This window comes from Neovison vison, chromosome 2 (assembly GCF_020171115.1).
Source record: "Neovison vison isolate M4711 chromosome 2, ASM_NN_V1, whole genome shotgun sequence".
NCBI lineage: Eukaryota > Metazoa > Chordata > Mammalia > Carnivora > Mustelidae > Neogale > Neogale vison.
This window is the reverse complement of record NC_058092.1, coordinates 229,082,548-229,192,015: the sequence shown is the minus strand read 5'-3', so window position 1 is coordinate 229,192,015 and position 109,468 is coordinate 229,082,548. Positions and strand designations below refer to the sequence as shown.

General features: G+C 41.6%; 1 protein-coding gene and 1 long non-coding RNA gene across 4 annotated transcripts; one reads left to right on the top strand and one right to left on the bottom strand.

Moving 5' to 3' along the window:
- Positions 1–1,428: 1,428 nt before the first annotated feature.
- On the bottom strand, positions 1,429–80,729 carry INPP5F (inositol polyphosphate-5-phosphatase F). 3 transcript variants are annotated; one of them, XM_044240627.1, is made up of 20 exons: positions 80,618–80,729; positions 59,241–59,321; positions 42,501–42,637; positions 32,533–32,661; positions 32,139–32,306; positions 31,980–32,036; positions 29,304–29,502; positions 28,578–28,757; positions 27,631–27,698; positions 21,747–21,871; positions 20,914–20,991; positions 19,700–19,820; positions 18,333–18,461; positions 15,003–15,120; positions 13,101–13,299; positions 7,910–7,981; positions 6,819–6,892; positions 6,252–6,380; positions 5,622–5,709; positions 1,429–3,694 (listed from the first exon to the last, which is right to left on the bottom strand). In XM_044240627.1, the coding sequence occupies exons 1-20, from the start codon at positions 80,712–80,714 to the stop codon at positions 2,542–2,544; spliced, it is 3,402 nt and encodes a 1,133-aa protein (XP_044096562.1). In that variant the 5' UTR covers positions 80,715–80,729; the 3' UTR covers positions 1,429–2,541. The 3 variants fall into 3 exon arrangements, with proteins under 3 accessions (XP_044096562.1, XP_044096563.1, XP_044096564.1); XM_044240628.1 differs by lacking the exons at positions 31,980–32,036; positions 32,139–32,306; positions 32,533–32,661; XM_044240629.1 differs by lacking the exons at positions 13,101–13,299; positions 15,003–15,120; positions 18,333–18,461; ... (10 more) ...; positions 59,241–59,321; positions 80,618–80,729 and adding an exon at positions 9,202–9,272.
- A 6,059-nt stretch (positions 80,730–86,788) lies between these two features.
- LOC122899035 lies at positions 86,789–100,752 on the top strand. Its single transcript, XR_006383091.1, has 2 exons — positions 86,789–86,986; positions 99,926–100,752. It is a non-coding gene; the product is annotated as an uncharacterized LOC122899035 (long non-coding RNA).
- The last annotated feature ends 8,716 nt before the right edge of the window (positions 100,753–109,468 follow it).

Sequence of the window (109,468 nt, the reverse complement as noted above, 5' to 3'; positions counted from 1 at the left end):
AGTAGGCAGAGAGGCAGGCAGAGAGAGGAAGGGAAGCAGGCTCCCCGCCGAGCAGAGAACCCGACTAGGGGCTTGATCCCAGGAACCTGGGATCATGACCCAAGCCGAAGGCAGAGGCTTTAACCTACTGAGCCACCCAGGCACCCCTAAAAGTTTTTAAAGTAACAAAAATATCATTACCCATATTTAGAAAGCAATTTAATACAGTATAGTAGTGTAATTATGGTATCAAGAATGTTTGGAAAGTTTAGACCATTTTTTTAAGTTATCAGTGGTTATGTATGAAGATTAATTTTTTTTTTTTTTTTTTTTTTAAGCCAGTAACTTACCTAGTGGGACACAGATCAGCTAAATGATCCTGTAAGTATTGTTTTGGCACCCTTCCCCCACCCCTCCAAACTGATATTGCTAAACAAGGAAACAGGGTCAGGCTTGAAAGGCAAGGAATTCATTATGCCTAATGAACTGAAGTAGAAGTGACTAGCTGTTTAACTTTTTCTAAACTCCCAATCTATTTTTACAAATTAATGTAAATAATGTTTATATTTAGAATTCTAACTGGTTTTCATTTTTATAACTGGTAGAGTAAACTTCCTTAATCTTCTAGAAACAAAATGAAGATTCAACTAGATTTGTGGGAACAAAATTCTAAAGAGTAGATTAGTTACTGTGGTTACTGTGCAGACGTGAATTGTAATTTACCAAAGAGATGTACGTAATTTGCTTGATCTTGCAGAAAAGTTCCCTTGAAGGGAAAATGCTCTTTCAAATAAACAAAACTTCCCCAATTATTAGTACTTTGGGTTATTTTTCATTATTGTAAGACCCCATGAGGTGTGAGAAAAGGTCTGATGCCCTCCTTATGGGAAACCTTTACTAAAAGCTGACTGTGGGAGGTTGTGCAGTCTCTTGTTGGGTTCCCACTGGGGAAGGGGCCTGGAACCTGGGCTTCAGAACCACCTTTCTTTCCTGGTTTGCCCACACACTGGACAGGAACGTTTGCTATTCCTATTTGAGTCCGTGGGAAACTGACCATAACACCCTGCCTGGAATTAAACATTGCCTTCTTTTTAGTTTCCACAAATCTCTTTGGGACACATTTCGTGGAGCTTAAAAGATCCATTTATCACTTGACCTTTGCTTTTATTTTCTCTCCCATTGTGCCACACTTTAATACTTTCAAGACCAGAAGAAAAGAACAGAATAAAATGTTCGGTTTGTGTTTGGAGGTTTAAAATTCGATGGTTTGTGATGCACTTCATTTTGAAAGTCTACATATAAACACTTAAAAGAGGAAAATACTGGAAAGACTGAGACCCAAGTGATCAATTATAGCAAACTTACCGTATGAATTTTTTAACCTGATTTAGAGATCAACATTATCTTTAAAGTATTATTTAAGGAATTCTCATACACGTTGTCACTTTAAATTACAATGGTGTTTTATTTTAAATAGTCACAAGATTTGACACTTCCAAAAAAAAAATACTACTAATAAATAACAAATGTTGAAATACTTATCAGAGTTACAACAGACATAATGTTTAGCTGAGAATCACTTCAACAGAGTAAGGCTCTAAAGATACCAGACAAACCAGTACTTGTTTGGAATAAGGTGTGCAACGTTCTTGTATGGGCTTTTGTGAGGCCACGGTTCCATGGGGTCAGGATTATAGTCATGAATCAGTTCTAATACATCTGTGCATCAGACTAAATTTTCTGTGGTTTATAGTCTAGACAAGAGGTTAAGAAATGTTCCCCTGCAAAAAATTACAACCTGAACATTCATTTCAAGAATTACCAGTATCTGATAAAATGTAGTCTTCCATTCCTAAAAACAACAGAATAATTTAATAGGAGCTGGTAAGTTACATCTGGTGTCTCAGGTTTTATGACTGACAGGTCTTTAATTCTAGACTTTGGGGTGTACCAAGGGGCAGAGTATTTTAAATTTAAGTAGACTATGGGAAAAATGAGGATCAAATGGCCATACCTTTCTTGACTGCAGTGCCAGGAACCCTCAATTTATTCTTAATAGGGAATGGTTAAGCCATCAAAACTAAACTAGAGTTTTTTAATATTCAAATGCTTCTTCGTACTAGTAACACTCAAAAGTCACTAAAAACTAAATATTTAACACAGAAATGGACAAACAGAAGACAAATTATGAAAAAGCTATTCCCCTAAATGTGTCCATGTTCACCCTTCGTGTTTACTTCCTATGCTTCACTTATCCTCCCACTGCACAAAAGGTTCAGGTTATTATGTCTCTAAGTAATTATCCCCAAATTCCTTTCAGACACCAACTGCTCTGTAGTGTATGAGCTACTCACGTTTACACGTTCTAGGATGACACGCTTCTTTTGTCCTGGCTCTCAAATCTGGAAATCTGCCCAAGTTCAGCTCCTTTTAAAAACTTTCCCGATAAACATAATTAGAATTTGTGATCCCTAGCTTCAAAAACAACAGGTTAAAATAGCCGAATATGTGAAACCTCTTTTTGGATTAAATAAAAGCCATAGGATTCTTTGTGGCTAAAAATTAAATCTGAATTATTCGTGTCTGGCATTGTGTAAACATATTTTTAAGTTCATTTTGCTGGACTTCATTAACCCCTTCAGGTTCTGCAGGGCTCTTCTGAACCTTTGCCACTGCGAAGTGGATCCCCTGGGTGAAGCCAGCTTGGGTGATACTAGCAACTTGGACCATGGAACTTCGAATCTTTGCAAAGGGAGAGACTGCTCTGCTGCTACTGCCCTCTGAAGGAGAAGGAGTTACGTGAAGGCCTGTCTCAAATTCAGCCGTGCTGGAGCCAGAACCAGGGGTCTTTTGAGATACAGCTGGATGCACTGGTTCGACGGACAAGTACTGGGGACCTGCTGCAGGAAAAGACACATCTAACTGAGACGGCCGAGAAGGTATCTGTGCTGCTGATTCAGATTGTGTTTCTTCATTAGAAATTTGATTGGTCATTTGATTTCCTTCCTCACTAACGTGCTGAGAAACAGACCCTGGTTCTGACAGCTGGGTCATTTTGTTTTGTGCGTCTTGTACAAATCTATGGCAGTAAACGTCCACAGGCTTGGCAAAGCCAGTCAATATGTAGATGTTGTCAGCAGAAGGACTTTTCTTCAAAGGAGACTCTTGGCCTTTTCCAGACCCACTTCCAGGGGCAGCAGCCTCTGAAGGAACGTGAATGCTAAGATCAGTGCTGCTGATGGACTGGGACCGGCTGCCTAACCGAGGCGCAGAAGCAATAATACCACAACTAGGAAGAACATAGTCTCTTGGCCCTACGCTTTCTAAAGAATTAGCTAGCTGTTTGTCTTCATCAGATTTGGAATTTGTAAGGAATTCATCAGAGTGGTAGGAGTCATTCTCCGAAGACATTTCCCCATCCGACTCTGCCTGGACTTTGTTATCCATCACACCTGTGGTTTCCATGGTTTCAAGACTACTATCTGACTTCCAAAGATTCACTTTTAAGTTGGGTTTTAGAAAGTTAACTTTCATTTCAGGTTTGGCAAAGTTTCCTAGCTTTCGGAGATTGCCAATATTTACATTAGATTTGGTCTGTTTCACTTTTTGATTTAGAGATGAAAATTTGCTCATTAAAAAATTCTTTCCCTGTGCCAAAGAGCCTTGGTTTTGAGATCTGATGCCAATGATGTCTTCATGAGGTTTACTGCTCTTCCTATAAATTAGAAGAGAAAAAAGTTCACTCCCTCTGAAATCCAATACACCAGTTCTAATTACTGTAAGAGGAAGCTGTTACTTTGGGCCCAATTTCTGAAACCATGCACTGCTAATAAATACAGATAATCCCTCGGAGTTGATGCTAGAACAGCACTGTTCAAAAGAAATGTAAACTAGATGTAGTTTTAAATTTTTCTAGCCATATTAAAAACATGAAATTTTGATACTTAATCCAGTATGTACAAAATAATTCAATATATAATCCCTATTAAAAGATGATTAATGAGAGATCTTATTCTTTTTGGTACTAAGTCTTTGAAGCAACCACTGTGTTAGCAGTTTACAGCTAGGCATCAGAAGCCTTTATAAATGACATGGACAAGTTGTCCCCGGGCACTGAATGGGAACAGTGCCCTGGCTGGGTGACTTTAACCCCAGTCCAGCAAGCAGTTTCCTGCGTGTCCTGCCCTCAAGCAGCCCATGCAGTGAAGAGCCAGCCTGTGGAAACCCTACATCTGTAAGATCTTAATCCTACACGGAAGCTCCCTGCAGTAGCTGGGTTAATCATGTTGAGTTCTTCTGGATCAAAACTTTGTCTTTAGATTTGATCATTATTACTGCATGTTTCCTTCAACTGGGTTCTCTCTGGCATTCAGAGGAGGAGAAAGCAGTAGAGGAAGGGAAGGGAGAGAAGCCTCTCAATGGCTGCCTCAACCTGCATTTTTGTGTATTCTGTGAATAAAAAACAAAAAACCCGATCCAAAATTCAGACAATACCAGTTCCCACCTGCCTTACCTGTGGGGAATATATTCCAAGATCCCCAACATCTGAAGCCACGGATAGGATCAAGCCCTGTATGTACTATGTTTTTCCCTATACATATATAACCTGTGATAAAGTTTAGTTTATAACTAGACAGAGTGAGAGATTAACAGGAATAATTGGTAAGACTATAAATAAAAGTTAATCTCTCTAAATATCTTATTGTACTCTACTCACTCTTCTGGTGAGGATGTGAGATGGTAAGTGTCTACACGGTGAGAAGAAGTATATGACACGGGCCCTGGGACAGTGCATCAAGAGCTCCCAGACCAGGGATGACTGACCACAGGTTAACAGGAACATGGATGGGGGAGGAGGGGAACGACTATGGTCACTTTCGTGGCAAGTGGCTACCATTTGGGCAGGTCTGCCACACTGACAACCTAAACAACCAGCCAAGCCAACACAGACCATCAGTGGGAATGTACAGCATTTTAACTAAAGCTGTCCGCACCCATTCCAACTTGGCTGGATTCAGATGGGAGCGGGGAGAATTTGTTTCCTTGTATTTCCTGTAGATTGCCTACAATTATTTTAAAAGATACAGCATATTTAACACAGGGTTTTCTTATTTGGCATCCCTCATGATAGCTACAAATATAAGCAAAAGTGACTGGTATTTGCCACATGCCTCAGTATGGACTTACTGGTCATGAGCATTTCATAAAAATTAGGATGTTAAAGAGCTGTGGAAACCATTCTCTCTACTAACACAAGACTGAACAATTTTTCTCTAGATAAGCAAATTGCTCTTTAGTCGAATATGGACCATGAAACATAAGCAGATGGGAAATCCAAATTTTAATGTGAAATAATCTATAGGCATTCTTAACCCACTGGCGTTCATAGAGAAAATGACAGCGAGTATGTTTTAAAGTTGGTTAAATTATGGCCACAAATAATGTATTTCTAGATAGACTCTCAGAAGAGCAAATTTTAAAAGTATTACTTTTTGATCCACAGAAATTTGACACGTCTCAGTCTAAATACCAATATGTTACACCACAACTTGATTTCTCCCCATTTTGAAAATACTTCTAAAGAAATGGGACTTTGGATAATACTTTTTTTATACTTGAGAAAATTGTAGTAGTATACTTACCTCTCAAGTTTTTTCTCAATTATAGGTACATCTAATCCCATGGCTTGCTTGGTTATCTGTAGCATCTCTGCAATGCACTGAAGGGTATCTGAAAACCAAACACAACTGCTTGTCAGCTTCTCCAAAAACATACTAAAATAGCACTTGTAATTCAGACCGCTAAATGAAATTTGTGGTCATACATTTAAATACAAGTTTATTTGCTAAAATTTACAGAAAATTGCTTGTTTACTACTCTCCCCACTAATTCAAAATGTTCTAAAACGTATTTTAACAAGAGTTAATAAAGGACAAATGAACCAAATCAATTGGAATTAAGAGTTTCTTCTCACTTGTCCCGTGTTAGATGCCAAGGCAACAGGGGTGAACAAGACAGAAATGTCCCCTGACTACTGTCCATGAAAGGCACGCCTCGTAGGAAGCAGCCCTGATACCCTGTGGCCAAACACTGAGATTTCCTTACCCCAACTACATCAGTTCAAATAATTTCCCTGCTTTCTGGGGGACAAAGTGGCTACTTCGTGGTCATAAAGCTGTGTTCCGTTTATAATGGTATGGACTGTCCTCACTTCCTCTTGGGACTTAGAAGAGCAGATCAAAAGTTATCACCGAGTACCGTCCTCTCATTACCTTTCCCATCCTCTTCTGGACTGCGCACCACAGCTCTCAGGGTGTGGAAATAGCCACTCGTTTCTTTGAATCTGTAGTGCAGTCGCATGCAGGAGAACTTCGGCTTCCCAAAGAGAGTGGGTTCGGGACCTAAAACCCCAAATGAATATGGTTAAACCTTTCACATAAAATTCATTTTTCTGTATCTTCAAAATATTAACACTTATTCATCAGTTAGGTTTTAGCATATTTTTCTTATTTCTTCTAAATAAGAGTACACAATACAAGCTTATTGTGATGATTTGGTTTGATGAAACTAAATAAAGACTCTTCTTCGGTCTCAAGTATTTAAACTTTCTTGATCCTTGCGGGAGTCGTCATAAGGTAAGCAATTAAAGAAATAATTACTAGACCATATCATTCACCGCTAATCTTAAGAATAGCAGTGAGTCCTAAGAAATAGACCAGCTGCAATATCAGTATCCTTTTCTGATTTTAGTAAGTCATACTGCTTGCTCAGACAATGTGGCCCACTCTTGGAAGAACAGTATTTGCTTTCTAGGACTTGGTTAGCATGTTAAAATTTACCTATTTCTATTTTTTCCAGGTCTTCTAGACTTAGTCGTTGATACTGGTTTACTTTATCAACTTCATCATCATAACTGGATAAAGGGAAAGGAAGTAAAAATAGGATTAAAATCAAAACCATATTTGGCTCATCAGCTGAGACAGAATAGGAGCAACTTCTACGCAGTTAAAATCTTCCAGGGCACAATATACTCTTGGGTAAAAGAGTTTAAACATTTAAAAACTAGATGAAATGAGACTGACATATATGTAGTTTAGTAGCTAAAGGGGAATTATTTTATGGATCTTAAACTAAAATCAGTTAACAAAATATAATTTGTTTTATAAAAACTTCTACAAAACAAAACCAACAAACCTAAAAGGAAGGCAAACACATACATATACTGAAAGTATGTTTCTGATTAGCACAGCAGATAAACCTACGGCCCAAACTCAAGAATAAAAAATCCAAATAATCAACGCCAATGGGCACCTGGGCCAATGACTTAAAAAAATTGTACTTAAAAAATTGTTCGTAAAAGGCCAGAAAGAAAGAATTTACTTAGAGAAAAAAAATTGATCTTGGTAAGGCAAACAAGCAAGTACTTTTTTTTTTTTTTTTTTTTTTTTTTTTTGCTGGTGGCATTGTTTATTAGTGTTTCTGGAGATCTGGCAGTAAACCACAAAAGTATAATAATTGATCAGACTCTTGTAACCAAAGAGGCAGGTGTGTGCATATGTGTGTGTGTGTGTACAAACACAATTATCTGCACAAAGACAACTATTTCGTTGCTAATAGCAATGAAATGGAAGTATCGGTGCTAAACAACGGAGAAATATTTATTGTATAGTAATAAAAAATGTATAGTTATTAAAAAGTATATGGAGTACATCAAAACATGGAATATAGGAAATAAGCTAAGTGCTAAAAGAATATTAAATAAGCTAAGTGCTAAAATCACATTCTCAAATTAACAGTGATGTAATAGTTATGTAGGGTTCCATGAAGTTCCTTAAAATATATAAAACCAGATTCTTAATGTCATGAACCCTAATAAGGAAATGTACTCCTATTACAAGAACCATTCAAAGCTTTAAATCAAACAACTTACTAGGCCACGTAGTAGGCAGAGTTAGAAAGCAGTAACAGCACATCCACATCTCTGTGAGTAGCATCAATGAGGCTAAACAGACATGACAAAGGGAATTAAACATTTTCATCTTTATCTGCATTTTCATCAAGATTACCCCTATAGCAGAACCACTTAAGATCATTGTGTGTGGGGGGGTAGAAAATCAATCAGTGAATCCCACTTTTGAAGTCAGATGCATACAATCTATCCATGGGGGGGCAGTTTGAGTTTTGTCGGTGGTGGGGGGTGTCAGGAAAGGGCTGCAGCTGAGAAGAGGTCCCTTCTCAGAGAGTGGTGGTCAAGGAGGTGGGAGGCTTCAGGGAAATAAGATAAATTCCAGGGAGAGGGGATTGGGAAGAAAGGAAAACCCTCAGGCTCAGAGGAAGAAAACGTCTAGATTATCTCCCAGGACCTAATTATCAAAAAGGCACTGCACGGGAAGGATATTTTTACACACATATAGGATGCATCTTTTGAAAAAAAAATTACATAGTTATGTATAGATAAAAATACATAGATTTAGATGCAAAAATTGGGACCGAGCCCAAACCACTCTGTATTTCTTACTCCAGATTTATCAATTTTATTTGCCTTTTAAAGAACGAGTAAACATTTCCTTCTTCTAAGTCCGTTTTGCTGTATTTTCCCACCACTCACAAATCAAATAACAAAGGGTCAGAAACTAGATGAGTGTTGATGAATTCATTAAACATACAGCAAAATATATTTCTGTAAGATCACTAAAAAAAATGGTTGACATATAAAATCTACAAAAAACAACAGATAAAGCAGGCAAAATGTGAACTCAAAACTTCTCTAAGTCATGTAATATCAACAACCTCTAATCACAAGGTGGGAATCAATCTACATTCTAATTAGTCTCAAAGTTCCACTATACTCCCTTTGAATTTCATCCCTATTTGCCAAGATTTACCAGAATGCTACTGAAAAACAAATGGAAAACAGTAGGGGGAAAAATCACTTGTCGATGGAAGTCACATCCTTCAGCTGCGTCAGAATGAGGTCATTGTCTCCTGCGTACTGCGGGGACAAACGCACCGAACTTGGAACCCGCAGTAATTTACATCGGCGGCACCTCGTCGCAGCCGACCGCCGGCGGTCTCACGCTAACCTAACACATTCCCCTCAGTTTTCACCCAAAATACTACCGAAAAATAGGGCGACTGAGACGCCAGGACACGACAGCCCGAGGCCCCCGCGTGCGGAGCCCCGCGCCCGCCCGCCCGCGCCGCGCCCGCCGCGGTACTTACACGCGCGCCGGCCGCGGGCGCCCCCGCCGAGCCTCCGCAGTCACGTCAGCACACATGTTCACCGAGTCTACGGCTCCGAGTCCGCGCGGCCCCCCCGCCCCCGCCCGGGCGGTCGTATCTACACCAGTCCTCCCGGATCCTCAGTCACAAACACTATGTCTGAACACAAAGCACTGGGCACGGAACAGGCGGTCAGGAAATAGCCCCCCACCCCCCACCCGCGGTTTTACTGGAGTCGCCGCCGCAGTAAAGAGTCCCTCCCCCCACCCTCCCCCGAAGCGCACAACGGACACGACTGTCAACACGGATGAGAAAAGAAAGACCCCCCCCACGCTCCCCACCCCCCGCGGTCGCAGCTCCCGGGCTGCTCTACTCGTTCTTGTTCTCCTGCCAGTCGGGCATGCCCTCCTTCCACACGATGAACACGAACACCGCCAGCACCACATGCAGCCCCACCACCGCCACGATGGTCGCGTAAAAGCCACTGTCGTCAGGAGACATTAACAGGAGACTCTGGAAAAGGAGCAATTTGCAGGAAAAATACAAGCCCACAGGAACTTTAACCATCAGTCCTGCAAAAAGGAGAAAAATCTTGAAAGTCGTGGCCAGGCTGCCGCCTTCGGGCTTGGGCTCGGCAGCGTTGCCAGTGGCATTGCCTGTGGCGTTGGCGGGCCGCTGGGCGGTTGGCGGAGGCCTGTGGGAGCGCGGCATGGTGTCCGTCCGTCAGTCAGTCCGTCCGTCCGTCCGTCGAGAAGTCGAAGCTCAGTCAGAGCCGCCTGCACCCGACCTCGCGCCTGCAGCGACTGCGGAGACTGCGGCAACTGCGGCAACTGCAGAGCCAAGCCCCGCCCAGGAGCCGCCACTCGCTTCCGGCCGCCCCCGCTGCCGCGGCACCGGCCCAGTGCGCATGCGCGCCCGCCCCCGCCAGCCCGCCCCCGCACAGCGCCCGGCCCGCGGTGGGGCGGGGCGCCGAGGAGCCCGCAGTGCCCGGGACCCCCGCCGGACCCTCACCGGACCCCCACCGGACCGCGCCCACACCCAAGGGGTCGTCACCAAGGGACGCGGGTGGCCGCGGCACTGCGCTCTCCTGCGCTCACACGCCCAACAGCGCGGCGGCTGCTCTGAACCGGGGGGAAGTGGTCCTGTACTTGGGGTGGAAAAAGCGGGTCGGGTAGAGCCGGGCAAAATAAGGGGTGGGCCGGTGCAGGTCCTGATGGGCAGCTGGGCAGGACGCCGGGCGTCCTTCCACTTTCCAGGCTCCTCTCGGGACGCGGAGCGCGTCCCCAGGCACCTGTCACCAAGGGCCCAGGGTTTTGGCGGCAACGGGGCGCAGGGCTGGGGGAAGGAGCAGCGGGACCCGCAGGCCTCCGTGCCGGGGGCTGGCCACGGGCGGTCCTAGCTGAGCTCGGGGCTGCAACAGAACAGGCCGCGGCGGCGGAGCCGGGGAGGCCCGCGGGCAGTGTGGGGACGGCGCGGGGCCGCGCGGGAGGGGAGGGCAGAGAGCAGGCGCCAGGAGCCGGCCGTTCCCGCTGCGGCAGGGCTGCGTGTGTTTGCCAACTGCGGCCGGAACTGGTTTTTTGCCAGAGAGTTAAGCGGCGGCGACTGCAGTGCGGCAAGTCTCTGGCGCAGAATTTCCGAGGTCGTCAAAACACCCAGCCATCAAGATAATTGTTAGTGCAATACTTAAAAAAAAAAAAACATCAAAATTCCAAAATACTACGAACAAAACACCAGCGTTTTAGATAAAGACAGGATCCGACCCTGTAGCTGTACAAGCTTGCTCACTTCGCTCACGCAAACCCTAGCCCTAGCCCCTGAAAAAGTTTATTTACCAAAACATGTAGCTCAACTCCAGAACAAAAAACCACAAACACCAGTTTTTAAAATGGGCAAAGGATTTCAACAGTTTTCTAAGGAAAATATACAAATGGCCAAGAAACACGAGAAAAAATCCTTCCCATCCTTTGTTAGTAGGGAAGTGCAAACCAAAACCAGTGAGATACCACTTCACACCCCTTAGAAGGAGTACAATTTAAAAAAAAAGGGGAGGAGGGGAGGAAAAGGAAAAAGTATTAGCGAGGAGATGGAAAAATCGGAACCCTCATACACTGCTGGTGAGAATGTCAAATGGTGCAGTCACTGTGGAGAATAGCTTGGTGGTTTCCCAGAAGTTAAGCACAGAATTACACATGACCCACCAATTCCCACTCCTAGGTATGTACCCCCAGATAAAAACTGGTGTTCAAACCAAAACAGTATTACTATTTACTAGAGCCAGAAGGTGGAAACAACCTAAATGCCCATCGTGGAAGAAAACAGACAGAATGGGCTCTCACCACAGGACGGAATACCATTCAGCTATAAGGAGGAATGAAGCCAGTCACAAAAGGGAACATGTTATGTGATCCCATTTATATGAAATGTCCAAAACAGGGTCATCTATAGAGACAAAAAGTAGATTAGTGGTTGTCTGACCATAGGGAAAGGAGAATAGGGAGGGAGTGATCGCTAGTGAGTACAGGGCTTTCTTTGAGAGCAGTGAAAATGTGACTATACTAAAAGCTATTGAATTGTATGCTTTAAGTGGATGGATAATGAATTAGATCTTAAAGGTGTTTTTAAAAACATATGCACAGAACCCAGGAGTGAATGGCTAAGGCAGACAGGTACTAACTACTGAAGACCCCAAGCCTGACGGCTGGCTGGCTTGCTGGCTCAGGACCTGAGCCGGCACAGGCATTCCCAGAGCTGCTTCTCCCTGCTCTGTCAGAGTCGTCTTGCTCTGGGTCCACGGCTCTGGCTCAGCTCATAGACTGTACAAGTGTTCTATAGCAACTCAGCTAACCAAAGAGCCAGTTTCCACATATACCTTCAGGGGAAAACTGTCCACCATCTACAAAATATTCAAGCTTTTGCAAATGAAGAAAAATACCAGTGGCGACTTTAAAGAAATTTTATCAGTATTATAAAGCATGGCAACCACAAGATGAAGTAGAGAAGAGCTAACAAAGCGGGTCCTTAAAGAACTGTGTAATCAAGATGCAGACAGCTAATTTTGGAAATTCCAATGGACGCGTGATACCCATCAGAGAGTCATCCACCTGAGACGAAAATTAAGTGAATCTGAAGACGGTAATTACTCTGTATCTGAAAAAGCATCTCCTCTGGAATGAAAGGCAGAAGAAAAGACTGTTCTGAAACACTGCTGGCTCCTGCTCCGGCTCCTCCAGGGCCCAAATGGAAGGCTCCAGATCACCTGTGTCTCCCAAAGGGGCCAACACCGGGACCAGCCACAGGGTGTCAAAGTGTCTCCCATTACCACAAAGATACCAAGACACTTGATAGGCAGGTCTCGGCCGTTTCTCGAAGACAACAAACCAAAACATGACCTTCAAAGTCACTGATTCCAAAGCACCAGCTTCATTATCTACTCCATCCGCATCACCTTGTCTTACAGCTTCAAAAGCAGCAGTTTCTAGTAAAACAGTAATATTGGGAAACACAGGAGGCAAGACAAAAACTAGCAAGCAGCTAACACCTTGCTTGTAGCAAGCTTTAAATAGCAGAGCTAAACACACTTCACATAGTTTTAACCTCCTCACCTAGGATACTAACTTTACATGGGAATTACAGGATTAGAAGTCAAGTCAGCTGTGAATAGCAGTTCTACAATTTGTATTTTTTAAAACATCAAATATTGCTTTAAACTATTTCTCTTCATTACTGTGTTGTTGTAATGCCCCCTTAATTTTGCACCCACGGTGAGTGCCTCAGTCAGCTTGCCTTAGTGACCAGCCCTGTATCTGAAAACTGCCACGCGTCACACATCCATGTCCCTAGCTTTATGGATGACCACTAGTACTAGTGTCCTTAGTTACTAGAACATCAGTCCAACTCACCTAGGGTCACAGTCAATGAGGGCCCAGCCCCCATGGAACTTTTCATCATCAGGCAGCAGTAACTTCATATAACTTTGTAGCAGCTGGCTAATCAGTTCCTGGTGGCTTCTCTGAGTCTCCTTGTGCAAAGCTTCATGTTCTTTCTCCTTGGTAAATATGGAATAAAGATCTTCCGTCACTGGAATGCCTTGCATCAAATCTAGAGTAGAAAGTGTTAATATCTATCATCATCTTACTTGGCTATAACATTTAAAACAACAGAACTCATAAGAAAACATAGGCATGAATCTTGGTGGTCTTGGATATGGCTTTTTTGTTTTAGATATGACACTAAAATCACAAGCAACAAAAACAAGAAAAATCAACAAAGTGGATATCATCACAAGAACTTTTGTGTCTCAAGGGCAAGATCATGAATGTGAAAAGACAACCCACACAATGGGTAAGAGTATTTACAATCATCTGATAGGGACCTGAATTCAGAATATATAAAGAATTCCTACAACTCAATAACAAAGACAAGCCGATTTTAAAATGGGCATGGGGGGTGCCTGGGTGGCTCAGTCAGTGGGGTGTCTGCCTTTGGCTCAGGTCATGATCCCAGAATCCTGGGATCGAGCCCCATGTTGGGCTCTCTGCTCAGTGGGAGCCTGCTTCTCCCTCTCCCTGCTGTTCCCCCGCTTGTACTCTCTCTCTGTCAAATAAATTTTAAAAAACTTTAAAAAATGAAAAATAAAATAAAAATAAAATGGGCATAGGATCTGAACAGACAAGCTAACTTCGTCATGGTGTGGCATGCAGCTCTAGCTTTAGGAAGCACTGTAATCCATTCCCACAGACGGGTGGGACAGCGAGACTGGCAGCTTCTGGGACAGAGATGCCGACCACTGGCCTTACGAGAGGAAACAGTAGGCCCAGACTGCTACCGGCCTCTCTCTCTCTCTCATCTCTGAAGAAATCCAGCTTCAGGATTCAGGTGAAGCTAATGTTGTGGACAGAGACAGAGACACAGAGCCTGGGTCTGCAGTGCATAACAGCCGCTAGGTCAGTCAACGGAGGAAAGGTACCCTATTTTTCCCTGATTAAACTGCTAAAATCCAGTTGTCCAGTCAACACAAATCCTACCTGTGGCAAAAACTAAACTTCTTTACAGTAGACATCTCAAATTCCTAAATGGCCTGTGCCGAGGCCCTACTATGTCATGTATGACAAAAAAATCAGATTAAAAAATAGGATTTAAAAAATATTCCCAGAGACCACAGGACAAGTTGTTACTTTGGTTTTAGTCCAGAAGGCTCTGCATTTACTTTAATCCTATGAGGTAATACTTCAATGCAAATTAAATTTTAAAAAATTTGCCAACGTACATATTGCACTGGGAAAGCTACCCTCCATTTCCTCTTCCAAATAATGATAAGAATTCGTTAGGATTATCCCATCTGATAGCCTGATACTATGTTCATTCGTTCTTACAGGAAAGGATGCTGTGTTATCCACAGCAAGAACACGTTATAAATGTCACATGGGGGAAAGCAAGACCTCTCATTACATCTCACAGCCCTGAGTAATGGAAAAACAAATTGAATGTGGAGTGTTCAGTTGATGAGGCTCTAGGCTACCTTGTTCCATACTCCAGGACCTGAACTCTGCTTTCTGTGACATGAACAGCAACCTGACAAATACGTATGGAAATGAGCGTTTGCTTTTGTTGCTTCAGCCTAAAAAATTCATCAAATTCTAGTCATGTAAAAATCTGAACTTGATTTCTTGGGTAAGATGCTGAATATAGAAACACAAGTATATTATAAAACATGAACTATATTAATGAAGTTGGTTTCTGTGAAACCCTAGTCATAGAGGAATAACAAATTTTAAAGAATGAAAAGCATTTAGGTTTCTTACCTATAACAGCTTGCCTATAAGCATCCTTAAACCGATTCAGGTAATACCTATTTGCTGAGTTAACACCATCTTTCATAACTCCTGCTAACTTCCTTTCTCCTGTCCTTGTGAAGTCACCCTGTCAAGGAAAAAGTCATTTTGACAATTGATTCAAAACACAAGAATGTCCCCAGAGTCAGTATGGGCTTTTAATACAGGCCAAAATTCTGTAGGCTTTTTATAACTTCTAAATAATGTAGTTAAGTTAAAATATCTACTAGTATTTGGCTGTGACCCAAGCACATCAAATAATTAAAGTGCTATTTGTGGCATCAAGTCTTCACAGTTGGATGGTGCTTTAAAGTAAATCCTCTCTTGGCAGTCTGTAGAATTTCTATAATTTACAGGTCAAAACTTCCTATATAACAAAAAGATTTTCAAGCCTCAAACTGGTATGATACTCAAAAATCACAAATTTCTGATGTGGGAAAGTGTGGACAGTGCCCTAGAGTTTATTACAATGGGATGTAACCAGTGTGTGTGGACGTGTGTATATGGGGAGCAAGAGCAGAGAGTTCTGTCCCTTGCTGCCCATTACAATCGCTGTAGAATGAGCCAACGAAGATTTAAATGGTTTTGTTTTGTTTCTCTTGCTTTTCACAACAGCAGTGTCAGAGCAAGTCCCTAGAGGGCAGTGACTTAGCTGGAAGTCTGTGCCGCTTAATCATCTCTCCATCTCCCCCCACCCCTGGCAAGCACCAAAGTCTTGTTTTTGAGTTTGATTTTTTTAGATCCTTCATATAAATGAGATCATGCAGCATTTCTGGGAAGAACTTGAGAAGGAATGGCATTAATTCTTCTTTAAATATTTGGTAGAATTTCCCAGTGAAACCATTTGGTCTTGGGCTTTCTTTCTTGGGAGGTTTTGCTTACTGATTCATCAAATCTCCTTACTCGGTGGTCTGCTCCAATTTTCTATCTTTTCGAAAGTCAGTCTTGGTAGATTGTATGTTTCTAGAAATGTATCCCTTCCTTCTAAATTGTCTAATTTGTTGGCATATAACTGTTCAGAGTGGGCACCTGTGATTCTATGTATTTCTGTGATATCAGCTGTAATGTCACTTTCATTTATAATTTTGAGTCCTTTTTCCTCTTGATAAGTCTAGCTAAAGGTTTGTTGATTTTATCTCTTCAGAAAACCAACTCTTCAAAACAAAACAAAAATAAAATAAAAAAGTTGTGCCAGAAAACCAACTCTTAGTTTTGTTGATCTTTTCTATTGTTTTTCCTAGTCTTCCTTTCAAATATTTCTGTTCTAATCTTTATTATTTCCTTCTTTCTGATAACTCTGGGCTTACTTTCTTCTTTTTCTAGTTTGTTGTAAAGTTAGGTTGTTTGAGATCTTTCTTTTTTCTTAATGTAGGCATTTATAGCTATAAACTTTCCCTTTAGAACTGCTTTTGCCACATCCCCTAAGTTGTGTTTCCATTTTCATTTGTTTCAAGTTGGGTTGTTGTTGTTGTTTTTAATTTAACCCTTTTTGATTTCTTCTTTGACCCAGTGATTGTTCAGGAGTGTATTAATTTCCACATATTTATGAATTTTCTATTACTGATTTCTATTTTCATTTCACATTCATTTTCATTCATTTCTGACCACCACTGTGGTCAGAAAAGATACCTGAAACACCTTCTATCTTTTTGAACCTTGTTAAAACTTGTTTTGTGGTCTAACCTATCATCTGTCCTGGAAAATGTTCCACGTGTGCTTCTGAAGAATATGTATTCTGCTGTTCCTAGATGAAATTTTCTATATACGTCTGCTGGGTCCAGTTGGTCTACCGTCCTGCTCAAATTTACTGTTTCCTTATTGATTTTCTCCCTGGATGATCCACTGTGGAGAACGGGGTATTAAAATCCCCTACTGGGGTGCCTGGGTGGCTCAGTCAGTTAAGCGTCTGCCTTCGGCTCACGTCATGATCTCAGGGTCCTGGGATCGAGTCCCACATTGGGCTCCCCGCTCAGCAGGGAGTCTGCTTCTCCCTTTCTCTGCTTGTGCTCTGTCTCTCTCAAATAAATGAAATCTTAAAAAAATAAAATAAAGTCCTCTACTATTATTGTACTGCTATTTATTCTTCCTTTTAATTTTGTTAGTAATTGCTTTATATATTTAGGTGTTCTGATATTGGGTGCATAAAAGTATTTCTCTTTAATCAGTAACTTGTACAAGGACTTTGAAAGTCCAATTTCCTTAATTGATAAAAAGCTTTTTTATATTTATCACTCAACCAAAAGATGGATTTGATGGCCTATTGAGACTTGATACAATTTTTTGTAAGGAATATCCTGAGGAGTGCCTCAGTGGCTCAGTCGTTAAGTGTCTGCCTTTGGCTCAGGTCAGCCCGGCATCGGGTTCCCTGCTCAGTAGGAAGTCTGCTTCTCCCTCTCCCACTCCCCTCCTTGTGTTCCCTCTCTCGCTGTATCTCTCTCTCCCTGTCAAATAAATAAATAAATAATCTTTAAAAAAAAGAAAAGAAATATCCTGAGATGAACTGTTACCTTGAAGGAAAATTAACATAAAACTAATGTAAACTAATTCCACCATTTCTTACTGGCCACAGAAGGAGTATTTGGTGCCTAGTAAATATAGCTTATATTTAAATTGAATTCTGTGAAGATTAGCTCTGTAGGATCTTCAAAAGACTTATTCATAACAACCACAAAAAGATAATAAACCATTTCGTCAGCATTTAGTGTGTGCCAGGAAATGGTGTAAGCCCTCTCATGCATTAACTCATACAATCCCATGACAGTCTTCAAGTGTGTCTAGTATTATTCGGTTTTGCAAACGAAGAGACACAGAGAGGTTAAATGACTTGATCAAGATTGCGACGCTAGTAAGGGGCAGGACTGGGATTCAACTTCAGCAGAGGCAAATATACTCGGGACCGTATTCTAGCAACAGACATGTTCTATCCGTGTAACATTTCAAAACCCAATTATTTCACACAGAATTCCCGATTTCCAAACTCCCTTGAAAAACTGGAGGATCTAGCCACACTGGGCCTCTGTGCCCAGAAGGAAGCAGAACAGCCCCCTCCCGAGACAACATGCGCTCTTCCTTAGGTCTGTCCCATTTCCTCCTTTAAGCTAATGGGTGCTCCCATTTCCTGGCCGGCCCAAGGAGAGTTGGAATACGTGACCCCTGCATGAGCCAAACTTTCCAGAAAGGAGTCAAGTACATAGACTACCATCTGTAGCCCAAGTAGCTTTCTCTCAAAAAGAAGGTTGGTTTAAAACCCCCTCCTGTGTCCCACAGAATGACCCACAAAAGCTGGCCGTCGGTGTTTACCTTCAGAGCGGCGGTGCCAGCATACTGTCTGCTAATGGAGTCCCCGTTGTTGGCCCACATTATCTGATAGATCCGATTACATTTCACTGGCAGTGGCTGTTCTGGGGGCATCACACCTAATTTTTTCAGCTAAAATTAACACATTGGTGGATTAGCTGTATATTAGGCAGGAAACCATAGCATAAAATATACATTGCAGCAAAAGGAAGCATGTTCATGTACAATTTTGGACCCTCAAATAAAAGAAACGGTGTTTCCAGACGTTTCCAAAATAGAGCACAATTGAGAGAGAGTTTTATCAATTGCTACACATGATTAAATAGAATGAAATATTTCACTGTCTTGGTGTCATTTTTAACGTGTAGGCTTATATTCTATTTTGTCTTTGTTTTAAATTTGCCGATGCAGTGAGACTATCAAAAAAGCCTCTTGAAACAACAACATTAGCAGTAGCAGAGCCATGAGTGCCCAGAAGGTGCGAGGCCTGGGTGGAGAATGGGGTTCTGCGAGCTGTTTTTATACGAATTACCTCACTGGCTCCTGGTAACAACCTGCTGCAATCCATACTCTTATTACGTCCCTTTTAAGGATGAAGAGACAGACGCTGAGAGAGGCCGAGCTTTTCCATGGGGTCAACACCGAATACGTGGTAGACCCAGGGCTTAGACTCAAAACCTGGCTGCTTTGTGCACAGTGAGAAGGAAGACACTCACCATCTCAAAACACAGTACCGAGGTTCCATCAAAAACGCCCAGACCCCATGCTAAGAATGTCTACCTTGAGAACGCAACACTCAGGTGTTGTGGGGCTGGAGATCTAAAGGGGGACACTGAGTAACAGATGCTGGAACTGCAGGAAGCAGCCACCACCAACAGGAGTGGAGGATAAAAGCTAGTTCTGTGGCACGAAAGGAGCCAGCAGCTGCAGAAAAGGCGCCACAAGACAGGCGAAGCAGCTTGTCCCTTCCTCCTCCTCCAGCCTCACGGTTTTCCTCTGGCGCCTCCTACTGGCAGAGTCTCACACAGCGCCGGCTGGATGAGCAGAAGGCACCGCAGACTCCAAGCCCCAAACGCACAAGGCCCCATGTGGAGTTAAGAGGAAAAAGGTGTATGGCCACACAGGCCCACCCGATCAACGATGTTGAAATGCTGGGCCTCACATTTTTGAAATGAATACTTAAGAAAATGCCACTTAAACCAACTTATTTCCACTGAAGGTTGTACTTTCCAGGTTTTAATGCAACTGTCTGTATGCTGTAAATGTTCTACAGAACGATTTCATGTACCTGTTTACATGTGGGAAAGAAGCAGAAATGAATACTTACAATGCAGCACCCTACCCCCCACCCCCCACCCCCGCCCAATTACCTGCTGTTCCATGACCACACGGGCGATGGCAGCTTGGACCACGTTGGTGCGATCCAGGCAGTCCATGCAATTGACACGAAAAATCCCTTCTTGTTTACATATCACCCCGGCTTGATCGACCCTTTTTCAAAAATAGATTGGGATTATTTTACAATATGAAATACCTTAATGAGGTTTTCAAAAACCACAATTCCTTAGAATATAGCAATAACTAACCAGGAGCACTGGTTATCCACTTGATGGAGTACTATGTGACAGGCATTACTGAGCACTTTGCGGACACTGTTGTTAATTCACACAATAAGTTGATAAGACATTATTATCCCCATTTGAAGACAAACAAAAGAAAATAAAACCGAAGGGCAGAATGACTTGTCTTCAGTCTCACTGACTACTAAGCAGAGCTGACACAATCCTGGATTATGCTCTTCTATACATTAAAGCCAGAAGGCATTTTAATTTTTTTTAAAGATTTTATTTATTCATTTGACAGAGAGAGATCATAAGTAGGCAGAGAGGCAGGCAGAGAGAGAGAAAGGGAAGCAGGCTCCCTGCTGAGCAGAGAGCCCAACTCGGGGCTTGATTCCAGGACCCTGGGATCATGACCTGAGCCGAAAGCAGAAGCTTTAATCCACTGAGCCACCCAGGCGCCCCCAGAAGGCACTTAAAACACCATCTTGTCTGAAATGCATCTCAGTGCATCTAGCTCGAGCAGACAAGGTCACTTTACCACTCAGTGAGGAGTCCTGCAGACGCCTTGTGTGTCTAATTTCTCTGTCTAATCAAATGTTCTCTCCAATCCTTTAATCCAGTTTCTTCTTCCTACAACTCCCTCCTGCTGATAATTTTCATTTTCCCCTCTCTGGTAATTCTGAAATGCCTGCACACTGAGACCAAGTACCTCGAAGCCATGTTAGGGATGCTGAGAGAGAAGAGAAAGAGGAAATGTCGACAACGGAACATCTACTGGAGTTAAAGAACAGCCAGAGGGCGCATCACTCCATCTTGCCTGACCACCTGACACCTCTGCCCTGTTCTAAGCTAACACTGCCAAAGACAGCCACTCTCTTGAAAAGGAAAATGGGAATTGGGAAGCAAAATGAAAGAAAAATGCTTTTTCAGCTTGCTGCTATTATTTTAATACTTAGTAGTACCAAATACATGTGATTTCACAGACTAAGAGTTTATATCAAATTGACTTATGAAATACCTACCAACACCACTTCATGTCAAGAATAATGTCATAAATGGCATCTGTTAGTGTTTGAACATTCTCAAACTTCATTCCTCGGCTAAAATTCATGCCAAAGGGAAAAAAAACCACAAAACTTTAGTAACTTTTTTTTTTCAGTTTAAGATACAATATTGAAAGTAGCTTGGAAAAATTAAAATTATTGCTTTAAGTATATGCGGTTAACATCACTATAAATTATATGGGCAACTATATAAATGCTTATAATTAATCTGCATTGTGAGAGAAAATATATTTAAGGATACACCGAAACATATCACAGGTATCAGAAGCTTCTTTCCCCCACCAAATTTTCAATACCTGGGTAGATGAACCCACATTAGAGCCAGGATTATGACAAAAGAACCGGCTTTCAGAGTACACACAGGTTAAAGTTACCATCAAAATGATTCACCGATTATTTTTTTTTCCGGAGCAAACACTGGTGAGGTTGATCCATAGGGAAAGAAGTATTACTAATAAGCAACAAAGGCGAGACAAGAGAATGACTTTTAAGTGAGGGGACTCCATTACGTTTGCCAGGCTTGGACCCAAGCAAAAAGTAAAAGCTCCAGAAGTTCTTCAGGTGACAAAAGGAAAAATGGAACTCTCTCGTTGTCTTGGAAAAGAAGGACTAAATATCGCAGGAACAATTAAATTTTTAGCCAAAATAAAGCTCATGTGAAAATCAAAACTAAATAACAGTGACAAGAAATGTTTCTTTCCCACAGGAAGACGGGAAGCGACGGTTTACCATGGCAGCACGTGCCACAAACACCGGGACGGGTCAGAACTCCCGTGGGGAAGCCCTCTTACCAGTGCTCGTGGAAGTCAAATGAGACGTAAGTGAGCTGTGAGCTGTTGTAGAGTAACACTTGCTTCAGGTACGCATCACCAATAATTTTCTCCCTGCCTGCCTGGTCTACCAAGTTAATAATAACCTGTGAGAGTAAGGAAAAACGAATTCAGTTTAGTCAGACGTTAAAAACTCAATGTGGTTTTTAATCACTTTATTTGGAATTATGTTTTAGAAATATTTTATAGCCACAATTAGAAATTTATCCCTTCAAGCATCCATTTTTTCCATAAAATTAGGCTTTCACTTGTTATATTTCAGTTTATGAGAATCATTTACGTAAATAGCATTAATAGCTATCTTACGCATTACGTATTTGCAATAACCAATTAGGATACATAATAAAAACCAGGTTCTTTACCATAGCAAATATTTAAGTTATTTAGAATAATTTTTAAAAGAAATATATGAGACCTACATATGGACACTATAAAACTGCTGAAATACCAAAAAGAAAATCTGAGTAAATGGAAAGACACTATGATGCCAGATAGCAAGTTTCAATTCTGTAAGGATGTCAAGTCTCTCCAGATTAATTTGAACATTTAACAATCCCAATCAAAATTTGATCAGCTCTTCCTATGGACTTGACAAGTTAATTCTAAAGTTCATCCGGAAGGATAAATAGAACAGGACAAATAGCCAAGATATAGACCCACGTACATTGAGGAATCTAAACTATGGTAACAGTATAATTCTGGGGGAAGTACAGAATATTCTAGAATAGAGGGGAGAAACTTACTTTAGCCCCTACATCTCATTATGCATAAATTATAGCTGCATTAAGGACCTAAATATTTTTTAAGTTATAAAAAAAGAATATTTGGGGTGATGTTTCTGTAACTGTAGAATGGGACATGACTTTCTAAGCATAAGATTAAAAACCAGAGGCATAAACAAAAAGATGGACAAATGTGACAACATGAAAATTTAAAACCTCTGTAACTGATGACAATACAAGTAAGCAAAGGTAAAACAACAAAACAAAAAGAAACAAAAAACTACCTGGGGGAATATATCTGTAACACAAAACCAATAAGATATAAGAGTGCTATAAATTTAGTTAGAAAATAAGAATAAAAGATACAGAGGAAATTCACAAGAGAAAATACACAGAGCCAACAGACATGAGGCTACAACTTTGTTAATAATCAGAAAGGGAGACAAACCAAGAAACGGACTCTTCTTAACTATGGAGAACAAACTGATGGTTATTGGAAGGGGTGCTGGGGGGGACGGGAGAAACAGGTGACCGGGGTTAAGGAGGACACTTGTTGGGATGAGCACGAAGTGTTGTGGGGAAGTACTGAATCACTATCGTGTATACCTGAAACGTTATACCGTAGGTGAACTCACTGAAATTTAAATAAAAACTTTTTTTTAAAGATTTTATTTATTTATTTGATAGACAGAGATCACAAGTAGGCAGAAAGGCAGGCAGAGAGAAAGAGGAGGAAGCAGGCTCCCACCGAACAGAGAGTCTATGCGGGGCTCGATCCCAGGACCCTGAGATCATGACCCACACTGAAGGCAGAGGCCTAACCCTCTGAGCCACCCAGGCACCCCCTAAATAAAAACTTTTTAAAAAGCCCAAAGAAATACAAATTTATAACAGAAAACTAGTTTTCACCTATACAGAGGCAAACATTGAATCCTAAACAGAGTCACCATTGGTGAGTATATGAGGAAGTGAGCACTGACTCCCATTCTTGCTGAGAGTATAAACTTTTGTGATCTTCTGGGGATCAACCGAGGGGCAGGTGTCAATATTATCTGCCTACTATTTGACCTAGCTGTTCTACTTCTAGAAACATATTCTATGAAGCACATAGAGTCCCCGGATATATGAACGTTGCTTTCTGGAAAATTTTTACACTAGCAAAAACTATATCTTAAGGCTGCATCAATGGAGAAATAGAGAAAAAACAGCCATGAAACATTAAGTGAAAACAGTTGCAGAATAGCACATTTCGTACAGCCCTCCAGTGACTTAATTTTATAAATGTGTATTTATGCAGGTGCAAGATGGTTTTTGCTGCAAATGACAAATCACTGACTCAGATCTTAGAAAAAGAAGTCAGGAGGTTGCATGGTTCTAGAATTGCTTAATTCAGTGGTACCAATACCAAGTCTTTCCATCTTTCCTGCCATCTTTGGCATACTGGTCAGGGCTCAGGTTGGTTCGTTCACAGTTTTGACACTGAAGCAGCATATCAAGTCCAAACACAACTGCCATGGAGGGACCGTTGATTCCTATATCTCTTTTTAGCACAGCAGGAAATCGTTCCCAGAAGCTTCCAGCAGACTTCCCTCACATCACACCTCACTGGCCCAGCTGCCAATGAACACACATAGGTCAGTGCCCAAACCGGCCACCGGCAACAGGAACAGTGGAGCCACCCTGAGTCAGACCGACCTGCGGGTCCGCCTCTCAGAGAGTGACTGGGGGGGGGGGGTTGCACGGAGCAGGCAGGTAAGGGAACATTACTGGGGTACTGTTAGAAAGGAGGAGGTGTCTGCTCAGAACATACACAGATAAAACCGATGTGTCCAAACAGTTTTTGAAAGTCAACACAGAGCAGGGATGAAGGTGCTGAGGAGGTTACTCCTTCTGCTTCCTTTACACATCTCAGTACTGTTACAGTTCGCATAATGATTATGGGTTACATTTTTTTTAAGTTTTTATTTATTTTTTAGTAATCTCCATAGCCAGCATGGGGCTCGAACCCACAACCCTGAGATCAAGAGTCACAGGGCTCCTCCAACTGAGTTGCCAGGTGCCCCTATGTGTTATATCGGAATCGTGGCTTACTTTCTGTAATGCTAGTGATAACTCCACATACTGCTGATACATGAACTTATTCACACTGTAAAAAGTTCAAATGTAGATAAAGGTCAAATCCTTCTTCACTTAAACACAGACCCACAGCCTTCCCCGGAGGTGATGAGGGTTCGCAGCGTGTTGTGTGTCCTTTGAGCTCACATAAAGGTGTGCTGATATACATGCGCATCAACATATGTGTGAGAACACAGATATGGAAAAGAATTACATGGTTTTGTTTTGTGGGTTTTAAATGGCAACACACCATATGCTGTTACAGTCTTTACTGTGTGATTTCAAGATCTTTCCATGCTAGTACACACAGATCTACATCTCTACCTCGTTTCTAAGCCATTGTATCCAATGCTTTACATGTGCCACACTTCATCTGCTGACCTCCTGATCAACAGTCGGGGTTCTGTGACGCTGCAATCAACGTTCTTGGAGAGACCTCGTGGATTGAACGTCGGCTTCTCTCAGGTAGACTTAAGATTTTTTTGTCTTGGAGTTCCAGTTTTTCCACGTCCTTAACAAAACTTGGCTTATGCTGTCTTTTTATTTTAGTCATTCTGGTGTGTCAGTAGTTTTACTTTGCATTTCCCGGATGGCTGATGAAATGGAATACCTGTCATATGTTTACTGGCCTGTTAAATATACCTTTCTGTGAACTCTGCTCAAGTGTTTTGTCCAGTTTTCTTTCATGCCAGACATCTTTTTGGGGAGGGGGGGTTTATAAGACTTATTTAAAAAATAAGTTTTAAATAAGAGTTCTAGATATGAATCTTTTGTCTTAGATATATATTTTTAAAAATCTGAAATATCTTCTCCTACTCTGTGAATTGCTTTTCCATTCTCTTAATGGTGCCGTTTAATAAATAGAAATTCTTTATTTTTTTTACTATTTTTTAAAAGATTTATTTATTTGAGAGCGAGAGAGTGTGTGTGTGTGCTTGAACAGTGTGAGCAGAGTGAGCAGGGAGATGGAGGAGAGCGGACTCCCCGCTGAGGGGGCAACCCAACATGGGGCTCTACACAGGGCGGGATCCACCCTGAGATCCCTAAGTGAGCCAAAATCAAGAGCTGGTGGCTGAAACGACTGAGCCACTTAGGTGCCCCCATTATATATTTTTTAAATTATTTATTTAAGTAATCTCTATACCCAACATGGAGCTTGAACTCACTCTAATTTATTAATATTTTCATTATGGTTGGTGATTTAAGTCCTATCTAATTTTAATGCAGTTTCAATAAATACATGATAAAACTTCAATAGAGTTAAAAATTTAGTAAAGTCAAATGTATTATTATTTTTCACTATGGTTAGTGCTTTCTAAAAATTTTTATTTATTTTTAACATCTAATTGCATATATTAGTTTCTCTGGTGTCAGCAGCAAAGCTGATCAAATTTAGTCAAGTTTGATCAATTATACAAACATATAAAGATTTCTCAAGGAAAAGTGGTCTCCCTGAAAGCAAGGGGGCAGGAATTATTTTAATTAGGCCTTCATATTCTAAAGCCTGACCCTAGAAATCATAGGTGAATTTGAAATTGAGAAGTCATAGATGATTGTGTTAGCTAACTCAAAAAGAGACTGAGGTATTGGTTAGCACTTTTTTTTTCTTTTTTTTTAAAGGTATTTTTTTAATTTATTTGACACAGAGAGAGAGAGAGAGTAGGCGGAGAGGCAGGCAGAGAGAGAGGAGGAAGCAGGTTCCCCGACGAGCAGAGAGCCCAATGCGGGGCTTGATGCAGGGCTCGATTCCAGGACCCTGGGATCATGACCTGAGCCGAAGGCAGAGGCTTTAACCTACTGAGCCACCCAGGTGCCCCTTGGTTAGCACTTTTTAAGCCCTAATTAAGACCCGAGGTCAAAAAGGTGTTCTAGGGGCACCAAAGAGAGGCTGGGGGAAGGCCGTGGGACTTTAAAAAGGAAAAAAAAAAAAAGAACTTCTCTATTTTCCTTTAAAATGTTCATGGTTTAACTTTTCAAAGTCAGATCCATATCCACCTGGAAATGATTTCTATATATAATATTTAGTATAGATATCAAAAAGCAAAACTACTGGACTAACGATCTAAGCATATTTTGATTGATAATGCCATTTGTAACAGCTGTACCAACTTCTGTTTCCACCAGCAATGTGTCAGAGTTCTCATTTCCCCAATTACTTGTCTTTATCTCTTATTATCAACTTCATACTTTTTTTCAGTCTGAGGGCTTGCTTTTTTATTTTCCTGCTCAGGCTGTCTTTGCAAGGATTGCACAAAGTGTATATGTTAATTTTGGAAGAACTGACATCTCTTCAGTACTAGTCCTTCCTGCCAGGAACATGGTATTTTCTCTCTGTTTGTTCAGGTTTTCTTTTGTGTTCTACTCATTCTTCTCCCACTTCCCGCCTCCATATACATGCTACCTTTTTTGTCTGTTTATTAGGTTTTAGGTTATTTCTTCCTATTTTTTGTTGTTGTTGTTACTGTTAGAAAAATGCATCCTATAGCATTACATATTCAGACTGGTCATTGCTGACTGGTAAGACTTACTGATTATTCTATAGGAATCTCATCTGAAATCTAGTCATCTTATTGAACTTGGAATCTTACTCAACAGTTTTCACTTGATTTTAGTCTATATGATCACATTCCTACATATGAATATGTAAGAAAGATGGGCAGAGAAAAAAGACATTGAGAGATACATATCAAGTTATCTTCAGGAGGTGGGACTATAGTTGTACTGAGAGATGCCTTTCATTTCTTACTCTAGATAATTTTTGGCCTGTGGTAACTAACTGACAGACTGATCTCTTAGCTAAAAACAGTCTAAAGTAGCTGATTCAGTGATAATTCTTCTTAAGGAATATTGAAAATACTCTTAGCTTATGTGTTCTTCAACTTCATGACAAGATGCCATTTTGCTTAATTATGAATAGTACATTGTTATTTTCATGAAATTTAAAGAAACAGATATATAATCATGGCTGAATATGAAGGAACATTTTATTACTACAGATCAAAGCCCACCTGTTTTTTGTAAATTTTCAGTTGTTCTTCGAAATGGGCACAGAAATAGGCAACAGTGTCCTTTTCACCTACAAAGAAGTGATACAAAATCTATTTTTCCTTCTAATGTTTGAGACAGAAATTAGAGTCTATTCCATCTTTACTTTTATGTTTCAATAATTTATTGACAACCAAATGTAACTAAGATGGTCCAAAACCACTATTTTAAATAAAATGCAAAGCCAAAGATCCTAGATTCCTTTTTTCCCAATCAGACTGAACTGAACTACATTGGAAGTACACACTGTGAAACTAGGACCTTTATTGTTCATGCATCCGGCCTATTGTTAGAAAGAGCTCCATGTAATTTATAGTAAGAGACTAAAAACTGAAGGTCTACTGGATTCTCACAAAAATATACTGAGTTTTGAGAGAAAATATTCTGTGAACAATTTTCAAAATCAACCTCATTGACTAATCTGATTAGACTGACACATGACTTAGCTATTTCTGTGCTACAGTTAAAATACTGGAAGAAGTTAAATCCTCAATATTTAAAACAAAAACAAACCTTTCACAGTGAGACATCTGAGTAAAGGCATCTTATCTATTTTTTGTAGATGCCGTCTTCAGGTATTTCCTACTTTTATAATACTGGCTATGTTTACCCTTTTCCAAAAGTAAGCAGCTAAGAAAGTATTCTCCAAGGAAACAATGGTTTAAAATCTGTGAAATAAGCTAATTTTACTCTATTGCTAGGGAATTTTTTTATTGTTAAATAACTTACTTAGATTATCAACAATCATTATTATTCCTGCAAATACTATATCACTACTAAATTTCACACAGTTTTATTATTTTAACTGAAGTACCTAGCCCAGCAAATCAAAACCCATAAAATAACTAATACTTTAAAAAATATTCTCTCTGAAATCATCACTTGCAAACCGAGTAACTGACAAGCTTACTTTTGTCCAGCCGGGGTCGCGGATTATATCGATACCCAACCTGGCTCCAAAACACAGGCACGGAGCCTCGTGTTTGAATAAAGGACAAAGTATGATTATGAACATGAATTAACTGCTCAGTTTCCACATAATTCGCCACATTCCCATTTTTATCCACTCCTCTCCGTTTGTAACGCATTCCTAAAAGACAATTAAAACAGAAAACAGCAATGTAAAGAAATGATTTAGTCTGATCAGATATGCTCCTTAACCAAGGACGTCTTTTAGGATAGCTTAAAGGATCTCATGTGCAACCAGCAGGCAGAACAGTAACAACTTCCCCCAAACTCATAACGATATGCATCATTGTTTTTTAAAAGTTGAAGTGAAGATACTTTCTGTGAACTGAAAGGGAAGGGTTTTCCCAAGGGTGCTAGCACTCAGCAAGGATTTATTACCATGATCCAGGCTGTCAGTGGGAACAATGGTATTTAGAAGCATATCCCAAGTGACTCTCTTCTCTTCTCCATATACATACCTCCTTTTCTTTCTGCTTTTGTTAACTCTCCCCCATGCACCTCCCTCCAGAAATTGGTCCCCAATTACATCACACTATTTAGAGTCACTGAGCACTTTGAAGCCAATTATGTTTCCAAATCCATTATTGTCATTAGCATTTCAACACATCTGCAGCTTTACCATTCTCATCTAAATTTCACTTGCACACGATTTCTGCCCTCTACTCACCTGCTCTGTGCCTACTTCGGCGTGAAATGAGAGCCACTAGAAATCGTGGGTGAATGTCATCTACACAGGTGGACTCCTGAGGGGGGGTCTCTGGGCTGCTTTTCTCATCATCAGATGATTCATTATAATTAACCACCAGTTCTTCAATCTGCACGAAACCTTGGATAATGGGGATAATCCAGAAGTCCACCTCTGGTGTCTGAAAACAATATGAGCATCATATTGCTTCCCTCTGTACAGCACAGCTGCTCCCTTAAACCCATACAGAAGCTAACACATATTTGTGAGTTTACCAGAAGGAGAAACCTTCTATTTTTTAATCATGTTTCCTGCATATTGGAGGATGGCAGGAAGGAAGGAGGGAGGAGGACAAAGGGGAGAGCCTTTCCTTTTCTCTGTGGTGATCAGTTCAAAAAGAGCTGCCTGCCAGGTGCCTGGCTGACTTGGTTGATAGAGCACATGACTCTTGATTGCAGGGTCGTGAGTTCGAGCCCACTGTTGGGTATAGAGATTTCTTTAAAAAAAAAAAAAAAAAAAAAAAAAAGCTGCCTGAGAGGGCCCCCAGCATAGACACCACACTGCCTGGGTAACAAACTCAAGCTCTACCACTTACTAACTCACTCAGGTAAATCACTTAACCTCACCGTGCCTCAACGTCCTGCTTTGAGAAAGAGGAGAGACCATTACCTCATTAGACTGTGTAGAAGAGTAAAATGTAAAAAGGGTTTGGCTTAGCTCCTGCCTTATCATTAAGTATTTAACAAATGTAGCAATTGTGATTATTCCCCTTGGCACAGAAACAGAGGAACAAACAAAAACCAACATAGAGGTTGATTTTTAACTCCCCATTGCATCAAGGCTTTAATAAAATACAACCAACTCTGATCACCTTGTTATAAGCAAAGACTGACTCTATTTTCTAGTTTAGAAAAAAAACTTGCCTTGCCAAGCTAAAATCCACATAGCAAATGAATCAAAACAAAACAAAAAAATCCCTCCACGAGTATCTTATTTTACCAAGTCACCCAACATAATTAGGAGTATATTAATTACACTTAGACACATCCGCTTCTGTGCCTTTCAGGCTAAGAATACTCGAATTTCCCAGCTGACTGTGTGCAGGGACAGTAAAGGTAAAAAGTGCTCCAGGCAGCTGCTCTTGCTCTTTCTCTCACATCTCCACAACCGTATCCAGCCTTAGCCTTGGCATGACCTTTAAACCTACCTCATTGTTCATAGCCACATAAGCCAGGACCTGTCCCACGGTTATGTTTTGTTTTACGGAGCACGCAGATAGGGTCTTAGGAAGGTGGTTAGAATTGAAAATAGAAGTGAAGTGTCTATTTGCATTCATTATTCTTACCACCATCCTCATTATTTGTGTTTTTGTTCCAGCAATCATGCAAAACTCTTGACAGGAAAAGAGAAATGTAAACTGCCAAATGCATCTCGACTGCAAGTCATCGCTTTTAATGGTAATTCCAAGTGTCTGACAAAAACTCTGCCAAACATATTAGAACTCAGTATGTCAGCAAACGGCAAAAATTCGCATTACAGTCACCTTTCTTTTTCTCCCCATCACTGAATTTCTGTGGTCATAGTTTGATCAGCCTCATAAAAAGAGGTGAGAACATTTTCAAGCCTCATTCTCAAGAGAGGCATGGTAGATATCTAGTGGTAGACACTGCTCAAGTTCAAAATCATTTATACTAACCACTGCCAAGGGGGAGAGGAAGAAAGGAGAAAAAGGGTTTGAAATTTTTGAAAAGTTAATGAAAAGACAATATGTTACCCATTCAGCTATTTGCCTACTTTGTGTCCAGAACAGTAACTAGCACCCAGCAAGCCTTCCATACATATTTGTGGACTGAGTGAATGAATTGTCCTCGGACAGTCATAACTCTTTGAAATACGTGACAAAGTTAAGGAACAAAGTAATCACTAACCTGGAAGGAACCTCAAACAATAATCTCACCATATTCCCTGTCTTCCCAGATTCAAATACTGGCAGTACTGGAATGTCCTTTGAGATATTTCTCCTCTAATTCCCAGATGAGACAGAAAAGTTAAATGACTGGTATCATTAAAGGAAAATTGGGCTTCAACATTTCCAATGAGTACAAAAAAAATCCCTGTCTTTCATAGGAACCCTATGGACATTAGTCCCACAGACTTAAATGACTACTATCCTATGGGAACCTGTTAAAAAGCTAGGCCTTTGGCTAGGCAGTGGAGTTGTGAATTGCCTTAAATGATGCCTTGGCTTTCCTAGCTAAATGATTTCCATTCTAGAGGGGAAAATATTTTGTGAGATTTTTTAGTCAAAACAAAACAAAACAAAGCTTTTAAAAGTAGGCTGCACACCCACTCAAACTCCCAACCCTGAGATCAAGAGCACATGGCCTTGTGGGCCTGGTGGAGTTGAGCCACCAGGGCACCCTATTTTAGTGAGTTGTTTTTTTGTTCTTTTTTTTTTAGTTTTTAAAATTTTTTAAATAAACATATAATGTATTTTTAGCCCCAGGGGTACAGTTGTGAATCGCCAGGTTTACACACTTCACAGCACTCACACCCCCCAATGTCCATTTTAGTGAGATTGTTAATTCATCTTAATACAATTGAAAAATATTTGCTTCATAACTATAACTATAGGATATTTTTGAAACCATTACTCACACCAATCTCAGTAAGATCTTGTATCATATATTTATTCCAAAAAAATCGGTCATCAACCTGGAAAAGGCAGAGAACAGTTCAGAAACATGTTGTCTGAGCTTTCCTACAGAAGCCAAACAGGTCCATAAATTGTTCCACTCTGAGCTATGAGAGAAGTACCTTTTGCCAGAGGGGACGGGGATCCTTCTCCCCGGTGCTTTGCCTCTGCACCGAATTGGTCAGGTCATAGGTCAAGCTATAGTAAAAGGACTCTGAGTCCATGAACATCTTTAGCAACTCCTCAAGTAATCTCCTCTCCAACTTCTCCTTTTCTTTACTTTCCTTAACCTGTAAGAAATTCAGCTACTAATTACCACAGGAATTCAAATGTGCAGCAGCATGTGGATAATATCCAACTTCCTAGGAGACAAGGGAAAATGATCCCAAGGACCACGCACAGACAGTGCTTTCATAGGATAAGCAGTTTGAAAACAAATTTACAGGGGAGAAAATTACCCTTCGATTTAAAACTAATCAAAGATGAATTCCAAGCCCATATCAATTAAACTCTTACTTTCTTTTTATTAGGAGCAGACACATTGGTTTTAATATGTGTAAAGGTCTTCAGTAGAAACTTTGAGTCATCGGGAGATGGTACAATCTTCTCTGGTTTGTTAATTCCAAAATGATGCTTCTTACAGAGCTAAATAATTAGGAAGAGAAGAAAATTGTTATTCGTATCGGCTTGTTAAATGTTCAGGTATGAGTGCAGAAGGGGCTGCTACTGCTCATGCACTTTGGTCAAAAGAAAACCTCAAGGCTTATTAGTAAAGTGACCAAGTAGTGAGCTGATCGTAGAAAGCACAGCTCTGGTTTCAAGGATTAGAAAGTTACAGTAGAGGATAAGCAAAGAATAAAGGACAGGATATCCTTAGGATTTAGGGGTGGGAAATTCAGGTTAAGGTCATAATTACAGTAAATTCTTATCAAATACAACTGAAGAAAAAGATCTCTGGTTGTTAATGCTCTGAAAATTGGCATCTAAGACTAAAACTATTGCAAAATACACATTTGCTATGCTCCAGGGGCATTACTTTCCAGCCATCTGTGCTAAACATTCATTCATGCTGGTTAACTGAGTGTTTTGGTCAAGAAGATGTCAAGAGTCTGTTCTACTGGGAATCTTAAAAGCTGGACATGTCAACCACTCTCTCTCCTCCTATCCTCACACAAACGAATAGAATCAGCATGAAAACGTACTCTTTGGGACTACAGATTAAATTTGAAGAAGCTGTAAGCAGAGGCTGCAGGAAATGTGCGGTCCAGCTGACAAAGATGAGGAAGAGGGTGGGAAGGTATTACGAGAAGGGCACAGAGGTTTAAAGAAGGCTACCTGGTTAGAGTCAAGGGTATTACAAATAACTTCATACAGCTCAACATACAAAGCAAAAGATTCTATTATCCATATGCAAATTAATTCCATTTTTTCAACACACTGGTTGTATTACTACACTAAGCAGTAGGCTCTCATTGAGAACAAACAGTTAATGCCCATTATAAGTGGTGTCTTACTAAATAATGATTACTAGATGATAAACAGGATAAAAAAAAACTTTAATGAGAAGAGCAAAAGCTAGTCCAAACTTTGATTTTATATTGAATAAAAAGGGTAAAGGCATGCCTGTTCTATCAAATTTGGAAGTGGACAATTCTGTCAATCATCTCTCAATAAAGCTGAGGGGAAACTGGAAGTGGAGACTGAGGACCGGGCTGTATTCAGACATAATGGAATCTTGCAGATCTTATGCCTTTTCAAGATTATGGCTACCAAACCCTCTCCTCCCCTGAGTTCTGCAACCTGATTACAACTTTATGTTGCTCCTGCTCTACCAGTGAACACAAGGGGACTGAAGATGAGTCACAGCCGTCCTGCCAAAACTGAGCTCATGGTTTCCCAAAAAGTAAGCAAAACTAACAAGATCTCAAGTTGACAGGGAAGGCGAGAAGAACTAAGCAAAAGGACACTGCTCCAGCATCTTCTCCCCACCTTGCACGGGACACTCCCATCAGCACAGAAACACGCTGATGCAGCTCTCCTCTTACACCTCCACTTGACGCCTCCTCCTCTGCCAGCTAGCGTCGTAGTCCTCTGTACTCCTCCTCACTGCCTCCAACCTCCTGCTGCTCCCCCGTACACTGCTACCTTCACTGTGACCAATGACCTCCCCTTTGCTAAGCACAATGGTGGAATCTTGGTCCTTATCTTAACCTCTCGGTAGCATCTGACACAGTTCGTTACTCCCTCATCCTCTCTGATACACTGTACCCCTGGCTTTCACCGCTCTCCCTTACCTCTTTTACTGGTTCCTTTCCAACCATTTGACTTCTTAATGTCTTGGCCACCAGGAGGTTCAGTTCTTGACCCTCTTCTCTATCTACATTCTCTCCCTCAGTGATTTCATCCGATACCATGGATTCGGTATCTTCCATATGCCAGCTTCTCCTTCCTAAATGGGTATTTCCAGCTCAGCCCTCTCCCAAAATTCTAGACTCACAAATCCCAACATTTCTGTTTGAATTTCCAGCAGGCATCTCAAAATCAACATGTCCAAAACCAGATGCTCATCTTCCTTCCACTGCCTTTACCGCCCCACCACCACCACCACTTTCTGCCCCTTGCTCACTCCAGCGCATCTACACTGGCCTCCTGGCTGCTCCTCAGCACGTCGGGAACACTTCCACCTTGGGGACTTTGTCCTAGCTGTCCTCTCCCCAGACCTCCTACCACCATCTCCACCCCAGGCACTCCCCCCATCACCTGTACTCTACCCAGCTTTTATGTCCCAGAGCATATATTACTTCCCAACATACTACATAATTACTATCCTGATGTTTATGATCTGTCCTCCCCCTGTTATAATGGGAGCTCTGTAAGGCAGACATGTTTATCTTGTGGACTCCTGTATCTCTAGTGCCTTCGTAGCACCTGGCAAGGAGGTGTCAAGAAATATTTGTTAAATGAATGAATCATCAAATAAATGAATGAATGAATGATGCTAAAATAGAAATGGTAACCTCCAGATTCATCTGCAGGGCATGCATGTAAGTAGTCCCGTGAAAAGGTCACTCCCCATCTTCCATGAATATCTCCTACACACCCCCATCTTCGATGGCGCAGAATTATTAGGGCAGTAGAGAAGCAGGTTTTGTTTTTTTTTAAGATCTTATTTATTTATTTGAGAGGCAGAGAGAAAGCAAGAGAGCATGAGCAGCAAGGAAAGGGAGAAGCAGGCTTCCCACTGAGCAGGGAGCCTGGCGTGGGGCTCGATCCCAGGACCCTGGGATCATGACCGGAGTCAAAGGCAGACACTTAACCAATTGAGCCACCCAGGAGCCCCAGGAAGCAGTTTTAAAAAGAGGCTCTCCTATTAGTCCCCTGCCCCTGCTTGCAACACTGAACAACTGTGGGTTAGCAATTTTTATATAAAATGTTATTAATTATCTAGTCATATTAATAACACTCTTAACAAAATTGAAAACATGCCCAAACTACTTATAAACTGTAGCAATTTTAATTTCTAAAACATTTGTCAGACATAGTTATTCCTTAAGAGTATTCAAGCTAGGGGCGCCTGGGTGGATCAGTGGGTTAAGCCTCTGCTTTAGGCTCAGGTCATGATCTCAGGGTCCTGGGATCGAGCCCCGCATCAGGCTCTCTGCTCAGCAGGGAGCCTGCTTCCCCCTCTCTCTCTGCCTGCCTCTCTACTTGTGATCTTTCTCTCTGTCAAATAAATAAATAAAATCTTAAAAAAAAAAAAAAAAGAGTATTCAAGCTAGCAGAATTTCCCCCAGGAATGTTTCGAAGCCCATGCTCAAGACCTAGCTATTCTAAAGTAACCTTGACGCAGCACATCTCATCTGTACCCAGGCGATGCTCACTCTCAGAAGTCCCTTTTTCTTTGCAAAGCTAGTTTCCTGCTGTGTCCCCTCTAGGACCAGGACCTTCCCTTCATTCATCCCCCTCTCCTCCGTTCCTACCATTTTCTAACACTGTTAGAGTTTACCAGAACATGTATTGTTTTAAACCATTCCTCGACTCTAGAATCTCCTATGAGTTAGCAGGGTACAAACAGTGTCATAGTCACTTGTGAGAACGTGGTCTGGTTGGGGTAGGTCAAAGAGTGAAAGCCCAATGGGACCACTCAGGCAAAGTAAAATAAGGACCACCTCAACTCCAAAGAGGATACATCTTGTCTCTAAGAACAGGACACTGACAATCACTGCTGTGGTCTCTTTCTCTGGTCCCCACAACTTTGGCTCTTCCCCCACCTCTGACTGATCCTTCTCAGTTTTCTTTGTTGGCCTCTCTTTCTGTCTCTAAAGACAGCGGTGTTTCCCAATGTTCTGCCCTTAGCTCTCTTCCCCTTCATGCAGTCTAGAAAACATTTTCTTTCTCATTTTAACAGTGGCTGGTATGTTTAACTACACATTTCTAACGCCACTCTTTAGCTGAGTTCATGATATAAAAATGTAACATCTCCCAGCTACTGACACACTAGTCCCTCAAATTCAGCATCCCCAAAACTGAACAACATTTGTTTCCCAAATCGTTTTTCCTTCGGTTGCCCCACCTCACTAACGGGACTAACTACTGGACCCCTTTGGCAAGAAACCAAGTGACCATTTTCCATTATTTTCCCCTAGTAGCTCCCTATCAACCCCAACTACCTCATGCTGATTGCTAGAGTGTTTACTATCTGTTGCCCAGAGCAGTATTTCTCAAGGCAGGTGCTACTACATAACAGACAGGAGAATTCTTTATGCATGATTATCCCACACTGTGCAGACAACCTAACAAGCTTCCTCTCCTGAGCTAGGGAGTCACACTCCAGCATTAGACCCCTTTTAAGTACCCTTTTTAAGTTCCCTGTACCCTGTTTAAGTTCCCTTTACTGTGCAGTGGCCAAATCTCTTGCTCCCACTACCTCATTCCAGACCCAGAACCCAGGAGGCCTAGGGTCTCAGTTCAATCTACCACCCATGTATGGTCCATGATGCTGCTTCTCTCTAGGCCTGGAAAGGTCTTTTTATTTATTTTTTTCTTTCTCTTTCTTTAAAAGAAAGAAAGAAAGCAAGCCTATTCCTAGGCTTGGAACACAGCCCAATCCCAATATCCGTTGACTTCCTTATCTATAACACCCAAATCTAAAAATATCTGAAACCTGCAAGTTCATTTTTTAAGTCTGTTACAAAATTCATTTAATGGCCAAATATGGCCTGAACAAATATGAGACCACTGATAGTCATCCTTTATATCCCTTAGTATGAATATTCCTACGCTTCTTCAGGAAATATGAATGTGTCGTATTACAGGGTAATGCCCAGACTCACTGGGTGTAGATGGAATATTTAAAATGGCCTTTTGAAAACCCTCAAATCCTGAATTCTAAGATAAATATGGCCCCCAATTTTTCAGATAAGGACTGTGATCTGTATAGCAGAACACAAACTCATAGTACCATCTTAATCTGGAAGTCTATTTCTGTCTCTTAAAACCAATTTTTCTAAATAGAGATTTAAATTTACTTTAAACAATAAACATTTTAGAATCTTTGATGTAGTTACCTTTAGAAAGGTATAGGTTATCATTTTTTAAAGGGTTACATTTTTTTTAAAGTAGGCTACCATTTTTTTCCTAAGTATTTTTTATAATCACCCAATGTTCATCCCAACAAATACATTCCTTAATCTTAAAAGGGTTAAATTTAGTCCTACTGAAAAACAAGGATAGAGAAAATAACTTCTTGGGATCACATCCAGTCCAAAGATGCTTTGTTTAGACAGAGCTCTTGGGATTACAACATGCAGCGCTCTGATAGTGGGATCATCTTCCCCTTTCCAGAGGCCCAGTCAGTTCTGTGCAGTGTGCTTAGGTCCTTACAACTTTGATACACACGATCTCAAAAAGAAAACCACCACCATGAGCCCCATGATGCTCCCTTAGTTTTTCTATTAGTCTAGAGCTTATGTTTTACAACCAAGGTTAAGGGACGTTGCTGCTGCTATTTAAGAAAAGGAAAATAAATTATTTTCCTTTAAAAGCTAGTATCTATATCCATCTGGAGCTAAGATTTTTTTTTTTTATTATTTGACAGAGATCACAAGCAGGCAGAGAGGCAGGCAGAGAGAGAGAGGAGGAAGCAGGCTCCCCACGGAGCAGAGAGCCTGATGCGGGGCTCGATCCCAGGACCCTGAGATCATGACCTGAACCAAAGGCAGAGGCTTTAGAACCCACTGAGCCACCCAGGCACCCCAGGAGCTAAGATTTTAAACAGACATCTAAAGGGAAATCAAATGTGGAAAATGATGCAGTTATCTATTAAGGCAATGAGATACAGCAAATAAGATATGCAGACGGGACAGTAGCCTATAAAACTTTAAAGGATGTTTTCTCAAAAGAAAGAACATCTATGTTCTCATCTCTTTGAACGCCACAGATTGTTCATAACCTTGTATAGATCTTTTTTTTTTTTTTTCAAATGCTATACTGCTTTGAAAAGCAGTCTGGCAGTTCCTCAAAAGGTTAAACACAGAGTTACCATATGACCCAGGAATTCCTCTCCTAGGTGGATGCCCTTGCAGGAGGCGAAAACAAATGCCCACCAAAAACTTGTGCATGAATGTTCACGGAATGATTCATCATAGCCAAAAAGTGAAAACAATCAACTATCCATGAACTGATGAATGGAGAGAGAAAATGCAACAGATCCACATAGTGGGATGAAAAGGAATTAAATATGCTATATACCAACGGCCAGCACACACTTTGAAAACACTGTGCTAAATAAAATGAAGCCAGCCCCAAAAGGACACACATTATACGACTCCATTTATGAGAGATGTTCCGAAGAGGCAAATTTAGAGAGGCAGAAAGCAGATCAGAGGTTGCCTAGGACTGATGGGGCTGGAGTGTGGAGAGAAATGAGGAATGACTGCCAATGAGGTTTGAACCCAACAGGGTTTCTCCGTGGAGAACATAGGCGCATATGTTCTAAACCGATTATGGTGAGGGTCACAAAACTGAATATACTGAAAGCCACTGAATTATAAGCTGCAAATGTAGTATGTGAATTGTTTCTTTTTTAAATTGGCAAACAAGCCTTATACTTGAGGTAAAAAGGCAACTGAGGCAGAAAACTAGAAAAATCTATTAATTCTAGTCTCTCTAATAAAATTGCTTCTGCTCCAATTACAGAAGACAGATGAGGCCCTAGCCAATCTGAGGACAGTGACCACACTGAAGAGCCTGAGGGCCCTGCTGGGCAAGGGTGAGAACACTGGAAGTGATACACAGGCAGCCAAATTAGAAAGATGTAGAATGAAATGTAAGACTCAGTTTTGTTTTAAAACATCTTTTCATGTGCATATGTTCTGTATATTTATGAAAAATAATAGAAGTAGGAAAAATATGTAAAATGCAAAAAATGAAAACTTTTTGGAAAATTTAAAAGTAACATTGTTCCTTCAAAGTGGTTGGGGCAAATGGAAATAACCATTAAGACTCACTGGAATATGGACAATGATTATTTCTAAGTAGTGGGTTGTTTCCCTTCTCATTTACAATTTACTACACCAAAAAAAACCCACAAAAACCAAAGCAAATAACAAAACTATCAAGCTTCTAAAACCTTTTAAATGGATTTATATGGAAATTGAAATAAAGATCCCAAATATTTAAATTAACGTGTCAGAAAATAAGAGAACAATTCATGATTTCAACATAGCCCTTCCTCCCATTGTTCACTGTTGGAAACTGCTTCTACCATAATACAGGACTAAAAGAAGAGGAAAAAGCTTAAGTCCAAATTTCTAAAATGATAATCTTTTGAGAGATAGGTGTGCCAAACTATTCACTAAAATTGGATCTGGAAGTGTTTTCTCTATGTCATGTTATCCCCCATCAACAAGGATCATGACAGATTTTCAACTCGGAGCATAAACCACACCCATAATGTCCCCTGATAAGTCCTGTAGTTTGTAGGGTCCAATAGAGCTGTCAAAATATTCAACTATCTCGGGACGCCTGGGTGGCGCAGTTGGTTGGACGACTGCCTTCGGCTCAGGGCGTGATCCTGGAGTCCCGGGATCGAGTCCCACATCAGGCTCCCAGCTCCATGGGGAGTCTGCTTCGCTCTCTGACCTTCTCCTCGCTCATGCTCTCTCTCACACTCTCTCTCTCTCAAATAAATAAATAAAATCTTAAAAAAAAATATTCAACTATCTCATGTGGAGGGAAATCTCATTTTCATTTACAGATAATCTGTTTTACTTTAGAATATCAAGATAGAAAAGAGGAAAATGTGAAAAATGAAAAACTTCAAGTTTTCATAATATTCACATTTTTGTGCTTAAAAATTCCATGTAAATGTCATCTTCTAACCACCCCCTCCCAAGCTTTATCCAACAGTCAGCTACTAATCTCAAAAATGTTAAAGATTGGTGGGCAAAAGGGCATCAGAAAAACCTTGAAAAATCCAACACGGGGTGCAAGCTTCTCTGGACCAGGAGTAATAGTACATTTCCCCAGGGCTGGGAGTGCAGATGTGCAAGCTGATGACAGACAGGCGGGTAAGTGCTAGACAAGCCGGTCGCCTGCTCTGAATCTAACTTCCAGGGTCTCCAGGCTTAATGCTGACCAGAATGCGAGCCCAAGGGACGCTCCCCCTCACGGCGAAGATTGGTGACAGAAAGACATGCCGAGTTTTCATTTTGTCGGCAAAGCCATCCAAAGACATCGATGACAAATTTATTGGCTCAGCAAACTAACGGAATTTTTGCTTGTCTGCCTGCTCTTCCCTATAATAAAATGCAAACAAAACCACAGAGACCTGCTTTTATGCAAACAAAACCACAGAGACCTGCTTTTAATAGGCCTAACTGCTACCGAAGTTATTTGTCTCTGGGTCAGCAATAATGAATAATGTTCTGGCTCTAGTACCAATAAAGGGGAATAGGAAGTACTCTAATCTTTTTTTTGATTCCTGTAATAAAGAGACTATCAGGGTCCTCTTAAATAAGTGTTTTTTAAAGATTTATTTGAGAGAGCGAGAGCACAATGTGGGGAGGGGCAAAGGGAGAGGGGAAGCAGACTCTCCACTGAGTGGGAAGCTGGCTGCGGGACCAAGACCCTGGGACTGTTTCCTGAGCTGAAGGCAGAGCCCTAACTGACTGAGCCATGCAGGTGCCTCTTAAATTCTTTTCAACGTTGGTTTCTTATAATTAGATTGTCAAACTACCAGTAAAATCTGAAGCATAAAAACAGCTATATTTTTATTTATTTTTTAAAACTGTCTCTAAACTGTCGGTCTCTAAACTTCTACCCCAAGAGCCCGGCCTGGAAAAACATGTATTGAACTGTGGGGCGGTGGCTGCTATGCTACCTGTTAACCCGCTCTTTACGTAACAACGAGGCAGCTCAGAAAGACTGATACAGGACCAGACAGCCTGAGTCCAGGTCCAGACTCCACCATTTGCCAGCTGGGGCTTATCTCTTGCCAAGCCTCCTTCCTTCATCTGTACAGCCTGGATCCAACAGTGCTCACCTCATAGAGTGGTCTGAGCAGCTCAGCTGGCTGAGCAGCCGACCCTTGGTGTCGACTCAAGTCATGATCCTAGGGTCATGGGATCAAGCCCCACACTGGGCTCCCTGCTCAGCGTGGAGTCTGCTTGAGATTCTCTTTCTCTCCCTCTGTACCACCCCCATGCTTGTTCTCTCTCTAAAATAAATAAATAATTCTTTAAAAAAAAAAAAAAAGGAGCGTAGGACTAGGGCAGAGTGATGATACCCCTAGATGCCAATATCCACACCAATAGCAAACATGATACAAATTCTTTCATGGGTCACTTCTACAAGGTGGCAGTACAGTGTGGTAAAAAAAAAAAAAAAAAATACCAGCCCTGGGAAATCTCATTATTTTGGACTTAAGTCCCTCTATTATAGGCTTGATTTCCTCCTGAAAAATTAAAAGACTGCACTAGGTTAGTGGTTTCTTTCTTTAAAACAACAGCAACAAACAAACAAAAAAACTTTTAAAAATTACGAAAGAAATATACGCTTGAAATTTTTCAAAAAATAGAGATAAAAGGCATATAGAGTAAGTTAAATTTCACCTTCTTGACTACCCCTTCTCTCCCCCAAATTAGGAGTTTTCAAACTGTACTATGCAGAGTCCTAGGGCTCCCCAGAAGCAGAAGGTGGCTTTCCAGCAGAGGCCACATGGGCAGGGACCCAAAGATCCCCTCCCCCCCATCACCACCTCAACCAAAGCAGCTCAGCTTTTATGCATCTGATATACTGGATTTCACAGATTTTGAAACAAAGTTTCTACTACTAAAGTGAAGTTTGAAAAACAAGGACTAAATTGCTTCAAAAATATCATCCAGCTCTATAATTATGATTTGGGCCTAATTAAACCAAATACTCATATTTGTTATTATATTTATACCAAGTTTCCATAAAATTTCCTTAGACTTCCACCTTACCTCTAGCTCAAGATCCTGAGGTTCCATCTCAGAAAGGGACAGCACAGCAATTTTGGTAATTTTACACACCTCATGGTCTTCTGGAAGTTTGCCCACCAATGCTTTCTGCCGAATTAAAATAAGCCACCATGGAAGATCTGAAAGAGAAACGTCACACCAACGTCTGGTACCCATAAAGGACCACTATCCTGGCAAGCTGAAGATGAATAATCTAACATAATACACATTAGATATAACCCTTTAAAGTAAAGCACATGACAGATATATAAATGGCCCTCACATGTGAAGATACGTTCAATCTCAGTTAAAAATAGAGAGATGTGAACTAAAATACAGTGATACCATTTTCGTCCATCAGACTGGGGGGAAATATGGAGATATGACAGCACATTCGTTAACAAGGCTGTGGGGACACAGGCAAAGTCATACAGTGTTGGTAGGAATAAAAGTAGAACTTTTCTGGAAGGAAATTAAGTGATACCTAGTAATAAAACATATACACTTACTTTTAACCTACTAATCCCACTCTTGTGAGTTTACCTTGAAGATACAGAATCAACCTAAAAGTATGTACACTCAAGTCTATTCACTGCAGCAGTTTGTAATTACAAAATATTGGAAACAACCTGATTGTCCAGACATAGGAGAATGGCTCAACAAGCCAGGACACAGCCACTCTGTGGAGTACTATGCAGATACAGAAAAGAATGAGAGGCTTGGTCTAGCAACTGACAAGGAATGATTCCTGGATACAGCACATGGATAAACTGTATACATTTACAGAACAAGGAGATAATAAAATCATATAAGAATTATATTATCGAATCAAAGCACAAAAGAGTATCTAGCATGTGCCACCTATTATGTAAGAAAGAAGATCTGAGGGGTGTCTGGGTGGTTCAGTCAGTTAAGCACCGGACTCTCCATTCCGGCTCAGGTCGTGTTCTCAGGGCCCTGCGACTGAGCCCCAGGGTGGGGATGGAGGCCTCTGGGCTCACTGGGGAGTCTACTTGGGATTCCCTCTGCCCCTATCCCCCCATACAGGCTCATTCTCTCTCTCTCTCTCTCAAAAATAAATAAATCTTAAAAAAAAAAAAGAAGATATGAGAAAATATGCATACATCTGCAAATTTACACAAAAAATAAGAGCAATAAATTAGAAGTTAATGAGCCTGGTTACCTACAGAGGGTAGGCAGAAATAGGACAGAAGAAGGGGGATCAGGGAAAATGATAGTTCTCTGAGTATATCCTTCTGTATAGTTCCAACTCTTAGAACCATGGTGATGTTTCATATCTCCTCAAAAATAAAGAAACAGTTCCAGAATGTGTTTGTGGGGCTGGGAAGGGGACTCAAAACAAAACACAAACAGCAACTCAACTCTGCTTCAAATGGACAATGTTACTCTGGAAAACGTGTTTTGTAAAGATAAAGACAAAAAGAATTATAGATAATATTGTATGTATAGTATAACAGTGAATTTGTTGGAAGGGTATGATTTAGCATTCCAAAACTACTTTAGGTGTACACTAGCACTGAGCAAATAATGTACTGAGGACAATGGCCGGGGCGGGGGGGGTTAATGTGGAAAAACAAACTAAAGAAATTTTTAATAAATACAAGAAAGAAGGAAAGAAAACACCCAGAGGCCCAACAAGTCTTTCCAATCCACATTTTTACTTTTCACAAAGATTTTTAATTAAATGAGAAATGCTCTATGAAAGACAGCATGCAAATGTAATTTTTCAGTTTATGAAATTATACCCTTAAGAAATGCTACCTAAAAAAAAAAAGAAATACTACCTAATTAGCACCAAAAAAAAAAAAATTGAAATAGCGTTTCACTAATTTCTTATGAAAAACCAGCATACATATTCACCATATGAAAAACACTCTTAAAAGAGATATATAGTATTTCAATTTCCCCCAAATATCAATCAACTCTCATTTTAGGGATCGTGCTTTGAAGATGTGCTTTAGGCATTTCATAAATGCAAGGGTTTGGAAGAGTTTCATAATTCTTTATAAAGTAGGGTGGAAATTTACTCCGAAGTTTCAAGTTTTTTACAGGCCATTTCATTATTCATTATCATTAAACATTAGCCAAGGTCCTACCAAGGGCCAGGGAGTATTTCAGGCATGGATCAAGATCAGTTACCAACCACCTATCATATAATAAATCAAACACATAATAAATAAAGCATATAACATGATACTTGTGCTTCAGAAGGGTAGGAATTAGCAACGAACAACATATGTTAAATGTCAATACATTTTGTTGAATAAAACAAAATAAAACCTTTACCATAGGTCTCCTAACCTCACAGGAATAATTTCTATTTTACACTGAACAAATTAGAGTGACGGCAGTTACCCAGACAAGGCAACCCTAACGAAAACCTTTTCCTACTTTATGCCTTCTTGCTGAAGTTGACTTTGGATACATTTCATATTAACATTGCAAATTATAGTTTTAATAAATAACAGAAATGAATAACACAATGTGCATAAGCAAATGCAATAAATATCTTGCCAATAAACCATCTAATGGCACAGTGACAAAATATAAAAATATTAACCTTCTAACAGAGGTTTCACTCCATTCATAAACTCACTTGGGAAACCAAAAGGCATCATTTTTTTCCCCCAAAACACAGATACTGCCAATACTGAAATACAACTTACAAATTCAAATATACTTTAAAATGAAATATGCATATTTTTAGAGTTTAGTTAGCTACGTCAACAGAAAAAAATGTGAAAAATTGAGGTGTTTTAAAAAATATATATATATATATAGTATAGACTGAAGTTCAATAGATCTGGGAAGTTAGGATGAAGATTAAATCTGAGAAAATATAATGTACATGATCAAAAATGGAAAAAGAATCTGTAAAGAGCAGCCTTCCCTTTTCAGGGAGGCTTTAATGTTCTGGACTTTGAGGTCAGAATTCAGACTTAAATTTTAGCTCACCACTTATTTTTTTTTTAAAGGTCTTATTTAAAACAAGAGAGAGAGAGAAAGGGAGAGAGAGAGCAAACACAGGGGTAGAGGCAGAGGGAAGAGAATCCCAAGCCGACTCCACACTGAACGCAGACCTGATACGGGCTTGATCCCAGGATCCTGAGATCATGACCTGAGCCAAAACCAAGTCAGACACTTATCTGACTGAGCCACCCAGGTGCCCCTAACTCACTGCTTTTTTACCCTGTACTTGGCAGCACAATACTTGACTGACTTCTTGGTTTTCTCATCTGTGGAATGCCATAAAACTGCCTGCTGCAGAGAATAGCTATGAGGATCAAATAATTTTTGTAGTTGATGTGATTGTTAGTTAACAACGAATGTTACCATCCTTTGGTAGCAAAACATCCTATAAAGCTGGGTAAATAAAACAATGGGGGTACTGGTAGAGGAACCATCAAATGAATACCAGAGTAGAACAGAGCAGACAGAAACAGACCCACATAATATGGGCACCTAGTACATGATAAAGGGGTGGGAAGAGTGTATATCATGAATTAGTTTGGAACACATACTCAAGCATTTGTGGTTAAACAGGTTATCTGGAGTCTGCTTTGAAATAATTTAGCAGCTGGGCATGTGGGGATCACGGATTTAAAAAAATGTCTTTTTTATAGTTGACTTCCAACCAGACCTACGAACGGCATTGGGTTAATTGCTCTCTTAAGTCTTTTAATCTCCGGTCTGTTTTCAGTCTCACACATGGATCAAAAAAAAAAAAAAAAAAAAAAAAAAACCAAAACCAAAACCATGAAAAGTAAAATACGGGAATAGATATAGGCTGGTTATAATCAAAGTAATTTGGGATGATGAAACTTTTGGATTTAGTGCTGATGGTCATACAACTTTGAGAATATATTGTACACTTTTAAAAGGGTGAGTTTTATGGCATGTGGATTACATATCAAACTTTTTAAAGCTCCTTCTTAAAAAAAAAAAAAAAACTTGTTAGGAGTTTTAACCTAGTGAAGCAGAGAAAAAAAACTAAAAAGTGTATTTTCTGCCAAAAACAAAAGTAAAGCTAGGACAGCCTACTAATTCTTTTTTTTTTTTTTTTAAGGTTTTATTTTTTTATTTGACAGAAAGAGAGACGGAGCAGGGGAGCAGCAGAGGAAGAGGGAGAAGTGGGTTCCCCGCTAAGCAGGGAGACTGATGTGGTGCTTAATCCCAGGACTCCGGGATCATGACCCGAGCCAAAGGCAGAGGTTTAATAACTGAGCCATTCAGGAGCCCTGGCAGGCTACTAATTCTTGAAATACATCAACACTATTCCAAACAGCTACCTTTTCTCACTAGTGTTCAAAAAATGAATTGAAATTATCTCAATGGAGGGGCACCTGTGTGGCTCAGACAGTTGAGCGTCTGCCTTCTGCTCAGTTTGTGATCCCAGGGCCCTAGGCTTGACCCCCACATTGGGCTCCCTGCTGAGCAGGGAGCCTGCTTCTCCCTCTCCCACTCCCCCTGCTTATGCTCTGTTTCTCTATGTCAAACAAATGAATAAATAAGCTTTTAAAAATTCTCATAATGGAAAGAAAATGAAGATTTTTGAATTGGACACAGAGTTATCTTCAGGCAAAATCAATGACTCTAGAAAACAAAGGAAAACCAAAAAAACCTCATAGAAAACATCTGTGCTATATTTATTTTGCTTTAGGTGAAACAGCACTTAACAACCGCAGAAGCCTGGAAAGTCTGGTGAGAACGAGCATGTTAGTAACAGGGTTAAATGACTCAAATATACGCTTTATAGTTTGAACTTCAAGACAACAAAAATGTGGAAGTATCCAGGCACTAGTGTTTAGCAGTCCCAGGATGTGTCAGGCATAATGGTGTAATTAAATTTTTAAAAATCACCAAGGCAGACTATTGTATTAATTTATATCACCCACCAGGAAAAGAAAATTTTTTTGGCTCAATTAAGGCTGCCACGTTGCGATGCAGAGGTGTGGGAGAACCAAGAGCCAAGGGTAACTTAGGCTAGCAAGGTCCTTCGGCATAAAGATATTCTTTCACCCTTTTAAACACATTACGGTGGAAGAAAAAGTCAGTCTTGTAACCGTGCCTTCTCCAGGAAGAGACAGACAAGGAATTCTGACTTCCCAGCGAGGTAAGAAAACTGAGAAGGAAGGCATTATCTTGAAAAGCATGACCAGTAGAGCAAGCTAAAACAATAGTCCTGGAAAAGATTGAACTGCTCGCTCTAGACAAGAACGACTCACTTAAAAGGGGACAAACGACTGTGGAATAAAGATTCTCATCAAAAAATTTTTTTCATCCAATTTCAGAAAAAACTGTTTTCAGAGAGACACTCATGACCTCACGTGTAGGCAGTATTCCATCTACATGTTTCTCAACATGGCCATCCATCCTTCTGACATGAAGAAAAGATCAGCATTTGATCCAACGATGAGTATCCAGCAATCCTTTTTATTTTTATTTATGTTAATTTTATAGGGAACATATGAATACGTTCTATTTGCTTAAAAATGTGAATGCTAATGGATAAAACTAAAGTTCCATTTGACCATTATTCTCCATTCCATGGATATTCTTTAGATCAAATCCAAACTCCCAACTTTGTGAGAGCAATTAGTTACCATTTTTGGCATTAGTCCTTTGAATCCTACTTGAAAGCTTAAAGAGGAATTAAGAAAAAAAATTCCACTTTATTTTTCCTATGAAACATTCAGATGTACATTGATTTACCAAAAACTGTTCTTTGAGGATAAGCCGCTGATGGGTATTCCGGGCTGCTGTTTATGCTTTTTCTTTTTAATGCAACACAGTTTTATCTAGTATTTCCAGAGTATTCAGCTCAGCTTCCTTTTGCACACAGAGCTGATGTGCTTACTGACTATTTAATTAAATTATGTGATTACAATAATGAGTTAAACAGATACAAACATGTTTGGGATCAAACACAAGCCACCATGCACCAGCCAAGAGGGGGGCTTCCTACGGGCTCCCCCACCAGCCAGCAGCTTTCAGCCTTCAGAGCAGCCAGGGCACCCACCAACAGGCTTTGTAGAGAGGCAAACTAATTCCTTTAAATTTGCCAACTTATTTACACTTTCCATGGACCTCCATCCCTTCTCACATCTCTGTGCTCCCATGAAGTGTCATTTATTTTTCGCCTGAAGAACTCTCTTTAGTACTTCTTTTTAGTGCAGATGCTATTGGTAACAAGTTCTCTCGGTTTCAGTTGGTCTCAAAATGTCTTTATTTTCCTTAGATTTTAAAGGTACAAAATGCCAGACAGGCACTTTGACAATATTGTTCCACTATCTTTTGGCTTCCATTATTTCTCTCAAGTTTCACTGATGCTTCTGAACTTAATGTGCACTTTTCCTTTGCCTGTTTTCAGGGTGTTTTCTTTGTCTTAGTTTTCGTCAGTTTCATTATGAGGCACCAAAGTGTGTGTGTTTTTTTTAATACTTTCCCCCTTGTGGTTCAAAGTACTTCTTAAAGCTGCGACTTGTATTCATAATTGGTTTTGGAAAATTCTTGGCTATTATCTCTTCAAATATTGCTTGTCTTTTGCTGTCAGAAACAGACTAATTTCTCTTGATCTCAGTTTTTTGAATGTATTAAGTCTCTTTAAATGATCCATTATATATTAACACACTATACATTATAAAAGAAGCTAATAATTAGGAAATCTTAATGGTTTATCTCAGGATAAATTATGTTCCAATTCAAGAGATCCTGTTTTGTTGCCTTTTTTTTTTTTAAACACCAATCTTTGGTAGGAATTTAAATTCAGTTTGATGTATACATAAAAGCTACTTCATTGGGGTGCCTAGTTGGCTCAGATGGTCAAAACTCTGCTTTCAGGTCGGGTCATGATCCCAGGGTCTTGGCACTGAGCCCCACAACCCGTTCCCCACTCAGCAGGGAGTCTGCTTCTCCCTCTCCCTCTGGGACACTGCCCCCATGTGCTCTCTTGGGCTCTTTCATACTCTCTCTCTCAAACCAATAAAAATCTTTAAAAAAAAAAGTTTAAAACCTACTTCATTGATACACATTGAATAAGCTATTAATTGGCCAATTACTACTTTTATATGAATATGAGCATGAATTTGTAGGATAGGTTTTATGCAAATTCATACAGAATTTAAATTTCTAAAGATATAAATTCATGGTATATCTAATATAATGTTTTGTTTTTATATTTAAAGTCATTTCTGGGGCACCTGGCTGGCTCGGGCAGTAGAGCACACAACTCTTGATCTCAAGCTTATGAGTTCAAGCTCCACATTGGGCATAAAGCTCAGTAAATAAATAAGTAAATAAACAAATAAAGCCATTTCTGTTTTAAGCTATATTAGCAGAAATGCTTTTGCCCCTCCTAATAGAAATAGAGCACTATACATCCCTGAATATTTTCAGGAAGCCTCGTGCATCAAGTAAGTGGAGTTACAAATAATACTAACACTACCCCAGCACCATTTTTTTTTTAGTCAGGTACCTGGTAGCTAAAAGCACATCATACTAGGCTTCTAATTCTCTTACCAACCAAAAAGCCAATCATTAATTTGTTAATCCTTCAGACATAGCAGTTATTCAGTATTTCTTGACTGGTTGCTCTGTTGCCTACTAAAGGTTCCCCAAGTCTGGGTTTACAGAACATTGACAATAACTCACAAGGAGAGTGTCCAGGGCAGGAGGCTTGTTATAGACAAATAGTGGAATCAGAAGCATATTCAGGTCAGCTTACAATGCTTATGATGAATTTAAATCCCTAATAATGACTGGCCATAAAATGAAATAATCTCTTATACCCTTTTTTGTAATAATCTTAGAGAACTAGAAAAGTCAAACTTAAAGTATCCTTGGGCAAAATGAATTTGTTCATAAAAACATTTTCATATAACTACAGCTTATCCTCCTTAAAGTGCTACATTTTCTTACATTTTTTGAAAAACCTCAATGTGTTACATGTTTTCCTACCTACTAAGTATAATTACAGATAAGTTTATAAAGTATAATTGGTATTTTTTTTAGATTTATTTATTTGAGAGAGAGAGAATGGGGGTGGGAGAAGCAAAGGGAGAGGAAGAGAGAGAATCTCGAGCAGAGAGATCCGTGCTGTGCACAGAGATTGATGCAGAGCTCAACCTCATGACCATAAGATCATGACCTGAGCCAGAATAAACAGTTGGATGTTCAACTGACTGCACCACCCAGGTGCCCCATAATTGGTCTACCGTCTACCATCAGGAAGATAAATTACTGTTGGAGAGATGACACAAGCATGCTTCAAGGTTGGAAGTCACCTACAAGAGGGGTCCCTAAGCCCACAGGCTGTAACCAACTCGAGAACCAAGTCAATTCAACCAGTAAACTGTATTTTCTGCTCTGGATGGCTGACATTGGCCCACATCTAAGTAAATGAGAACTTACTAGGTTTATCAAGATTTCTTTTCTTCAACAATTAGACCTGATAATAATTTGATTGCAACCTCTTCAGAAAGATAAAAGTTCAAAAAGAATACGAGAGGAAATATAAAAAGCACCTTTGTAGGTGGTCCATACATACAGTCACTCTTACTGTAACAATCCTCTTCTTTTTCCAAAGCTAAAAACTTTTAATATCACCACCACAGAAATCACTGAGGAGAACTGGAGTTTCAGAACAGATGGGTCTGGGGATGCCTGGATTGCTCAGTGGGTTAAGCAGCTGCCTTCGGCTCGGGTCATGATCCCAGTGTTCTGGGATCGAATCCCACATCGGGCTCCTTGCTAGGCGGGGAGCCTGCTTCTCCCTCTGCCTCTGCCTGCCGCTCTGCCTATGATCATGCTCTCTCTCTCTCTAACAAATAAATAATTAAAATATTAAAAGAAAAAAAAGAACAAATGGGTCTGTAACTGGAAACTGGAATGGTAGTAGAATAGCCTAAGAGGCACTCTGGCCCATCTCTAGAGAATCTCTCTGCCTGAAAATACGCATATCTGCCAATGACAGGCGGGCTCAGCAACAAGAAGCTTCCTTGTGTGCCAGCCCTTAGGAAAGCCCAGAGCTATGGGTCACAGTCATGTGGCAAGTTCAAGGGTTGCCCCCACCAGGAAGGTAGAACCATCTGCACCAAGGAGAATGGAATTCAGATTAGGGAGAAGGGAGGCAATGGAAAATTCTGAAGTGTACAATAATGGAAGAGGCTGAAGGGAGCCAAGAGATGTGGTAGGGGCCACTCAGCACCTATGTACCCGGGGAGAGAGTAAAAGGAGGAGGAAAGAAGCAGAAAAGAGCGAGGAAAGATGCCACTTAGCTGCCTAATTCCCAGACTCAAAGGCACTCATAAAACAGGTGCCCTAAACTACAAGTAAAGAGTCTTTTAAGCATTAGCCAGGAACCTAGTCACCAATGAAACTTTTACCTCCAAAATAAATAATTCTGAGATCCTCGTGAATAACAAAATGAATATAAAATGACTGGATTTGAATTACATTTTACATCATTCCTATTTTGGCAGAAACATAGTGTCAGAAATAATACTGCCTTTGAATACTTCCCTCAAAGCAACTTTAGTACGTGAAAAAAATCACCAGAAATTACCGAAAGAGAGAAGTGTTTAACTTTTTAATTAAGACAAAATCAGAAGTAATGACAACAGAATACATCAAAAGCTACCTTCTGATTTAAATGTTTGTAATGGATTCATTGAGATATAATTTATAGATGATAAAATTCACCCATTGTAAGTATACAAGTCAAGGATTTTAAAAGATTTTTTATTTGTCAGAGAGAGAGCACACAAGCAGGGGGAACAACAGGCAGAGCAAGCAGTGGGAGAGAGAGAAAAAGACTTCCTGCTGAGCAGGGAGCCCGATGTGGGACTCGATTCCAGCACCTAATATCATGACCTGACTTGAAGGCAGACGCTTAACCGGCTGAGCCACCCAGGCATCCCACAACGCAACGATTTTAACACATGTATGGAGTTGTACAACCATTATTCCAATCCTTACGTGTTTGTAATAGTGAGTTGTAGGTAGACAATAAAACAATCTACTTCTCTCACGATGCAACCGTGAGCAATTATACTAGTATTTAAACATAAGAAGCCCTGCCAGCTTCTCTCCCTTTCCCTACAATATCCTCAAAAACTGGGGTTTTCTAATGGCTTTTCAGGAAAGTATTGAAGCAAGGCTAGTAACCACTCATTCATCACTGAAGTATAAAAAATATTTTATGTCATTATCCCAGCAAAGTCTTCCCGGCAGACTAAAATCACACTTTGTAAACCATATGCATAATACATTCTACCATTTTAATGACTGAGACATCTTCACGACTTCAAGAGTGGAAAAACAGCAGATGGCAAGCACTATTTTAACAAATGAGAGCTACTTGGGTGAACGGTGTCTCTGAGTCTACAACACTTAGAGTAGTAACTCAGTCACCAAACCAAGAGCCTCTATTGCCAAATTAATCAAGATTTCTGACAGTTTTCAAACTACTTCTGAAAATATCACGGAATATATACTTTCAGTTTTTATGTTCTGATACTTCTTACCCTAATTGAGCTTATCTTCTCCTCAACCTTCAGAATAGATTTGAAATAGTTTTTGTGACCCATTTAAAGTCTGCAGCCTAATGCAACCTTTTCATGGATATCTGAATGAAGATAACAGAAATCTCCCCAACATCCCATAGAAAACAGAGAAAACATCAGTCATGTAGGCCTCTGCAGGGCTGCTGACTCTGCCAAGAATCGTCTCTCCTCTCACTCTCTGCCCTTACCTTGGCCTTGTCCAGATTATCTCATTCATTTTTCAGGCCTGGACTCAGACATCACATCCTCAGGGATGCTGTCCATCCAGGACCCCCACTGTACCAGTCAGGGCCCTCTATCACGTACTTAGAGCATCCCACACTCTTCTTCAGAAGCCTAAGCCTAATGATCGCACAGTGTGATCGGGTAAGTAAGGTCGACCTCTTGAATCCAATCCTACACTCCTGGAAGCTTCAAGTTTTATTCACCCCACAGTCCCCTATTCACCCCACAGTCCCCATCACTGAGTGCAGACCTTGACATGCAGTAGGCATTCCATAATTATTTGTTAAAGTCATAAGTATTTGCTGAATATTTATGAATATCCCTGCTGTAGGCCAGCAGAGAGGGACACAGCCCCTGGCTCCCTGCAGCTTATCATTAGGGGACGGGATAGGCGGCAACTAAGAGAAAAAAGAAAAACGAAAAATTAATGAGTAATTACAGTTGTGATAAGAATCTAACTATCATTCTTAAGTCCTCCTGGACCCAACAATGGATAAAATATGTTGATATTTCATGAAGCTTTTCTTTCATCTATTTAGCACATGACACGTTCCTTCTATTTTCTGTTCTTCATATTGATAAATCCCACTGATCAAACCAAAGTCAGACATTCAAATTGTGGAGAGACACTACATTACGCCTGAGCTTAAAGTCCACCTGCCCGCCAGAGAGGCCTTCCACATCCAAGGAAGGCTAATGGTTCTAAAAAGGTATTTCCTAGACACCAGGGTTAACAGAACAATTTTCTGGCAGAGCCCGCTAAAAGGAAGGGCCATTATCAGCCATGGATGCAACTAAATAATACTTTAAAATTCTTCTGCCACCCGTTTTTTAAAAAGGGGTACATGGATTATGGAATATAACTTACCCTGATGCTAATATTTAACCACTAAAAATATGTCTTTTTATAATCCTTACCATGTAGTCTTTTAATGACATGTTAATATCATTAGTTTCAGCAATATTAACATTACTGGAAAAAACAATCTAAGTTCAAAATTTATTCAAAATTATATAGCCGGGACTTAAGTGGTTCTCTGGTAGAATATCTGACACCTCTAAGTGACCTTTAAAACTTAAGGAGGGGATATTAATAGCCAACATCTTTTGAATGCTTCCTAGTACCAGAAATCATGCTAAGCACTTAAAGGAGTTTAATTAAATCTCACAATGATCATATCAAGGAGGTGTTAGCTTTGTCTTAGAGTGGGTGACTGGCCGTTCAGGTGAAGTAACCCGACCCAAGGCTACTGTGGGAACAAATGAGTTTAGTCCAACTCTGGGGTTGATGCCTCATCAGTGATATCTGGCGAATGGCCTATCTCACCGTGAAATAAAGGGAAAAGAATTCTCTTTGGTACACTTTTGTAATAAGCATTCTAATAGACATAAAGTTTCTGTTACGGGCTGAACTGTCTTGCCAAAATTCATATGCTGGAGTCCTAACCTTTAGTACCTCATAATGTGAGTCTATTTTAGAGGCAGGGTCTTTAAAGAGGTAATTAAGTTAAAATGAGGTTATGGGGGGATTCTCATTCAATGCGGGTGGTGTCCTTAGAAGAGGAAATCTGGACACAGATGCACTCAGAGAAAGGGCAGTGTGAACACAGTCAGGATGATGTGAAGACACAGGGAGAAGACAGCCATCTACAAGCCAAGGAGAAAGAAAGAAGAAACCACTTGCCAACACCTTGATCTTGGACTTCTAGCCTCCAAACTGTGAGAAAATCAATTTCTGTTAAGTCCCCTAAGTCTACGGGCCTTCACTATGGCAGCCCTCACAAACTAATCCGGTACCTAAGTCATGCCTGCTTACATTCCACAGAGCTCAGAGTTCAGTGACAATCAGGAACGGTGGCATGGCTCACCCACGCCGCTGTTAGACTGTCAATGACAGCTGTTCAAATAAACTTATGTTCCCATCTCACTAGGCAAGAACAAAAATTCATGCATTGAAATATGGAGAATAAGTAGGAGGGAAACAGGAGTGAGAAAGAGTTTAAGTACAGACATGTTATTTCCCCAACCTTTACCCCCAGAAGATAAGATGTTCCCAGGGGAGAATGCACTTGAAGTGACAGTGTTAGTTCTAGTCTATCCTTGGAGCGTATCTCCCACCAGTGGGCCGATGGTGTGACCAGAGCAGGAGTTTTAGTGGGGCTCAGGGAGGGAAGGGATGGGGATGAGGCATCCCAGGGCAGAGATGCAGGGAGCCAAGGGAGAAGGGGGAAGATGGATGCAGAAGGGTGGGGAACTGGGGGCTGCGTGGAGGCGGAGTGACACACCGGGGTGTGGCTGCAGTTGTCTCTGGTGGGTGGTGGGTGAGGGAAGGAAGAGCAGCAGGGGGCCCAGAAAAGATGTTCCTTTGTTTCCTCCCCACTCCCTCTCTTAAGAGCCAAGCCTTAAAAGTGATGTGACAGGAGAAAAAAAAAAAAAAGTACAGAGATTATTTCTTCCTGCCTTTCTTATATTTTCTTTCTTCACCTCTCCCTTTTCCAAAACGTCCTGCAGACAGGAACCCCCACTGCTATCACTTGCTCAGAGTCCAAACAAAGGCAAGCAGTGCCAGGAGGGAAAGCACGTGTAAACCAAGACTGACAGCAGGAGATGCCTATATTTACCACCTAAAATGATCAGACTTTTACTGTATCATAAATTCATCGATCAACAACTTATATTTGTTTGCTGTTTGTATGAAATGTTTGGGTTCTCTGCCAAGTCCAAGGGCTCCTGCTCTGACTGAAGAAGTAGACTTCTGGAACGTGGTTGAACTTTGTGACCAGGGAATGCCCTTGACCCAGACAGGGCCGCTAAGAATCTCTTTCCCGAGGGGTCTGAACTAGACTCACTGCTCAGTCTTTGATGGCTAGGCAGGCTCCTGCGGTGTTAGGGGCTTGAGGGTTGAGGGTACAATGCAAGAGCAGAAATTTTGTCTTATAATATACAGAAACAGAAAGCCTAGAGTAGAAAAATAAAGGAAATATATAGGAGAAGTGATGCTTAGAGACTACCCGCCCAAAAATGTAATCTCAGACACCATAAGGCATCCACTTCTTGGTTTTGGTCCCTTGGGTTCCTAATAAAACTGTTTTGTGTATGCAGATACACATAATTGCAACCAAAAGAGCCTTGATAAAACGGTGGTAATTTATTAAGTACCTTCCGGTATATTATCTCACTTAGACTCCTAATACTGCAGGGGGAAAAAGAGAGCAACTATTTTTACTCGAGTTTTACAGCTTTCAAAGGCTCACAGGCATTATGGCCCCAGTGAATCAGCTTTTGGGAAGCGCACTCTGATGTTCACTCTTAGGTTGGCTACGTGACTTCCTTTGGCCAGTGGAGTATTAGCAAGCTCAGTGACACAAGTCGAGGCTTGATAAAACTCTGCACACTGGGACTGGTCTTCTTGGTACCCAGCCCCCACCTTGGAAAAATGTCCAGGCATCCAGTATAAAAAGAGGACCCAAGGGGAAACCTTGTGAGATGAGCTACATGGACAGAGACGTGCCAGACAAAGTCCCAGCTGACCTCACACAACAGAAGATAAAGGGCAAAAGAGCCTCTAGGTCAATCCACAGAATCGTGTAATATTACATGTTGTTGTTTTAAAGAATTCCTGGGGTCTTAGCAATAGACAAATGAAACCCATGTTAAGTAACCCCCTCTATATCTCAAAGCTAATAAATAAAGTTTGGATTCACATCTCCTGACTGATTTCAGTGATTTATTCATTGTTCCAGGATGTGATTGAAACTGAAGAAAAATAACTCAAAAGTTTCATGAGCTTCATTTAAACAATAGAAAATGAGTTTTAGCTCAGAACACTCAGCTATGAAATTATCCTGTCAGCATATAAATGAATTAAAAATATATTTATGTAAATGTGGACAGGTAGGAGAGTGTTACTAAAATACTTACCATGGTTATACAACGTCTAAATGCTTTTCTCCTCATACCAGAAGAATTACAAAACTACCAAAGACAATACAACAATGTTTATAGCGGTCTTATTTCCAGTAGCAAAAATAAACCATCAAAAAATTACCTGCTGACAGGAGAAAGGACAAATGACGATATATTCATACGAGGGTGAAAATAAAGAACTCGAGCCTCATACATCAACATGGATAAATCTCAAAAATATCAAGTTGAATGGAGGGGGGACAGGGAAAACAAGTAGAAGAACACAACAGCTTAATATCATTTATGTAAAGTCCCTCAAATACAAACCTCAGCATCATATTACTTAGGAAAACATATGTAATTAAAGCACTAACGAAAATCAAGGGAATAAACACAAAAAATAGTAAGTGCTCTTGAAGGGAAGAAAGCAGGACACACTTGGAGGAAGGCACAGTGAGGGATCTAAAGACATTAGTTATGTTGCATTTCTTAGTTTGGGTGGCAGGTATATGTGTGTTTTACAACAACCTGTACTGTACATCTGTGGTAAATAGTTTTTTGTATCTATGAAATATTTCATAATAAAAGCAAACTTTAAGAAATAACCAAAGAATCTAGCAAAGGAAAATTAGTCTCTGGCAATACATGCTTTATAACACACAGAAATCAACCTAGCTCCCAAATACACAACAATTTTATTTTAAGATTTTATTTTTAGGGACCTGGGTAACTCAGTAGGTTAAGTGTCTGCCTTTGGCTCAGATCATGATCTCAGGGTCCTGGGATCAAGCCCCATGTAGGGCTCCCTGCTTAGCAGGGAATTTGCTTGAGATTCTTTCTGTCCTCCTCTCTCTCTGCTCCTCCCCCTCCACTCGTGCTTACTCTTTCTCTCTCTCAAATAAATAAATAAAATCTTAATAAGAAAAAAAGATTTTATTTTTAAGTAATCTCTACATCCAACCTCAGGCTTGAACCCATAACCCTGAGATCAAGAGTCACATGCTCTACCCACTGAGCCAGTCTGGCGCCCCACAACAATTTTATTTTAGAAGAGTAAGAAAGGGAATACTATAGAGGTAGCTAGACTCTCAATTACATGATGATGGTAAAGTCGTCTATAGTTCATAACTCATTAAAACTGATGCCAAAGGAAAAACAGATATTTAAATACAGTGTTAAAATAATTTCAGTTAGGGGGCGCCTGGGTGGCTCAATGGGTTAAAGCCTCTGCCTTCGGCTCAGGTCATGCATGATCCCAGGATCCTGGGATCGAGCCCTGCATCAGGCTCTCTGCTCAGCATGGAGCCTGCTTCCTCCGCTCTCTCTGCCTGCCTCTCTGCCTACTTGTGATCTCTACCTGTCAAATAAATAAATAAAATCTTAAAAAAAATATATATTTCAGTTGGTACTTTTCAGGACTTTTTGGAACCTACTTATATAATCTCTCTTTTCTCATCATCAAAATTCCCTCTGAACCTCAGACACAAGTGTCTGTCTTCTAAGCAAGGGCCTGATGAACAACCTAGACTCTTCACCAATTTGCCTGCCCTGGTGAGGGTACTTGGAAAGGGCTGCACTGCATGCCAGGAGAAGCACACACTTCCCTAGCCAGAGTCGACTGTATCCAGAACGGACAGCTGACTCAAAGTTGGCCAGTCACGGTCTGCATCCGCCTACCTCACCAGCCTTCTTCCTACCGCCTTCTCCTTTGAAATCAGTGCAGTTGGTGCATCTGTCAGAGCACGTACCACAATTACCAAATTATTATATATTTCTTTCAGTGATTACTTACTGATGTCTATCTTCCTAAGCAAGGGTGAGGTCAGTTTTTTCTCACTGTTGTGTTCTACCAACTAGCATAATTCCTGTCACACAGCAGGTATTTGATACTTATACCTACTTTGGGCAGACCTAAAATTAGGGCAAAAGAATCAAAGCCGTAACAAAATCCACATTCATCTTCAAAGAAGAAAATGTCATAGGATGCACCATTAAATTTAACAGATTGAAGGACTTTATGGAAACATACCTGAATGAAGTTGAATTTTTCCAATAACACCTTCTACCAATCCCAAACAAATGGGATTCCAGGCAAGGAGTAGATCAGTAGCTAAAAGAAAATAAGAAGCAATCATGAGAAAATATTCATCAGAAAACATATTAAAACAGGATCTCCAGCAGTCTATTTTAAATGATCAACATCGCCAAAGGGCAGTTATGAATATCCAGAACTGAATACATTACTATAAAGCAATTTGTGGAAAGGTATTAAATCCAAGGCCTGAATGAGGTTCTGCTCTGAGGACAATTACGGGGAGAGAAATGACAAGCCGACACGCTTCTCGGATAGGAGGCAGTACTTGGGCGCCCTGCAGTGGAGGAAAGAGGCTGGTACACGCAAGAGGGCGAATCAGGGGAGTCCTCCGCAGTCCCGTAGCCCAGAGCCAGTCCTCAAAGACAAGATTTGAGAAACAGCCAGAGAGAGGGCCACTTACTGGATCACACCCTGGAAAACGCCCTTTCCCAGAGAACCTTACACTAAAAAAAAAAAAAAAAAATCCAGAAAGCCGGTGCTCTTTTACGTGACTTCTGTGGCAAAACCACTAAGAGCCACTGCCATTTCCTGAGTGCCTACTCTGTGCCAGGCAACCCAATGAGGGTTCCTCAGAACAGAACAGAACAGAACAGACTGCTCTGGGTGACTTTCCGCAATTCTCCCAAAGACGGCACATAACTGATACCATTCTAATCAACCAGGCAAGAGGCTAATTCATTACACTCAGTGGATGTAGGAGGACATCAGGGCTTAATTCTCTTGTAAAACCCAGGCTGCAAAAGGCTGTTATATACATGGAGATAAATGTAACACTAGTAGTAGCTCCATAGCTGGAAAAAACTACCAAGGACGAAAGCAGTATTTCCCTTAGTAGAAAATTAAAATTACATTTTAATTATTACTATTTAAATTTTATTTTAGGGAAATTTATAATCAATCTGTAACTCATGGGGTAATTACAGACTTAATAATCTATAGTCTCCAAATTCATTTGAGTTTTGACTACTGTATCTTGAAGGTCTTTGTTGTTAATGATACATTCAGTGGGAGGCAAATAAAGTTGACTTCTCTCTGGGCAGAACTGCAATTCAAAGCCAGGCCTACATGACTCATGGCCTGTGCTCTTAACCATTCAGCTACAGAACCCATACGTGGAACCAACCAATAAGACAATATTTATATCTTAAATAATATGCATTCATATTATAAAAGTCATACTGTATAACACTGGAAAAATATTTTATCACTCCCATCCTCTAGCCAGAAAACTTATTTTGCTACGGTTCAGGTCATATGCCTGTGTGCTACTGCATCACAAGACCGCAAATATAGCAATGTGTGCTCATTTTTTTCTTGTAACATTTCTTGAGTATTGTCTTATGTCTTTAAAATACTCTTCAAAATTTTAACTTCATGACTACATAATTTTCCACTAAAGGAAGCACTTCCTTACTCTTGGGCATTTAAGCAATTTCCAGTTTTCCCCCTATTATTAAAAAATACACAGGGCGCCTGGGTGGCTCAGTGGGTTAAAGCCTCTGCCTACGGCTCAGGTTGTGATCCCAGGGTCCTGGAATCGGGCCTGCACCGGACTCGCTGCTCAGGAGGGGACCTGCCTCTCCCCTCTCTCATTTTTCTCTCTCTGCCTACTTGTGATCTCTGTCCAGATGTCAAATAAATAAAATCTTAAAAAAAAAAAACAAAACTGTGATGGGGTGTCTGGGTGGTATAGTCGGTTAAGTGGCCGACGCTCAGTTTTGGCTGGGGTAGTGACTTCAGGATCATGAGATCCAGCCTGTGTAGAGCTCTGCCCTCAGCGTGGAGTCTGCTTAAGATTCTCTCTCTCAAAGGGGAGTCCGTTTATGCTGTTAGTGGGAATGCAATCTGGTACAGCCACTCTGGAAAACAGTATGGAGGTTCCTCAAAAAGTTAAAAATAGAACAACCCTATGACCCAGCAACTGTACTTCTAGGTATTTATCCAAAAGATAGAAAAATAGTGATTCAAAGGGGGCACCTGTACCTCAAGGTTTATAACAGCAATGTCCACCACAGCCAAACTATGGAAAGAGCCCTGATGTCCACTGACAGATGAATGGATAAAGATGATGTAGGAGATATAGATATAGATAGATATAGATATAGATATATAGATATAAGAATATATATAGGAATATTACTTAGCCAATAAAAAGAATGAAATCTTAACCATTTGCAACCATGCAGATGGAACTAGATGTCATCATGTTAAGCAAAATAAGTCAGAAAAAGGCACCGTATTTCACTCATATGTGGAATTCAAGAAATAAAACAGATGAACATAGGGGAAAGGAAGCAAAAATAAGATAAAAACAGAGAGGGAAATAAACCATAAAAAACTCTTAACTATAGGAAACAAATTGAAGGTTGCTGGAGGGGAGGACGTTGGGGAAGGGGTGACTGGCTGACGGGCATTAAGGAGGGCATTGGATTTAAAGAGCACTGGGTGTTATATGCAACTGATGAATCACTAAATTCCACCCCGAAACTATTAATACACTGTATGTCAACTAAATTGAACTTAAATTTAAAAAATTTTTTAAAAAAACACTCTCTTTCTGCCCCTCCCCACACATACTTGCTCCCACTAAGATAAATAAATCTTTAGGGAACCCTCCTACACTGTTGTTGGGAATGCAAGCTGATGCAGCCACTCTGGAACACAGTACTGAGCTTCCTCAAAAAGTTGAAAACAGAGCTACCCTATGACCCAGTAATTGCACTACTGGATATTTACCCTAAAGATACAAATGTAGTGATCCGAAGGGTACATGCACCTGAATGTTTATAGCAGCAATGTCCACAATAGCCAAACTATGGAGAGAACCTAGATGTCCATCAACAGATGAATGGATAAAGAAGATGTGATATATATACACAATGAAATACTATGCAGCCATCAAAAGAAATGAAATCTTGCCATTTGCAACGACGTGGATGGAACTAGAGGGTATTATGCTGAGCGAAATAAGTCAATCATCATATAGGAAAGACAATCATCATATTACCTCTCTGATATGAGGAATTTGAGAGGCAGGGCGGTAGGGAGAGAAAAAATGAAACAAGATGGGACTGGGGAGGGAGACAAACCATAAGAGACTCTGAATCCCAGGAAAGAAACTGAGGGTTGCTGTGGTGTGGGAGGGGAGGGATAGGGTGGCTGGATTATGGATATTGGGGAGGGTATGTGCTATGGTGAGTGCTGTGAATTGTTAAGACTGATGATTCACAGACCTGTATCCCTGGGGCAAATAATGCATTATATGTTAATTTAAAAAAGATAAATAAATCTTTTTAAAAATACTGATAAATAATGGACATCCTGCAAATATTTTATTGCCTCTGTAATTAAGAGCTCTAGGACAGATTCCTGGGAATGAAATTAGTAGGTGAAAACATAAGAAAATTTAAAGCTTTCAGACATTACCAAATTGCTTTCCACAGGGTTATACCAACTTAGACTTCTGCCAGAAACATAGGAAAATGCTTGTTTTAAAGTACTCTTGCCACCATTTAGATTTCTTTATAAATTGTTCTCATTTGTTGGTATCCATTGCCTAAAATGATGTTTATTTTCTTTTCATTGCAGGTAAAATTTAACAATTACACAATTGGCTACTTATGTTTCTTCTTCTAGGATTTTCTCATTCATATCTTCTATCGCATCCTGTATGTTCTTTATTGATTTGAACCCCTTTCTATTAAAGATGTCGACTCTGACGTGTCTGCCCCTATTTTCAATTTTTAATTCCTGTACCACTCCTTTTTCCATTACCTTTACACTTAAAAAGTTATTCTTGGGGCACCTGCCTGGCTCAGTGGGTTAAGCCTCTGCCTTTGGCTCAGGTCATGATCTCAGGGTCCTGGGATCAAGCCCTCCATCAGGCTAGGCTCCCTGCTCAGGGAGCCTGCTTCCCCCTCTCTCTCTGCCTGCCTATCTGTTGACTTGCGATCGCTCTCTGTCAAATAAATAAATAAAATCTTTAAAAAAAAAATTCTCTCTCAAAAAAAAGTTCTTTACCCAGTATTAAGTATTTATTAATTTTACTTCCTTGTTAACTTTTAAAAGTCTAGCTACTCTACTGAATTCATGTTGGTGTATAGACTAAAATACCCTGATTTCTCTTCAAACAATGTGCCAGAATCTCCTTCTCAGGCAGGCCAAGTCTCAACATCTACCAACACAGATACCCCTCTAAGGAAATCGCTCCAACTACCCATAACCCTGTACCCTGACCTCAGAAGAACAGACCACAGTTGGAGGACTCTACCCTTTGGGTACCAAATGAGCCCAGAAACATGGAAGAGGAAGACAACGTTAGAGGTAAAGCATCCAAGAACAGTTACACAGAATTGGAACTTTAGGCAGAAGGAAAGCAGCAAGAAAAATAGTGCAGAGGAAAGTGCAAAGTTTGTTCTCAACTTTGTCCCTTCAGTGGTGAAACACTTAGCAAGTACCTGCCAGGAACCAGGCACTGTACCGGGCTAAGAAGATATAAAAATAAAGGAGCAAGCTGCCTGGAACAGAAGACCAGTGAGATGCGGTGGAGATGTGGATTGATAAGATCGGAAAAAGTAAACTGAGGCCAATTACAAAGATGTGAATAAAAAACTAATGAGCATGTGCTTCCTGGAGGCCAGCACAGGCAGATAATGGCATAAATAAAACAAGACTGCAGCCACGGACTGGCTGACAGTATTGACAGGAGGTAGAGCCTCAGAGGAGGGAAAGGAACAGCAGGCCTGAAACGACCTGGAGCTACATAGCCCAGGGGAGTGGGGTGGGCAGTAAGTGAGGAATGCATAGGAGATTAACATGAACCACCAAAGAGGAAGCCAGGGAAGGACAGGAAGGGAATAAGTAGAATAAAAAATGCCACTGAAATATCTCTTCTCTCCAGAGTGGGAGAAGGAACAGAAGGGACAGGGTATACAGCAGCTAAAAGAGAAGGTGGGTGAGAACCTCCTAAATCAGTATTCTTTCCCATCTTTGGCAACTGGGGTCAGGGGAATACATCAGCCATTCAAAAAATTAAAAACTTTAAAAATAAAAACTAGGGGTGCCTGGGTGGCTCAGTGGGTTAAAGCTTCTGCCTTCAGCTCAGGTCATGACCCCAGGGTCCTGGGATCGAGCCCCGCATCCAGCTCTCTGCTCAGCAGGGAGCCTGCCTGCTTCCTCCCTTCTCTCTCTCTGCCTACCTCTCTGCCTACTTGTGATCTATCAAATAAATAAATAAAATCTTTTTTAAAAAAATTTAAAAAGTAAAAAATAAATAAAAACTAGAAAGAAACTATCAACACGACCAAGTCCTGTCCTCTAATGACTAAAAAGAATAGTCACAGATAATCTTTGAGGTCCAGAGATAGCCAGTTGAACCCATTAGGACTGAGTTCCTGGGGTGCCTGGGTGGCTCAGTCAGTTAAGCTTCTGCCGTGGGCCAGGTCATGATTCCAGGGTCCTGGGATCCCGTCCCACGTCAGGCTCTCTGCTGAGCAGGGAGCCTGGTTCTCCCTCTCCCTGCTTGTACTCTCTCTCTCTCTGTCAAATAAATAAATAAAATCTTTAAAAAAAGGAAAAAAGACTGTGTCCCTAATAGGATGATCAAGGAGAAATATGAAGCAGAAGAGATATTCAAGGAGAAAAACAGAAGATGATGAAGTCAAAAGTATAGGTGTAAAAGCTGCCATAGGAAAGGAATGACACTACCTTTTTCCAGGTCGGGAAGGTGAAAGGCTAAATATAGCAATGGAAAAGCAGCAAAGGAAAAGATCAGATGGCCTTGACTCAGTAAAAACAGGAGTCGAAGTCCTCTTTCCTTTGCGGGGAGGTAGGACTGAGGGGGACAGAGAGGGGCACCAGAGGCTTGGTATGGTGAGGGAAATCCAGAAAGTCAATTTTAAAAAGTTCTATGTGTGCTTGGAAACTTGGTGTTTTCAAGAAAAAAAGGGACAATCCATTAGCAGGTCATGAAATCTATTTTGCATAACAAGATCAGCATTAACATCAATGAAACAGAATAGAACAGAAAACTGGAAAACTGCACCAGGTAAAAAGAAACGTTCCATGAAATTTTCTTGCTTCCAGGTCCATATTTCACCAGGACATGATTTAAAAAGTACTCCTTATTATGGATCTCAAACATCTGAACATGCTATTTAAATTTGGGGCTCATTATTTCAACTTTGTTGATTATTTTGAACAACACTTGTATGTATACTTGCTAATATTTTCGACTACTTTAAAGTTTTTGAGAGAGGGCTTATTTTTCTTTTTTACTCTCACACCTTGTATATATTTTCCCATTTCTCCTTAATTTTTGCTAGAGGTTTTGAGACTGCGTAGTTAGGCACATACACATTCAGGATTAATATACCTTTCTGGAGAACTGCTGTTTCCTAGGATGTAATAACTGCTTTTAAATAGTGCTCTGTGTCCTGAATTCAAGTTTGTCCAGCATTAATACCGTGAAACAAATACAGTAGGCATTAGAAAAGGACAAATAAGAACATTGCTAATCCAAATGTATCACTTCCACTCCCCAGAGCCTTAGGCACAAAGTCCAAATTCCTTGGAAAAGTCTGCATGGGCCGGTCCTGTCCACTCTCCTCCTGCATTCCCCCACCCCCAGCATCCTGGCCTTCCTACTACCATCCAGAAGTGTGAACACGCTGAGTCTGGAATGCTGCTCCCCACCCACTTCTGCCTGCTTTTCATTCCAGACTCCGAACAAGAGTCACCGGTGTGCCCTGATCTATTCCCCACTCCACCCACCCAGTAGAATTCATCAGGCAGTCTTTTGTGGCCCTCTTGAACCTTGCCTGTATTTCCATCATGACACCTTATTCTGGTTTCTAATTACTGGCATCTAATTATTGACTTCCCTAGCTCCCTGACTGAACAGAAAGTTCATCAAGACCTAGTCTCATTGAGCTTTATATGTCCCTAGTACATGGTACACAGCAGGTTCCAAAATGCTGAATGGACAAATGAAGGTACGGCATGGAAATGGAGAGGGAAGTTGAGGTCAGGTAATTAACACTGAATCACACAGAAGGGTTCACTACTTAACAGTGGCAAAGCTGGGGTCACTTGATCTATTTCAGATAAAGACATCAGGGCTGGCTGTGCCCAGTGTGACAAAGACTTGTCAAAATCAGAACACCATTTCCCACTTAGTGCAGGATTCTTTTTAATGTACCTCTATCACCATAAGTTTCCCTACAAAACGTACTGGAGTGTAACACCCTCATTTCACAATTGTACAGGGCTTTCAGCTCAACAACATCATTTCAGTTGCACAAGCCAGAACCTGGGAGACTTCCAAAATGCTTTTCTTCCTCCCCAAGTCCTATTGATCTTCTCAATATCTGATGAATGTCTCACTTCTCTCCAACCCCACTGCCACTACCCTTGTCCAGGCCAAGACCTCCGCCATTCAGATGGTTCAAAACGCTCTGGTCAGCCCTACATCTGGCAGGCTGCTCAACACATAACAGGCATGCAAATATTTACTGAATGCATGGAGAACTCCAGACAGTTTGGTCCTGTGGTGTGGAGAGCTAGCTGTAAGGAGGAGGCAGAAGAACTACACAGGGACCACTTGGGGGGACAACAGAGAGTAAATGCAGGAGCTGTTCCATCCAGATGAGGCAGATTTGCATAGGAGACAGAATGTGAGGACCAAGAGACTAGACAGTCTGGGGATGTGGGCACAATGAGGGTACCGCCTGCTCTCTGTGGCCCAGGTGAAGACTGTTAGCTCCACTGCAGTCCCGGAACTCCTCTCAGCAACAGCTCCTCTGCTGTAAGTGGAAATACCGTCTAACTTGCAGAGTTTGTAATAAGCATCAAATGAGAGAATTATGCAAGTGCCCAACACAACGTCTGGCACATAAACACTCAATAACCTTTAGCTCAAGTTGGGAAATCTGTATGTGTTTAGAATTTCAGGTTTCTACCACTCAAATATCTCCAAGATTTTTATTTCAAGGGTCTTACATATGGATTTTGTTAAAGAGAACAGAAGAAAAAAAAAAACTTCAATATGTTTTTACTTATTAAATCTTACGGCAGGATCATAATTCCTGAAAGCCCTTTCAGAGTAATAGATGTTTTATGAAAATATCTCAACGCCTAGATATGCCCCAGAATCCTGTTCCCTTAAATCATGAAACACAGACCTATAGCTCTGATGCACCTCCCAACTAGGCATCTGGTCTCGGTCCCAGTAACCCATCTGGGTCCAAATGGCAAAACTGAGCACGAGAGCCAGCTTTCTCCCTTCCTGTGACCCTCCACACACAGAAGAGAAGGAGACTCTAGAAGAGGTAAAATCTAAAAGGTGGTAAAAATGTACTTAGAGAAAAGACACGGATATTATACATGTGAAAATAAGTACTGGGTCCTAAATCATGAGAAACCACAGAAAAATATAAATAGAATGTATAACTTTTAGTCAGCAACAGAAAGACACCTGATGAAAATTTAAGCTCTCCAATGGAAGACAAAGAAAGTTATAGGAAAAAGAAAAAACAACAAAAACCTCCCACATATACACAATAAATGGAAAACATAAATAAAAGGTAGAAATAACTCCTAATATATTAATGATTATAATAAATGTACAGTTTCAATTAACCACTTAAAGGAGAGATTTAAGTCTCAACTTTTCAGTTTATTTAATTCTATGCCTGTTTTACTTGCCACTGGTAGCAGATACTCATTTAAGAATTATTGAACCAAATGAATGAATAATTAAGTAAAAGTAAACATGAAAGATTGAAATGGAAAATGGATTTTCTCCTACCAACTGCTTATCTTCAATGACATTTAATAAGACTAACATCTCATTTTTACTGTTTTTAAAGGAAGCCCCGAAAGATCAGTCTTTTCCAATATGGTGCTTTTAATACTAAAAGCATTTATCTTTCAATAAATATAATAAATAGTGCAGTTGTAATTTCTCACAATGGAAGACTTACCTGAAAATTCGAGGACACTTTAAATTATCTTAAAAGGGTTAGCAGGGGCACATAGCTTCCCTGGCCCATGTAAAGACAAGACAAGACAACAGAGGAAGTCCTAAACAGGCAATGGAACTGGCAGGCCTAGGAAGTGGTGTTGTCTAAACTGCTGGGACTCTGCTGCCTGGTACAGCACCTCACACACAGTTTGCCTCAAAATGTATATACCTTTTTAACCTGTTACTCTTCACCAAGGAAATAAGAAGTGGCCTTAGCAGAGTCTGTAGGTACACAGGACACACGCAGCTATTAGTCTGAGCATATGTGGCAACTATACTCGGTAACAGACACCCGTCACCAATGTTAATGGCTACTCTGGAAGCAGAAGGCAATGGCATGGCAGACAGGGTGACCAGTGGGCTTCTACCATCCTTCCACAGAGAGCAGCAGGGTAATGGATCTGCTCCAACCAACATACTGCTTCCTCATCTTTTCTTCAAAAAGTACAGTCCCATGTGTCATGCGAATTTGAAAGAGAAACATTTGAAATTTGCAAATAGGTTTTAAAATTTAGGAATTTCAAGTTTATCTGGTAGAGGTTCTTACAAATTACTAAAGTACAGCACTTTAGAAATAATGCCAAATTTAAATTAGTGAAATAATTAAAGTAACTATTATATACCCAAAGACATTTGGGTATTTTGTCATAGCTCAACTGTTTGACCCATTAGGGCAACATTTCCACGCTTATTTCAGACCAATCCGGCAGTACATGGCTTCTATTTTCACATGCCCTCCTCTTCCTGGTACACAGAAAACAAGTGATTAAATACGGTGTGCCTGCAGAGCCCATGAGTCATTCATTCCAAGAGCCCAGAGTGACTGGCGCTCCCTCAGCCCAAGATAAGCCTGGGTCTCACACATCTACTGAAGTTGATAGGTAGTTTCACTTGTATCTTTAAGAAAAAAAAAAAGGTGCTAGAGTATGCATAAATAATCAGACCAAGTTTCATTTCCTGCTAAAGACAAAGGATATTATTGCTCTGAAAAGACAATCACCAACACCAAATTCAAACAGATGAGGACAAGGGTTCTAACATGAGGAACTGAAAGTTCCCAAACTTAGCTCGTGCTTCAGTTCTCAAAATTTAATGAAGCAAGGAAAACATGTTAGGGAATAAGTTGACTCAGGTGCTATCTTATCATTCCAAAGTTGGATATATATTTTTTTGAACTCTCTAACGGTAATTATTTTCCAGCATTCAGCAAACTAAAGAGCTAACCCAGTTTAGAAGTTCCAGCAGCTGGTGATTTCTTGGGGTGAACTCAACTCAATGGTTGCTGATGATCCTGGCTTCTCAGGATCATCATCTGGGAGCTTTAGAAAATGCCGATGCCTGGGCCATACCCCTGCAGAGAGTCTGAGCCAGCTGGTTAGTTAGGGTGGGGCCCTGGCACAGGTATTTTGTTAATCTCCCCCAGGTGATTCTAATGTACCAGCAGATTGAGAATTACTGGTCTAAGGGATTGTGGGTTATTGGGTGGAACCTGCATCAGTAATTTTATCCTATCAGTTTGATTCTAGATGATGTCTGCGCTGGACCCGGAAACACTCCCATAAAATAAAGTACTAGGAACTGCATAAAGATCACATAACATAGTTAGTTGGCTTAAAAACTGATTTAAACTAGTATAAAGAAATATTTCCAAAAAATAACCTTAAGAATATTTAAAAGATGAGACACTACTTAGGAAAGGGATCTTAAGAATTTCTAGACTTTTCTATTAAGATGGGGATCTAATTATGGTACAGTAACAGAGCCACAAAGTTTTGACTATGATCATGAAGGACATCAGAAATGGCTTTTTAATTTCTTTTTTTTTAAGATTTTATTTATTCATTTGACAGAGATCACAAGCAGGCAGAGAGGCAGGCTGAGAGAGAGGAGGAAGCAGGCTCCCTGCAGAGCAGAGAGCCTGATGTGGGGCTTGATCCCAGGACTCTGGGATCATGACCCGAGCTGAAGGCAGTGGCTTCACCTGAGCCACCCAGGTGCCCCAGAAATGGCCTTTTAAACTCTACAATAACCAATCTAAAAATTGTTATGATTCTCTGACATGCAAAGTCCCAACTGTCACATCTCAAGAAAAGGCCAATGCAACTCAAAAAAGAACAGAGGACAATAAAATAAAAAAGACTTTTGTGAAAGGTCAGACAATGTAACCAGGTTCTGGGAGGACCTGCTGAAAATGGAAACGTACAAAATTATGGAAGGTATGGACTTCACAGGGCATTCAGAATATTGCATAGGAGACACATGTTTAAAAGACATGGCTTGAGAATAAATGAAGGCAAGTACAGCTTAAATTACAACTTTCCAAACTCATTACATTAAGAAGCTGACAATATAGTCAGTTCAAATAAGGATTAGATAAAATCCTCAAATAATAAACTCCTAATGCATTACCCAAGGGTTGAGATATACCCCACACCTTCTGAGTTCCCCAAAACTGTTCTTTGATGTATCTTTCAGAAATAGGATCCTGAAAGCTAAATCAGAGCTAACAATTGGTATTTCCTTTCCTCATTTTAGAGCTTTCAACCAGGATGCATATAATTAACACTTCAATAATTAAATAGATGCAACCTTTCTCCCAGCTGGTGTTAAATGATTTCCTAGCCTTTCCCAAAACTCTGTTCAAAACTCTTACTCTCTTCCATCAAGGATGGCTTGTATTGTTTATTCTGCCACCATATGTCCCCAACGAAAAGCTCGGCCTTCAAATCCATATCAGGTCTAGAATTTGCCCTTTTAATTGGCCTCAAATGAAGATGCTTCTAGACCAAACACAGTGCCCTGTGAGTGGGAGGTAAGGGGGAGAGCCTATAAGATTTCACTCTGGCCATTAGGCACTACTCATTCTCATAAACCCTTTTTTTCTTTCTTTGAGTACCCAATTAGGATGAAGTCATTATGCATACAAAGAGTTATGTCTGCCAAGGAAAAAAAGTCCTTAAAAGTCTACCAGTGTATACAGCTATTTTTCCAGGGCTTTCCACTATTACAGACAAGCAACCTTACTATTTAGAGCTGGAAGAAACTTCACAGAATTTAAAAAAAAAAAAAAAAAAAAAAGAGCACCTTTTCCCCATTTTCTTTATTAGGAAGAAAAACAGATTTTCACTACCTTGAAAAAAAGACAACACTAAATCCTCAAATTTTAATACCCAACACAAACCTCCCAACAGAACTGGGCCTTAAGCTCTGTCACAGCATCTGTCACTCTAGAATCCTGTGTAGGTCTCTCCCCCACTGGACCACGGCCTCAGCTACAAGGTACAGTGTTCTAGCCACCTTTTCCTTTGGCACAATGCCCAGCAGACAGGTCCTCAATAAGTGTTTAAAGAATAAATAAATGACTTCACAGAATTTCAGACTGAGTAGAATTTGGAAGGAGAAAGAAACAGAACACAAAATTACAGGGGGGAAACGAGGTGGCTTCTTTGTGAAAAGGGAGTTCAGATGGTCCCCTGCCCCTTGATGGTCTGACTTTTTGACTTTACAATGGTGCAGAAGCAATATTCATGCAGTAGAAACTATATTTTGAATTTTAAATTTTGATTTTTTTCCTGGGCTACTGTTATGCCAATATCATATGCTCACAATGCGGGGCAGCCCCGGCTACCTGTAGCTCCCAGTCAGCCATGCGATCCCAAGGGTAAACAGCCCACACACTGAACACCCATTCTATAGCCATACAACCATTCTGTTTTCTTTCAGTGCAGAATTCAATAAATTACAGGCAACGGTCAACACCTGACTATAAAATAGGCTTTGCATTAGATGATTTTGCCCAACTGTAGGCTAACTAAAGTGTTCTGAGCACACTCAAGGCAGGCTAGGCTAAGCTATGTGTGGGAGGTTAGGGGTATTCAATGCCCTTTTGACTTAATGATATTTTCAACTTACAATGGGTTATCTGGATGCAACTCCATCATAAGTCAAGGGAGATGTACAGTGGAAAGAGGTAAAGGGGAACACATGAAATAGCTGCTAGAAATGAATCCTGGAGTCAGGAAACACAGCGGCCCAGGAGGAAGAGTAGCAAACTATAACTCTGCTCAACAACTTCTGTACTCTGAGGGTGCAGGAGGTCTATGTGCCTGAAGTAGGGAGAAGAATGTATACACCTGGCATAAAAACAATGCATAATGATATTCAGGAGCATTAGTGATATTATACTGCAAACTACGAAAACTAAAAGCATTAAGGCAGGGTTTTAAATTTCCCAATTATTTCAGATCTTGTGACTTTTTCAAATTGTATATAGTGACCACTGCACAAACTGTGAAATTTGAAGTTCAATGTAAGTGAAAAGTTGTTTCCAAAAAAAAAAAGATTCATAAAAAAAATGTACTTTTAAATATCCCACTATCAAGTTACAGAAATTCATGATTCTGAAATAAAATGAATCAACTTAAAAGAAAAAACAAGGAACACAGACCTAAAATCAACCTGTATTTCATTCAACCAGCCTTACCAAAGAAAGCAGGCAGGAGTGCATGCTTTTTGTGTGAATGAGAGCAGTTTCTGTAAGGGTCTCACAGCAACCGGAAAATGAGTCATCCTAACAGAGCATGGGATTTAATTAAGATCCTACCAGTATGTGTTGTGATAGTACTATGATGCTAAATGTTCGGTGTTTATCATCAATTCTAAAATACTACTTAATATTATCAACAGCTACTGATAATTTTTAACATGTATTATTTCTCTATTTTGTTAAATATACTCCAAATGTTCTTCTCAGCTCAATATGGTCAGTTAATACATAATGATTATAACTTAGACTAGCTAACGAGTAATTATTTGTTAGAAGGCTCTAGGACATTGCTGTTACTTCTCAGGGCTTGTGTTTGCAAGACTAAATTTTTAAAACACTTGAACAGAAATAGACCAGTTTAGAGTTTATTCATACAAAAATAGTAATATAGCTTACAAAGATCTAACACGTTTAAATCCCCACGAAACCACACCAAACCACCCAACCAACAGCAAAACTAGTCTGATCTTCCAATAGTCTAGTATCTATCGGCAAATATGTCACCTAATTTTGTTATAAATTCAGCAACGAGTGATTTTTTTGTTTTGTTTTGCATAAGGGCCAGTTCAAGAAAAATAAAAATGTCTTTGTATCCCATTTATTTTCATTCAAAACAAGAAGAGATTTATTGAATCCCAGACTTAAAAGTTAGATTTCCCCCCTTTAGGAGTAAAATGACAAGAATGGGTTTTGGTTTTTTGGGTTTTTTTGTTTGTTTGTTTTTTGTTTTGATTGGCAAGAGAGGCAGTGTTCTGGTCTTCTACTCTTTTTTTTTTTTTTTAAATATTTTATTTATTTATTTGTCAGAGAGAGAGAAAGAAAGAGAGCATGCCAGCACAGGCAGACAGAATGGCAGGCAGAGGCAGAGGGAGAAGCAAGCTCCCCGCCGAGCAAGGAGCCTGATGTGGGACTCGATCCCAGGACGCTAGGATCATGACCTGAGCCAAAGGCAGCCACTTAACCAACTGAGCCACCCAGGCGTCCCTGGTCGTCTACTCTTATACTCTCGGTTTAATCCTCCCAATAGAACCTTTGCTGCTGAAGATATGCAAGGTCGACCAGGGACTAGAATCATTTCAATTCATTCAATACGATTTTTGTAGAAGACCTGCTATGGGCCAGGTGCTAGGGAAATGGTGATACATCTATACTGCCTTTTCTTTACTGGGGCTGAGGTAGGCAGTTAGGACAAAGGGGAGTCATACTTCTGGGCATCCGGGAGCTGCATGAATGCATCCAAATTTCTGAAACACCAATCTGTCAGGGCTCCCTGGTTTCTGGCACCTAAATGCTCTAGCCTATAAGGCCTCGACACTGCCTCTTCTCTGACTCCAGCCTTTGGCAAGTCCTGGCATCTGCTGGCTCAGGCCTGAGAACATAAGCATCTAGGAACCAGTGATTCGACAAAGGTTCTAGCCCGCTTTAAAGGTGGTTTTCCTGGAGACCTCTCTCTTCCACTCCCTCTCTGCTTTATGTGCTCTGCAAGGATGCCTGTGAAATTGGATCTGGGACTCTTGACAGACTGCGAAAGGCTTCAGGTTGCTCATCACTGGCTGAACTAGTTCCCAGTCGGTACATATCAATGTTTCTGCTCCCTTCCCAAAACTATATCTATTCCCTTCCCAAACTGCAGATGATCTGAAAACTTAAAACTGACCATGACTTGGAAAAAGCCCTTGGCAATCTATTCTATAATAATATTCTCTGCAACTACATAAACTAATTTAGCAACAAGAAGTCAGGGCAGGGGTAGGGTCCAAGAACCAACCAGTAGTCCCATTATCGTCCTTTCATTCCATATAGATCCTTTCTCAATATGCATGCTTTGACATTTGAGGCTTTTTTATTTTCTCCATACACTGCCCTATAATGATTATGATGGCTAAAGATATATTTCAGGTATTTCCCATAAAAATATAAATCCTGTAACTGTAGTCAAGAAAGTAGAAAGGTTTGTAAAACACTTTTGTCATTATTGAGGAAAATTTGGCTTTAGAGTCATATACTGGATTAGAAGCTTCACCCTCTTACTCTGTGAATCTGGGCACGTTACCTCTTTGTGCCTCAGCTTCCTCACTTAGAAAATCAGGATAACAAAACTCTCCTCCTGATGTTTATTGTGGGGAAGAAATGATATAGAACCTATCAAGGTTTCAGAACAGTATCTGATTCAGAAAAATGCTCAATACATAAAAGCTGTTGCTATTACTACTATTAAACTCGGTTGACAAAGTAGACAACAAAATATGCATAAAAATTGCCCAAATCTGTACTACTTGATTGCAAATGTCATCATTCACTTTAGACTATTTTTTTGAAGCTAAAGAAGTGGGGGGTTACTTTAGAAAGAGGGGTCTTTTCTACTTTGCATGCATCAATGTTCATAAAAGTAAATGTAAAATCGACCTAACTACTAGCCTGTTAGAAATATAAAATATTAATATAAAATATAATATATAAAATATGGGAGAAACATGGTTTGGGGTATAAAACTGCTAAGCGATTTAAAAGAAGACCAAAGACACCAGGAGAAAAACCTAGTTATTCAACCAAATGGTTAAAAAGATTTTTACAATAGATTTAATAATCAATTTTTTAAAAAAGTTTTTACTTATTTATTCCAGAGAGAGAGTGAGTGCAAGCACATCCCTATGCACACTAGCAGGGGGAAGAACAGAGGAAAAGGGACAAGCAGACTCCTCAGTTGAGTGCAGGATTTGATCCCACAATCCCAAGATCATGACGTGGGCTGAAATCAAGAATGAGTCACTCAACAGAGCCACGCAGGCGCCCAAATAATCAATTTTTAAATTAAAATGCCCTACAGCACCTGGGCTCAGGTAACCAGGGATCAGGTACTGGGATCAGGCTCCTTGCTCAGCAGGGAGTCTGCTTCTCCCTCTGCCCCTCACCCTGCTCATGCTCTCACACACTCTTTCTCTCTCTCTCAAATAAGTAAATAAAATCTTAAAAAATAAATTAAAATGCCCTATTATGTTTGGCATGGTAATTTGTGAATTTTTAGAAAACATGATTTTTTTTAAAAGATGAAGTTCAGGGATGTGTGGGTGGCTCCGCTGGTTAAGCGTCTGCCTTCAGCTTGGGTTATGATCCCTGGGTTCTGGGATCGAGTCTCACATCAGGCTCCCAGCTCAGTGGGGAGCCTGCTTCTCCCTCTGCCTGCTGCTCTCCCTGCTTGTGCTCAATTGCTCTTTTGCTCTCTGACAAATAAATAAATAAAATATTCAAAAAAAAAAAAAGATAAAGTTCAAAATCATTTTTTTCCAAAGTAAATACCAAATGACACTGAAAACTCTAAGTAAACTGAATCTAGTTTCATATGATTCTTCAAAAGAGATAAAAGTTCTATGTGGATTTTAATTCCATAACCATAATTTCTCATTCAAAATAAGTTAACTTCATATGACATACTAAAAATAATTTTCACACACACACACACAAAAATCTCTAAGAAGAACAGGAACACTTTTTAAGGTTTCTGTGAATTCTAACTGAGAGCTACTATCCCCTCCAAAAAAATGTTCTCTGGTATTCATCATTTAGAGTATCATATCTATAAATATAGTTTACATGCTTAGGAATGTTATGTATATGACAGATGCTTTGCCATCTTTTTATGGTCAGTCTCAGAATAGAACGAAGCAATACTCAGCAGGAAATTACATAACACCATCATATCAGACAAAGCCACAAGGACTTAGTGGAAGCAATTTTAAGACTAAAGTGATAAGACTATATCACCCTTCCCCAATAGTAGTGTACTATAGTCCTTTTTAAGTCTTTAAATTATAATCTTTATTCTCAGATAGTAAAACACCACTCTTAGGAGATTACTGAATATTCACACAGAGCTTTATCATTTTTCCTAGTAGAAAATAAAACAATCTCTGGTAGTCATTACCCTGCAAAAGACATAAGCATCCACCAAAAAGCAGTTGCTAGATATGAATGCAGACTCCTCACTACCCTTAAGAAACTGGAAAGACCAGGGGGAAAAAAACAGTACTCAAGAGTTTAGCTAGAAGAAAAAATTGAAAAAATTTAAATAATGTTAAAGAAGAAAATAAGGAATATTACCACAAAGACTTTAAAAAAAAAAAAAGGTGATGCTAAATCAGATAGAAAAAAAACACAAGTGGAAATTCACTTTCCTCATATTTACTTCCTCACCCAGCTGCACAGAGATTTTCTGCCCCAATTAGAAGATATTCTAAAACAGGGCCTAAAATTAATATTAAGCACAACACAACATCATATTTTTATGGCAATGATATTATGCACTTTACCTCAGCTCAACCAAAAAGACCTTCCTCGTCCTAATTACTCTAAAGTCCAAATTCCAAGATGAGTAAGTACGGTTCTTGCCTTGGGGAATGCACTGTCCACTAGGGAAGAAGCAAGTAAACTATTTTCATATGATGATGCATTATGGGCTATAAGAGAAGTGTGCACTAGGCATAAAAAGCACCTGGAAACACGAAAGAAGTGACCAATAATTCTACCCCAGGAACGTGGGCTATGGTGAGCAGAGTATCTGAGCTGTGCCTAACAAATTAGATAGGCAAAGGAGCTGAAAGCATTCCAGGCTCAGGAAATGATCATTTTAACTTTAAATATCAATAGTGATTCTTCTGAAGTCTCTAGGAAAAATTAAAGTACTGTTTCAGGTTGTTCAATAGCCACAAACAAAAACCACTAGGCCCACAGGCTTTTTTGGTTTTATATAATACTGCCCTTTGGAAAAGAAAAGGACTTGGTCAGTAATCTATTCAGTTAAATAGCCAATAGGAAGCAATGAGATTTTAAATGCTGTCATTACAAACAACAGCAAAACTGTCCATGAAAGCAGAGGGAAAAGACCTAATAAAATGAAAACAATATTAAATGATCCTATAGAAAGAGATCTGAAAAGCACTTATCCAATTAAAATACCATTATTAATAGCCATTCTTTAAAAAGGATCTTGAGCACTGCATAGGAAAAACCATTAGGTTAAGTTTAATGCATGGGATCCCTTACTCACTGGGTACCCTTGAATACCTAAAGATCAAAACAGACTGTTACTTCAGAAATATAATGGCCTCTTCCTTCCTCTAGATTTTTGTTCTACTTCTCTCTGTGGTCTCCTATATCCACAGAAGTGATATAAACTTAACTGCAAAGACTACAGACATTTTATTCTGAAAAAAAATTTTTTAATTTGCCTTTTGATATGGACTTCAGATATATATACAGTAATACAAATCACATGGCTTACTCCAAAAATCTAGGCCCAGATTACCCTGTGAATATTCCTTAAAGGCTTAATCCTGTGACTCATCTCAGTTTCTTTAGCTCAGAAGTATGGGTCTCAGTAGCCTTCCACTGAAAGCTGCTAGCCAGCATCCAAGAAGAGTTGACTTACTTCACTTGAGGGGAGTAATTTATCCCGAAGCAACCATTAGGACTGGAGAGGCTCCTGGTACAAGAAACAAACACAAACCAAAGAAAATGACAAATAATTCACTTATAACCCCTCCTATTCTGAGGACTCCTGTGACCTTATCTCTTTGCATGTAATCCACTAGCTTGGTTCACCTCTGTCCAACTTAGAGGCTAAGAGAAAGGAGAGTGGCCCTAGAAATGGAAATAAAGCCAAGACTTCCCTATTTATATATGTCTTAACTGCCCAAATTCACAGGTGACCACCCAGAGAGCTCCTATTCCTTTACAAAATACATTAATTCTGGTCCTCCAAGATGTACACTGAACAAACACTGAAGAAATTGGTATTGGTTTTTGTTTTATTTATTTATTTATTTGACAGACAGATCACAAGTAGGCAGAGAGGCAAGCAGAGAGAGAGGAAGGGAAGCAGGTTCCCCACTGAGCAGAGAGCCCGATGCGGGGCTTGATCCCAGGACCCTGGGATCATGGCCTGAGCTGAAGGCAGAGGCTTTAACCCACTGAGCCACCCAGGCGCCCCAGTTGGTTTTGTTTTTTTGTTCTTGTTGTTGGTATTGTTTTAAAAAACATTTCTGTGATGTACAAGGACTCAAAAGCCCAACCGTCATTTTATAGTTGAGGAAATGAGGCACAGAAAAGTGTTCTGTCCAATGAACTGGAGATGATCTCAAGTTCCATACATATGGAATCGTCAAGCCCTAAGAGTCTAAAGAGTTGGCTCATTGGCAGCCTGGAGAATTTTGCAATCTACCTTTCCTCAAGGAACATTTGAAGCCTTACCCCAACCTGGGAGCGGGGGAGGGTGGTGATGGTGCCAGGCAAATGGTCAAATCAGGAAAAACAGAGAACAGAATGACTGGAGACCGGTCACAATTACCCTATCTACAACAACTCTGGTCCCAAAATCATCAGGAACGTTCTCTGGGTGTAATCATTTCTCTTCCATTCTGAATAGAGGAATTAAAATGTAATAGCTAGGAAATACACCCAGAGCCTCGGGAAGAATAACAAGTTTTCCTTCACCGCTCTCACAGATCAACTAGGTCTTCTTAGGAAAGCCGGAGAACCTGCCGGAAAGTGTTCTGGAGGCTCTCTCTGTGAGCTCAGGCAAGTTACCCAAGTTTCACACCTGTCTTCTCACCTGAAAAAGAGGATGCCACCACTTGCTTCTGTAAGGCTGTTGTGGGGACTGGGAATAATACATTAAGGGAAAAGGTCCCTGGAAACCATCTTATACCCAGTAACAGCTGTGATAAGCAATGCTCATTTGGACTTTCTCTACTTTTCAATTCAGACCACGTAATCCTTGTCTACATCACACACAAGAATTACACATAAATTTTAAATGTTCTGGCTATTTCTTTAGAACTCCATTCTCGCACTTCTAAAGTGAAAGCTCTCTGAGGTGATTAGGAAAAGGCAACCTCAAACGGGGAGGCGCTACCCAGTCCCCCCCACAAAGGAAGCCGCCTCCTGGACCCTTGTCCGCTCTCTGAAGGCAGGGGCTGCAGTCTGACTCACCGCTGTCAACTAATTTTCCTCACACAGACTAATCCGGGCAGACCTAGGCATCTCCTACCAGCTTACGCGACACCCAGACACGGCCCCACGATACATCCTGTATGACAATACTGAGTCATACGAAAGTATTAAAAGTTCAACATTACAACGCAGTTCAGTTGTAATACTAAAGTCAAAGAAAAGGAGCTTTAAAATCGGGTGCCTATGAGGTAACCAGAACGAAGTCACACCTCTAACAAGAAGGGACCAGAAACACACAGATGTCAACAGGGAGTGACCCTCCCGCAGGACGTTCCACTGAACCGGCGCGATCGTTTCTGGCCCAAGATTGGGACAGGATTCGAACCCAGAACTTGTCTCAAAGGACGTGCCAGAGCCGCTCCGGAGTGGAAGAGGCCTTTAAGGCCAGGCGCCCCTCGCCCGAACTTTCCGGCTCGGCTCCGGTCCGCTCTCCCGGGCAGCAGAGCGGATCTCAACGCGGAGGCGCGCTCGGAGGAACGAGGGTCGCCGGCCCTTTGTCCCCCGCGGAGCGGCAGAGGCGAGACAGGCGCTCCCTCCCGTCAGGAAATAATGACAGCTCGAGCGCCCCGGCTCGCGCCCGCCCCGCCCCACCCCGCCCCGCCCCGGGTGCCTGGGCCGCAGGCGGCACCCGCCCGCCCGCGCCGAGGGGCGGCCGCGCCCCCTCCTCGCCCCCCGCCCCGCCCGGCTCCGCCGCGCCGGGCTCGGCCCAGGGCCACCCCGCGCCGCCAGCCTCACCGGGTCGGAGCTGGAGGCCGCCGTCGCGGCGGCTGCACCACAGCGCGCGCTCGCCCTGCTGCAGGATGTAGTGGTCCTTGGCTTGGAAGAGCTCCATGCCGGCCCCAGGCTCCGAGGGAGGAGGCGGCGGCGGCCGGCGCGCCCCTGTCTCCGCGGCCCCCGGCCCCGGCCCCGGCGGCGGCGGCGGCTGCCCGCGGGGGGCGCTCGGGGCGTCCTAGTCAGCCGGGGCCGCCGGAGCCCGCGCCTCGAGGAACAGCGACTGAGGGAGCGCCCCAGCGGCCAGGCCCGCGAGAGGAGAACGCGCACCGGCGGCTGTGGCGGCGGCAGCGGCAGCGGCCTTAGAGGCCTCTCCCCCAGCTCCGCCCCTTGCCCGGCTCCGCCCCTGGCACAGCTCCCGGCCCCACCCCCTTCAGTGGCTCCGCCCCGGCTTCAACCAGGCTCCTCCCCCTCCCTGTCGCCTCCGCGCGTCTCTTTCTCCTTTCCGTGCCCCTTTCCGCCGTTTCCCGCCGCCCTCCAGCTTCTCCCGGGTTTCTCCTCCTGGCTCCTCTCCCAGGCTCTTCCTCCCTGCTCTCCTCCTCCCCCAGCCCTCCTTCGGCTCTCCTAGGCCCCGCCCCTGGTGGGCCCGCCTTCCCTCCCAAGGCGAGGGCCGGCTTGGCTGAGTCAGGGGCCGGCCGTCCTCATGCAGTGTAACTTCTCGAGCGGAAGCTCTCTCTTGGGATCTTCCCTCCCATACCAGCGGGTTATTAACTACTTTCACCAGCCCTGAGGAAAGCCCTGTCGACTCCTTACATCCAGCCTGAATCCTCCTCCTCCCGGGGCCTGAGTTGCCCTCAGAGACCCAGGCCAGGAGAGCCGGGAAATGCAACCCAACACGCTGGTTCCAGGATCTAGTCCCAGCCAGGCTCTCCTCAGAGCAGGGCAGTCCTCTGTGTTGATATTTACTCTTAGAACCTTGTGACTTTTGACAACAGCAGGTATTCAACAAATACACATCTAGGAGCATGTAACAGTGAGAAACACACAAGTATTGGCACTGGGCTCTAACTAGCGAGGAAGAAGGGAGCAAAATTCAGAAGCTATCGTGTTCCGAATTAAGTAAGATGGGTCTGAGAAGACGTCAAAAAAATAAGTCATCAGTGAAGTGGAAGGAATCTAGTCTGACAAGCCTCCCCCAACCCCAAAATCTTTGAGCTATTTTGGAAGTCCAGCTGGTATGTTGAACCGAATATGGCTTGGGAGTTAGATCCCTGGTTCCAGGTCCAGCTCCAGGTGTGATCTAGTGTGTGAACTGGGGAAGCTCTCCTGGTCTCAGATGGTGGTTGAACTAAATGGTCTTTAAATTACACTCTCAGTTTTATATATCAGTGAGTCTTGCTACTTCTAGCTCCTGCATTCTATAATGTTTTAGAAGGGAAGGGGGAAAAATAAGGTAGGAGACAAGAAAAGGAAGGCAATAATTTTAACCTTCTGCTTAGATAAAAGTAAGAGGGCCCCCAAAGCAGCAAGGAATTCCATATTACTAATTATTCCAGCCCACACTGATTTCTCTGCTGAATTTCCATAGCGCAGAAAGACCCGTGATGACAAACTGTCCTGCAATCTCTGGTAAGTAACAAGCCTCCTGGTCTGCCCAGATATCTTAAACATAAAAATCAAGAGGAGTGATACTATATCAAAGCTTTGTGATGTGAGTTGGACACAGAAGATAATGGAGACAAGATTCAGTAAAAGCATCAGTTTCCGCTTTACTGTTGAATTCAGCCATATGTTGACTTTCCTTAGCAAAAATGAATAGGTAATGAAAAAGTCCTGTGATGACTGTATGTTCTACAAATTATTCTGTTTTTTTTTTTTAATTAATTGCATTGTCAGATGTGAAGAAAACAATTCTATTGTAATTGTTTGAAAAGAATTGGCTGGTTGATTGAAACTTTTCCTGGTGTTTTGAATCAATGATTCCAACCCTAGCTACCTATTAGAATTAGCTGGGGAATTTTTCCAACCACACCAATGCTAAGACCTCAGACCAATGAAATAGGAATCTAACTGGGTTAGGCTCTGGCATCAGCATTTTTTCCTAAGCTACCGAGAGGATTCTAACATGCAGCCAAAGTTAAGCAACACTTTTTAAAATGAAATTAATTGGAAAAAAATCTGTCTGAAGCAGCTTAGCAGAAAACAGCAGTCAATCATTAACTAATACCATTCCATGGGGTCGATTACCTATAAATCCAGAGTTAACAAGCAGAATCTTTAGGAGAGAGAAAACCTGAAGAAAAGTTGCTCCTAAACTTGACTTTCTCCCCTCTCTCTCTAAATGCATGCCTGGCTGAGCAGAATGAATGAAAAGAGGATATACTCTGTCCTTAGCAGATATCAGGTCCCCAGTCTCCTGCCACACCTGCCCTGCCTTGCTCCTTCTACAGAATTCTTGAACCTCAGACCCCGCAGCTTCCCCATTCCATGGTGGTCTCCCCATCTCTGGCCTGTGGCTACCTGCTAGCCTCCATCACTCTCTTCCAGCTTCCAAATTCGAGGCCCTCCTGCCCTTGAATGATGTCACCCAGGTTGTACCCAAAAGTCCATGTGATGCTGTTCTGCTTTTTAAACAGGGATGACCCTATCTTCTTTTCCATGTATGGTGTCCTTATACTCCTTTAAGCATATTCACTAGGGAGGTAGGTTGCAGTATCCAGCTCTGTGTGATCCCAGTCAAGTCAGAAATCTTAAAAGAGATGATTACCAAGGGCTCTTCCAGCCCTGAAATCAATGAATGTGAGGAAACGTGTCCACATAGTTGAACCTCCGCAAATAATGATGGTAAATGACTCAACTCTGATTATTGATTTGGCCTTCAGTATCAAGTTTATTATTTGTCACTGAGATTTTGGGGGCTCTGATTGGACTCTAGTGTTCTCTGGTGAAATTTGACTTTTAACATCATTTCCTATCTACTTGTCCACAGTCTTGTATGCTGTTTGTCTATGAGAACTTTCTTCAGTCTTGTTTGTGTATGAGAAATCTTCCAAAGGAGGGACTTTTAACAAAATACATGTTCTGCCTGCCAGAAGACTGCTCATTCTTAGCTCTGCCACGGAGGTGGTTACAGGCCCCAGGCACTTACAAGCCAAACGTTTACATTTGACCAATGCTCAGCCAGTTTCTCATGGATTTGCCTGCCAGTAAACTTCTGCTACCTCCTCCCATAATTTCACCAGGGACAATTGGAAAGTGTGACAGCCATTCTGGAGCACTTTGACATACATAAAATTGTTTGACAAAAGGGGGAAGGCCTCTCAGGAGACTGTAACATTGGTCTAAAAGAAAGAGATTGCTTTGTTCACTGGAGAAGACCATCTCCTTAATTTCTATACTTTAGGGGGTTAAAAAGTACTCAGTGTTTAATTGGCCTGATAAAATTGTCCACCCAAGTCATTGTTTAACCAGCTATGATAATTCTTTTGTGTGTGTCTAAGAGAGAAAAAAATGAATCTAATCTCTCTGCATCTAATCTCCTTCCAGAGGGAAGATAATTAGCCTTTACAGTGATCATTTCATATTTGTCTAAAGCCAGTTCTCTCTCACTTCCTCACCGTTAGGCATTTAGTTTTCAATTAAATAAAATGGTTAAAAAATTAGTTCTAAAAAAGCTAATTTGAAAAAAATGTCCAAGATATACTGTTAAATAGAAAATGTCCAAATTGCAGAGTAGTATTTTAAAGTATGCCATTTGGGTTTTTAAAAGTGGTGAATGAGAGAGAGATGTTTTTATAAGCCCAGAAGATTTCTGAAATAAAATACGAAGAAGTATAGTTACCTCAGAGCAATGGGAAAGGGAAGTCGATGAGAAATGCAAGGAGGGCAGAAACTTCTTTTCAGTTTATATTCCTGTACAGTTTGGGTTTTTTAACCATGTGTTTTTAATGCTTTAAATAAAAAACAACAACAACACTAGTTAAATGTGTGTGTGTAAAAGTCCTTCTACCACACACAAAAACATTTTTAGGTAATCTACTGCCTAAGAGTCTAGAACCTCTGTCTGGACAATCAGAAATCCAAGGGATGGGTTTTTTGTTTTTGTTTTTTTAAAGATTGTATTTATTTATTTGACAGAGAGAGAGATCACAAGTAGACAGAGAGGCAGGCAGAGAGGGAGAAGCAAGCTCCCCACTGAGCAGAGAGCCTGATGCGGGGCTGGATCCCAGGACCCTGAGATCGTGACCTGAGCCAAAGGCAGAGGCTTAACCCACTGAGCCACCCAGGCACCCCAGCACGGGTCTTTTTTATTTTCAATACCCTACTTAGTACTTTTGAGCTTTCCTAACATCTTAAATGCTGTCAGAGTGAGGTATGATTAAGTAGATAAGCCATTTTCCTATGCTGTTTACTTTTTTAAACAGAGCATAAGGAACAGAGATTTTCTTAAGCACATTTTCGAAATCACAGCAATAACCGTGGCTTGTTCTTCCCCTCTACCAATTATAACTCTCAGGTGGATGACCTGTTGGGTTGGTACCAGCATAAATCAATAACAATGGTCAAAAATGCTGTCTGTTAGGGGCACCTGGGTGGCTCAGTGGGTTAAGCCGCTGCCTTCGGCTCAGGTCATGGTCTCGGGGTCCTGGGATCGAGTCCCGCATCGGGCTCTCTGCTCAGCGGGGAGCCTGCTTCCCTCTCTCTCTCTCTGCCTGCCTCTCCGACTACTTGTGATTTCTCTCTGTCAAATAAATAAATAAAATAAAATAAAAATGCTGTCTGTTAGATAATCATGTTAGAGATTTTTTTAAAAGAATGCTTTGTACTGCCCCAGGAAATAACATGGGGGACTTGCTCCTAGAGAAACTTGGTACATCTTTGGAGCTGCTGCCCAGTAGATTTTTTTTTTTTAAGATTTTCTTTTAATTTATTTATTTGACAGATAGAGATCACAAGTAGTAGGCAGAGAGGCCAACAGAGAGAGAGGAGGAAGCAGGCTCCCCGCTTAGCAGAGAGCCCAATGTGGGGCTCGATCCCACGACCCTGAGACCATGACCTGAGCTGAAGGCAGAGGCTTAACCCACTGAACCACCCAGGCGCCCCCCGCCTAGTAGATTTTAAATCCACTGTTTCTTTTCCTGGTAAAAGGAAAAGAAAACCTCCCAGTCTACCACCATTTTGTAAGGGTAGCACTTGGCAACAAGGAAATACGGGATTACAGTTTCCTACTACTGCTCCATCCTTTTTCCTCAATTTTCTAGCCATTCCTCATTGAGCCTGAGTTAGCAGAGAAGGTGTGTATTGGGTGATGGGTGTTTGTAGGGCTCCCGACTGGTTGGGCAAGGGGGTGGGGTACACAGCTGGGGGGAACCAAGAGTGGAACGGGATTTGCAAAGTCTCTAAGATGATGTTTTTAACAAGGCCCATGATGAGTAACCCGAGATCAGCTGCAGATGTGGCAAACATCTTTCAAAATTGGGTCCTCATCTAATTTTAGGATTAGAGTTATGCTGTTGCTGATCTCAAATATGGTGAGATCCTAACATTTAAGTTGCCCATAAGCAGTGCATCGTTTCTCACGTTTTTTCCCACCACTGTTCTATGAATTAATCAAGATTCTAGGTTGTAGGTGTGATGCTTATAAAGCTACAGCCCACGGGACTCAGTCCAGGGCAGCACCGAACTTAAAAAAGGACCCATTCCATACAGTTAAAAATAATTTAAGGAAATGCAATCCTTTGTGAATATTTCCCAATTATTATAAAGCCCTCTGTAAGGGGCTTTTTTTTTCAGTCTTACTTTTCTTCTTCTCATTGTCCTCATACAGCACAGATACCCCTGTCCCTTTCCTCTCCAGGCTCCTTCCTCTTTTTCAGCTCTTTGCTATGAAATCTGACCACTTAAAGATACCTTCCTTCTTAGAGGATGGGAGAGGGAAAGAAATAGCACAAGACTAAGCCAGAAAGCTCTGCAGCTGTGGGGCTAAGGGGGCAGTCTGGGAACACTCAGACATTAACCATGCTGTCCTGCAGTCGGGGCCTGCTACTCCCTTGGGACTCAGCATAATTATTTTCATTTTGAACTGGAAAAAAAAAAGTCTCCTGTAAACAATTTGGAGGTGGGGGCGGGGCTTACATTCAGAGTCCAAAGACCAAGATGTGGACTTTTCTCCCCTTGTGAGTTTATGATGAGAACTCAAGAGTTTGGCTCTGAGGAGGATAGCAAGCTTCAGGGTTGGGCGTCCACCTGCAGAACAAGCTCCAGATCTGAAAGCACTTCATAATTCACTACCAGACCCTTGTTTCCTGCTGGCCCTAACTATGAAGTGCAGTACTTACTGTTCTGCCTGCTGACCTTGAAGCCGAGAAATCCAAGGGAGATGGAGAGAGACAGGTAGGAGAAACAGTGTGATGCAGGCAGTTCTGATGGACTCTCTTCTCTTCTCCCCTCCCCACTGTCCTACCAGCCCTGCACCTGGTCTAGGCCCAGTATGCAGAAGTGTTTGCCAGTTGCATATGACCCCATCAACTCTGGTAAGTGGGAAGCCCCTGTCTGGCCACCTCCTCCATTCACCGAAGCTGTGTGGGCAGGCAAATCTCCCACTTGTCTCCAAGCCTGGCTTCCTTCATGTAAAATGTGGAGAAAATATAAAATTTTCTTTACAAGTTTCTCAGCAGGATTCAGTGAAGTCTGAAAGGGTGTTCTGAGCTATAAACTGTTATAGAAATGTCATTTTATAATTTTGCAAAAATCTACTTTATGTGTAAAGTGTCCCCACTAGATTTAAGTTTATTTCATAGGTTCCTAACATGTCATATTCTGTATATATAGAATATGACATGTTAGGAACCTATGAAATATACATATATATTTACATATAATGTTAATATATATTAAAATATATTATATTTATATTATTATATAATATATGTTATAGTATATATAATGATAATACATATTAAAGAAAAAATAGGGGCACCTGGCTGGCTCAATTGGTAGAGCATGGGGCAATTGATCTCAGGGCCGTGAGTTCAAACCCCACATTGTGTGTAGAGATTACTTCAAAAATTTAAAAAAAAATTAAAAAGAAGAAATATGTCAATATATACATGATTCAGATATTTTAGTTCAAATCACATTATTGGGGAATAGGAGTGATTGATATTAATCATATAACTTGAAGGTGGATGTTGGCCTTAATTCACATTATAGACAGAATTCACCCTGAGCCTAATGATACATAAGCTTTGGGACTTTTGGATTTCATCCAAAGTCCTGTACCAAATTCTGTACTCATTTTGTATTTTCCTTTCTAAAGAGGATCCTCCATATTTTAAAAAGCATTAGGCACCACAAACCTTCCTCCCAACACTAGCATAAAAGAACATTCTGTGCTTCTGCATTCCAGGAGAATTTTATGCCTCCTCTTTGTCTTCTCTTGATTCATCCTTCTGTCTTCAGATTTTTCTCTGGCATCATTTTAGCCTCTCCTCTCCTTTCTAAACTCAGATATTCTTTCTGCCACCTCCAACTCTCTAAGCCACTAACAATCACGTGGTGGGGGAACACATGTATACATGCACCCACACACTCACTTCCATCAAGAGATAAATTTGGAGATCGGAAATAGCGTGTTCAAGAATAGCACCATTCATCCCAAATGACTCAGACGGAGACATTCCAGTTCATGGGGAGCCTTTCTGGCGAAAATGGAGCTAGGAAGAATTCTTTGATTTGATAATGCTAGGCTTATAGATTTTCCAGGAGAGGATTCAAAAGTGCTATTAATAGGAAGAAAGTGTTTTCATCATGTGATATCAGACTAGGCTGTCTCTGGAAAAAATGGAACATTCCTTGAGGCAAGGTGTTCTTGCCCTTGAGTGATTCCAAAGGACCTGGTCACACCCTTTCCTGGTCCAGGAACTCTCAGGAATTACGCCAGACACCCCAGTCCTCTCCTAATTCATGAAACCCAAGCTCACCCCCCAAGCTCCAAAACGCACTCACACACACACACACACACACACACTCCAAAGCCAAGAGAGGAACACTCTTAGGAACACAGGCTGAAGGCCAAAGTAGTAAATACTTGGGGAGACAGAGGGTAGAGGTAGGTCCTAACCTGTTAGAAGGGTTGAAATTTTCATTTTCTTTTCCTTTCTTTTTAGGATTTATTTTACTTACTTTATTTTTTAAAGATTTATTTATGAGAGAGATAGGGAAAGAGAGAGAACCCAAGCAGGGTGCAGGGCAGAAGAGAGGGAGAGGCAGACTCCCCACTGAGTGTTGGTCTTTACCGTAGGACCCTGGAATCGTGACCTTACCCGACTGAGCAACCCAGGCGCTCCAGGGTTGGAATTTTCAAAAGAGGGACTGGGAGACATCAGACTGGGTGGGGGGATTGAATGAAGGCAGGAGGCAGACACTGAAAAACTGGAGAGGACACAGGTAGTATCCATTCTATATTCTCTGAAGGCCTAGACTTCACATCACCCCACCCTCAGTGGCAGGAGGAAAAGACTAAGGCAGATGGAGGCAGAGCTTCCAGCCCTTCTACTGGACTGCTTTAGATGCCTTATTGGACTTTTCACTAAAAGCACAGCTGAACCTCCAGCTGTGTAATAGCCCTCAAAGTTATCAGAACCTAATCCTGGAAGGCGAGATCCATTTTCTGAGGTCTGTGTAGCTACTGCTGCTTGTGTCATACTCGCCACAGGGCTGATATCTCTTATTTGGACCTGTCCCTACTCTATAGCACTGAGAAGCCGTGGAGCCTCTGTCAAGCACTGTGCTTCTCCCTGCCCCACTAACTTCTTGTGTCACTTTCCTGGGGCTGCTGTAACCAGCTCCCACAAATGGGGGGGGGATTCAAACAACAGAAATCTATTCTCTCATAGTTCTGGAGATCAGAAGTCCAAAATCAGGGTGTTGGCAGGGCCATGTCTCTCTGGAGGCTGTAGGAGAGGATCCTTCCCTGCTTCTTCCTAGCTTCCGGTGACTTCCGGCCATCCTTGGCACTTCTTGGCTGGCAGCTGTGTTCCTGCCATCTCTGCCATCACTGTCACATGTCCTTCCCTCCTCACTCGAATCCAGTATGACATCATCTTAACAACTAATTACATCTGCTAACGCCCTATTTCCAAATAAGATTGCTTTCGTGGGTTCGTCATGGACATGAATTTTGGGAGGACACGATTCAGCCAAGTACACTTGCCCAAGGAACCTTTGTAGGTCTCTTTGGATGGCTTGGTTTTCTTTCATTGCCTCTTTTAATACACCAACCAATTCCTTATGTCTTGGGAAGAAAAAGCCATAAAGAGTGTAACAGAAACCTATATGAATTAATTGTCTCATTTTCTTCTATTTCTAGAGAAAAAAGATTTTTCTCTTAAGGAAAGGTAAAACATCAGTCATAAGGGCATTGAGTATGACAGCAGCCACATTATTAAAGTGTGAATATCGACAGCTGACTCCCTCTGTTCCAGGAGTCTCTGTTGGAAGTGGGCTGTTCCCTGAACTGCTTCTCCTTCCCTGTCCTCAAGGAGGGTTCCATGGTGATGTACCTAGAGCAGATCTCCAAATTGATGGCTTTGCCACCCACCCTTCTCCTCTTTGCCCACCCATGGCCCTTGAAGCTGAGACCCAGAGTAAGGAAGGGTTGGTACCCAGCTGTCTGGAAGTCAGTCATTTGATGAAAAGCAACATATGAAACAACATATGAAACTCAGCATTCCACAAGAAAGTGCCACTGACTGTGTGGCTTAACCAATAGGAATTTCTTTCTTCACCGTTGTGGAGGCTAGAAGTCCAAAATCAACATGTCCTCAGGGTTGATTTCTTCTGAGGCCCTTCTCCTTGGCTTGCAATTGGCCATCTTCTCACTGTGTTCTCATATGATTATCTCTCTGCCATGTGTTAGACTGTCCTAATCTCCTCTTCTTATAAGGACACCAGTCATATGGGATCAGAGCCCACTCATATGACCTTATTTTACCTTAACTGCCTCCTTAAAGACCCTGTCTCTAAATACAGTCATAGTGTCATAGTCTGAGGACTTCATTGTAAGAATTTGTAGGGGACACAGTTCAGCCCATAATAACAGTCAAAGATTTCTTCAGCTTACATACTCCTCTTCCCATCAATCCTAGCCATGCTTGGGGGCCCATCCAATCACCCTACAAGATATGGAATCTTTTCTCTAAGCAGATAAATAGATAGATAGATCGATAGATAGATAGATATAAACCAGATACTTGCAATAATCTACCCATGACTAATGTATTCTGTGAAGTTCTTGGATCATTGAGAATACCTATTAAAATGATCATTTCAGAGACATATTGCAAATATTTTATTAACTGAGAAAATGGAAAAAAACAAGAGTCGGGGAATTTAGTTTCATTATTAATCTAATTGAAAACAACAGGTTTGCTGGGTGCTAAAAATAGTACCCGTGTCTAAGCGAGCCAGATGACTGAGAATAATCAGTTTTTTAGAAAAATCATAAAAGCCTCAATCATAATGAAGACTTATGAGAAAGAGTCTTCTTCTTAGAGTACTCAAAAAGGGTAAGCAAAGAGCAATAAAAAGTTCAAATTTCAGAGACAGAATGAGAGCCAAAGGGTTGTGTGCCTAGAAGAATAAGACATAAAGGCTAACCATATTCACTCTAGAAGGAGTGAACAGTGATGCTGCAAAGTAGGCATGCAAAAAACATGCCTGGCACCAGGACGGAGGAGTTCTTTTTTTTTTTTTTTTTTTTTTAAGATTTTATTTATTTATTTGACAGACAGAGATCGCAAGTAGGCAGAGAGGCAGGTAGAGAAGAGAAGCAGGCTCCCTGCTGAGCAGAGAGCCCAATGTGGGGTTCAATCCCAGGACTCTGGGACCATGACCTGAGCCGAAGGCAGAGGCTTTAACCCCCTGAGCCACACGGGTGCCCCATTTTTTTTTTTTAATTCTCATTTTACAGCATCTTTTTTTTTTCCCTAAGATTTTATTTATTCATTTGACAAAGAGAGCGGGAGAGCACAAGCAGGGGGAACAGTAAAGGGAGTGGGAGAAGCAGACTCCACTGAGCAGAGAGCCCGATGCGGAGCTGGATCCCAGGACACTGGGATTTTGACCTGAACGGAACACAGCCACTTAACCATCTGAGCCACCCAGGCACGCAGGACACGGGATTCCTATTTCAGCAGGTAAAACAAAAAATTTTTTGGAGGTAGAAGGCAAGCTTATCACTAATGATGATGTAATTAAGCCATGGATCCTTTCTCGGGTCATCAGCTCAATGTCAATTCCAGGCTGTATGTGTCTGTAGTAGTAGGAGATGTAAAAAAACAAAAAACAAAAAACAAAAAACAAAAACCCCATGAGGTCGACAAGATTTATATCAATTTCACAGATTAAACAATAAAAACCATAATCTACAGAATTGTCAAATCACTATATTGTACACCCGCAACTAATATAACACTGTATGTTAACTATACTGGAATTAAAATAAACACACACACACACACACACACACAAAACCCCACAGTGCTAGGGATGCATGCCATTTATACTCATCTTTGCAACCCAAACAGTGAGGGGATATAGTCAATTAAATATCTTCCTCTGTTCTAAGTCTGTGCATGGATTGAAAGAAAACAGCTGAGCTCCTGATAGAATGGGAAAATAACACCTTTGCCTAGGTGACACCCATGACATCAGAACAAGAATTATTGTCAGGTACCAAAAGGAAAAGGTGTTAAGAGAAAAGATACGAACAAATTCTGAGGAAAGTCCATTTTTAAAACGGGGGGTGGAGGGCACCTGTGTGGTTCAGTCGTTAAGCGTCTGCCTGTCTTCCCAGGGTCCTAGGATCGAGCCCCACATTGGGCTTCCTGCTTGGCGGGAAGCCTGCTTCTCTCTCTCCCACTCCCCCTGCTTATGTTCCCTTTCTTTGTGTCAAATAAATAAAATCTTTAGTTAAAAAAAAAAAAAGAGGCAAAGGAGATAATAATGCTACCTCTGACGATTTTCCACAGCAGCCCTGAGAGCTCAAATTACTTAAAAGACCTATTTTTATTCTGAGGTAATAGGAGGTAAGTAGCAGCATGTACAGATGGTTTCCGTGATGCCTGGGTTCTCTGGCAGGATCTCCAGTCCTGGAGGGAGGAGCACAGGAGAGGACCTATAGAGAGAATGTCTCTCTTTGTCCTGGAAGCATCTCCCCAGTCAAATATATATTATTTTAACAAAAAATACTATGTAAAATACCATAAAATTATTAATTATATTAAAATTTCCATCAAAAATCTCAAAGCTACTGAGAGCAAGAATTAGTCCTATTCTGTAGGTTAAAATAAGAAAGGGGACAGAAAGATATGGTCATTTGGTCAGCATTTTAGTTTCTTAGGGCTGCCAGAGTACCACATACTGGGTAGCTTAACACAATGGAACGTTGTTCTCTTACAACTTCAGAAGGCTAGAGGTTCAAAATCAAGTTGTTGGCAAGGCCACACTCCCTCTGAAGTCTCTAGAGGAGAATCCCTCCTTGCCTCTTTTAGCTTCTGGTGGTTGCTGGTAACCTCAGTGTTTCTTTCTCAGTGTTTCTCAGTGTTTGTAAGATGCATCACTCCACTTTCTGTCTCCATTGTCCCCATGTGTCTGTGTTCAAATTTTCCTCTTCTTATCAGGCCACAAGCCATTGGATTAGGCCTTCAGTATGACCTTAGCTTGATTACATCTTCAAAGACCCTACTTCCAAATAAGGTCATATTCACATGTACCAGGGGTCAGGACTTGAATATATCTTTTTTTTTTTTTTTTTAAAGATTTTATTTATTTATGTGACAGACAGAGATTACAAGCAGGCAGAGAGGCAGGCAGAGAGAGGGGAGGAAGCAGGCTCCCCGCTGAGCAGAGAGCCCGATGCGGGGCTCGATCCCAGGACTCTGAGACCATGACCTGAGCCGAAGGCAGTGGCTTAACCCACTGAGCCACCCAGGCACCCCAGGACTTGAATATATCTTTTGAGGGGATATAATTCAACCCACAACGGTCATTTTAAGAACAGGACATTGGTATCCAGGGGTAAATATACCCAAAGCCACCAACGGCCATGTCTCTCCAGGCAAAAAGGGAGACAACGCTATGTTTACTGGTGAAATGACCCAGCATCTCTCTCTCTGAATAAACTCTAGGAGTTCTTCCCTTTTCTAAGATATGATTCTGTGACTTGTAACTTATTGTCTATAGCTATAGATAGAATCTGTCTATAATGTCTTTTGTGACTTTTCCATTACAAAAAGTTCACATTCCTATCCCTAAAGCTGATATCAGTGTTTTTCCTAGAAAACTTCTTCCAAAATGGGATGGTCTGCTCTAAATGATTTATCTATTCTTTAGAATGAAAGGAGAAGAATGTCTATAGAAGGAAAAACATAATAAAATGGATATTTTGATCTTCTATTCAGCTTAAGACTCTGTGATTGCTCCATCAGTCTACTTAATGCCATGTACATAATCATCCCCATTAAGGGATATGGCAGATGAGAGGCAGAGCACATGAGACCTCGCCAAGGTCTCATAGGCCCTAAGAAGGTAGAGAGTGAGCTAAAGACAGGTGCATCCTTCCTTTGACCCTAGGAGAAAGACAACTGCAACTAGAGAGAAGAAGAGAGAGGATGGTGTGGGAAGGGCCTGGAATGGAAGCATCCTTCCTTCCCTCTGAACCAAGCAATGATTTGTTTAGGAGCTGCTGTCTCTGTTTGTGCAGTATGGCCACTGACGAAGAGAACCAGAGTAAGCCACTCACGCAAAACCCTACAATAGGGGCCCATTGTCATGTGAGTCACGTGACTGTGACCTAAGCATTATTCCCCTCAACTGTGCCATGCTTTGTTGTGAGGCTGGAGAAAATCATGAAATGTAATCATTCTTTCTTAGTCTGGAGGAGAACCAACAAAATTGAATGATTCATTCATTCTACCCCACAACATTCTTTGTCCACCTTCTCCTTAAAAGCATTTATTCTCTCAATAACTCCTATGTACTAGTTTTCACAAGCTGATGACAGCTTAAAGCAGCTTAAAACCCAACTTTTTTTTTTACCTTCCACTTCTCCTTTTTAACTTGTGTTACTTCACTTCTTCACTTTCTGCTCTTCCAAACTATTTTATATTGCCTTCTTTCCTCTGTGGAGTTTTCCTGTATCCTCACTTTCTTTTTTCTTTCTTCGAACAGTTTCCAAATCATGCCAGATGTTTGACTCTCTCTTCCTTCTGGTTCTCTGCAGAATCATCAAAACAGAGAACTTAAGGGGAAAAAGGAATTTTCAGGTAGTTTGATGGCATTGTTTTACAGATGAAGGGCTAAGATCTGGGGAATTTAAGACATTTCCCCAAAGTGGGGCATCTGGGTGGCTCAGTCAATTGGGTGTCTGCCTTTAGCTCAGGTCATGATCCCAGGATTGAGCACCACAGCGAGCTCTCTGCTCAGCAGGGAGCCTGCTTCTCCCTCTCCTTCCATCTGCCACTCCCCCAGGTTATGCTCTCTCTCTGTGTGTCAAATAAATAAACAAATAAATCTTAAAAAGAGAGAGAGAGAGACTTTTCTCCAAAGTGCTACAGTTAATTTGTGGAAGGACCAAGCCCTACAACCCAGGTGCCTTGATTACAATGCAGCACTGATTCTTTCTCCGTATCTAATTCCACATTCATATAAGAAATTTGCATATCCCTGTCATCTGTACTGATCGCTTGTGCTGTGCAATAATGTCAAATCATAGCTCTGGGTCCTTAAGGACCAAATTTTAAAAGTTATTCTGTACTTAAAATGTTTGAGTCATTCCTAGGTAGATGGCAGAAGTAGTCACAAAAATTTGTAAAGTGTGACATCCTTATTATTTTTTACAAAAAAGAGAACTACAAAGGAGAAAAAAGTGGGGGGAAATCTTGATACAGTAATACCAACAGCAAAAGTGTTGAGAAAGTAAGAGGAAGTGAAATTATATGACTCAAAAATATACTCTTGGTATACTCATAAATTTCCCTCGTGAGCACAACCCAATAATAAACATTTAGGTCATAGGTCAAACAAGTAACTAGAATCAACAGCACTGTTTTCCATGAACTAGAATGGGACCAAATGTTAGCCAATGTTGTGTCCCTGATGGTCCTCACAGTTCCTGATGCATCATCACAAGTGCTCAGTGCACTTGTCTAATACATGCTGGTTGAAGGAGATACATGGTCTACAGAAAGCTAGGTTAGAAGATCGCCTTAGCTGGGCTCGGAGTTCTTTTAACACCAAGATTCCATAACTCTAATTTTGAAAAGCAGTCCCAAAATGTTACCAATTAGAAATAAAGAATCTACAGTTATGAACTTCCTCCACTTCTCAGATGTTGAGATGCATGTATATAATGGATAGGATTTGAATCCCTTGGGTGTAAGGACAGCAACCAACTCAAGCTAGCTTCAGCAAAAAAGAGAGTTTCTCATGTGGCACGAGTGTGTTAAATGGAACCTGGTACTCACCAAATATTCCATGTGTTCCTCCATATTCCCCAACCTCCCTTGCAGTCCATTTGGGGCCATGAGACTGGACCTAACCAATGGATTGTGACACGCATCACTTTTGGACCAAGGCAGTTATGAGCGACTCTACCTACTCGAAGACATTATGCTCACATGGAGTGAAATAAGCCGGTCACAGAGGGACAAATATTGTCTGATTCCACTTATAAGAAGTACATAAAATGATCAATACTTGGTTGCCAAGGCTCGGGGAGGAGGGGGAGATGAGGAGTTATTGTGTAAGGGGTATGGAATTTCAGTTTGGGTAAGTGAGGAAATTCTGAGATGATGGTGGTGATGGTTGCATGAAAATGTGATTGTACTCAATGACACTGGACTGTACACCCAATAATGGCTACGAGGGTGAGTTTCCTGTTATGTATCTCTCACCACAATAAAAAAAAAAAAACAGCAGACAAATAGAAAAGCAAGGGGGAGATAAGTTGTATGGCACCCAATCAAGAGGGAGAGGAAATTACACGCATATATTTGCTTCTGTTTTTAAAAGGAAAATAAACATAACTTTTTCATTGCTAACTTTAGTGGAAAGGAGGGAACAGGGTAGCGGGAACAGGGCAACAAATTAGATTTATCTAAATATACTTTGTAGATTGGATTTTGAAACTCTGCAGATATATTACATAATTATAAAATAAAATTAACAATAAAAAAAAAGATGGCTGCATCCCCTCTCTCTCTCTCTCTCTTCCTCTACTCCAGTAAGCTTGTAGGCCACCTCTTCCGGATGACGTAGGTATAAGAGAAGGAGCTGCCGGACTGCTTAAGACTTCAAAGGGAGGCAAGAAATAATTTGGTTAAGGCACTGAAATGCTGGGCGCCTGGGTGTCTCAGTGGGTTAAAGCCTCTGCCTTCGGCTCAGATCATGATCCCAGGGTCCCGAGATTGAGTCCTGCAACGGGCTCGCTGCTCAGCGGGGAGCCTGCTTCCTCCTCTCTCTCTGCCTGCCTCAATGCCTGCTTGTGATCTCTGTCTGTCAAATAAATAAATAAAGTCTTTAAAAAAAAAAAAAAAAGGGCACCTAAATGCTGTGGAAACCAGGATAGAGTGCTTTGACCAATATAGCAGCTGATGTAGTGTGGTCTGGACTATGCTATGTTCTCAGGACCTGTTGCTCAGATTGTCTCTAACCTGGGGGGGCACAGATGCAGCCAGGCCTCCTACAGCCCTGGAACCAAGAAGGACTGAAAACCATTTAGACTTCCTGTCAGACTCATATCTCTTCCTCTTCGAACTTCTGTTGTTTTTGTATTTCTTTCATGTAGCGACCAGGTTTCTCTGTTTCTCTCACCACATGATAAACAGAAGCTAACCAGCCCACAACTCAGACATTTATATCTCCTCTAGTCAAGAGACAAGTTCAGATACTGTCCTGAGTCCCCTGAAGAAAGGATGCTACTGGCTTAGCTTGGGTCAAGCGTCTGTTCGTGGTCTAATAATACTGTCACTGGGGGAGGATCCCATCCCCCTCTCACCCCTGTTGTGACTGGGGCAAGCAGTTACCCAAGAGAAGTCTCCAGCAGCCTGCAGAAGGCAAGCCCTGCAGAATGACTCTCGTGGTTAGGGTATGGGTTCCACGATCCAAAATAATAATGGCATAAAGAAGAGAAGACAGGTTTTTTTCTCTTCTCTTGAATTTGTATAGTGGGTATAGTGAGTTGTATAGTGGGATTTGTATAGTGGGTATAGTGAGTTGAATAGTATCTCTCCAAAATTCATGTCCATATGGAACCTCAGAACGTGACCTTATTTGGAAATACGGTCTTGGGATGTAATCAGTTAAAGATCTAAAGATGAAATCATCCTTGATTTAGGGTAAGCGCCATATCCAATGACTGGTGTCTTTTTAAGAGGAGAGGAGGGGCACCTGGGTGGCTCAGTCAGTTAAGTGTCCGCCTCTCGGTTTTGGCTCAGGTCACAGTCTCAGGGTCCTGAGATCCAGCCCACGTGGGCTCCACACTCAGCGGAGAGTCTGCCTGAAGATTCTCTCCCTCTGCCCCTTCCCCCACCCCTCTCTCTCTAAAATAAATAAATAAATCTTTAAAAAAGGTAATAAGAGGAGAGGACACAGGAAACACAGAGCAAAAGGCCATGTGACAAGGGGGCAGAGAGTGACGAGATGCTGCCACCAGCCAAGGAACAGCTGGGGCTCTAGAAGCTGGAAAAGGCAGGAAAGATCCTTCTCTAGAGTCTTCAGAGAAAACATAGACCCTAGAACTGTGAAAGAATAAATTTCTGCTGTTTTGAGCCACATGGATAATGGTGATTTGTTATGACAGCCCCAGGAAACTAATCCAGTGTTTCTCTGGGCATCTGGGACCCACGCTGCTTCCAGCTTCCTTTCCATCATCCCCAGGAGGTAGCCCGCGTCTGCATGGTCCAGCGTGGATCTTCAGTCTTTATAGTCACTGAGCATTAGGATGGGAAAGAGGGCAAAAGGAGCTCACTCCCTCCTTTTAAGGACATATCTTGTGGTAGCACCCACTTACATTCCATAGCCAAGCCTAGCTGCAGAAGTTACTCTGGGTCGGCAAAGGCTCAGCTAAAACTTAGGTTGCTATTACCAAGGAAGAGGAGGGGAAAAGATATTGATATGCAATGAACAGTTTCTACCCCTACGATGAAATATTTCTAAAGGTTTTGGGGTTTTGTTTGTTGACTTCCTAGCCTCTTATTTTATATTTTAACAAAAAATTCAAGGACAGACTTTTGGAAATTTCGCTGCATCTGGATGTTGAATAATGGACCGGGACCAGAGAAAATCAGTGGGAAAAGCATTCCAGCCCAAAAGGCAGCCTGAGCGAGCACACAGAGTCCTTCACTTAAATTAATCACTTTGTCAGGAAATCTGGCCTGGTTCCCCAAATTAGGTTACCTCCCTCTGTCTCACACCCATCAGTCTGAAGTTCTCCTTTATAGCACTCACTGTTCTTATTCAAGTGTGTTGACCTGGTAAAGGAAAATTCGTTAAGGTCAGAGACTGTGTCCACCTTGATCACTCACTATGTCCCCAGCACCTAGTTCAGTACCTGGCACACAGTAGGTGCTCAACAAATATTTGTGATCGAATGACTGTGGGGACTAAAGTAGGAGACGGCATGTTTCGGAAAGATCAGGAAGGCATAGGACCAATACAGAGGCACATTAAGGAGCTAACCAGAATGAAGACTAACTAGAAACTCAGGCCAGATTTTGTGAACAGCGGGTCTATTACTTTTTTAAAGCAGAGGTTTGCTTTAAGATGGGATGGTAGTGGTATACAGGATTTCTTCTTTTATAATGGAAATAATGATACTTGTTTGGTAGCATGTTGGGTGGAAGCGATGAGATCATATTGTCTGGCTCATTAAAGGTACCCAATCAACAGCAGCTATTACTAGAGGAGGGAAAGGCTGGGGTACATAAATCAGTTCACTTTTTATCTGGCAAATTTTCCATGAGAGCCCCAAGTGAGTCTGTAAGAGGGTCATTCACCCTGCCCCTCTCCAGGATGCACACCAGTGGGATATAGGTCCAAGAATCTCTAACCAGAGAGGAAACCAAAAACCAACCTTCATGCAAAGCTCCAGTCAAAACTGGATTTGACCATGGCTTAACCCTAGGCCTAAGGGAGATGTAGCCCTCCTCTCTTGCCACTGAACTGAACTGATAGGGCCCACAGGGCAAGGGTCCCTGGACCTACCCTCCCTGCAACTGTGGAGGTGTTTGGAATGAGAGAATGACAGATCCCCACTCTCCTCTTCCTCAGGAGGGTGGCCGTGTCACGGAGAGCTAACCATATAAGAGCATCACATGCGAATTCAGGAAATGAAAGAAGAGAAGAGCCTGGGGCCCTGCCTTTAAGACCAGTCACCATCCCCCGCACCCACACCTCCCCGCTGAGGTGAGCAGTGCTGTCAAACTGGCCGTCTCCCCAGGAGGAGGAAGCGATCAAAGCAGAGAACAGTGGTGAGATTGTTTCCTCCAACATTCTCGCAAAGGCCGAGAGAAGCAGGAATTTTCTCCCTTACATCCTGGGTCTCAAGAGGAACTACAGTTTTATCTGGTTCTCTCTAAGCTGCCGGGCATTGAAGGTTGGGGAGGAGGTTCCTGGGCGAAGAAGAGGATATACACAGGTATGGAGTCATTAGTGAGTGTGGCAAGTCCAGAAAACAGTCTGTAGTGAATTTTGTTGAAAGCATAGTGAGTGTGCAGAGGAAGCAACAGAACGGTCTTAACAGGTGGGCAGGAACAAGACAGCGTGCCAAGACTTACTAAGTTAAAGAAATGTGTCTGCTCTGGTTTCAATATCTGTGTCGTCCTCAAATTCATGTGTTGAAATGCTGACCGCCACCCCATGTGATGGTAGTAGCAGGTGGGGTTTTGAGAGCGGATGAGGTCGGGAGGCGGAGCCCTCACGAGTGGGATTCATGCCTTATAAAAGAGGGCTCCAGAGAGATCTCTAGCCCTTTCCACCCTGTGAGGACACAGCAAGAAGTCTGTAATCCAGAAGAGGGTCCTCATCCAACCAGGCCCTGATTTAGGACACCCACCCTCCAGAACTGTGAGAAATAAAATTCTGTGAATTATAACCTACCCAGTCTGAAGTACTTTGTTATCTAGCAGCCTGGATGGACTGAGACAGAAATAAAAAATGAGAAACAGACATCATATTTATCCATGAAATACTAGAGGCATTCTCATTAACTTAAGACAGGACAAGGACGCCTGTTATTCCTGATAGTCAGCATTTTTCTGGAGTTTCTAGATAATGCAAAACACGATTTAAAAAAAAATAGGAGGCATAACAATTAGAAAAGATAAGACGAGCTTATCATCACTTACAGGTGCGATTGTCTATCTCTTGCTTTAGGACAGAAACCGCTGAATTGGAGACTCTATTAGTGCCTTAACAAAATAAGAGAGACAGGGGGCTTAGACGAAAGAGATGTTATTTTCTCCAGTTCCGGAGGCTGGAAGGCCACAGTCAAGGCGTCAGCAGGTTGGGTTTTCCTGAGGCCTCTCTCCTGGCTGGCTTCTGTGCCCTCACACAGCCTTTTCTGTGTGTGAGCTCATCCCTGGTGTCTCTTACTCTCCTTACGGAGAACCCCATAAGGGCCCCACCATTACGATTTCATTGACCTTAATTATCTCCCCATATGCCCAAAGACAGTCACACTGAGGATTAAGGCTTTAATGTATAAACTTGGGGGAGATGCCATTCAGTTCATAGCAGAGTCTAAGGTCTATGGCCATAACGGGGCTTCTGGAGATCTTCTCTCCTGAACTGATCAAAGAGAGGGGTGAGACTGGGAGAGAGACAGAGACCCAGTTTGAGCAAAGAGGCGAAGCACTCCCCCACCCCCACCCCCACCCCCACCCCCTGCCCGTCTCTCTGCTTGTCCTGGGAAGAGCAAGTGGGAAAGAAAGGGAGCAGGTGTGTTACCCTCCCTTCGGGTTCTCTCCCTCGGGTTACCTGGAGAGCTTTACAGTTGTAAACTCCTGGACGCCGCCCACATAATTTTTTAGGTAACTGGTCTGGGGGAGTCTGGGCCTGGGTACCTTTTTTTCCATGGAGATACACTTCACATACCACAAAATGTAACTTTCTAAAGTTCTGTGACTGTCACTGATATATAGTTCCAGAATATTTTCATCATTCTGGAAGGAAGCCGCAGACCCCTCCTCAGTCGCTCCCCATTCCTCCTTCCCCCTACCCCTGGTAACCAGCAATTTACTTTCTTTCTCTAGAGATTTGTCTGTGGGAGACATTCATATAAACGGAATCATACAACATGCAGCCTTCTGTGTCTGGCTTTTTTCATGGGCTTGCGTACTTTTTGGGGGGGAGGATCTTGCTTAACGTACAACTGGAGTTAAGCGCCACTGGGCTAGCAGAAGTCCTCTCATAGAAAGGACAGAACTTCCAGAGGAATTTCTCTGAGTCTCCCTTAGGGTGAGCCCATAGCGAAAGAGATTCCCAGCTGCTCCCGCAGAAAAAGCCGGTAAAGGGCTCGGATTGGCCGGCTTGGGTAACATGGTGGCCCGGACTAATCACATGATCACTCCTTTGAACGTTAGCCTGAGAAAAATGAGGGAATCTCTGAAGGGTTTTACACAGGGGAGGACAAAGTCAGATTTAGAAACATTTACTTGACTTAGGAGTTTAAATTACTAAGGAAAATCAATTAACCTTTAGACCCAGTGTACTAAAAGTCTGACTCAATGATGCTGCTAATAAAAAAAGATATGCTCTGTAATGAAGTGAATGTTTGTGTCCCTCCAGAATTCACATGTTGAAACCTTAGCCCCCACCCACCATGTGATGCTATTTGGAGGTAAAACCTTGGGGACACAATTAGGTTTAGATGAGGTCCTGAGCGTGCCCCCTCCCCATGATGAGAATAACGTCTGTCTAAGAAGAGGAAGGGAGATCTGAACTCCCTCTCCACCACACAATAACATAGAAGAAGGTAATTGTTTGCAAGCTGAAAGGAGCATCTTCCCAGAACCCAGCCATGCTGGCTCCTGGTTCTGGGACTTTCCAGCCTTTAGAGGTGTGAGAAATAAATTTTATTGGTTAATCCACAGTATTTTGTTATGGAGCCCAACCTAACTAGAATATTCTCTAAATCCAGTTACCAATATACAGAAAATACAGAAGACAGGATCTAATGAAATGACACTGTGGGGTTGAAATCAGTGAAAACCCAGATCAGCAAACCCTACACCACAGACCACAAGTTTCTTTTTTTCTTTCACTAAATACACTGCTAGGAAAAAAGATGGAGAACCAACAGATGAAAAGACTTGTAAAGGCACAGCAGTTGGGGCACCTGTGTGGTTCAGTCAGTTGAGTGTCTGCCTTCAGCTCAAGTCATGATCTTGGGGTTCTGAGATCAAACCCCGTGTTGGGATCCCTGCTCTGTGGAGCCTACTTATCCCTCTCCCAATGCCCCCACCCGTGCTCTATCTCTCTCAAATAAATAAACAAAATCTTAAAGAAAAAAAAAAAAACAGCAACTAATCACCATGTATGGACGTTACTTAGATACTAATTTTTTTAAAAAATGTGTGACATTTATGAGACAGCTGAAAATAAAAAACTAGATATTTGATGATGTAAAGAATTATTAATTCTTTTTATGTATGGTAATGGTATTTTAAAATCTCTTTTAGAAATTCTTACTGAAATATTTATGAATGAAATGAAGGGATATATAGGCTTTGCTTCACAATATTATGTGAGGGGGGAGTGAGTTGGGATAGGGATGGGGCAAGCCTAACCTGGGTTGATGGTTGTTGGGGCTGGAGGGGAAGGAACACAAGAACATTATAATCTGTCCCCTTTAGTGTATGTTCAAAATTCGGCATAACAAGAAGTTAAAAAGTAACAAAGTATATATTTCTATTAAAGCAGCCAACATATTTATCCATGAAATACTAGAGGCATTCTCATTAACTTAAGCAACAGGATAAGGAAGACTGCCTTCACTGCTTGGTAGTAGTTTGCATCTCTGTGCATACACAAAAGTACTAAAACTATATTTCTTTTAAAAAGGAGGAAGGAGGGGCACCTGGCCGGCTCAGTAAGTAGAGCATGTGACTCGACCTTGGGTCATGAATTCAAGCCCCACACTGGGCATAGAGCTTACATAAAAATAAATAAATGGGTAATAAAAAGGAGGAAGGAGGGGCGCCTGGGTGGCTCAGTGGGTTAAGCCTCTGCCTTCGGCTCAGGTCATGATCTCAGGGTCCTGGGATCAAGTCCCACATCGGGCTCTCTGCTTAGCAGGGAGCCTGCTTCCTCCTCTCTCTCTCTCTCTCTCTCTGTCTGCCTCGCTGCCTACTTGTGATCTCTGTCTGTCAAATAAATAAATAAAATCTTAAAAAAAAAAAAAGGGAGGAAGGAAAAGAACACTCTGGCTATTTGTGGGAGTAACTGGGTTTGGGTTTGAAAAACTGAAGGTACAGAGACAAGTTAAGAGGCTGTTTGTACGACCCCAGGAATGATGGTGGAGGCCGGAGGGAGAAAGAAAAGTACATAGAAAGTAGACCACTGAGTGTTTGGTATATTAAGAAATTATTGCAATTCTTTTGTGTGGTATTTGGTTGGTGTGGAGAGTGATGGAGAGATAGACATTGACTATGGTGTCCAAATTCTGGCTTGGGGGAGGAGGTGGCAGTATCTGCAGAACTGGAAAACAGCAGGAGAGGAGAAAGTCTGAGGGGGAGGTGGTGAGTTCAAGTGTACACACAAGGACTTCAACATTCCTGTGGGACATCCAGGGCGGCTGTCCAGGTGGTGAAGAGGTCTGGGAGGAGCTCAGGCAGATGGAGTTAGAACCTATTCATGCAGAGCAGGTAATTATGAGCATGTGGGAGAACAAGACTGCCCGGAGAGGGACTAGAAAGAAAGAGAGGAGTCTGGAGAAGGAAGGAAAATCAGGGCTGAGAGGAAGGTCAGCGCTTAGAGGAGACGTAGGAGCCTGTAAGGCTGGAAGGAAGCAGACAGCAAAGCAGGAGAAGAATGAAGGACTGTCCATTTTATGGAGGCCATAGAAAAGGGAGCAGGAGAAAGGTCAATAGCTTCAAAGCTGCTAAACGTCCACATACAGAAGGAACTGAAACTCTCCATTGGATTCAACAACAAAGACCTTGTTCATGACCTCAGTGAGAGCAGACTTCAGGCGGCCAAGCACATGCACCAATCGCCTTGGGTTAGAGAGGGGCATGGGAGGAAACAAAGATGCTTCTCATGGCCTGTTCTTCTCCCCACAGGCCCTTCTAAGGCAGGTTGCTCTGTCCATGATCCACTGACCCCCAAATAGCTGTATCCTGTAATATGAGGCCAGTGACCTATGACTTGTCTCAATTGAGGAAATTATCAGGCTAATTAAGTCCGATCTCCTCGGGCATCCGTCGGTTGATAGTGGAAGCCGAAATCCTGAGGCGGACTGGCGCTGCAATGGCCATTATGGGATGGAGCTAGGTGGTTAAGTAGAGAGAGGGGCAGAAAGGAAGAGATGTTCAGAGAGAAACAAAGGAAGAGAGAGGAAAGGAAAGGGGGGAAGCGGAGATGAGGAGCATCTGATCCTGATGGACTCGCAGTCCCCGTTCCAAGTTGCTATGAGACGAGCTGGGCGTCAGCTATGACCCCATGTGCTTCTAGACTTGCACATGGCTTCCGATGGCGGGGGCAGCTCCCCTGAGCCATCCGGATGGGTTTCTACTCCCAAAACACTTGGGCGAAACAGGAAGCAAGAAAGCAGAGGTGGTGAGTGTAGATGACTCTTTCAAGAAATATGGTTTTGCAAGGGAGGAGTGGCGTGGGGCAAGAACTGGATAGCGTGATGAGAGCAGCCTGGGGCAAGAACTGGATAGCGTGATGAGAGCAGCCTGAGCATATTCTAATGGTGCCTGGGAAAGCGAGAGAGAGAGGAGCCGAATACATAAGAGAGCTGGGAAAATGGGAAAGCGGGGTCTCAGGAGAGGTACTTGGTAAGATCACCCTCAAACAGAGCCCTTGAGCTCAACGTCCTTGGCACCAATGCATGGGGCCCTGCGCACACCAGGACGGGATGGGTCCCCTGCCCACTGCCCTTGTGTTCATGCCTCCTCGGTAGGAGGGCGGTTGCAATGACCCTGTTGCTCTCTCTTAGTCCATGGTGCCTTTCTATCAGGCTTGTAGCCACTCAGGTTTAGTGCATAATATATCATGTCAAATGCCCCACAGACTCGCTAAGTCACAGCCTGCAGGCGTTTGGGTGCTGTATAGGATTGCTTACCATCGACGTCAGTAGCACCTGGCTCTAATACAGAACTTCAAAGACAGAGTGCTATATTCTGGTTGTTTCTAGCTGTATCTTTCAATATCTGTGCTCTGTGATCCAGCTTACTTAAACTTTATAAACACTGGTTTTAACAGATGAGTTGGGGGATAAACAGCAATGTTCATCTGGGTATGTGATATAAAACAAGGAATGCGGGACTGATGCTAAAGAAAATGCCACTCCTCCTTATTTATTCCCCCGAAGTTGAAAGAGTACGGAAACGTAGAACTTACAATGTAAAAGTTGTCTGCATTTCATTTCCAGAGAAAACGTCTATTTATAATCTGACATATGTTTTTCCCAGACCTGAGAGGACAAACATAAGATAGACACATAAATGCAATCTAAATGCTGTCATGAACCTTCTCCTCTGCATCCTTTTTCACTTAACAATACTCAGAAGTAAAGAGATGGCCTAGTAATTTTGTAGAGTATATATGCATAAAAAATAATAAAAGGAAATATAGGCGAATAGCAATTATCCCTGAGTGTTAACAGCATGGAAAAGTTTTTTCTTTATATATATTTTTTGTATTCCAAATTTTTTTGCAACAAAAGTACATTACTTCTAAAATCAGCATATAGGGCGCCTGGGTGGCTCAGTGGGTTAAGCCGCTGCCTTCGGCTCAGGTCATGATCTCAGGGTCCCGGGATCGAGTCCCGCATCGGGCTCTCTGCTCAGCAGGGAGCCTGCTTCCTCTCTCTCTCTGCCTGCCTCTCTGTCTACTTGTGATCTCTGTCTGTCAAATAAACAAATAAAATCTTAAAAAAAAATAAAATCAGTATATATATATGAATACATATATACGTGTATGGATAATTTATACATATACATATTTTACTCACATAGATATATAATATACTTGCACACACATACATACCCTTGAATACACATATAAAATACATATATATTTGAAAACAAGAGGCAAAAATGGGGGCACCTGGGTGGCTCAGTGGTTAAAGCCTCTACCTTCAGCTCAGGTCATGATCCCAGGGTTCTGGGATCGAACCCCGCATCAGGCTCTTTGCTCAGCGGGGAACCTGCTTCCCCCTATCTCTCTCTCTCTCTCTCTGCCTGCTTCTCTGCCTACTTGTGATCTCTGTCTGTCAAATAAATAAAAAAATAAATAAAATCTTTTTTTTAAAAAAAAAGGAGGCAGAAATGATGAATCTGTACATCCGGATTAGTTTCTCATTGGAATGGGTAGTTTGTATTTCCACTAATGTTGATGTCACTATAGAAATCCATTCATATTTATGGTTAAATGTGGGCCAGAGTCTTTAGAAACCAAGCCTCCTTTCCATGTTGCTGAACCATGGCTTACCCCTTCATGTACACCCTGTTGCCAGCATCATCTTGCTGGTAGGGTCTCCATAGCAGGAGGCAGTTACAGATGGGGAAGGAAATAAATTATGTCACCAACTCAAGTGGCCTGCCAGACAAGCCCAAGGATTAACACTTGTGGGTCAGAAAGAGAAACAAATGCATGTCTTAGTTCCAGCGCATTTGAAGTAACACACAACACAAAAAATAAAATGCATTGGTTTACACACTGAAAAGTCCAGGAGTAGATAGCCATCAGGCATGGCTGGATCCAGGGATTCAAATGATGTCATTAGAACTGGGTCTCACTCCACCTCTCAGCTTTGTTTTCCTCTGATCGACTTCATTGGGGGGCCTGTTTTCTCTGCACGGTGGCCCCTGGAAACTCCAGATTCTCCAGAAAAAGACTGATTCTCAAAGCTTCAGCAAAAGCCATGGAGCTGATGCTGGGACTCGGATTAGCCAAACCTGAGAAATGGTAGGGGAGGGAGTTCACGTCAGCTGAGTCACGTGGGTTGAGAGTGGAAGGTCAGAGTTTTCTCAGAGTAAAACTGAGGTTCTTCTGTTAGTGGAAGAAGGGGAAAGTGTGAGCAGGAAACAATATCGGATGCCCACATTGGTGACCTGGTTTATTCCGAGATCTGCCATCATGTTAATGTCAAAATAAAGGAAGAAAGAAAATTAATCTCTATAGAGATTATGCCTAAGACAGACTTTTCCCCCCAAAAAACTGAAAATGAAGCCCTACTGACCAAGGGATCTATATGGAAAGAAATGTCCTAAGATGTAAGAAATTGGCCCACCCACACAGGGTGTTAGCTGTGGAGCCTTGTCCATTGGTCAGGCCAAGCCTCTGACCTTCACGGGCAGTGGGAGTAAAACAAGGACAAACACTAACAGGGGGCCTCCATGTCCCACAGGCTTGAGCTCAGGTCCCAAGATCCATCCTATCCACCGAGTGCATGCCAATGTTCCCTCCGTCGTGACCTCCCATTTGGCCCCAAGGGAGACAAGAATTGAAGACAAGACAGGACTTTGCCTAACGCATCTATGTGTAACTTGCCACTTCCCCGCTCAACAGGATTCAGTAGCTCCCTATCACCAGTCAAAGCGGGCAAAAGAGCTCAGCTTGAACTTTATGGCACACTATGGCCCCCACCTAAGCTGACAGACGTGTCTGCCTCTAGTGCTTTGCCCTGTGTGCTCCAGCTACTTCAGACAGCTTGCTGGGGAACTTCTCCCCATCAGGGTCCCTTCAGAGGGAGGGATCAGCCATTTTCCAACCTTCCTACTAGATCAGCCCAAAGGAACATGGGGGGAATGGACTGAGTCTTGTTTGCTAATGGACATCTGGCTCTTAGCCCGCTGTCTGGGACAGAGCAGGCTCTCAATCATTGTTGAATAAAAATTTTCCCTGAGTGCACTTCATAATTTCCCCCAGCAGGCTCTTTTGTTCATGTTATTTCTGCTCCCCTAAAAGATGCTCCAAGGCTTAACTGGATTCCCTTAGTCGACTGTCCTCTCTCTCCATGCAGCACTCATAGGAGTCCTGGTTCCACCTGCCTCTTAGCAGCAAACTGTGTTCTGCCAGGCATTGCCTTGGCATCCGGCGCCAAACTCCTGCCACATTTGTTCTGTTGCCAGTCAGCCCCTCGTCCCTGCGAGGCTGCGGCCAGCTCCCTGAAGGCAAAGGAGACACCTTACCCATCTTATCCCAGGCTTACACTCTCTGTTCTTAGCAGCACTTAGAGTAATGTCTGCCATGTAGCGGGTATCACTAGTACAGGCCCGTTGGCTGTGTGCTAGAGTACTTTGTGCCAAAATATTGAGAAGAGAGGAGAGCAGAGGAGAAGGAAGGAGGGAAAGGGAGGGGAGAGGAGAGGAGGGGAGGGGAAGGGGGAGGGAGGGGAGAGGAGGGAAGGGGAGGGGAAGGGGAGGAGAGTAGGAAGTCAGAGATTTGGTCCTATTTCCTCTAATTCAGTGACTGCCCTCAGACAGTAAGACGCTCCAAGTCTGGCGATACCCGGTGGTACCTCTGGGGCCAGGATGGGAGAGAATTCAGTTGCCACTCGATCGGGGACACCTCCCAGTTGATCTGAAAGTGCTTTCTGCCTGCCTTACTAGCCTCTGCTGACCCAAACATGGCTGAGCTACG

Coding starts and splice junctions, on each gene's coding strand:
- INPP5F (XM_044240627.1), bottom strand. CDS start 80,714: ATGGAGCTCTTCCAAGCCAAGGACCACTACATCCTGCAGCAGGGCGAG. Junction 32,307..32,532: donor CTGCTCCTAATAAAAAGAAA/GTAAGAGTTTAA, acceptor AATTTCTTACAG/GTTAAGGAAAGTAAAGAAAA. Junction 29,503..31,979: donor AAGATCTTACTGAGATTGGT/GTGAGTAATGGT, acceptor TATTGTTTTCAG/ACACCAGAGGTGGACTTCTG.